This window comes from Nesoenas mayeri, assembly GCF_963082525.1.
Source record: "Nesoenas mayeri genome assembly, chromosome: 2".
Taxonomy (NCBI): domain Eukaryota; kingdom Metazoa; phylum Chordata; class Aves; order Columbiformes; family Columbidae; genus Nesoenas; species Nesoenas mayeri.
The window spans coordinates 131,633,827-131,778,005 of record NC_137543.1 but is presented as its reverse complement, the minus strand read 5'-3'; positions in this window follow the sequence as shown (position 1 = coordinate 131,778,005).

Here is a 144,179-nt window from a genome sequence, read left to right as displayed (position 1 = left end):
ATTAATCTGCAAACTGAATTTAAATATGAAGGGATTTTTTTTTTTTTTTTCATTTCTTTCAGGAATGTGTAGATGAATCTGACAAAAAATGTTTATAAGAAACCAAAAATTATTACATGTACATTAGCCATATCTGCTTTTATCCCACTGCTGAGGTTTGACCTAAAGAAAAAGAAGATTCATGTTACTTCATTTCATCCCTTAAGAAACTACAAAAGAATCTAAAAGCAAGTTTTGTAAATTTTTTAAGGTAAGAAATTGACTCCAAATACAGTACAAAGTTTTTACAAGAATAAACATACTGAAACATAGCTAATCAAAGCTAGAATTCGTATAGAAATGCAGGATTTTACAGTAGGAAATGAGGATTTTGAGCAAAGCACTATTCAGAATATATTTTTGAATGTTCTTGCTTGCCTCTTTAGGCAAATATATTGCTCTAGTCAAACATAGCTGAAGGGGCATTAGGTGGGTAATATAAATCACTTGAAAACAGGAAATGGGTAAATTTAACTCTGAATTATGTTGTCTCATATATACTAAGGTTTAGTTTCATGTCTTCTAATTTTAGCTGTCTAGAAGTTAACCATCTGGTTGAAGGTAGTCATCAAATCCTCCTCAGTCATTAGCAGAGAAAGACAGCTATTTCCAGAAGATGGTTTTCCTCTCTGATATTAAATACCTCTTTTATGCCCATGGATGTTCTTGTCTTCATTGACTGCTATGGGAGACGAGATAATTAATTTTGGTTTAGATTAAAAAAACCTCCTGATGCTTGATGAGATGAGACGGAGAGCAATTAAGAGAGTAGAAATTACAGAAATATACTCCAAGTCACTCAAATAGTGGAGGTATCTGTGAAGCGTGGAAATGACCTTACAACCCTTGAGAATGTAAAGAAGGTATGTATTTACAGTGTTGGACACACAGGGGATAGCTCCGTGCAAGTCGTGTGTGTGTGTTTACAGTATCTGTGAGCTTGGTTAAATGCAGTAAAGTGTTACATATTCATGAAAGTTTTAGGAACGCCTATACATATTCATAATCTGTCCCCAAGAAGGTGTTTCTTATGACAATGAGTTCCGGGAGACCATTTCCATAGTCTCAACCTCTGGCTCCTCCTGGTTGCAGCTGCACAGTGATCGTGAACCCGGGTCCTCTTCTCTGTACATGGTCATCTTTGGTCCAGTGTGATGGGTTGGTTGGGACTCAGACTGCTGAGTTGGTTAAAACTGACGTATCTCCTGTCCTGTGCTCAAGTTTCTGTTATCTAGTTTGCCCAAGGACACATCAAGGATTATTACCTTTGCAAGGCATCAGTGAACTCCTGTTTCTTATACAACAAGTTACACAAAGCTAAGCAAGGCTATGTGGGTTAAAGGGTTAGCTTTCTGTTGGCTCTTTAAGTCTAGTGATGTGGGGTAAGGATTAATTCTCTAAGTGTCAAGTGTTAGTTCTTTAAGTGTTAATTAGTTAATTGTCAATTCCCTGTATCATCTGGACTTAATTTTTCATAGTTGGGTTCTTAATCGTCTAAATATTGTTTTGAAGATGGGATATGGTCTCCTAAAACGTAACAGTATTTTAGAGAAAGTTCATGAAATGAGTCAAATGATGTGAATGAGATACCATCATATACACTTTCATTGTACTTCTGATGCAGAATTGTAGTAAAATCACAGCTAAATTAGTCTCGACATCCCTTATAGCATAAATTAATTAATTAGTTAGCAGGATAGAGGTTATCACTGAGGAACATATGAACCTATGCCCAGTAAAAGCAATGTCAAGATTCCTATGACTGATTTCAATGGAAGCTGTATCAGACTCCAAGTACCAGTATAAGTTGTGGAATGACCTATTAGAGAGCAGCATAGGGGAAAGGGACCTGGGGGTCCTGGTGGACAGCAGGATGACCATGAGCCAGCACTGTGCCCTTGTGGCCAAGAAGGCCAATGGCATCCTGGGGTGTAGTAGAAGGGGGGTGGTTAGTAGGTTGAGAGAGGTTCTCCTTCCCCTCTACTTTGCCCTGGTGAGACCACATCTGGAATATTGTGTCCAGTTCTGTGCCCCTCAGTTCAAGAAGAACAGGGAACTGCTGGAGAGAGTCCAGCACAAGGCAACGAAGATGATGAAGGGAATGGAGCATCTCCCTTATGAAGAAAGGCTGAGGGAGCTGGGTCTCTTTAGCTTGGAGGAGACTGAGGGGTGACCTTATTAATGTTTACAAATATATAAAGGGTGAGTGTCACGAAGATGGAGCCAGGCTCTTATCTGTGACAACCAATGATAGGACAAGGACTAATGGCTTCAAACTGGAGCACAAAAGGTTCCACTTAAATTTGGGAAGAAACTTCTTCTCAGTAAGGGTGACAGAACACTGGAACAGGCTGCCCAGGGAGGTTGTCGAGTATCCTACTCTGGAGACATTCAAAACCCACCTGGACACCTTCCTGTGTAACATCATCTAGGTGTTCCTGCTCCGGCAGGCGGATTGGACTAGATGATCTTTTGAGGTCCCTTCCAATCCCTGACATTCCATGATTCTGTGAGATGCATGGCTGTAATAGTTTGTACCTTGCAGTCTTATAGCAAACTTCAATTGTCCTGCTCTCCCCAACACATTCATAATAAAAAGCAAATTTTCATTTTAGGATGAATTCTTAGTTATCCTTTCTTGGTTCATCTGCTTGTCTAGGGCTTTCAGTTTTAGATATCATGGCATTTCTTCCTCCCCCAGTGTCATAGTGACATAGACGTCAAGTTGATAAAATGCACAGATCCCCCATTTCCTGTGCTCAGTTCTGAGAAAAAGATGATGAAAACTCTTCTACCCCTCTTTGAAGTTAGGAAAGTAAAGTGATGGCAAATAAGTATAGCAAAGAAATGCTACCACTGACTATATCAATAAAAGTTCCACTGGTAGGGCATGGGGATAGGGAATTATCATGCCCTTTGCTGATTAATTGTGGATTTAGATGTTTTATATGCCTCGTGCCTTGAAAACTGAATCCTGACAGAAAGTTAAAAATATCATAAATTCAGGAAGACTTTTAAGGATGGCAAAGCAGCTCTTTGGTATAAATTGCTTAAAATGTTCTTGACAAACAGCTCACCAACAGAAGGCTCAGTGCAGTACTTTTAGCATGAGACAATATTTTTATTAACTTCACTGGTATCCTTATTTCATCCATTGCCTTCAAATCAGTGAGACATTTCAAATTCATAAGCTCAAGTTGTTTGCTACTTTAGAGCCTTTAAAAAACAAAAGTGAAAATGACAGAGTCTGTGAAATAACAATCTCAGTGGCTGAAAAGTAATTACCTGTCTCCATAAGCCGGGTTACTAAGATCTCATCTTGAATAGAGACAAGTTTGAGAACTCTATCTAGAATTCATTCCACAATTTGAGATGGTCACAATATTATTTCTCTTAGTACAGAAGAATAGTTTGCTTTATTTGTAAAGGCAGCCAGCAGGTCTATTCATATTTCAAATATTCTTCTCTTGACAGAAGAGTACCTATTTCACTGTCTTAGGGTAAGCAGTCAGATGGGATGGAGTCCTTAAAACAGAGAGCTTTACAAGTAAGTAGTCTTTTGACTTTGATGGGAGAGAACACAAATTTTAGTTTTCTTCCGGTTACTAAAATGGACCCTGAAAGAAGAGCCTTCAGGCTTCCACATGCTGCTTATCCAAAACCACTAAGTCTCTCTGTTGGTGCAAGTTAACTATTGTATTTTGAATTCGCTCAGCCTCTTCACTGTCCTTGCCACCAACAAATATAAAAGACCTTTATGCTTTCCTCAGGAAGATAACAAAACAGCAACAGAACCATGAGGAGATAGGATCACTTTTACTAACAGAGCACTATAGATAAGGAACTTGAAATATGTCCCACCCCCAGGCAATATTTCTGCAGGGCTTTAACTAATGACTACCCTGGAACTCTCCCATGTAACAAAGATTTCAACACATAGATGTATCTCAATGAAACATTAAACATGGTTTTGGCTGAAAGTAGAGCATTATGGGGTACATGAGTGAATGAGAGATAAATCTAAAGAAAACCTATCTGCTGAAGTAGTACAGTCATTGGTATATAAAAATGTGCACACTGAATATGATATTTATGCTGAATGAAAAGCTTATCATAAATCTACCAACAAAAGCCAGACTGCAGATTTGCAAACATGAACTCAAAAGCAACCCTGAACCTACAGAAAACTGCACAACCATTCAAATCTGTCAAAGAAAAAGGCCTATGAATAATGAAGCACATATATACCTGGGAGTCTTCTGGGACTTTATGAAAAAGTAAATCAGTTTGCTGCCAAATTTGCTTTCCAGCAATGCCAGAGTTGCATTAAAACAACATGGTTTACTGTTGAGGGTAATTACTATATTTGCCTTTGAGGTTGTGGGTTATATTGGAAAGCAGATGAATTCCAAGCAATCTGACTATTCAGGATTTTTTATTGTTAGTATACTTACTACTCACTTGTAAAACAAAAAGATTAAAACTAAGCAAGCATGTACGGAAAAACATGATTAAAATATCTTTGACTTCCTCATAAGCATTGACTATCACAAATTCCATTGTCACTTTTCCATCCAAATGATTTGAACGCAATCAAATAACTATGAATTAAAAAAAAAATGAACAAGCTACTTCCAGGGCTCAGAGAACTGCTGATGAACTTAGGAAATTCATACAAAATGGTAAAAATGGATTTTGATGAGCAATCAGAAATCTATAGACATTTTAAATGATGCTGAAGGGAAACATTGTGGGGAATGGCTGGGAATGGTATGGAGCTTGCCATAAAAGTAGTTCCTTAATCTGACGCTCTTGAGCCAGTTTTGTCAACGTGGAAGTAAAATGAACTAGAGAGGATAAAGGACTTACTGATTCAGTGTGAGGACTGGACGTATGTGTAATCAAAACTGCTGTGGCTGAAGCCAGTAAGAATGTGCATATTAAAATGAGCGGCACCAGAATGTAACCTTTTATATCCTTTATCTTCTATTATAGCTCCTGCTTTGAAATATTTATACTTGCCAAGGCAATAGCTCTTTTATGCTGTTAAATAAGCCCAAGGAGTTGCTTGCAATTAAAAACAAAATTAAATCAATCAATCTTTTAATAAAATAGACCCATTAGTGCAGAATTTGTCAACTTTTCCACAGATGTTGAATAGGCCTTACTAAAAAGCTTTTTATATAGTATATTTCCCTTGTGTTAACCTATTTCCCTCATTTTCTCTGTGTGTAATGAGTGAATGTGTGTGCATGTGCACACAAATGTGTCACACTGAATGCAGTTATATTTTCCATTTAGATTCTTCTTGCCCTTTAGGTAGTGAGGCTGGGAAATATTATATTACATAGAAAATTTTACTCCTAATAAAAGTAACTGCTTCTGTGACTGCCTTCTGTGCACATTTTGGACCACCATGTGCTTTCATGAATTTTCACTCTTTCTTGTAATGGAACATTGTGAGGCAGTGTGTAATGGTACCAAAGCTGAGCAAGCCCCTGGTCCTCTCCAGGACTACACAGGACTGCATTATGTTATGTCATGCTGCTGATAATGTCCTAGTCAGAAGAATACCATGTTACAAAACACTTCAGAAATCTCTGCTCTGCCATTTGCTTTGGCCAGGCATGTTCACTGAAACTCAGCTATGTCACTTTACAACTGCCTCACCGTTTCCTTTCCTCATTTATATTTCTTCCCATTTGTCTCTTAAAATATCCACATACTTTCTCCTGATTAATAGGTGGCATTCATAGTACATATTTTCTCACTGTGTTCATTGTAACTTTCAATGGGATGTGTCTTATTCTGCATCTTTCCTTAAACAATCCAACAAACTAACAAACTTCCACATTCAATTCTTCTCACCTTGGGGGACCTTCAAGTGGTATAGTGCACTAAAAAATAATATGAATTAGAAGAGATAATGGGCAGAAACAGAGTAGCTGGGTGGGTTCCAGTTCTTAGGAGACTCTTATTTATGTGTCTTTGGATACAGGACCTGTCTTCATTTTTTCACTTCCCACCAGCCCGTCCCACACTAGTCCTGACAACTTAGCAAAGGAATGTTCAAAAAACTCTTCAGTAGCTTGATTGAGATTGAGGATTTTGGGTCCTACAAAAGAAAGATGACAGCCCTGAAGAGACGTGAGAAAGTTTGCTAGGTGTCTTCAAATGACAGTAGTTATGAGGAAATAAGAAGGAAAATAAAGAATATAATTTATAAGCTGCAAAGTGTAAACATTATTCTTATATTCTGAAACAAATACCTGAAAAGACAAACTTGAGCCACACCTGCTCATAAACTCCAAGGAAACATTTCGTTTCATTCACTTAAAAAGATGTTAGGCTGTCAGCCATAATCTGGGATCCAAATTCTGAGACTCCTGTGTTGATGTTTTCCCTTTTCTGTCATAGTACATCAGTCTGAGGGTGACCTCACCTTTTATTTATGTAGTCTTGCGAGGTTTCTTCCTGAATTTGATCTGAAGTCCTACCCTGCAAGTGAGATCTGCAAATTACTAATACAGTACCCCAGAAATCAGTCCTCAACAGATTTTGCCCTCCACTTAGAACTGTTACCTGAAGTTATCTAACATTATCTTGACTTTTAAAGATACTTCTGAAATGCTGATGCTCTGCAGATATTTTATGAAGGTTTATCTATAAAGCATGTATTTAAAGATCGGTACAAAGCATACCGTTATTACTTTCCAATCAAGCTAAGGACAAACATTTATCCTATGAAAATATTCCCCCTGTAGGTTGGCAAGGAAAGTTTTAAATCTTGTGATTCAGATCCCCTAGCATTTTGTCTTGCAGGTTTGCCAGTTTAAGAGGTTTTTCTCCCTGATCCTTTCTCATACCCTTCTCCTACCTCCTTGATTTACTGTCCGTTTCACTTTTTACTAATTCATTGGTGTGTGTGCCTGCACCTTGAAGTGCATCAGGGACGTTACAAGGATTTAAAAAAGCAGGAGTATAAACTGACTCATTTACCATGTATCTCTAAAACATTTGCATAGGTGTCCAGGAGTAGTTAACTGTCAGAAGGACATGGAGTAAATGGCCAAGAGAAGATGAAAAACTGAAAGTTTATATACAGTCTTGTCATAGAGAAGAGCTATGTCTGTATTTACTATATAACCCCAATAACGTTTTGATGAGCATGGAGAGCTGTGCTGAATCATTGAGAGCACACAGAAGCAGGAGCGTCATCAGAAAAGTGAATAAAGGGACAACTCTATAATAGCGACAGTGACAAAGAATTGGCCACTGAGGTGAAATGATAATGGTGCTGCGTGCTCTTAAAATTCAAAAGACAGTAGCTGAATCTTCACCAAGGTCTCCTGAGATAAGGATAAAGTAATAACTATATATCTGCCAGCTTTGGTAACTGAAGCAATAAGCTCAGGTGACATGACTGAAACGGTATAATAACTGAAACCTTTGTGTGACTCTTCTTGCATGTCAAACAATAAACTAACAAATGGCATTATCAAAGATATGGAAAGGATATGTCTAGCTCAGGACATGCTTCATTAAACAATATTCTGTTCTACTTTAAAAGTATTTGCAATGTCTTAAAAAGTCTTGAGTTTTAAATGAGATTATTTTAAAATTAAATGTCCTAAAAATACACTTTTTTCTTTTTCTATTAGAAAGGTCCATGTATTCTCAGATGGCATGATCTGAATGACACCTTTTAATGCACCAGTCATAGGCTTACTCATCAGTTCATGATAGGTGTATTTTATTGAGTTATTTTTTAAATAATGGATTTTTTTAAGGGAGTATAAAATAAGTTAACAAATAAATTTATACTTGTGTGGAGGTGAAGATCTATTTCAGGACCTCAGCATATCCCAGATCACTGCTTCTGACTGAATAACAGGTGAAAGACCTGGAGTAAAGATGCTCCTACTAACCAGTTTCAATTTTGCCTGATCCAAACAAAAGAATGTTCAAAACTATATGGTATTTTAAATTGTGGTGTTTCCTCAACAATAACATTCCTAACAGCACTGCTTCTATCACTTTAATAGTAGTGTGAGACTCCTCAGGAAAGAGGCCAAAAAGTAAGTATATTTTACTAGCAGGAACTTCAGCCAGTCAAATGGACAACACTCTCTTTTATAAAGGCTGCCTGCAAGGCCATCTTTAATTAGAGTAGCTTGTTAACAATAAAAGCTGGAATTTGCCTTGGAAAAGGACAGAAGGTCAAGTGATGGCTTGGCAAGTTGATTTGACCACATCACCAACTGTGAGCAACAATCAGATCTAAACAGAGCTGGCAGATTTAGTTCCTGCTGTAAAAAAAATGATCCCACATAATGAAAAATGCAATTTCAATTGGCAAATGGTTCCTGGTTCCACCAAGAAGGTGTTTAAATTCGGAATTTCACACTCCCTGGACTGTCGTCCAAAACTTTGATGTCTGCTAAGGCTACTTAATTAAAAATAATAAGAATACACCAAGAATTTTATGTCAGGAAATAAGTTTGGAGGCCCACTGTACGATAAGGAAATGACCTAAAGTGTTACAATCCAGAAGTTCATGAATGGAAGCTGTAAGATTACAACAGGAACAACTGAAAATAAAACAGATACATTTCTGATTACTATAAAAAAGCCAATACTTACTAATGGCTATCACACTGACTTCTAAATTACCTAGCCTGTATACATGTATATTACCTTCAAGCGAAGGTATTCGAGACTGTCTTAGATATTTTATGCCCTGACACTGTGGGTTTTGATATTGAAAGCTAACTTAAAAAAAAAAAAAGAAAAAGAAAAAAAAGTTGTTAAATACAAATATGTACAAATATAAGAAAGGGTGTATAGAGCTATGTACATATTTATATAAAGTATGCATCTCTACCAAGCACACCTTTCTTGTACATAGGTGTGCATCCATGTAATTAAAAGAGTAAGAGATTATTAATGAGAAAATAGTGTAACAAATACATGGAAGATAAATATTATTAATCTAAGGGATGGAGTCTGGAATGGCTTCATGGGTAATAAAATCAGGACTGACTCGCTCTTAGCAGGTACCAACAAGATCTTTAAACCATACCACATTGTCAAATGCTCTCTATTTGTCACTTGCACCATAGAAAAAAATACTATGAAAATATGTAAACACCTCTAAAAATGTACTTGGGGCTATTTTTCTACTGGAATGTGTCTTAATTATTCTAAGTCATTATAAAGAATCCATATGATGTCATACAAATTTATAAAGGTCTTAATACTATTTTAAAATGCATGTTTTCATTCCAGAACTGAGCTAAGTACTGTATTTTATTGGAAATAAGAATTTTCACCTCAAACCAATTTAAAGGTCTTATTTCTATACCTACAAGGCAACAAAACATTGCACTTCTGTTGTGGTTTAACCCCAGGTAGTAGAGTTTCTTTCTCTATAGATTGAACTTAATTATGCATGGTCTGTTTCTAGGGCAAGTAGTGAATTGAGTACTCTGAATATTCTGAGTTACAGAATTAGTATATTAATGTCTTTCATAGATTTCACTATATTCACAAAAAGACAGAGACTGGAAATCTTTTGTCCTCTAGAAGTCAACTGCTAACATTGCTGCTAGTGTACAACAAAAACAGTTTTAAATCAATTTCTATTAAATCTGGTAAATTAAACTGGACCACCCTTATTTCTAAGACAAGGAAGCTGCTGAATGTGTTTAGAAAACATGTCACTTGTGAAATGCCTGAAGTCAGCTGATATAAAGAAATTACGAAGCAGGTTGCAGTAATGTTGGAAATATTGTCAAAACAAGTCTGTAACCATAATTATGTGCTTTTTCTGTAATGATGGACTGCCCCTCTTAAGGAATGTCATTGCAAGTGGGAACATTATACAAATGGTCAGGTTCAACAGCCATGATCATGTAAGCATAGGCCTTTCTTGCTTTATTTATGAGCTGAAAATTCATCCTAATGTTTTCCATTGTCAAGTGGCTACCACAAATGTTATAACATGTTTGCCAACATGGTTTTGAAGATATACCTCTGATGCCCTATTGCTGCCAGAAGTACACCGCAAAATCTTTAGCTCTTCTTAAATAAGGATTCCAGTGCTTTTGGCTTACATTCATAAACAACGACTCAAGCTGAGCTCAGGCTCTGATTACAGCCTGCTATTACAAAACCTTGTGTTAGCAGTCGTATTCTTGGATATTCCCGCAATCACCTGTCAATCAAAAGCCTATTATGGAAGAAGTGATGATGCAAACACTTAGAAAAAGCCAACTTCTGGCTAGCCTAGGAAAGAAAGGCTACATTTGGTTTCCTTTGGTTTCTGAAGAGCTTCTGAGTTTGGGCTTCCTTTTCTTGCATTTATTTTAAATGAATGCTCCTATTGTTGCTTCCACTGCAGACAACTAGTATGTATTTGTCAGGAGGAGAAGTATGAGGTGTTCCAGTTTTATCTCTTCAGCTTTGGTGAATTAAAGTTGATATCACCCTAGCCTGGAGAGATAAGATTAAGAGTCTGTCTAGTGTTGGAAGAAGTTTTGAAAGGCTCAAAGAGAAGTGATGAACACAGTTCTCTCTGCAGCTGTTTCTCTGAGAAATCTGCTTGCCCTCGCTAAATATTTCCCCAGCATGCCAATCAGTATTCTTACAAAGTCAAATGCTGTGTCTCCTAATGTGGTCTGTAGCTTAATCCTTAACCTACCCTACCCCAAGACAATTCTGGACTTCTAAGCCCTGTACCTATGCAGATGAGTTATAAGTGCTAGTTCAGATGTTAACTGGACAGAAGTTTAGCTGATCAGACTTTCCAGCTAAGACCAGAAAATCAGCCCAAACTGCCAATTTTAGTCTTTCCTCCATGCTGGAAGATCAAAACCTAGTTCCTTGTTTCCTTCCAGTCTCAGTTTCAAAACTGATCTGGCAGGTCCTTATGAAGCAAGATGCCTCACTGGTCTATCTGTAAAACTAAACTGAACATTCACATCAGCTCAGCAGATTCCTGCCAACTTTAGCTGTGAACATAATATATTCGAGAGTATTCAGCACAACTATAATTTAATTCCAAACCTTAGTCCTAAATTACCCAGCACAATCTGAGTTTAGTGGCCATTCTGGCAGGCATTAGTCTGTTTGAGTTAGATTTGAAGCTGTCAGTATATGTTAGGTTAACACCAATGCTGGGACTGAGCAGGTGGGGTTAAGGACTCAGAGAGTTTGTGGAGGAGTCATACTGCCACGTTTAGCAACTGTTGGAAGATAAACAGATGTTAAGTTACCACTGGAGATAGCAGGAGAGATGGTGCTAGAGACAGAGATTACTAACTTTTGTTCTAGTCTTGTCAGAAGTCACTTGGTTAGACTTGCTTACAGCCCTTGAGCTAGGGGATGTGGCCACAGTCAAGACCAAGGTTAAAGTTCCAAGTCAAGTAAAGAGACCACCAGTGGCAAAGGGTTGATAATGGTGCTAGCAGGGAGGAGCTGCTTAAGTTTGGGTCTGGAGCTGGGAAGCAACTCTCTGCTGGACTAATTGGTTAGTTTTGAGTTTGGTTCAGATTTGGTTCTTCAGCCAGATTTGTGGGATCCACCTTTCCAGTTTAATGCACAGAGGTGTGCAAAACGTCAGGATTAAGTTTGGAGTAAGTATCATGTTTTTATTGACAATGTACAATGGCTACAGCTGGGTCTGGAACATGATGACAGATTGGATATCTACTTGATGACCTTAGCACCCCTATCTAGGTTTAGATCTGATACTGGCCAAGGCTACTTTGCTGAGAGTAAGGCTAAGTTTAATTTTCATGAAAATGGAAAGAGGTTGCAGAAATACAGTACGAGCACTAGATTTAGGATTTATCAAAGTATGAGCTTAACTCCATTCTTTTCAATAACAACCAAATTCATTACCAAGTGGTTTTGTAAATCCTGCCCTTAACATATTCTAACAAGACACTTCACATACAGTCAGCCATTTTACTGTATCATTATAGATACTGTCATTTCTTAGATCAGTTTATCAAGACTGAGTAGCATGATCATCACACCACAATTTTGAGATTTCAATAGGAAGACAGCTGTATGAGAACCTTGTATCTTTCTGTTCAATTTGATCTTTAACTTTCTACTTTGTCACTGAATCCTTCATTTTTATCTCTATATAAGAACATCTACCTGTCTTGAATTTATGTATGCCTTCTAACATATTCCATAAACTTACTGTTCTTTGAATAAAATATTTCTGCCCCAAGCCTTCCTTAACTCCAAACTTTTATTATGCTTCTGTCCCTAGTTTTTAAACTGTTCTTTAAAAATGGTAGTATCCTGCTTCCCCATGCCAGTTTCAGTCAATTATTCTCTGTGTGTATGCATGGTGACCTTATGATTCATATTAAAACATTTTTATTGTTTTTCCCATATGCACTGAAATAATAATTTTAACAGTTCTGGAATGTATCTGTATAATATGGTTGATCTTACATTAATCTTATACACACAAATCCCATTGAACTCTAAGTGAAAACCAAAGTTAACTCTTAAAGTTTCTTATAAATAATTTTTGAGATCTCTAAGCATATCTGGTATACTTTAGAGCAACAGAAGTAACAGTTTCTTGCACATGTTGTACACAGTGTTAAGCATATCTTATATGCTATGCTTAATGATGCAGCCTTCCAGAAAGAAAAAAACAATTAACGAGTGGAAAAAACACTTTAAAATTCCATGGACTAAAAGGTGCTGTAGAGGTAAGAGATACTAGCATGATTGTTTTTGTATTATAAACAGCAGGTATCTGTAAAGTTACATGAGGAATTCACTGTCTCTCCATTCTGGTCTGAATATGCAAGCTCATTCTTTGGCCCACAGTGTTTTTATCTGATGAAACAGTGCTGAGTTTCTCCTTTATCCAAAACTATTAATCAGCATATCAATAAACTATCTCAAGTTCTTGTGTACATTTGTCACCTTTGACTACATTATGTCCAAAACTTCGTGCGTATAACCATTAGTCTTATCAGCATTATAGAGTTCACTTCACCTGCTCTCTTACCCAAGTTTGCTGTAACTGAGCTTGCTAAAACGTGCACAATAGGGAGGAATTACATTAAGTAGAATGGAAGACAACAGGGTTGGTTCTAAAGTTAGAAGTACTTTGGGGAGAGGACTTTTATTAAATCATGTTGGTGCTTCTTATACATCACTATCATGTCTCACTGAAAATGTACACTGAAATTTCTTATGCCATATGGCATGTTGCCTTTTGATGCAATGTAAAACAAGTTTTAGAGAAATGAAGGTATGCATAAATCTTTACAGAAATGTCTAGTGTTGACCTCCTCTCCACTGAATTCAATGGGAGTTTTGTCTTTATGGATGGATCTGAGAGCTTTGGGGAAATACTTCACTCTTCAAACTCTAAGAATGATTTAACTCAGTTTTGACTAGAAAAATATTCAGAATTAATTTTCTCCATTGCATTTGTCAAACTTTAAGGTTTGTTGTTGTTGTTTTTGGTATACCAGGATGGATTCTGACAAATTATCATTTATTTTCTGGGAGCAAACAGTCAAACCACTGCAGACTTGAGCTGGGAACATGGAGTCTGGTACAAAAAAAATTGCTGTTTTTGTTGATGTTCACTTTGAAGTTTTTACTGCTAATATTAGCAGAAGTGTTTGTAGGTCTTTCATATCAGGAACTCTGAATCTAGAATGTAACAGCCTCATTAGAGAATCATAGAATGTGCTGGGTTAGAAGGCACTCACAAGGATCATCGAGTCCAACTCCTCTCCCTGCATAGGATAACCCAAAAATTCACACCATGTGTCTGGGGGCATTGTCCACTACTGCTTGAACACTGTCAGGCTTGGGGCTGTGACTCCCTCCCTGGGAAGGGAAGCCTGGGAAGCCTGTTCCAGTGCTTCACCACCCTCTGGAGGAAGAACCTTTTCCTAATGTCCAACCTAAACCTCCCCTGGCACATCTTCCTGCCATTCCCTTGGTTTCTGTCATTGGTCACTAAAGAGAAGAGATCAGCACCTGCCACTCCTTCTTCCCTTGTGAGGAAGCTGTAGCCACCATGTGACTAAAGCCACTCCTCATATGGCTTTCTGCATGAACTCACTTACTTAAAATAAAGGCAAATGTGAACTACCAGTGGACAATAAGGTGGCACTTTGAATCATGTAAAACTGACAGACAAATTCCATTTGTGAGGAGGATGCCTGTTTCTAAGAATGATTACTGGGATACCCAATTTCTTGTGTTTCCTCCTCCCCTACTCCAGAGCAATCTTTGCAAAGTGCTCTTTACTTGGTTCTCTGATTAAAAAATCCTTTGGGTATTGATACTATAAATAAACATGAGACAGAATTAATGCATCAAAATAGTTTGGTTTTAGGGAAAAAATGTTTGGGGAACTGGAATCACATAGGCAGCTGGCATTCCTTTTCACTTTATAAGACAATGTATTTTGTTTAAAGATGCTGCTTAGTTAGTTCCTCAAGAATCATGTGGTAGCACACAATGGTGACTTTTGTGAAATTTAGTGTGTGGTAGCACACAATGGTGACTTTTGTGAAATTTAGTGTTGTGGAATTTAACCAAAAATATTGCCAAATTTTAGTTAGATTCTGTCGGTAGTTGTCCCTAAACACCCTTTCCTGGGACTATAGCTGGATAACTGGCACCAAGTCAAGAGCACAGACTGTGAGATTGTACTATATAGCTAAAAATGACTCTCCAAATTGAGCATTGAAACTCTGGTTCTTGTGAATACTTCGCTCTCATAACATTTGGCCATAAAATCTTATTTTTCAGCATGAAAAAAACAAAACACCCTACAGTTTGGAACTTCCCTGGGTTTTTATGAAACTGCAATAGGCTTATTTGCTTCTCATTATATACCTGATATGTTTTTACTCATAACATGTATTTTGCACCAATAGTTAAGAAAAATAATTTAGTGGCTTATAGGGAATAAAATGGTAATAAAGGAAAAGAAAATGGAGAAACTGCTTGCTGGTGGAACACCCCACTATTATTAATTGTGAACCATGTGATCTGGCAACCTTTTGATTTACCAGCACCGTCCACTCCCTTGTAAATTCTAGCTGGCTTTCCCATACATTATTATGTGGATTCCTTGCAACCACTTCCCTTTTTGATTTTCCAGAGACAGAGTATAAAGTTTCCCCAAATGCTAATAAAATGTGAAATCTTATCCCACTCTTTAGGTTTGCTTTGTGTAGTCATCTTCTGAAATAAGAACCAGCAAAAGTTTGAAACATTGCTCTCTTCTATTTTTGCCTTCATTCAATAGTTACTATTCTTCATAAACATTACCGTTTTTGTTTCAACATCTGTATGTTCTGGGCTTTTTAAAAGGTTGGCTCTAATACTGACAAAAAAAAAAAAAAAAGTAAGTATTGCCTTGTTTCTTCTAAAAAAAAAAAGGACTTACAAGTATGAGTATGTTCCACTTCCTCATCTTGATTTTGCTTACAGTTATACTGTGCCATATAACACAGATGTCTATAGGTGAATGAAGTTTGAATAAAACACATTAGGTAAACCACATTTAGCATGTCATTTTATAGGTGAAAATAACCCTAAAGCAATGTACAAACATTTGGCCTTAGAAATTCCATGATTTTCTGCTTGCAATGTCCTCTACTTTTCAAATGCATAGTAATAATGCAGACACTGTTGTTGACTGAAGCAATGAAAACATGGGCTATTTTCTGATCCATTTTTTTGACAAGTAGGTGTGGGGGAGGAGAGAAAGGCTGAGTGTGGGTGGGTGGTTTGCAGCAGACTTCATCATCTATAATTTATATTTTGGGAGGAAAGGCTTTTGCAGGACACTGGCATGTAAGAGCCTGAACACACACAGCATTACATCATTCCTGTTAAATTATTTCATTTTCTTGGAAGGTTACTCAGGTTAGCACTCGGACTCATGGAGGTGGAAGAATAAAAACATTCATGAATCTCTAGAAGCTGCAGCGGCAGCAAAAGGTCATGTCTCATGAGGGCTGACAGAGGAAAATCAGTGAGACTGCAACAGAGATAAGTTTAGTTCTAATTAACAAGTGTTAAGGTAAGAAATGAAAAACACGTCATCATCCTTTATGGGCCAATGGTTCCATACCTGTCTAGACTGAGATTCCTTCTGCCTCCCTGGGAGGTGACTGGAACTGGTTACTTGAGCGTGGGATTGTGCTGAACCCTGCTCGATTCTAAAAGGATCATGCCTATGTCCTCAGAGGAGGTGCAACCAAGCTACCATAATCTCTTAGGAAAGGTAGGTAATCAGTAAACTAAATTTAAAAAGCGAGGGATATGCTTCAGATTTTTATGTGTCTTTATGCACTGAAATAGATTTATATATATATGTATTTTGCAAAACATGAAATTATTTCTTGAAGATATCTGAAAAAATGTCAGAGGCTACATTTCACCCATATTGGAATATTTACACAGCACAGAAGCAGTCTGCTGATGCTCCCAATACTTCCCAAACCTCTAAACTCAGTCAAGTAACAACTCATGCAATTGCTACCATCCTTGTGGTAAGCAATGTGAATTCCTGCTTCCTTCTATTACTCTTGCTGCCTGTTACTCTTCTCTCAGACACTTAGCCACTGTGCATTATTTATCTTTCTCTAAAGCTGTAACAACAACAATCTGGCAGCTTTTGGGGCCATAAGTTGTCAGCTGGTCAGCCTGTTTTTCTGGTTACATGACAGAGTACACAGTTTCAGCTGCTTTGCTGTTTGCTCCTCCACTATTAATCAGGGATGGGTTCTTATCTTCTAATGCTGTCCCTTAAAATTGTGGCAGCTAGTCTAGATTAGTTATCTAAGTTTCTCTCATAGGTAGTAGAGAGCAATAACCATCTCCTGGGAAAGGTCTGAAGACAGGTGGGATGAATCCCCATTCATACATGTCTATTTACTCTCATAGATTATAGGGGAGACCTGAGAGACCATCTGATTTGCCAGCTAACTTTTAAGTGGTTAAATTGAGGTGCAATCAGTTCCAAGCTGATCAAAAAATAGGGGCATGATGGGAGGTAAAAAATAAAACATTGGCATATGCCATGGGGGAAGGGTTTTTGGGAATGTGCCAGCAGAATGGAATTTAACATAACCCAGTATACAGGAAGCAACAGTCAAACTGAGGGGAGTTATCTGGTGTGCAGCCAGTTTTGCTCCTGCATTACACAGAGGAGATCATAAATACCTGTGATCATTCCCTGGGTCTCTGGAAACTCTAGAAAATTAGGATTAAGATAGGCAGAGAAGTTAGCCTAATGTTTTCAGAGGGGTTTGGATGGCTTGGAAAGCTACTTTTCAGATGGTGCAACCACTTAAATTTGGCTAGCCTGCAAAGCATCCATGCTCACTGCTTTCCAGATGGAAGAACCAGGAAAGGGGGACTTACTGCTGTCTGGGCTGGCATTTTCAGTGTGATCTGGGCATGGAGAAATCTGAAAGGCAGGCTTTCTGTGTTGGCTGGCTGGTAGCTTCACAACTTGTGACAGGGCTGAAAATAAAGAAGTCAGTGATGAGTTCAGTGTGGCCCTTGGGGATATTACAAAACCTCCGTTGATTGGGAGTTGCAGTTAAAAACTTCCCAGTGAGTCATGGCTGCACTCTGTTAATGGCCAGAACTCCAAACCAGCCAAGTACCTTCTGCTGTTTTATTCCTTTCAGTTTAGTTTAGTTTCTTCTTACCCTTCTCCATCACCATGTATGCAGAGCTGGATAAGTGCCTGTCCATCTGTGCAAAGATTTTATTTCATTCTACAGTACAGGTCTTGAAGTTTAAGTAGTCTTAGAGCAGGCTGTTTCATCACAGAAGATGTAACAAGCTGAGATCTTCACACTTCACCATATCTTGGCCCAGCTTCACACTAATTATGATCCTTTTTTGAACAGTGGTGCACAAAGTAACAGAATCAGAATTGAGCAATTTCTGACAGAAGTGATATTACATTTGCTGCACACATTTGCATAGAACTAAAATTTCAGTGTAGCTATTCTCAAATAGAGTTTTGGTTAAGGCTTGCTATGTTAAAAATTAACATCAATTAAATTGGATAAAAGTCCTTTCTTTTTATTATAGTCAAAGATGGCTTTATTTTAATATGGATCTTTAATTCCCTAGAAGAAAATTTGTATTTGGAAATGAGATAGACTTTAGTACAACTCTAAATACCAAATGAATATCAGAGGCTGAGCAATCTTCTGACACCAGGAAAGACCTTTACATGCATGCAAGAAGTTGTAGGACACTCAGCATGACAATCAAACCTACAGTAAGCCCTTTATTTGGCTTGGTCATAAGCAATTAATTCCTCTACAGACTGAACAACAACTTAGCTGGTTTAAGCCTAAAAAATGCCTCTCTTCCTATAAAAATTAGGAATGCTTGATGGTTGTGTTAACATTTCAGTCACGATTTCCTAAAGAAGTATCAATAAGAAGAAATCACAGTTAACTTCCTCACTTTTTATCTCATTTTGTTAACTCTTACTAAAATATTTGATCATGCCTTCTTTTTACATACTCTTCTAAGCATTCACAATGGGTTCCTCTCATAAATAGGGTACCAGGCTGGACGTATCTTAGGGATAAGCTAACACAGAAGTCCTATGCCATAACAGAATAAAATGCATCTGAGGTTTTCAGTCAATGTCACAATGCATCAGCCCATCTTATGCCAATGAAGAATTGTTCTGTGGAATTTATTTCCTATGTAGTTTCAAATTATGAAATATATTGCTCTTTGAGCTCATTATTTAAAAACATCTAATTGGCACAAATTCCATCCTGATACTTAACATAGTGTCATATCTTTGTCCTATCTAATCAGTGTTTATTGTGTCTATATGCATTGCAAATGGGATATTTTCCTTCACCATTCTTTTAATCTTCAGTTATTTTTAAGCTCTTCTTACAAGTGCAGTTCTGTTAAACTATGTGTATTTAGTTGTTAATATCTTCTTAGATGAAATCTTCCCATACTGAACATTAGTGATCATTCTCTGATCAGTTCAGTTTTTTCACTAAAACCTAGTGAAACTTGCAGAAATGATGTCAAAATTGTGTTGACTGAGCTTCTATTTATTTTATTTTACTAGCTCCAGAGAAATGCTGTAAAAAATGCAGACATTTTACTTTTGAATGCAGCGAATCAAACTTTCAGATAGAGAGGAGATGAAGGCAAACGAAGATAAACAAAGCAATACTCTGAATCCTGTTTTGTTCTCATCCTTTCATTGCTTCAGAACTGCAATTTAACCAGAGTTCCCATCTTTTCTCCCAATAAAGCATGACATATACAATGTACAATTTTCCCTAGACACAGGTAAATACTCAGAGGAACTTGGGCATTAAAGGAGCTTAATTTCATTTATTTGTTCTTAGTCATTTTCAGCACTGATTTAAATTAAGATCTTCCTGAGTAACTCTACCCAAAAGTCTTGCTGACACTGGATGGAGAATTAATGAATGTTTTTTGGAAAAAAACTCATGATGATCACTCATGACCACTCATGATTTCCCACCCACAGAAAGTTCATTTTAACAAAGCATCTACTACAAATAGAGGTTGCTTATCTAAATATTAGTAAACTGTTAAAAAAGAACAAAGAACCTGGTGAAGCAAGCTTTAAGTTAAGGCCACACAACTTTGTATAGCAAGCTCACTGCTAATTGAAAATTAGGCAGTGTTGTGGTTAGTTTAATGACAAGGCTAGGAACATTGGGCCTATAGCAAAGAAACCCAAATCCAAAGACAGACAAGCTTTGCTTGATTATAGTGATTACATCATGGTCATTAGAATTTAAACCAACTAACCCAAACACAGACATCATATCTTCATTTGATAGCTGCAGTCTAGTAAACAGTGGGAAATGATGTTATGTATGCATTAGCCCAGCTGAAATGAAAACAAGCATTCTTTTTGAACCTGTCTGGCATTGAAAACAAAAACTTCAAAATCAGGCTGTGAAGTGGACTTACAAAGCCAGCGGCCTTTGATTTTTAAGGATCTGCATAGTGTTTTAACCAGTCTTTGTTTTGCAGGAAAACCACCTCAGCACCCGGGTATGAGGCATCCTTGTATGCAGTCTATCACTGTGCAAGATGTTGAGTTTATCTCTGGGAACACATGAAGATTAGCAATGTCCTCCTTTGTGTTTCCCTGCTAGAATTCCTTACAAGTTCATGAGTCATTGTCAGCTGCTTGCTAAAAATAACCCCTTAACACTGCTTAGACTTGTAGTCATGATGGCGACATGATGAGATGACTAGAGACAACATAAGCACTGCATATTTAAAATGCATTTCATGCAAAATTATTTTTAGTGCTACAATTTCATTGTGTGTGTGTGTGTGAGCCATTTCACTGTTTAATATGAGACAACCCCGTCAGCCCCACAAATGAGTTCTGTTCTTGGTCTCCCCATATATATAAAAAAGAGGTAAAATGCTCTGAGCCATGCTTGGTCTTTGAAACAAAGAGGGAATCGTGACAGTGACAGCTCCCCTCCCCTTTTTATTTTTGAAGGTAAAAGTTATCATATTCATAGATATTAACATTTGAAATCCTTCTTTCATTTCTGTCTAATAAATCTGTGTATAATAAATTGCAAGGATCAAGATCATTCCCATCTACGCTTAACATATTTTGTGTCAGAGACAGTGCCTATAAATCAAAATAACTGCATTGATTTTCTGGACACTAGACAAAGAAGTACAAACTAAAGGGCAGGAAGGTCTTCAGATCATTGTCTTTGCCTGGTCTCAGAGTATTGCCATTAATACTTTAGAGATACTCACACTTGGAATGGCACACATCCAGGTTGTTACAAAATGGTTGTGTTGCAAGAAATTGTGTTATGAAATGATTCACACCAGAAATGAAGATGCTTCACAGACAAGCTCATCTCATAGTCCTAAACCAAAATCCCAATATCTGGTAGCATGGCCCTTACTCATTTTACCAGAGTATTATTTCAGCTTTGCTTGACTTTTGTCATCTAGCAACTGGAGGTGGTTGTTTGACATAGTAAAAAGATGGAAAAGAAATCAGTACAATGGACATCAGAACTAGAGACAAAATGTCCATTTCACTAGTAGCACTTATAATCTGACTCAGATCTAAAGAATTTGCTACTAGAGAAGCATTCAAAAAGCAGATTTTTTTCATGCTAAACATCAGAGTCTTTAGAGGCATTACACACTGAACTTATGTAAATATTAATGAATACTAAAGTAAATACTTAAAGTGCAGTTAATTTCTCCTTCCTTCCTTCCTTCCTTCCTTCCTTCCTTCCTTCCTTGTTAAAAATACATTGTACAATACCATTGTACCAGGGAACACCAGGAGGTGAGCCAGCAGCAGACATATAAAAAATATAAGCTAAGTCTGAAACCTAGCTATAACGTAAGACATCTATGTGAGATAGATCACCTCCTGAATATGACTGTCTCTCTCCACTGGTTATAGATGAAGCCTAGGTAACCTTAGAGAAGATATCTTGCTACTGGGGGACAAAATGACCTGAATCAGATCCAAAGTCCTTTATATGAATCTGAAGAGCTTTTGTATGTAACTGTAAAAAAAGTATGGCTAACATAATAATTTATTTAAGGCTATCACAAGCATATTTATAAATCTACATATTCAGCAAGTTCCATTCACGGAGGATGAGACACAATTAAGACAGAGACTGAAATATCTATTTATACAGTGAAAGCACCACATGCAGGTATGAGTCACAATACAGTGGCAAAATTGGTAATAGGAACAGTTCCATCCCTTCCCACAAATGTCAATCTTATGCTGTGATGTGAAAAGAAAAGGAAAGGAAAGGAAAGGAAAGGAAAGGGAAGAAAAGAAAAGAAAAGAAAAGAAAAGAAAAGAAAAGAAAAGAAAAGAAAAGAAAAGAAAAGAAAAGAAAAGAAAAGAAAAGAAAGAAAAAATAAAGAACCCCAGAATAAAATGTGCTGCTCTGACAGAAATGGCAAACCACTTTCATCTACAGAAAAAACCTATTTATGAAGCTTTCTATGTTACTTGTTATCTTGTTTTGTGTATGATATATCAGTTGTAAATCTATTGATTATTCAGTATTAGTTCATGTGCAATCAAAATTTCAAATCACAAACCAATTAGTTAGTATGGGGTCACTGGAATAAAAAATCCTCATAAGGCAACTATGGACAAGATTGTTTTGCATGCTTTTGCATAAGAATAAGGAAATGGAGTTTAGTACAAGTTATAAATTGTATAATACCTCTATCACCTATACCCAGTGCAGTATTGCCTAATATACTGCAGCAGAATGCGCAGAAATACTTAGCAGTACTGGCACTGTTTAGATTCAAGTTGTATTAATGCATCCAGCTAATACAGCATAAAAAATAGTTCAAACAAGTTCATTTACATATCACACCATTTTTTTTTGGTGGTCTTTTCAGTCTGCTTAATGAGTTATTCTTTGTTTTTGCTTGATGGTGCATTAAAAAGATTTCTCCAGTTTCTGGTATTTCAGATTTCTGTTCTGTCTTATAAAATCAACAAGTTATATTTCCTATTTCTAAGGCCTTATAATGACTTTGTAGCTAAAATAAATGCTTTTCAGAGCTAGCCGAACTCTTCTCCAGGGAATCCTAACTTACCAAGTTTTCAAGCCTGAGTATTTTAGAAGGTGTCAATGAAAGCTAATGACATTGAGAGGCAGTTTATATAGTAACGGCAGGTTAAAAAAATCACATACAGAATGCCCATTCTAGTTCATTAACTTAAATCTGCTTTGTTAAATGTGTAAATAGAAAAAAAAAAGCAATAATGTGAAAAAGTGTTAATTGCTTCACAATGCCATGCTGCAAAGAACAGTACAGTAAACATTTCAGCAGATTACTGCATACATTAAAAACACAACCCCCAAAATTGCTAGGTGTTTGAAAGCTTTATATCCAGATAGTGTTCATGTATATGCTTATTTACCCATGACACATTGCCTTTTATCTGCTGCTGTTATATACAACATCATTCCATTAATACGAAAAGCAGACAATGAGGATTATAGTCATCTTTGGGGCTACCAGTTCTGCCAGTTGTTTTTCTTCTGTGAAAACATTTTTCTGCACATTTCAGGCTACATGGCAGAACCTCCTGGCAACAGAAATGATATTTAGAAACATATTTTAATGCTTAAAAATAAGTTGAGATTTCTGAAGTACAATGGTAAAGAAAGCTCCAACACAGTAATTTTTTGGAATAAGAGTGACACTGAGACACTGATTAGAGCCAAGATGTAAGATGTAGATTTGCAGATCAAAATACCAACATTCTTGTGTCACATAGGGTTCATTTTCCTGTGTGCAGGTTTGCACCTTCTCACTTCCCCGTTCAGGTTTCAGACCTGAAAGGTCTCAAGCCCTTCAGTCGCAGCATGAAATGGGTCATGCTTCCTGCTCCCCCATCAGAATTGCTCTCTTTAACGAGAGAAAAAGAATAAAGAATGAATAACTACATTTCTGGCACAGACTCAGAAGTCTGGGGTGGTTGGTGGACATTTTCATGAATACCAGCATGAAATGGAGTATCTGGTGATAAGCAGGATCATGAATCCATGAATAATGTTAACCTGAATTTCAGTCATTTATTCGTTCATGTATTTGCATTTCTTTATTTGTTAATGGAAACACATTCTATAACATAATCTATTAATGAAACCCAGATGGCAATGAAACACTGCATTACTATTTTGCCATTTGCTTAAGAGGTTTACGATAAATGATATGTCCACCTTTGATCAAAAGTCTCATGGCTACATTTCTGCTTAACATGAGGACAGTGGATGGCTTTTCTGTAATATTGACTATAACTCCCGCAAAGGCAGACGTCCTGTTTTGGTGTATGGCTTCAGCCCAGAGACAGTGTGTTGAGGAATCAAAGGAAACAGAGAGATAGGAAAGAGAAGTGAGTATGCACAATCCCCAGAAGCAGCATCAAAGCAGTTCCCAATGATTATTCTAGCCTTAGGTTTTAATATTCACCATCACTGCTCCTATATATCCATGGCTGAAATGTGGGCCAGCCCTCTTCCAAGAGGACCTTTCCCCTTCCCATCAAATTCTCTGTATACAAGGCAAATGAAACATGCAGGGGCTAAGTACAGTGTAGCCATTCTCCCATAGAATATGAACATAGTAATCGTGTCCTTACAGTTATGTCTCTGGTTTTCTACATTGCTGATGAGAGGATTTGCTTTTCAATTTTGCAGAGAAGGGGTATTAGAGCAGTTGCCAATAATTGCATCAATGAAAGAACAGCTGAGATCATACCTTACTGTCTCTCTCATCTGATTCCAACTTCCATACATCCTTAAAATGATAAAAAATCTGACTAATACATTAAATGGATTCTGGTATGCACATCTTTGGTGATACCTGAATAGTAGTATATGCCCTTGCAAACCTGCTGGTCTAGGTGACCACCAGCTGACATAGCCCAATAAGAAGGCTTGGGAGAAGGCAATACTTAACAATCTTCCTTGTCTACGAAATTGCACTTTTTTTTGGCTGTTTTCAAGAGTATTTCTATTAAAACCTTGCTTTATCTTTTATCACTTAGATATCTGCTGGAATTATGATTAGACGGAAAACCAATTTTGCCTCTAGTATCCACACACTATTTCTATAGCTGCACTTTGCAAAAGCAGAGGGTTACAGCCAGAGTTGAAAGCTGACATTTTGCTTTTAAACTCAAACTATTAGATAGTCACAAAGACCACAGAAACTATTTTTTTTTTTGAGTAACATGGCTATACTCTGGCATGGATAACTCAAAGTAAATGACTTGAAGAAACCCTGCCAGGAAAAAAGGAAAATCATGTTGAAACCAACACGATAACTTAATTGTCAGTGTGTCTTAAAAGAGAAAGTTTGTGGCAATAACTTCTGAGAGTGACAGTTCAGGAAATTTGTACTGGTAAAGATTGAAGTCTTTAATTTTTGCAATCTTTAATGTGCCTGTGAGTATGGAAATAAGAAACATCATACAAGCAGAGGAAAATATTTCAAAGAAGATAACTTAGGGTGGAAATTTATTTTAAATTTAACTGTTATGTGGCTTATATATCTCCTACAGCTGAGAAAAAATGCTTTCAGCAAACCTATTTTTCATTGTGCCTATATCAGTTAATACATGACATATAAATTATAGAGGCTACTTTTAAAAAATCATAGTGTTTTATGAAAGGTGTTAAGTAAACATTCTTATGTTAAATTCTAACATTGTGCTTGAAGTCTCATTAGCTTTGGTTTGGTTTGGCTTTTTTTGCTTTGTTTTGTTTTGTTTTGAGACTCACTGTGTCATTTGGATATATGTTAAAAAAATCCATAGACCCTAGGCTTTTGAAAAGAGGACCTTTTCCACCTTTTGAAAAATATCTTATGGCTGTTTTGAGCAGTGGTGATCTGGAAAGAAAACAGATTAGAACGTTTGATAATAGAGGAAGGAAATATTATTATCACAGCTTGAAATCTGTTAACAGGGCCTTCCAAATAGGGCAAACATTAAAGTCAAATAGAAACTCAATTACAGGAAGATTTTCAACTTGTCAAAAATAATTGCATTAATGTCAGCAATGCTGAAGGTCTAAAACAAGGAAACTATTGTACAGTGTCTCTAGAAAGAAAGATTAAAGGAATGCATAGCGTAGTTTTAGCAAAAGGTCCAAAAATGCTCACATTTATTTTGGTTTTAGTTCTGAGGCCAAAGACTACAGTACTGCATAAAACTGAAACATCAATCTATAACTTTCTGGCAGATGTTACATCACACGAAGATCATGGAATACTCAATAAGAGGAACCATTTATCTGCTTTGCTCTGAACTAAAACTTGTAGTAAATACCTTATAGAGGGCAAAGATTCAAGCAGTTTGGAGGAGCTGGAGCTTTGAGATATGAACTGGTCTGTGCTTAAATGTTTGGCTCTTATTACAGGGTGGGTGTTCTGCATTTGCAACTAAAGCTCCAGCAGAATAAACTTTAAAGAAAATCTATTGAACTATTATAGAAAAAATATATTCCTTAGTGATTTAAATGGGAAATTTTGTCTACCTCCTACCACTTTTTTTTGGTTATGTTCAGTAGGAATTACAACTCACAAAGGCAAAAACTCTGCTTTTATTTAAGTCACAATTAACTGCTGCTGCCCATAGGAGAGGAACTTGCTTGGGTGGAATTGAGGAGGCTGTGTATCCCCCATCTTTCTTTTTTAAACAGAGTTTGTTGCTTAAAAGTGCATGCAACTTCTCCCTGGTATAAAACAAAGACTGTCTTCTTTCAGATCTTGGTGTAGAGGTATGGTACAAGGCCACATTTTGAAAGGTGTTTAGGTTCCTTCACATTTGTTGACTGCAATTCACCTCCCTTCCTGTTAGGCAGAAGTTGAAGCATTTAAGTCATTTTGACTTAGGCACCCCTAACACCCAAGGGTGAGAGAGACCTGTTCTGTGATCTAGTTGTAGGTGTCTGACTATGCTTGTTGGCTATGAAGAAAATATAAAGAGGCTAGGCACTGAAGTTAAGCATCTTAGGTAACAGCTTAAAGTCAGGTATGATTAATCCAGGGCTGAGCAGGACTTTATTTCGTGTGTGTGTGTGTGGTGATGAGAAAATGGAAAGAGAAAAATGGAGAAAAATGGAGAAGAGGAGCATTCTTCAATTTCAGCTGTGCACAATTTCATACTAGAGCAAAATCCCGCTTGCTTTTACTCCTCTACAAGCATCTAGAATAGCTTCAAGGATGTTTGGAGGTTATGGTAGTGTATAAAAGTCTTTAAAGACCTAATGCCTGATTTTATTATTTTAAAAGCCTAGGTATCACTAATATTATTGCTGTCTTCGGTATTCTTCTGGAGGACTAACCAAAAATGAATAGTTTCACAATACAATAAATTATTTTATTCCCTGTCCCTTGATTTCCCAGCCAAGTTTGAGATACTATTTATAGTACTGCTGTCTTCATAAGCAGTTCCTGTGTTCAATCTGAGCCACAAGGACACATCGAAGTAACCTAGAAAAACAAAGTATCAACATCAGAATTTTTATTTTATTTAGCTCTGTGTTGTATTGTAAAAAAAATCATACATAAATCTCTGCAATGCACAGAAGTATTTCTCTCCATTTTCTTTTTCTTTGTCTTGCTTCAGGTATAATTCCGATAACTTGTTGTGACTGGGACTCCTAACTGATCAGTGCCTAAATTCTGCTAAAACAAATGGGAATTAGATTTGTATGAACAAGCACTTAGTGAGATTTTCAGAAGTTCTTAGGCAGGTCAGACATTTTCAAAAATCTCACTACATATCTGTTTGCAACTTTAAGCCTCCTGAAAACTTTTACTAAATGTGTAAGTCATTTTCACAAGACATTAGATGTTCTGAAACTAATTGCTTTGAGAGACAGATATTTTCTTCACTTAATTAATCTATTGAAATTTCTTTCCTCCTTTTTTTTTGGATGTACAGAACCAGAAGCTGATTTATGCCATGTGACTAGAATGGCTTCTTATGAAAGCCTAGCTGATGGAAGTGACACAAATGTTAATTTTCCTTTAATCTTCACAAGCTATTGAAGTTGCACATCATTAACACTCAATAGCTCATACTAACATTTTAATAGCAAAAGTGACATCCACACTGTAAGAGCCAGTATTCTGCTAACAGCCAGGGTCAGTTGCACTTTTACAAGGCCAGACCAAATACTTTCTCATCCAGTACATTTCCTAAAACTATTTCATCAAACAGTGATGAGAAATGTTTGACCGCTGGTATTGTTTGCTTAAGAGTTATAATAGGTCCTCTCCTAGCATCCCTTCACCTTTGGAAATCTGTTCTCATTTTCTTACACCAGACCTGCTTCCAAAGTCTGTGCTTTGCTACAAGAGCACAGGATATTTAATAAAATAAATGTACACATCAGAAACACTCTGAGTTTGTGCTAGCTATTTATTTTATTCACATCACAAAGAGATTTGCAGATCACCTTTTCAAAGCTGCACACAGCTGGATTTCTACACCAGGGATGTAGAAATCAGGCTGAGTGACGGCTGAGCTACGATTCAAGAAAACATGGATTAGCTGGTACCATCATTCCCTTGGTTTCTCTCATTTCAAGACAGGGTGCTAAGGTAATTCTGCATAAGAAGCAACATGTGACCATGATAAGGCAATCAACTTTACATTGAAAGTGCATGGATTGTCTTTAAATGGCAGAGCTGGAGAGTACCATCCAGACACGAGAACAGGACAAAGCATGTCATAACTCCCTCCACCTCTTGTGCCTGGATTTTTTTTTTTTTCTTTAGAAACTAGAGCATGGCTGAAAGGGGAATGGATTGTGCCTCATTTTTCTCTGGCATGAAAACACAGTGCAGTGAGGACGTGCACCAAGATGCAGGTGGTAAATAGCAATCACAGCTCCAGGAACTCGGTGCCTCTGGGACAAATAAACTGGTTATTCCACCCACTTCCCACTCAAGCACTAGTTTAATGATGTGGATCCACTGAATATTGACCTCCACAGCCTTGGATACGATTTACTTGTAATTGTGCCTAGCCAGTAGGGATTAAGGTATATCCCTCAGGAGAGACTCATTCCACATCATCTGATGATAAGGTTAGGCGGATAAATCATATTCCCTCCTTCCCGTTCTGACTAGTTATGCTGTTTCTGATGCTTGCAGTTTAGGGTAACAATGTGGAGTTTTATTAGTACAGATTTATCCCACCCCATAGAAGGAAGTTACATGAGGCAGCTTCAGCAGGGAAACTCTTTGCTCTGAGAGATGCTGCCAGGTAGTAATTCAGCAAAATTAGAATCACTCTTGGAGTACTTGTTTCTTATCAATAACTACAGAGGCTGAGTAAAGCAACCCAGTGTCTAATATTAGAGTGAGAGTAACCCACTCCACATTGTCTCCTCCTGCTGGGAAGTCTCACAGAGCTTCCTCATGCTCTTGTCTTGGTCACTGAAAAACCTGACTTGCCTGTAATGTTTGCACATATCAGTTGAACACGTGCATGTGCGAATGTGTGTGGATTTTGCCTCTTGGTGGGTAATGATGTACTTGAAGATTAGACCTCACACACGTCAGATGTGACTGTTCTGGCTTAAAAAAGCCTTAGAGATGGGCATTATACATTTTAGTTATACAAATGTTTACTGTTTCATTCTATCTCATCAAACTGACAGAAATCTCAGACATGTAAGGGAAGCACAAACTAGCATGAAGTTCACAAAGAAGTTCAGACTGAATTTGAAACCTCAAACATATTTTAGGAAAGATTCTGGCCACTTAATTTCTGTTTCAGTCTGTTATAGCTACTTAACTCTTCTACTCACTGGGGTTTGCATTGCTGACTATCCATTATTATTATTTGGACGGGTCTTACGTAGTATAATCAGTGAGTATTTAATCTGTTATCAGCACATGACTGCAGCATATTAACAGGATTGTAAGATACAATATTGTCCCATTTTAAAACATTCAAGTGAGTGAGTTACATAGAAAACTGAGTGGAAGACAGCCTGTCTTCCCTTAGCATAAGAGAGACATTCCAGCACATTACCAGACTGCAATTTAGAGAGGACTCATTCAAAATGCTGATAATGGATTAAATAGTTTTGAGCAGAAAAGCATAAAGAATCTCCTCCTACTGACTAAAATTTATAGTTATGGCTTACATAGTAGCTTAGCAGTTCACATATGGCTTGTGTCAATGGCAGAAACCATGTTATTTTCTAAATCACATTGATTTGTTATGTGGTACTGAAAGATCTTAAACAGAATCATTGGCTATAAATTACAGAATCTAGTCTTCAACATTCTTATCTGTGTTTCAGATCCGTCAAAATGAGCCCAAGAGTCAAGTCTTCTATGTACACAATGCTACTAGTCAAAGAATAAGAACTAAGACCATTCAATTTCCTCCTTTTTTGGAGTCAAGCCAGGCTGACATTTTCCTTTCTGTTAGTTTTGGCAAAGAGGAAAGAGAGGGAAAACTTTACTGCTCTGTTACTGATGGTTTTTTTATTTTGTTTTTATTAAAAATGTTGAAACATGGGCCCTCTGTCAAAATTATTTTATTATTGAAAGCTGGGTGGGGTGAATGAACTGGCAACAGTTCAGAAAGCCATTAATGGTACTGATAACGGAGAATCCTATTCAGCCTCCACAGCACTGCAATACTTAATTGCAATAAATTTTACTGAAATCTGGTGACTGATGTGCACAGTTAATGAATCGGTAAAGATTCAAAGGTTGATCTGCTGGGAGGTAACAAGCTTTGCCCATCTGATATTGTAACCAAAATATGATATTTGCTAGTTACGTGATGATATTTTTTGGGCATACAACAGAAAAAATGAGTTTTTATTGGATGCAGATTTGTTAGGTCTCCAAGACCAAAACACAGAAAACCCAACAACTCTAATGGTGATTCTTGAACCACAGACAAAACTTAAATATATTAGAGGTGAAATGTGACTCCCTGAATAAAATATATTGTCAAACATCAAAGGAATTGCCAGAGAAGCGGAGTGTTCCCTGAAGCAGAGTTGCATGCAAGTCCAGGAGTACTCCCGCCTCAGCTCTCAGCATTTTCCAGCCAGTGCACCCTATCTCCAGAAAGACCTGAGAGAGAAAACAGCCGTGCAGAATTTGGGAGGGGTGTGGAAAAGTGTGCAGTGAAGCCTTGTAAGAACTTTGCTAACAATAAAGTAGCTTTCTAGAAACAGACAAGGCAGGCTCAAGCAGATGCAAAATTTAAGTGAAAACAGGAATGGAAGGGAAGTAAAAGATAATTTGACAAACAACAAGAAGGGTGGGTGAGGTTAGGAAAGCTGATGATTAATGCCCTTGCTTCACCCTCAGGAGACTGATATTCAGATTTGGTTCTGCCACACCTATTTTGTGGCTTTGGACATGTTGTTTATACTCTCTGGGCCTAGAGCCGCCCTCTGCTCCCCCACCCCTTTATATGAGGATAGCGGCAGCTACTGCACAGTGAGGATGAAAATGTCAAAGCCTGTGAAAGGTGTAGATCTTGCTTGTATTCATGATAGATAGAAACCATGCCATAAAAAAGCTCTCTCAGAGTCTTTGACAACCTATGGCTTGAAAAATAATGCTGCATACTAGATTCTGCATTTCCAGTTCACGGCAGAGGGTCATAGTCTAAGTAAGGCTGCCAGAGAGTGAAATATGATGATTTCTACAGCATATTTATTCCTCTCTGCAGTTGCCCACGGGCAACTGAAACAAGTCTGAAAACAAAACTGCTGCCAGGAACCTGTGGAGCCCAAGTCCTGCACTTGGTCCATTGTCTCTTCACAGCTCTTGATATAGGGTAACAGCCTGTGAAGTGAGATCTTGCTACATATTCACAACAACTCATTTTCAGGACTTCTGCCTTTTCCTCCTGTCTTTCTGTGCATGGACCAAAGGTTCATGTGTTATATTAAAAATACATTATTATTTTATTCCCTGCTTTGATAGACCCCTTTAGCACTGGGGACATAATAACATAACTATAAATTTAAGGTGGTCTCATTTATTTAACAATGAAACAAGACATTCCTTTTCTGTAGGACTTTTACAAATAAAGAACTTTCTAAGTGGGGTGCTGTAGACATCATTACAACACTTAGTTGAAAGACAAGAAACTGGTGCACATAAGCAGCAAAGTGACTTGCCCATGATCACTCAGCAGATAAGAGGCAAGGCTGGTCTGTTTCTCCAAGTTGTTCCCAAAGCCTGAAGACTTTCTCTTAAGACTTATTCTTTCCTGTTGATTTGTCAGCAGGTTACAATGGAACCAAGCTGTATGCATTCTGGCTGAGCCTAGTAAGACAAAACAGTAACTCTGCTTGCCAGGTTGGAGTCTTCCACTTTGGGACATATCAACACTTGCATTCTCTTGAAGGATTTTCCAGGAATAAAGAACTACCATTTCAATCCAGCTGAGATGCATGTTACCCGAGATCCAGCTTGAGCATATCTTAGGCTCCAGTCTGGAAGTTAATATGGACCAGGGACCATTCTCAATAGATAGTGTTAATGACATCCAGCCACTTTGTACTGGAGAGCAAGTAGTTATCAAAGGATGAATGAGGGGCAATTGATGCATTTGGAATTTGACTTCTGGATTTTCTGTCTCTGGAAATGTCCCTCCCTCTGTGACCATCTTCGTGACAAAGAGCTGGCAGCTACAGTGCTGAGGGAGGGTTGAAAGAGAAAGGAAGGAATCTACTGCTGTGTGAGAAACCTGACTGTGGGCTCCTCTGTGGGTTTTCTTTTCTTTTGTAGACTTCAAAGTGATTTGTTATAATGGAATTATTCTTTATAATGTGATACTATTTAGCAACACCACACCTACAGGTAAATCTGCAGCCAGAATGTACTGGTAGCAGGGAAATTCTGGTTCCATTAGAGCTTCACAATAATGCAATCAACTGCCTGTTTCATAGTCTATGGAAGTCAATGAAAGACCTCCAGAGCCTGGACCAGGATCTATCTGCAGATTTAGATTGTGGGTCACAGCAACAGTTTTGCTAAAGGGCATGGTGAAATATCATAGAAGCCAGTTGGTTTAGGACCAGATACCAACCTAAAAAATCAAATTTCCTTTAGAAAATGTATTAATAGTATTTATAGTAACTAAAATTTGTTTTTATTCCCAATGACATAGTGATTAAGGTGGCAGTCAGAGTCCACAAGACAAATGCCAATCAATAGATTAAGTAACTTAACTTCTTGCCTTTTTTTTTTTTTTTTTAACTTCCAACTAATAAAAATATCACTGCAGCACATTCATAGTACTCTGCAGCCAGTTTGTTCAATTCCACTTAGGATTACATTGCCCAGCTTGGCTGTTCAACACTGAACTAATGATTTTCAAATAAAAGTCTTAGAAGAATAAACCTGAGAGTAGGAAAACCAGTCATTGGCATAGGATGCTGTGAAGACTATGATAATCTCACATTAAAGCATTTTCCTTATTTGCAGATAGCTGCTTGCATTGATATTTCAGGACTGGCTTTTTAAACTAGTAGTGGTAAAGGTTTCATTACATACATTTTCAAATCTCTACAGGATGATATGAGAAGATGTTAATGGCATTAGTAGTATTAAAGATATCATATGATATCTTCTTAGTTCAAGACAATCACACAGAAAATGTTATAACAATACTAAGTGGTGGGCAGATACAGGACCATTAGCCAGGATATAAAGCTAGATGGAATAGAGATAAGACAGTGAAGTATGATTTTCACTGAAAGACAAGCTGGAAGGTGGGCAGCTGAATTTTGAAGGCACTTCGTTTCTTTTTCTCTTCTTCCTTAAAGTGCTATGAATACATAGGGCCAGGAGGTAGTCAGCAGGAGTTCAGCATAAGGACTTGAAATAGCAAAAACATGTATTTAAACTTAAGCTACTTTTTTAGTGCTGAAGGAGGATTTATAATCTGAGAAGGAGAATTTGAAACTTTAGCACAGTAACTCAGGACATTTGGGAAAACGTAGGGTAGTATTTGGTTTATATTTTATTACAGATTCTGTGTTTATATTGAGATTAAATTAGGATAAAATTAAGGAATACCAACAGAATAATGAAATGTCATTGCCATGACTGTATATTTTAGAAGAAAATATTAATTTATTTGAAATAAAATGTTTATGTATTTCTAGAAATACATTTGTATATCAAGCAAGTTAGTTATGAAAGGTAAGGAAGGGTCACTGCAGTAGGCTAGGTTGAGGGTTATAATAATACTGAAATTGTAAAATAGTAAGGGCCATGATGACCAAAGCAAGCTTCAAAGCATATTAGAATCACAGAATCATTCAGGTTGGAAGACACCCTGAAGAACATTGGGTCCAACCATAACCTAACTCTGGCACTAAACCACATCCCTAAGAACCTCATCTCTATAGCTTTTAAACACCTCCAGGGATGGTGACTCCACCACTTCTCTGGGCAGCCAGTTCCAGTGCTTCACAACCCTTTTCATGACAAAATTTTTCCTAATGTCCAACTTGAACCTTCCCTGGTGCAACTTGAACCTTCCCTGGTACAATTTATGATAGCACAAGAAGAACTTGGTGTACTGCATGGTAAGAGGTCAGAATCCAAAAGTAGAATTCTGCACAACAATCTTTGAATAAAAAGAAATATCCCTGAAATACCCTCTAAGCATATTTTTTCTATACCTACATAGTGATCAGGTTTAGGATGCTGTCATCTGTTGACTCACTCCACAAAATAACCTATTATGGACCATCCCTGAGCTATCTTTGAGTAATTTAATGGCTGTGGTCTAACCAGGAAATATCATGTTCAACAACAAGAATGCATGATGGATGATGCATGGTCAGACTCCGTATCCTGAACATGGTCACACATAGATCAGCTATGTTCATCTACAGCAACATGATTGAGAAATGTAATAAACTGATCCCAAACAGACTTTGGCTTGTGTGATCTTTGAGGGAGTGTGTGGAAAAATAAGTCACTGTATCTTGAAGGAAAACACAAAGTTATCAGGGTAATGACAGGGGCAAAGGTGCACTGTGGCTCAGGAACTGTCAAGTTGGTGATGGAATGATGAAAAGATGATCACGAGATATCCTTGTAAAGAAGAGAACATGAAGAGAAAAGTGTTCCATTAGATTTTTGATGTATTTCTTTTCTGCTCCATCCAAAAACTGCACACAAAATTAAAAAATAACCCATTCTAAAAATGCTAAAGCACAGAATTTTGAAGTCAGATGTTTTATATTGTGAATAATCTTGCCATGCTGATGCAGAAGTATTCATTTTACCACTAGTCAGATATTCTCTGAATGCCATTTTCCTAGTTCAATCCATTTGATTCTATCAGGAGTAACTGGTGCTTCTGGGTATCTAATACGAGGGGACAGATTTTCAGAAAGTCATCACTTTCTAATATGTCTCAAAATAAGATACCTTAAATTCAGTGCTTGCCTTTTAACAGCTTGACAGCTTTGTTTTTAAAACAAATTCTCCTGCACAGTTCTATGGTACCAATGACACAACTGTTTAGTGCAATCCTTCCCTGTGACACTTTCTGGTGCCGTATGCAGAAAATTCAAACACAGAAGCAGAATAAAGAGTGAAAACAAGATATCTTTTAAATAAAAAGTCTAGAAATTATTGTGTGATTTTAGATATTATTTGGAAAGCTGTTGCTGAGCTACCTTCTGCTAGAAGACTTCTGTTCTTCTAGATTTTTTCCAATTGGCAGGGATGTTTCCTGAAGAAAATATCATACTGCCTAGCTCCTTTAATTCTTATCTACAATCAAGATACAAAACAAAAACAAAATTGAGGCTGCTTCTTTGGCACATGAAACAGGTGGAACATTTCTTCTTTGTCCAACATGAAAGATTGTTGCATCTCTGAACTTTATGTGTCCTTTGGAGTAATGCCCCTTCCGCTCGTTCTCCTCAAATACTGGCAGCTAGTCAACTTCTTTCCTTGGGTTTGCCAATGACAATATTCTGTGCTTCAGCGTTTCCTTTGTGTATCTGTGTCTGACATGATTTTCCTTGCATACAGAGAGAAGTATACAGTATTTTGGTTTGAATAATGTAAGTAAAACAAGCTGATTGCAGATTTTACATAAATGGATTTTGCAATGTGTAATAGTGAGAAGTCCACAATTGAGTTTAAATATAAAATTTGCTCTTAAGCAGCTGATAAAAATATGGGCCTTTCCTTATGTCAGTAGCTGAACTTTTGGTTCTGCGAGGAATGGAGAAAGAAGGCTGAGATGTTCCCATTCTATTTAAACACTTAAGCCAAAAAACACATGTGCATCACTAACCACAATGCAAATCACTTCAAATGCTGATGCTGCCCTGTTTGTCCTACTTTATCTGTCCATGTGTCCCCTCCCCACCTAGTTACCAAGAATCGGTTTCTCCCCAAACAAGACAATGTATGTGCACATTGAAACTGGATGGACTTTATTCACTCTTACTGTTGTGTCTCATGAACAGGTTGTTAATGAGTAGTAGTACAATCTCTCCGGGAAGAAAAAACAAATGTATCCTTACAATTTTAAAAAGTGAATGTCTACAGTGGCATATTTTTAGCATGTGCAATCCACTGTTAACACAGCTAAGATTTGCAAAATGTTACATGTTTTTGAGTCCTCTGATTTTTTGTCACTCTGAAGCACTTCAGTTTTCACCCTGCATCGTGGTTGGATCACATATTAGATAATATTTAAAATAAGGGGTCCAACATAGTTTTAATATTTTGAAGGACTTTTTTTTTTTTCTTTTTTTTTTTTTAAATAAACCAGGTGTTAAAATATACTTCAGCCTTTAGTTTTCTTTGTTTTAATATGTAACAGTGATCTAAATTGGAACAGATTGAAAAATACAATGTTTCCAGTGCACCCAGGAATACCCTTACATTTTCACCTGCAGAAGGAACAGTGACAGTGAGTTGCTCTGTATATAATCATAGGCTTGTTTTTCATTACATTTAAAATGTTTATAATGTTGGCTTCAAGATTAGAGAAAGTCTGCACAGGAAATCAAAGTGTTAAATACACACATCTTGATTTGACATCAAATGTAGATTGAAAATGTTCTGAACTCAGTTTACCAGAAATTCAGATGATGATATCAAAACAGGACAAGAAAGGGGAAATAAAGAAAAAATATTAGTATTATCAAATTGCAGCTCTAGACCATGATTCGCCTGTCCAGCACAATAAAGTTCTTACTGTCTATGGGACTTTAGAGAAATCAGTCTTCTTACTTGGCCTTTGAAGTCACCAAGACACCATTGCCTGTGATAAAAGAGTTTATTTATAACTTGGTCAGCTTATGTCTTTTCCCACTGAACCAGCAGGCTTTCCAGGGCTAGGGGATATAATTTCAAGGGCTGTTAAACCTCTGTCAAAGTTTTTCTGGCCCCCTAAGGAGCCTGACTATCCAGCATTCTGTTTGCTATGACAGGGCTTCATGTTAAAGCATTCAGAAAACTGACAGCTTTAACTGCGGCAGTTTTTGTAACAGAAAATGGCATTTAATCTGAAGAAAAACATCAGCAAATCAGCATATAATTGAGTTTTTATTTCCTGTCTTTTTCCCCTTTTCTTTTTGCTATTTTAAGAGATAAGATGAAGCACAATGCTGTAAGTTCCTGATTTCTATGGGAAAAAGCTATTTATACATAACCCGGCAAACTGCAAAAGTCAGGGATCAGGGATTCTACTATAATGAAAGATGTTAGGACAAACACTTAAAAGAGATTATAGCATAGGATATAGGAATTTTTTTTTAGGGTAATATTGTAATCCTTCTGCCAGCTGTTGTCAATAATAAACATGAAGACTGGCTTAAATTATCTAAAATGCTAGTTCTCAAAGTGCCTGGTTTGTCATGTCATGCTGAGCACATCTACTGTCAAGAACTCCATTTAAAACTCTGCCTAAAGTGTTGCTGAGTGCTTATGCTGGATCACTTACTGTGGCCCAACAAGACTCTACAGTTTGCGAACCCTTGATCCACAGGTCCTCCCAAAATGAGCATATACCAACTGGTTCAATGAAAATCTGCCAACTGGATTTACAGACAGTGTTTTGGTCTTTCTGTATGTAAAATCGGTTCAATAAATGAGATTGACAAAATCACAAGACTCACTAAAAAAAAAAACACAGAAGAATTTGAAAAATTCTACGAAATGTGTGCTATTCTTGTGACTTGACTTCCCTTTTTGAACCCTGGGGATCCTTACTTTCAAACTTTCCTTCGTAGTCTTGTGACCAAGAAGTTTTCTTCTTCTTTTAAATATGAACCAAAACTCTCACATAGCCTGACTCAAGATACTGAGGTTAGTGTAAGCACCACATTTAGTGAGACTGAAGAAAAAATCATGGAAGTTGTCCACACTTTTCTGAAAATAATTGTACATATGTTTACCTTTAGATAGTAAACGGCACAGAGATAGGCACACTGAATTAAGAATACTGCCAGCTTAGTAGCAGAACAATTCTTAAAAATAGCTATTTGGAGGCAGAGCCAAGATCCATCCCAACCAATATCCTGCTTCTAACAGCTGCCAAGGGTGGAAACATAGGGAAGAATGTAACGGCAGGACAGATGTGTTGTGCTTCTTCACTGACATACTCATCCAGCCATCAGGTTTTGGGGACTTCCCAGGCCTGAGCTAGTACCTTCATAAGTTGATTCAATGGATATTTCAGAAAAATAAAAATAAATCAAGGGCAAGGAAAAGAAAAAAGGAAAGGCTGACAATAAGATAAAAGGGACTGTTGCATTTATTAGACTAAAGAATGTTGACGAAATAGGACAAGTGCTTGCTTTAACCAAAGCATCCTAAGCTTGGCAGAATTGGTGCACAGACTGTTATTGCAGCCGCAAAAGTATTTTATCAGTAAGTATTGTATTCAAGTAAATTTGCCCAGACAATGATGGACTTAACACATTCTTCCTAATGACTTCTGTTAACATTAAACAAGGTATTTGTGGATGTCATAGTGCAAGAAAGTTTTCATCTTTGTCTCCTGTTGATATTTTACACATATTCAGCAGGTAGCATCACATTTCTGCAGGAGAAGATAGTGTTGTAGACCTGCTTTTGTATGTCTGTTTTTTTGTCCTTCAATGTGTGTAAGACATTCTGGTTTTGTACATATTGTGTGTGTAAAGTGCCTTGTGTTCATTAAGGAAAAGATGTTATAAAATGGCAAAGTATTATTATTGAGTAAAAACTTCTACATGTTGCTCCAAATTATTAAGCTGCTCTAAAGAAATTTGCACTATGTCAAGGCAACTCAACCAAAAATGCATTAACACTTTCTTGCTTTGATGTCAAAGATCTTGAAAAATATTATGATGGAAAATAAATACTTTGTCCTATAGCCATATCTGTTTCCACTGTGAATCTAGTAAAATAAGGAGTTTCTTTTGGAGATTAGTGGCACCCAGACCTGATTTAGGCAATCACAACTTTGGAAGTCAATTTATATTTGAATCAGGAAATAACTCAGTATTTTCTGAAGTCTTACTTCAAAGCTCACTCTTTTACAGTTAGGTAAAAATGATATCACATATTCAGAATGTTAAATTAAACAATTGCACTGAGGCCAGGATTTATTTCTGATGGTGTTTTAAGTTGTTTTTTCATACTGTATATACATTTCCCAGGATGATTTTTGTCATATCTGGAAAATTAGTGAATAGTGTGGTATACATGTTCCCTGGTTCTATGACACGTTTTGTAATACTGCATGTCACTCTGTTTTTTGTTGCCATACATATAACTTGCCTGCAGTATGTTAGTATTCTTATGGTTTATGAATCTCTTGATGCTATATCTTATTATTATGCTAGCTGGAATGGGAACTTCAAGTGAAGGTGATAATAAAAAAAGATGTTAGCCACCTAGAAGCATTTCTACAAATGGTCAAATGACAGTAGAAAAGGAAATATTTTAGCACAGCAGTGTTAATAGAGCCCAGAACCAATGCAAATAAAATCCCTGAGGAAGAGTATCTGAAGAAACATACCATACTTCTGGCATAGCGTGCGTTATTGCATGCCTGACACATTTTCCACAAAGCTCTTGTATATTTTCTGTGTGAAAATCTAAAGCATAAAGTCTTACATTTAGCAGTTGAAAAAATATAGGAGATTTAAAACAGCAACAGTTCTGCTATATGCCTACAGATTTTTTTTGGCAATTGGATCTGAAGGAAATGATCTATCTCAAAAAAAAAGAGGAAAAAAAAAAGGCTGACGAATATGGTCATATAATACGGTTGAGGTCTTTCTTTCTTTAAGAAGTAGAAAGTTTGTGTGAACTATCAAAACGCACATAAATAACTATTATTGTTATGACTACTAAGCATATTTTCAATATGATCAGCTTCAGTCTTGGCGCTGATTGAATTAAGGAAGTGCTGGGCCCTTGTGACTGAGCTGTGCTTGCTCATGCCATGGTCCCCTCATGTGAGGGACACTAAGATGCTCTACAAGCTGGTGCTGCAGTTCACTCTGTCAGCAAGGCTGCTCTTCTTGGCAGCATAGCTATGCTGAGATGTTAAATACACTGTGCTGTTACCTCAGAATAAAAGTATTGTTTCTTTTCTCTGTGGTGGCAGATATTTTGCCACCTTATTTATCGACCTCAACTCTGTTTTATTGTGCTTTGCATTACCTTGTGAAGTGCCGTCGTGATTTTTACTTATGCACTGTTGACTATTTTTAAACTTTTGACAATGCAACCAACAAAACTTTGCAGGAATTCAGAGGTAGGCACCAGTCACCCACATTCATGAGCCTGTCATGCTGCAGATGGATGAATCCACAAGGACATAACAGAAGTCCATTCCACTAAATGGGAATTTCCCTCTTATTATTTCTTCCCTCCAGATGAACAGAGATAAAGAATCACAAATGTATCAGTTTCAAAGAGTTTAAGAGGTGTTTCAACAGCCTAAAGACAGTTTGTTACTACACTTGGCATATTTTGAAACCGTAATTATGGAAGACTTCCAGAAAATGTCAACATGACTGAGAGTCAGATGTGGTAGAAGCAGAGACCCCTTTGCTTAGTGTAAGCTTCAGGCAGAAGAGTAACAATGGCAAATGAACACAAAACAAATGAAGCTTCATTTGGAAATGTAAGTTCTACAAAAGCAATCAAATGAGATGGCCACAAGCTGGAAGAATGAAAGAGCTCAATATTTTAGGAAGGAAAACACTTTACAAAATGTTGTAAGATCTAAACAAGTGAAGTGTTTGTGTAACCAAAATCAATCTCTCAGTAATATTTGTCTTAACGTTTATCAGCACCATGATGAAGCATGGAAGTTGGGTTGGAAGCATGTCTGATTTAAAAACACACACTGAGCTGATTTTTGTTTTAACTAATATAAATGACTTTAAATTTAACATAATATTTAAAAGTTTGATAAAAGGACTTAGATGTAAGTACATTGTATGCAATAAAAGTGCGAGTCGTGGCAAGCAAAAATACACTGAGCCAAGGTTGATAAAAGTTAAACAGACATTTTTATAATGCTTTAATCTGTTCTGATCTTGTAGGACTGCATTCGTTAGTCTCCATAACTTCCCAGACTCTTTATTGCAGAGGGGATACTACTTTTTCTTGTTTTAATTGTCAGCAAAATGCTACAAAACTTCTCTCCATTACAATTTATGTTGTGCAAAACCAGTTATTAAAATAACCTATAAATGCTTAACTCCACTCATCCCAGTTAACTAACTGAAATAAATAGGTAGAGGATTACCAGGATTCAGGGAGACTGAGGGTGAAAGTTGACATCACAGTGCTCTTTATTTCTTGAAAGAAATAATAAAAGCTATGTGCCTTTTAATGTGTGGATCATCTAACACCAACATGAGAGATTCAGTTTTCCTACATGAAAACAACACTAAGTAATTGTAAATTGCAATTATTCTTGAAAAAATGAATCCATCACACTTTGTTACAACAGATGATGGGCAGATTACATCAGTCAAGAAGATGAGATACTTGCTTTCTCTTCACCCCATTTCAACCTATTAAAATAAATCCTGTTTTATTTTGGTCCACATACTGACCATTACAGGAAATAAGACAGGAGGTTGCTTTTCAAGGAGGCATTATGGTCTTGCCATACAAAACATAACAGTGCCTCAGAAACATTGCTGTAAGGGAGACAGGCTAGTAGGGCAAGGTTAAGTTGGAGCCTTCAGCATTGTGAGCAGCCCTGTGCAGGGGGTACAAAAGGTGGCTGTCAGGGCCACAATGCAGAGTGTCACCTCAAATATCTGTTTGATCAACTGCTGTTATTAAGGAGCCATATGTAGTTTATTCAGACAAATTTGATCCACTACCATTATAAAGAAAAACCAAACTGGACAAACTATAAAAGTCTGGAGGATTAATACCTAGAAATGTTGAAGACAAATATCCACACAGCTGACCAAAATGTGAGCCTAGAAAGACAAATGTCATAGGGGAATGCCAGCAGCCAGCTTAGTAATTCCTTCCAACAGTAAATCCCTGTTCAGGTACCACTGTCATGATTAGTTTTTATTTATGGTGTTATGGGATAAGATTCTTTCACAAGAATCCCAACAATGGCCCACATCCACAGGTGTCATATTTTAGATAACGTTCCAGTGTTACTGATCTCAGGAATGGAAAACTAAGAACTGGTTCCAGTTTTTCAAGCTTTTTTTTTTTTTTTTCCCACATCACAATTATTCCTGATTTTTGGTACAGGCTTAGATTTATTGTTTTACCCAATATGACTCAGAAACCATGCTCATCAGCTGTTTCAGTAGATCTATGGCTACAGACTTCTGTCATGATGAGCAGTGGATTCCAGACAGTTGATGTAAGATAGGAGAATGGAGTACATGACCTTCAAAGGTAACTTTAAGCTATGTTTTCTACAGTTGTCTTCACTTGATTTTACCCCAGCAGAATTTCTAAGGGAGATATTTTCTTAACAGTGACATTGGAATTTGCAGTGTGTTTTACTGCCACGAGCAGCAAGGAGTTCAGACATTTTAGTAAGGTTTAGGTCATTTGGATGCATGGGGAGATTCCAGAAAGACAAAAAGTGAATTGTCCTCAGAAAATCCCCTGGGCTGAAAACAGTTGTGGTCTGACAGAGTTTTTATCTTCCCTCTTCAAGTTCTTATGGTCACCAGTGGATACCCACTCCTGGGGTCAGCAGGTACTAGTTCTGCCATTCACACTCCAGTGGATCCAACAGGGCTCCAGGGCAACAGCAGAGCTCAGCACGTAGGCACAGTGTGGGTGAGTATCATCTCCAGGGGTGGGTATGTGGTATGACTAAACCCATCAAAGAAAATGTAATTAGTTAAAAGTCTCGTTCTTCCTCTTTAATATGGTATATGGCTATTTTATCCCATCATCTGAGAAATTTTGCCCTGTTATTTTACAAACCTGGTATAGTGATGATGACTTAAATTTCTCTTGCTGTCCAGTGGCACAGTGCAGATATTGAACCTTTTGATTTTTTGTAAAAAATTTCTTATATTTCTTAGAGAGTTCTAAGGATGCAAGGGGGATATTAAGCAGACAGAGGTGAAGAAATACACACAAGTAAAATCAAAGTTTGTCCTGGACTAAACATCTCCCACATGTTTTACTGAAAATGAAAGAACATGCAATTCTTCTCTTGTTCAAGAATGTGCACTTCGCAGGAGCAGAACACATGAAACCTTGTGCTTTCACTTGTAAAATCTTTGGGCTACATGTAAATAAATGTCAGTGAATGAAATTTCCCATAACATTTGTTTCCTATGGTCCTTGGGCCATAGATACAGTCCTGACTCTTTAAAAAAACTGCAGTGCATCTAATCTTATATCTTACCAGAGAGGATCTAGGAGGTGTTTAAACAAACATGTGAGAAGGAGCATGCGCAAAATGAGTGAGCCTCAAGTGACAGAGGTATATTGGCACTGCAGTAAGGGTGCCACAACTTAACCATTCTGAATATTGCTGAATAAATTAAAACATTCAATTTGAAAAAAAAACCTTGCTGCAATTTATAAAGAACGTACAATTGTCCCATCTTTTCTGGAATGAGTATTGGAAACAAAGACTTGCGCTGCTCCTTGTCTCTGCTCAGTGGTGGTTTGGCTCAAAGATACCTATGGTTACTTGGGCAAGATTGGCCAGATTTTTGGCTATGCTCAAACAGCTTTACCTAAACACCCTAAAATCCATCTCATTCCACCAAGAGGGACCCTCCCCCCTCAACTCTCCAAAAATCCCCATACCTCCAACCCGAAACCAGATGAGAATTTGGGCAAAGAAAGTTAAATCTAGGAACTCATGCAAATGCCTGCAGCAGCAGCCATCCTTACTCTCAAGTGGACTGTAGTGGAGAAAGCAAGCCACTCCAGCCAGAGCATCCCAGAGCAAGACTAGGACTGGCCCAGTCTGTGCTGCATAACTGCACTGATGCTGAGCTCCAGGAGGACCCCACTGTCGTAGCAGCTTCTTTTGCAAGTCTCCTATTTGATGTGAAATGAGTCCTTCTGCTTAGATGCTCTAGATTTGAGTCTTCACACTTAATTTCAGGCAATTGATCAATGTGTGGTTTTTTTTAAATGAATGACTAACTGTACTAAAAACTTAAACACAGAGGAAATGCTTCTTGGCACTGATGCTACCAGCAGTTCCAGGAAAGATTACTCTATCCACTGCTGCATCAGAAAGCATTATTCCAGATGAGGAGTCCAGATGTTATATTTATACATTATCTTCCCGATTTCTTCCTCTATGCTTAGTTCAGTTTTTCAAATATTTTATCTCTTATCCAGATATTCAAAACATTCTGCTTCATGAGGAAGATCATGAGATCACCATATCTGCAGTCTAAAGAACCGAAGGGTCTAGATGCTGTTTCAGTCAGTTTTTATGTCCTTAACTCATGACATAAGAATACAAGCTATTATCCCTGAATGATTTTGTGGAAAGTACTTCATGAATAGTCTGGCTGACAAAGATTGTACTATTTAAACGGTATAGTAAATGCATAAGAAATATCATCTTATGTTGTAACTTTGCCTGTGTACGTGGAGTACTTTTAAAAGCTGCCAGTAAGTTATATCAGATAGCTTAACACTTTGAAACACAGTGGAAAAGCCAATTAAAAATATCTTGGAGCAGCAATTGGAAATACTGTGAGCTTTCAGAAATAATTCTGTGTTTATTAATTTTACTGCTAACAGTCAATCGGAAACACAGTAACCAACTGGAGTATCCTTATTTTACTTTAGACTATCAATGGTGTCATAACCAAGGATACTCAAATTAATGCCACTCCTTTGGTACAAGTATCAGCTCAGAACTTCTGTCATCGGAAACAAAGTGGGAGTTAATCATGAAATGTTTTCATAAGTGTATTTCTATTCTTTTTCTTCCTAATATTTCTTTTAACCTATGATTAAAAGCTAGCTGGAGCCTGGGACAGGAGATCTCCCTTGTCAGTGCATGCATGTGGAGCAGTGAGGTCCCAGCTGATGACTGGAATTATTCAGTGCTAAAATGATATAACTGATAACATCTGTGTTGTCCTTCAGAAAGTATTTGTTATATTCCGAAATATAAACTTAGCATATTCAGTGTTCTCAAGTGAGATATTTTGGCCATCTTGTGCTGTTGGTGGATGAATGGTAGTTTTCACTGCGATTTTTGTATTCTGCTAAGTCAATATACCACCTTTTAACACATTTTAATTGTAAGTCAAACCTTTAGGAAGGACTCCATATTCTCTGTCATCATTTCTCACAGTCCAGAAAAACAGCTTTGTTGAAGGAGTTTTCTTCAGGGCTGCAGGTGGCAAAATGAGTAAGTATCAAGCAGGTAGCAGGATTGGTAATAAGGTTTCATGCTAAGCCTGCACAAATGCCATCTTTCCGATCAGTCACATCTATGGAAAGACAGTGTGTCACAGGGCCTTTCTATAAACCTGGGAGATCTCACCTCTCTCTCATCTGTTCACTTTATTAAATCAATGGATCTTATTTGACTTCTTTGTAATTTGCCTTCACATGCCTCACTGAGGGGGCATGAAGCCTCTCTGCTTTTTTCTCATAGAGGTATAGGTGTGCTAAATTGGTAAAGAGACATCTGTAATAGAGTTTTCTCTGTCATTTACCTCAGTAGACCGCACTGTATTCCCAAAACGGGTCCTGGTTAATCTCAGCAGAAGGCCTAAATGAGCATATTAACATCTCTTCCATTTCTCAGAGGCAGAATTTAACAGGCATTATGACATGCATTACCCAGTCTATAAGCTCGAATATTTAAACCAAAACATTCTAATTTATTTTTTAATGTCTTGGAAAAATATTTATAAAATAATATGGACAAACAACATGAGGACATACGTGAGAGTTACACAGGCTACTCATGCCTCTGACTCAGAAAAAGGCAGTTTGAGGTAAGACTTGTGTAAGTACAACAATACTGTATATTGTGTTCACTTACACTGTCAGCACATTTTCTGAGCAAGTTACCAGTTGAAAGCATCATTTTTCATTCTCATCTTTTATTAGCATTCAGACTCATCTAAAAAAATGCTTGGGGATCTCATCTAGCTTAGTCATGGTAAAACATCAAAGTAGACAGGAGATTAACAGTGTAGACAAGCACATGGATTTCAGGGAGAACTTCAAACAATTTGAGTGATTAGGTCCAGCTAAAGTTCCCCAAGGAAAACACAACTTCTTATATGAAACTTGACCCTTGAAAAATGTTAAAATATTTTAAACATGATCACCTCACTATCTGTTGTTTTATAGCACTTTTAGAGGTCTAACTTATCATTTCTATAAACAAAGTAACTTCCTGTCTTCACTCAATTGCTTGAGAAGAATTAAGCATACCAGCTGACAGATCTGATTGTAGCAGAGTAGCAAAGGAAGAGCATTAAGAAACAGGAGAAAATCCTCACTCAGGGACATGCTACGAAGCAGTGATGATTTTTTGTCATTAATTTCTAAGGAATACATTCAGGATTTAGAAAGAAAATTTTCTATTTTAAATTCCTTACCAGTAAGATTTGTTGTGCCACAGATTGCTTCAGGATGAAGAAAAAAAAGCTGGATTAATACTGCCAAAAAACCATATTTCCATGTTTTCATCTGAGATAAAACAGCAAACCTTTCCTTTGATAGCATCTACAAACTATTTCAGTTTGGTTTGCTATGAATATTCATATGGGTACTTTTTTCACCACAAGCAAGCTCCAAAATTACCAGAACTGATCAATGTACAAGGTAAAATGTACAATGTACATGTACAATGTACAACAGCTACACAACAAAAAATTTTCATGTAAGCTCTCAGACTCCATATTAGAAATGAACAAGTGTATTTTTTCTCAAAAAAGGCTTTGATTCTTCAACCTAGAACAGTTTCCACTAGGCATGAACTATGCACTGAAAATTGCAAGCTATGTATTCTATACCAAGGCTTAGAAATAGGTAACTAATGTACTTCCCATATTGTGAGAATATTCAGTGGCTACAAGTAAGACCATTGCATCTCTGTCGATCATATTCTAAAACAGAGCTACAGCTATATATTGGTTGAAATCCTAGCTACAGAGAAGTCAATATGATTTTACATTAGCTTTTGATGGATCAAAATTTCACTCCTTGTTTTCTCTGAAAAAAAAATTATGTTCTGGAAGCTCATTGGCCTGAGTAGGAAATGCAAGTTTATATCTACCAGCTGTAAATTATTTTGTTTTACAAATGGACTTTTTGAACCTCTAGTGAAACTGAGGAAGGTAAATGGGGAATGAATATAATCCACTTTCATTTGGCTTTTGTTTTTTCAGATTAGCAATAGGTACTGATTTCAATCAGCAAGTAACGTGTCTTTGTCAAGCACCATTTGGTAACAGTTTTCAGAGGTGAATGGAAGTCGTGGTAGTAGAAGCATCATTATAGGCCTGAAACTGAAATTTCAGCTGACGGTTTTCTATCAGCCCTATATTCTAACGTTATCATAAGGTTACACCACCTCATGCGTTTTCAGTTTGTTAATACAACAGAAAGTGAAACATCACATGTAGCATAAAAAAGATTATGCTGTGAATTTTCAATGCGTCATTATTTTTTGCCTTCTGTGCTTTGGCACATTTTGAAAGGAATTAGCAGTGCAATATTTACTAGTTCTTTTGTAGAGTTTCAGCTGTAATTGCTTGGATGCCATCTGCTGAAGTGCTCACAGATCAGAGCCCAGAGTCAGGAACGTATTTCAATTAAAAAAAATTCCTTGTATGATCAAGGTCTGAGGGTAGCTCGCACCTCATGATTTGTTCTCCATGCTACTGAAATTTCCATTGTTTGTTCTCTTGGAAAGGACACTTTCTGTAATAATAAAATAAAAAATTATTGAAAAAAACCTCTAAATATCTAAGTATTGCTGTCACTACATTTTGCTGCATTTTCTGACCATGTAATGACAATTTTACAGGAGAGCAAACAAAGAAGCAAAGAAAAGGTTGTGCCATAGCTGGTGGTGTCTCAGGCTTCCTCAGTCCTACCTGTTTAATGTGACCTCACAGTCCCCATGACCACCACACTGGGAGCTCCTGCTGGCCCCAGGCAAACAGCAGTGCTGGGCAAGGCCATCTGCATGACAGACAGCTGCTGGTAGTGTGGTAAAAAAAACCTTGCCATTTAATAAGAAAGAGGGGCCCTGTTTTTGTACTCTTTTTTTCCTTTTGAAGCTTGGTACTCATGCTCCAGCATGTCAAGCCCAAGCAAACATATTTTCCTCTTCACAGAGTGACAGGCACACAGCAGGACTGAGGCTGGCTGGCACCTCTGGAGATGGCCTCATCCACTCCCTTGCACAGAGCAAGGTCAGCTACAGCAGCTTGCTCAGGGCTGCATCCAGGTATGTTTGAAATATTTCCAAGCATGGAACTCTCCAGCCTCTCTGAGCAGCCTGTTGTTAATTTGTACATTGTACCTGCAAAACCCAAGAGTCCCTTTTCTTTGCAGAAACTCAAAAAGGCACCTTTCAGTAGTTCCTGCAGAGACAATGCTGCCTTTCACCTCATGTGTAACTGCAGGTGATTTTAGGGGACACCAGTCTCTGCAGGACTAACCCAAGGCATGGCCCCTAGCCTTTAGTCAGAAATAGGATGTGGTAAAAAAAAATAACCACAGCCTCACTGCCTAATTTACTTAATCAAGAGCTCAGGCAGCTGGCAGCCCTGGCAGGGTCAGTCTCCCTTTTCTCCTATGTCCCCTCTTGCCTTTGTCTTTTCTCAGTGCCATAGCAGAAAATGGTCTGCCTCAAGGGAATCAAACTGGCTTTTGAGAACCTTTATGCTTTGGGTCTGTTGCTTGAAAACCCAGAGAGAGAAAAACAATCTATGAATGACCAAAGTGCCCATTCAATGCATAAACTGTATTTATGAATCACTGCATTTATGAATCACTAGCTTAACTAGGTTCACCCCAAGGAGAAATACCACTTTAAGCCCAGTCATCTTGCCTGTATTTAACAGCACAATTTATATTTCTAGAGATAGAAAAGAGAAGGGGCAAAAGAAAACAACCCTCAAACACTTGTATTGTTGACTTGCTACTGATTTTTTGTCTTCTTCGACTTGATCTGCAAGCTTCCTGCACTTGCAATGCTTCCTGGCAACATCAGCTTAGAAGATGTGGACCTCTATTTATCTAGCAATGCACTTCAGTTACAAGCTAAAGCAAGTACAGATTCAACAATATTTTAACTCTGATTTCTTCTGACGTAAAGCATAAAAATATACAGCATAAAAGTCAGACAATGACAATTACTGAGTTATCAGAACACCGAGGAGGTCTAGAGATATTGAAAGTCATGGGAAGAAAGCTCTACCAGCAGAACTCATGCAGGCAATTTTAGGCCCATCACTAAACATTTGCTAGATTTTTTTATTGCGACCTAACCAATGAACCAATACATGATGCTTGAACCCCTCCCAGCTTGCAGCTTTTTCTTTCTTTCCTTCAAACTTCTTTTGGAAAAGGCTGGGTGGAAATACCTTCACCCCTCCAAACACTGTGAGAATAGCTGATCTCCAAACACTTCCAGAGCAGCTTTACTTCAAATGCTGCCACAGCAGCAAACGGGTCTGATGAGGATTAACACCTTCCTGCAACTGGTGGATTTTGATCATTTACAGGAGTGACATTACTCCCATTGCTCTCATTGATTTTGTTTCATAAATCCCAAGTGTGATATTATCCCCCTGTAGTTTAACTGCTTTTTAGGTGGTGGGAAGGATGGCAAAGGGGAAGAAAATGAGGGGCAGGCTGCACAGTTTGTACTACATTTAATGTTTCATATGATTTATTTCAACTTTCTCTGGTTTAGGCTACCTGATTTTCATCTTCAGTTTTGTTTGTCTCACTTCTCATTACTTCCTTTAGCTTCCTTCAGTTTGCAACGTGTTTACCCTGCTTTCTACTGTCTAAATTTGCCATGTCTTTAGAGGTGCTTAGATTCAGTCGTAAAGGAGGTCACACAGAGTTCAGAAATGTTTGGAAAGGGAAAAAAAGTCTGGGAAAGATCCTCTATTTTTCTTTTCTTCATGAAGGGTGCTGATGGTTTTGTGATTTGCATAGTAGGTGTTACTGGGGACTAGCTTTGGTACGGCTTGTCCACGTGCACTCAGGGCAGCGCAGGGTTGCAATGGTGTGTCCTTGCATGAGATCACATCTGCAAATGAGCAGAGGGAGACCTACTGAAGGGGGCTGAGGGGAGGAAGGGAAGACACAGACTGTATCAGTCCAATTTGAAATAATTAATCTAATCTCCTTGTTACTAATCTGACCAATTCATATCATCCTTCCCCTCAAAACAAGTTGCTGGATGTCATATTCTCTTTTTTATAGACTTCCTGGAGACACTAGCCCTACGCCAGCTTATGTGATATATCACATACCCTGTAAAACTCTGCATTCATTTGAATGAGTTCCTGAGTTATTAGTTCCTCCATCCACCCACTGCTCCCTCCCCTTCCCTCCCCCGCCCCAGGTAATCAGCAATTCAGCAGGACACTCAAAGCACCTACTTAAAAATTATCTAGTCAGGAGGATGTTAGAGGTTTTATGTATATACGGAAGAGGACCAAAAACAATTGGCTGGGTAAAACATTTACACATAACTTCTGGCTTTCTCTCAGGCAGAGCTTTTGCAAGGGATTTATAGGTCAGATCGGCTCAGCAGTTTCAGCCTATTGCCCACCCTACCTTAACAAAGCTTGTGTATGTTTGTACAGCTGTGCTTGTAGCTGTGGGAGTCCCAGGGATCCCACAAGCCTTCAGTTCCTCTACATCCCCTTCATCATTTACCAGCACACAAATGTGCACAGAATGAAACTGTAGAAAACTGTCTGACTAGCAGGTTAAAGGCCCAGGATTCAAACCCTGTTTATTTTCTTTGCTTGATTTCCTGCTGCTACAGTGAGTAAATGGTATTTTTCTCCTTGCTTTTTTACCTGTTTGTCTATCACTGTTTGGCCAGGAATGAAAGAAACCCTCCCTTTCAGGCTCCTTTAGAGGACTTCAAGGGACATACAGTGTTTATGTGCTGATCTGGGTCTTGAGCATTTTGTTCTGGTTTTGTGGGGGCTTGGTATAAAATGGAGGTGGGCACAGAGAACTGAAACCATCTGCATCTCCTGAAACTTCATGCAGAGGAAGGGACTTATTTTAATTAAGCCAATTCACGATTAGGTCCAATAAATGCTTGATGCTGAGCAGTTTAGAGGCAGTTAATATACCTTTTTGAACTGGTGCCATGAATTACAAAGTCTGCCATCTGGGGAGGTATTACATTTGAAATTAAATGAAAAAAAAGTCAAGATGTTTCTAAAAATTAGCTAGCAAATTCCAGCCAATCCTACACTCATTAGGATTTTTTTTAAAGAGCAAAAGAAAACAAGGAGGAAAAAAAAAAGCTTCTTAAATTATATCTATTAACCTAATAAAGGCCAGAAACTCAGAATTTAAATAAAATATTAGCTTAGCTAGTGATTTCAAAAGAAACTCTATTTGTATTTCAAGTATTATTGTCATTCCTAAAGTCTGATGCCAGTTTGATAAAAGCTCTAATTCAGAAAAGTATAAACTCTACTAACAAAAGAAATTAAAAACTGTCACATATTCAAAGGATCCTATTACTCAGTTCTTGCAGACATTTCTAATTAGAGAACTGTATTCATTAACACTTGATATGTTAGCAATCTGCCAAGATTTTTCCTTTTCTCTCTCAGGTATTTGGGCCTCCGTTCTGCAATTAGTTAAGTGAAGACTCACGTCCACATCCAAACTGACTCTGAGGGCAGAAATTCAAACAGGGGGAGCTGGGGCAGGAGGTGAAGAGGCTCCAGCACAGACAGCTTGCAGGGGCAGTGACATTTAAGTTTTTTAGTGTTCTGACTCCCACTCCTTTTTTTTTGCAATTACATAGACATAAAAAGGAAAAATTGAGAACCTCAGGTTTGTCTCACAGTGTCACAGTATCACAGTATGTTTGGGATTGGAAGGGACCTCAAAAGATTATCTACTCCAATCCCCCTGCTGGAGCAGGAACGCCTAGCTGAGGTTGCACAGGAACATGTCCAAGTGGGTCTTGAATGTCTCCAGAGAAGGAGACTCCACAACCCCCCTGGGCAGCCTGTTCCAGTGCTCTGTCACCCTTACTGAGAAGAAGTTTTTTCTCAAATTTAAGTGGAACCTCTTGTGTTCCAGCTTGATCCCATTACCCCTTGTCCTATCATTGTTTGCCACCGAGAAGAGCCTGGCTCCATCCTCGTGGCACTCACCCTTTATATATTTATAAACATTAATAAGGTCACCCCTCCATCTCCTCTTCTCCAAACTAAAGAGACCCAGCTCCCTCAGCCTTTCTTCATAAGGAAGATGCTCCACTCCCTTAATCATCTTTGTTGCGCTACGCTGGACCCTCTCCAGCAGTTCCTTGTCCTTCTTGAACTGAGGGTCCCAGAACTGGACACAATATTCCAGATGTGGTCTCACCAGGGCAGAGTAGAGGGGAAGGAGGACCTCTCTTGATCTACTAACCACCCCACTTCTAATACACCCCAGGATGCCATTGGCCTTCCTGGCCACAAGGGCACAGTGCTGGCTCATGGTTATCCTGTTGTCCACCAGGACCCCCAGGTTCCTTTCCCCTACACTGCTCTCTAATATGTAATTTCCCAACTTATACTGGAACCTGGGGTTGTTCCTACCCAGATGCAGGACTCTACACTTTTCCTTGTTAAATTTCATTAGGTTATTCCCCGCCCAACTCTCCAGCCTGTCCAGGTCTCGCTGGATGGCAGCACAGCCTTCTGGCGTGTCAGCCACTCCTCCCAGCTTAGTGTCATCAGTAAACTTGCTGATAGTACACTCTATTCCCTCGTCTAAATCGTTAATGAATATATTGAATAATACTGGCCCCAGTACTGACCCCTGAGGCACTCCACTAGATACTGGCCTCCAACTAGACTCCGCACCATTGTCTACCACTCTCTGGCTTCTCTCCTTAAGCCAGTTTGTAACCCACCTCACTACTCTATTGTTTAGACCACACCTCTGCAACTTAGCAACTAGGATGCTGTGGGAGACTGTGTCAAAGGCTTTACTGAAGTCAAGGTAGACCACATCCACGGCTCTGCCATCATCCATCTACCTTGTTACATTCTCATAAAAGGCTATGAGGTTGGTCAAGCATGACCTACCCTTGGTAAAGCCATGCTGACTGCCCCTAATAACCCTCTTATCCCTGATATGCCTTGAGATGGCACCAAGGATAAGCTGTTCCATTACTTTCCCAGGGACAGAAGTGAGGCTGACCGGTCTATAATTACCCGGGTCCTCCTTCTTGCCCTTTTTGAAGACTGGAGTGACATTGACACCTGTCTACGAAAGTGAGTTCACTGATCAGATTAAAGAGAATTCAGTCACTGAACATTAAAGATCATGTCCCTGTTTGAAAAATCACATTGAAGTTTCTGACTATGAGAAAAATAATGTCAGGCTACAGGTTCTTTTGCAGCACTTAGAATTGTATGGGGAAATCTGGCACATTTGAAAATGTGAAATAAAAGATCCCAGTAGCTGTATCTTTTCCGGGGTGCTCTAAACTCCTATTTTAGTTTGTTTTTCTCAGATTAACCAAAGCTTTACACATCAGGTAAGATGCTCACCAGTTGAAACGAAGTAAAATGAGAAAGAGGAAGCATATGGATATGCAAATAACAGTCACTTAAAATAGACCATGTTAAAGCTTTGCATGGCCATTCTCAGTGAGATGCCCCAGGGGAGTATTATGAAGAAACACTGCACTAGGAAATGTAATTAAGGGGAAGAGATCTCCAAATACAGTATTCTTCCAGACAGTTACTCATACTACTGCTATACCAAAGCTTTCAAAAATCTTTATATTTACTTAAAGGCTGAAGTTAGAAAAGGCACGTTGAATATTGGTTTTGGGGGAAGGAGAAAATTTGCCTTCTGGCTTTTGACACCTCTTCAGGTTCATATTTTAAGGATTTCTGTCTAATTTTGATGGTTGAATTTTTTTTTTTTTTAATTAAGAGCTGAAATGATTTTATTATCACACAATGTTCTTGCTTTAGACCATGGAGACACTGGAAGGAAAAGCTGAATCGTACCTCCTGCTTAGCAGGTGAATACGTGCTTTGTTTCTTTCCACTGATGTATGCACAGGAGACCTTCAAGAGATACTGTTTGTCACAGTCCTGTCTCATGACTCAGCAGAGACTAACTCTGTGTCCTGGAAATAACTGCAGAGGCATTGCAGAGATAAAACAACAGGACTTCCATTGTCCAAACTTAGGATAAAGCGAGACGGGAATAATATTCAAATAACAGTACAGATTGTAAAATTCTGTACATTTTCACTAAGGAAGTAAGATAACCTGTATTCACTGCTGAAAGGATGAAGAGCTGAAGAAGAAGAAGCTAATCTTATTTTCAGGTTAATGAAGAAAGTTAGATTATAAGCAGACAGTAGAGGAAGCGTGTGAGGGACTGGAAAAGTCAAGCCCTTCCCTTGAGATACATTTGGAAAAGGTCTGTGGGAGAACTGAAGGAGTTTTTGTTTGACTTTCCATTTGTTTGGTTTGTTATACTGCAAACCAGAAAAAAGATGTGGGTATAATACAAATCACTCCAGTGTTAGAGAAGATCCACCTCCCATATTAATCAAATCATGTGAAGATAGGCGTTTAACTGCAAGAATTTGTATGGTATGGCAAGAGGGAGAGATTACTGCAAAAATCTGGAATGGAGCTAGTCAGTGAACTAGGATAAAACACAAACTGTAGATTAACACATTTGAAGCCTCCTCTTGCAAGGCACACAAAATTCATGATGTGTTGTGCATCCAGGTAAGAGAAAGTATCCCCAAGACCATTAACCTAAAAGCTACATGTATATCCGAAGAACTTTAGGAGCTTAGCCCATAATTTACTCAGGGTAGGGGACTTTATTTTGCTTTTATTAATTTTCCAGGTACAAATTCATTTTAGACCTGCCTCAGAAATAAAACCGTTATAAACAAAGGAATTAGAACAAAGTAAATAAGCTGCCTGCCGCTTCCTTACCTCCTTTGTTCTCGCTGAGCCTAAAATTACAGGAAGATCCAAGTATGCAATATTTTTGTCACCGCTTGGTATGCCAAATGCATGTTTATACTGATTACGATAGGGATTTCATCTTGTCAAGAGTCTTCAGTCTGCTTGCAACACATAATAAATACACCTATGCACAATATGTTAATAGCTTTCATAGTACAAGGAAAAGCCTTAATTACAATCTACATCTTTCCCTCACACTTCCAAGGTTCTATAAATACTACCCAATTATAGGTTTGCAGTATGATTAGATATATACAACTTCCAAAGAGAAAATCTGATGTGACTGAATGATAATCCTTTTGTCATGCTGCTATCTTGGGGATAAAATTTCTGAAGAGTGGATGATACATTAAGGAAACTCTTGCCCTTAGGTGACCAAAGTATAGGAATTTAGTGTTTAGTAGATCTAAACAATGCAACCAGATTGTATCAGACCACTTTTTCTTAGGTAGAGGGACACACTGCAAAGAACAAAATGTGGTTGTTATCAAACCTAGCAGAGAAATCAAGGACCAACAATCTTTAAGGCCTATACCTGGCATCATGAGGTCTAGAGATTTGTAGAGCACTCGGGAGGAGTTCTATAATTAGTAAGTGAACCCATTCTCATGCTGGCAACATTTAGACAAAAATTTTGTTTAATCTTTCTCTTTTCAAGAAGGTTAATGCTTCACATAGGGCTCATTCACCCTGTGTCCTGTGGTTCTCACCGACATTGTGAAATTTAAACCTGCTAATCCATTGCCATTTAAACCTTAACCTGGAAATGCTGCAGAAAGTATAACATAGTAGGAAGTATGAGTAGGTGGTTGGCAGGAAGGATTTAGGAATATTGGAAAAGCTAATCAAGAAGAAGAAAGAGAAGCACAGAAAGAAGAAGCCAGTATTGAAAAACACAGGCAAATTCTTAGAGGAGACTGTGCAATGTAATAGAGATTCCTTCTGGGATACAGAGGTCTCTCCCTATAGGTATTGAAAACATATTTTCCAGAAACACTTATTGATGTTCAGAAGAATGGATGACAGAAGGAAAGAGGGAAGGAGGAGAAAAATTCAGCAGAAAACTGGAGAGAGGAAAAGGACAGTAAAGAAATTAAATGCACCACCAAGAGTTCTCACTGTGATTTTAATGGCTCAAGGGCTTGCCAAGTATTACTTTTGCTCTGCACAGCTACCACTGCTGTAGTGGGTAACTCCATAGCACCCATCAAGAAGGTCTGTTGAAGAGGAAGCATGTCTATTGCATGTGGGAGATAAACTGAATGTCATTCCCCATGTGTGGGCCTTATGAATGATAGTCTCTCATCTCTGTTCCATGCCTGTGAATATGCTTATAAAACCCTACAAACGTAAAAATAGCAAAAGTGAGTGTAAGTCTGGGTACAATAATAAAATTAAGTTGAAAATAAGGCATAGAAGCTTCTGCACAACAATGCAATGTTCAAAATCCCTTGATACAAGATTGGTTTGTGGGGTTTTTGGATCATTTTCTGTTGCATCTCACACTGGGCAATGTCATGCAGTAAATTGCAATTCTACTTCTGAAGAATTAGTCATAAGAGGCAATTTTTGTCCCTGCCAGACTCCTGTAAATTTCAGTCAGGTTTGTATTTCATTGTCAGCTTTTGTTTTAAAAACTGCAAATTTAGAATTTGTAAGTATATAATAAACAATTACATAAAACAATGAGGAAGTTCTATCGAATTGATCTGGTTAAAGCATAGCTATTTCTTATGACAGCTTATCTAAGCTATTTTCACTTGTGAACATGAAACAGTACAAGACACTAAATTATAATTGAACACTTGCTATTGTATATATATAGATATTTAAGCAATGTGTATATATGTATATGTATATGTATTTATATAAGGTGATGTAGAATAACACATTCAAATCTACTTGAAAAGCAGCATGAGTTAGCTTTCTTTTAATTTACTTCAGGATTGCAATGTATTAAGTGGTTCAAGGAGATTTTGTCATTCAGCTGTTTTTGTAGGTGCATAGTTGGCTCCCTTCCTCCTCATCCTCCTCATCCTTGAAAGCAGAACCACTGTTAGTTTAAGTAGTCTGTTTCCAGTCTAGCCTTCTTTAATCATGATGAAAAGCCTAAAAGCCAGTAGAAGGTCCAATGTAATGACATTTTTTAAACAGAGAAACACTCGATAAGTATTTATTGTGATTGGCCCAATTACAGCAGTAGCCGAGACGTGCCAGTATGCCCATTATGATTTTCTTACTGCAACATCTCATTGAAGAAATGGAACTTTCAGGTCTAATAATGGTGGCAAAACTGATGGCTTTTTACGACATATAGTAGATCTAGGGTCCCTGTTTTGTCATTTGGTTCTAGTCCAGGTTGGTTCTAAGGACTGAAATGACTGCTTGGTTGTTTTTTATTTTGGGAGTGGGGAAGAGCTTAAATAATTATGAACGATATGGTGCAATGAACCTCTTCCCATCAGACTCTACTATTACAATTCTGACCAAAAAGCATCAGATATTTTGCTTGGGACTCATGCAACAGGATGTCACAACTGATGATTTCTGTGTGTTTTTATATGGAGAGGTTAAATCCTGAAATAGTTGTTGAAAAATAGCTGTTCAGGTATTGTGAAAATTTGCTTGAGTCTCAGTTGTATCAAAAGTAAGAGCTGACCCAGTACATTCTCAGGCAAATTTCACAATGAGTAAGGGTGCAATGGAGGGGAAGAATGATGTAGCTTTGCTTACCAGAAGGAATTATGAGTAGCACAGCAATTAAAAACTTGAACTGAGGATTCATGGTCTTCTTCTCTCTCCACATCAAGATTCTTCCTTTCTACTACAAGATTGCTTTTTAAGGTAGTAACTCTGTTTATCTCATTGTATTTCATGCCAGCTAGTGCAGAAGAAAGAGCAGGGCTCACTGAAAGTGAGGAATTGTCTTGCATTCTCCAAGGGGGCTGAGAGGCCCAGTGTAATGAGAAAGTTTGCGTGATAAGCAGAATATGATGTCATTCTCCAGGTCCAGCAAGATAGCTGTCTTCCTGAAAGTTAATTAAGGCCAAGAATTTTTAAAATAGAAGCTCAAAGTTGAGACCAAGCATCTGGACAGACGATGTGAATGCCTATCAATCAACACCAGGCAGCACCTTTAAATTAGTGATGTAGTGGTCTTAGCTGTAGTTTCTTCTTTTGACATTTTCATACTAAGTAAATAAGCTTGCAATGATTAGGGTCAGAATGAACATTTTAAATTTCATTTTTTACAGAAGTTTGTAGAAAATTTCAGTTGCTCACCTGAATGTATTTATGTGCCACAGAGGTACAAATTCAGACTGGGTATTTACATGTCCACTCTAATTTTTAGATCCAAAAGTAAAATAATTCTTTTATCTACAGACAGCATGAAAAATGCAATGCTATGTGAGTCCTTTGTCTTTCAGAAGCAAGAATAAACAGCAAGACTGAATCTCTTTATGGCTTCAGACTAAGCTCCTTGCATTTTCTTGTATCTAATTCATATTCTATTATGTCTAGTCAATTTGTAACAAAAGTGTCTTTATTGTCCTAACTTTTTAGTACATTTAAGTAATGGAATACCAAATAGCAGATTAGCAGTGAGAGCCTACTCAACGTTTCCTGTTTTCCAGGAACAAATGGGAAATTTTGCATAAAATCAAACATTATATCCTTGATATGCTTTCTGGACATAGGATTCTTTTTCCTTCATCCCAGAAAAGCCTTTGCAAGTTTGTAAAAGGCAGGGCTGATATTTTGGGCACTGAAAACTTCTAGGGAACTCTCTTGTGCCTCTTAAGAAGGCACGGTTCTTTGCTGTTACCTTATATCTTAAATAACTTCTGTTATGACAGACATTTCTCTTCCATATAAACAACATTTTCTAACTAAGGTTCCCAAGATTTTAGTTGACTTTACTGTGTGATTTAAAACACAAGAAACCCATTTGTGTATTTTCTGTATTTTTCTTCACTTTTTATTCTTTTATTTTAGAAGTGCATATCTGAAGTTCAGGCAATTATTGTTTGAGTTTCTAAGTTACCACTAATTGGTTTTCACCTGAAATCACAGAACTTAATTGATGCAGGATATGATAAGTTTGGCCCGTATTATGTGATTTTCAACCACTTCATAATTTTTATAGGAAATAACTGTGAGGATATAAGCAGTCACCACATTCTTTTCTCACCAGGAATATACCTACATTAATTTATATGCACAATAAGCAGCAGGAAAAGATTAACTCCAACGGGAGAATCCTATATCGCTCAAGTACATAATTGCATATTCACTATATGGGAACAATTACATTCCCAGCTGAGCTGTATAATCACTGCGATTGTAGGTGCAAATTATGTAATTGTACATGCTGGTAATTGTCATAGCTATTTGCCTGTGAAGTCACCTCGTTCGCATGTGTGACAGTGGCCTCTGCATTTTCAAATTAGGGAACTCATTCTGGGACAAAATGTTTAAGAAAACAGAGCCCTAAAGAGTAAGTCCCATTTCCATACAAAGCCTCTAACTCTGAAACAAATTGGGAGAGGTATGTGGAAAAGAGACAAATATATGTCTCCGAATAATGTTATTGGAAGGTTTTCACACAGTGTCACAACATTTTTAAATGGCAATTGCCAAATGGCATTGCTACAGGAATCAGTATGAAAGAGCCCTTGCGGGAAAGTTAAAAAAAACATGGATATTAAAGAGAAGTCATGTGAATGTCAGCTCCATTTTGCAGCTATTAATCTAATGCTTCAATCTGACAAACATTTCCAGCCATTGTATTTCTTCACTTGCATCACCTGGTTTGGGCCTTCTCCAAGGGTAAGCCAACAGCCCCACAGAAAGAATTGAGAATGAGCCTATTTAGTTGACTGACGCCGTACTTTCGCCATCTGTGGCACAAGGTCTTTTTTTCCCCTCTTACTCTCTCATAAAGCAATCTTAAATTCTTACACTAAGAGAGAAGGTCACTTGCTTCCTTTATAATTAGCAACCTACTACTGACTGCAGGAATTTTAGAGAGAACAAATCCTCCATAAAACACCCAGTTTCATAGTCTGGATGGGCACATGTCCAAAACAATGATCTAATTCACAGCCTATTGCTTGAAAATTATATATGATGCTAAGCTAACCTTAGAAGAAGCTTATTAAGAGTATGTCTGCACCATCAAGTGCACCATGAGAGCGAGCTTCTCAAGGCAATGCCACACAAGTGGGTAAACCTATAGACCCACAGAAGTAAAACAGCACTACTGGTCCCAGGTTAATCAAGGGATTAATCCTTCTGAGATATTTTTCTAACACACGACTCCTCAGCATGGTAGATTTCGCAAGTCAGAGTACAGCAGTTGTGTTTTGGGGCTGTTTCTGCCTCCAAGGGCTTCAGAGGCTTCCTGACGCTCATTAGTAGACTTTAAGCAACCACACTGAATGAGGCTTACATTGATAGTTACTAGTTACTAGTTTCTAATGCATTCAATCTGAAGGCTCATTTTGCAAACACTAATGATAGATTACAGTATTTTACTATAATTAATATACAGCTAGGTTAATTGGGGGATTTGGTAGATGTCTTCATGATCCCAAGCTGAAGTGCCATGCTGCACATAAATGTAGTCATTTTACCTAATGCTCTTTCTTGGACTTACCAAGTGAGTTTTTGATCACTTGTACTTTGATCCTTAACTTCTGTAATCGTCTCTATTTAATTAGCAGTTTGATGATGAGCACTACTTTAATAGTTATGCGAATTAGTTATTTTTGTGGTGATGCAGCACTAATTTTGCACATTTCAATGTACATACTAAAACCACTGCCAGTCAGGTCTACTTGTCAGCTTGAGAGGTGGGTCTTCTCTGTTACATAAAACCTGGCCAGGAAGACACTACAATCCTATCAACATTTAGTTTTCTGTTTAAAGTTTGTGGTGGGAACGATGTCTGTTATGTCTGCATCCACCAGCTATGCAAATGGCTCTCGTTTGTTGATTGCTTTCCAAACCAAGCTATTTTCTGTCGTCAGGCTTACTTCATACATCTTTTTGGGAATCCAAAGGCTGCAGAAAATGATAAAGAGAATTTGGCACTTTTGTTCTCAAAGCACTTCCAACTCTGTCCATTTATCAGCTTCCAAGTCGATCTCATGTACAGAATTAGATCTATAGGTTGAGTCACCCACTCCAAGAAGTGAAACCAATAGGAAGGGCTTGGAGAAGGAAATGTATGGAAATTCTTTCATAAAAGAAAAATCCTGTCAGAGGCAGGCTACAAAAGCCCATCTGCTCTGTTGAGCAGATACGTGGGCATGATCCCCTCTTTGTTATTTATGCAGGGCTTAGCTTTGTAACCTGAAGTGAGAACAATACCCCCGTTCAACACCAGCTGTATGATTTTAGATAGCACTCAATAGCCAATTGAGCAAGACTGATTCCAATCTGTCAGCATAACGTGGTCTGCTCTGTCGCAGGAAGTGTTGTTTTTGGAAAAATGTTGAGCAGCCATTGCCATTTTACTGTCTACTGACAGAAATTAATAGTGAAGGCCTCATAGAGCAATTTATCAACAGCCGTTTGAATTCACACTTTTGTCAGCCCTCATATCTCCAGAATAGTGAAGGGCTGCCTGCCTATTTATGTCAAAATGTCAGTGGAAGGTAGAAATTGAGCAGGATCGACTCCTGGGAGTAACTGATCTCGATGACACAGAATTTGGTTAAATTTTGCCAGTACTGGTTTTGAAAGGGGCTGAAATGCCCCAGCTCAGGCCTCTGACTGATCACAGGAGAGTTGTAAACACAGAAGCAGCAAAGCCAGGGAGAGCCCAGCCCTGCAAACGTAGCGCTCCAGATATAGCACAGTTAGCATCATGCAAGACAAAGCACTGGGACAAAACCTCTGAAAGAAACAATCGTTTTTTCTTCAATTCAACCATCTAACATAAAGTAAAAAATACAGACATGTTAACTGACATGAGAAGGAAGTTTCTTTTCAGGCTTTTTGCCTTTTTTTTTTTTTTTTAAATTAAAAATAGTTCATGCTCACTCAAAGAAAAAATACAAACTGTGGCTGTTTGAAAATCTTTTATTAATTCAGTTTCTTCTGCTGAAAATACCAGGCTTAGTGTTCCTTCATATTCACAGACTGTGCTTGTGACACAAATTGTGTTACCATCCGCCTTAAATGACAGTGTAATTCTGCTAGAATACAACAGTACTCCCAGATGTACCTTATTAGCAGTGACAGGGTATATACAAAGAGTGCTAGGGTGGTGGTGCAATTTCAGTATTCAGAAAGAAATAAATTAACATCAGAATGAAATTCAAGGATACTGTACTATACAAAAGACAAAAAAAGAAAGAAGTACATGGGGTATTGGTATTGCTGTGAAACAAATATTATTTTTTCTTTTTTTTTAGTGGAATAAAAAAAATAGGATTATTTGCTATTGAGAAGATTATTTGAAGTAATATTTTTGTGTTTGTGTGTATAAACATAAATTGCAATTAAATCCTAATTAACTAAATACCACTCTCAGCTACCTAGTGATTCTAAAAGGATTACCTTTTTAAGCATGAATGACATTTATGTAATAATACCTTTGTATGCAATAGCTTTGAAAAAGGTTAATCTCTAGGTAGGTTTGTCCATACTGTTTTTCTCACAATCTAGCATCACTGGAGAAAAATAGACTTTACAGTCTTGCAGAGACTTTGAAAGCACATTTTCCAGTAGCAGGCTTTATTTTCAGCAATTTATCTTTTGCTGCTTCCTTTCTTTGAATGCTACTTTTGATGCTGTTTTGTGTGAAGGATAACAGCAAACTGGCTGGAAGAACCTCAAAGGGAATAGGGGGAGAACGAAAAATGAAAAAGGCTGCCCTGCTTGAAAAGAAAAATAGGCTTTCTCATTCCTTCATGCAAAAGCTGATTTTTCCAGGATTAAAAAAAAAAAAAAAAAGAGGGTTCTTAAATTTCTGGCAGCACCTAACATAACCTTCTTTATTTGGTATCCTAACCACAGTATCAAAACCCCAAAAATTGAATGAAGAATTTTTTTTTTTTCTTCAAAGGAATGCATTGTACACTCCACTGTCAATGCAGAGGGGAGGGTTTTTTTTTCCTCTAAAATGTGATTTTTATTGCCAATCAGAAAGACTGTGAAGACCGAGGCTATGATTCACACCAAAAGCCTGGCACACCAGGAGTCTTCATGACACACTGCAAGATCAGAGGCTGTAAAAATTAATGCAGAGAGTTCACCCTCAATAAACAGTTTTGCAGAATCTTATCAGCCCAGGAATGAGTTGAATATACTTTTTTTCTTAATATAGTATTATTTGTGTTTTATAACTCCTTGTAAATACTGGCTTGGTTAGGTACCTATTCTTTATTTAGACATGAGATAAAGAGAAAAGGTAGGCACATGAGAGAAAAGTGGATAGGAACCATCAAAGTGGGTGAAGATTGAAGAAACAATGTTCTCACTGAAGGACAATCAGGATTTTGAAATAGCTTTGTAGAACAACTCATCTTAGTAGAAATCAATTGGACTGTGAAGAGTAATCAGATCCTGCCTTCACTTCCCCAGTCCAAGTGGCTGTCTTGAACATTGTAGGAGGTGAATTTGAACCTTGGATCACTGTTTTGTGAGAGACTCAGGAGAATCCTCCTGCCAGGATTCCCTTAGCACAGCTACTGAGTTCCAGTTGTGGGTATGTCCAGCCACATAACCCGCTGGATATTTGAAGACAGTATGTCATCTATCTATGGTATTTATATAGTAGAGTCTGGGTCAACTGCACACATACAGGAAATTTTTTACTACTCTCAAGCTATAAGTACTTTTATAAAGTCTTCAGGTGGCACCTACTGCAGTGAAGAAACATCAATAAAACCTGAACATAAAGGCATGTATCTAGTTAGAAATGTGAAAGTGAAAATGCAACTGCAAACTGACTGTGGCTGTGCTGGCCATGTTACAGATCTGAAGATGGCCAGAATGTGATCAGCAGGTGCATTAGAAGAAACTACTTGGGATTTTCAGCAACACCACGAGATCTCAGTTAAATCTGGGTGCTCTGTCTACCCTGAAAACAGTCAGATTATCCCTGAGTACTTAGTAATGATATTTTTATTAACTTTGTTTTACCTCTGTATACTTTGTAGATGTGCTTTTCTTTAAGAGACCTTCTCTTTCAGTACTTCTTGGCTATTATTGTATAGAACTTTTTTCCATGTTACACTGAACACAAGACAGAACAATCACTTCTCCAAGGTTCACAAAATTTACCAGCCCCACCTGGTGAATTATGCCCTTCCTTTCAAGAACTTACCTCTCTCATCTATCTATCTACCTTGCCTTTCTACCAGAGGTCTCACCACTGTGATGCCACAGGGCAGTTCCTGGGTGGACACAGATGCATCTCTGTTGCTCCAGTTCAGTCTAGTGTCTTAGAATAATTCCACCTTCACTGACAGTTAAGATTAAAGAGCTAGAAGCAACTGAGGCACAGTTGTATGTGTGTGTTTTTAGATATGTTCATTGCTAATGGGTGGCACAGTGGGAAAAAGTGGTACCTTAAACTGGCATAATTAAACTAGAATTTGTTTAAACTGTCATAATTAAATAGATCCCTAAATCAGATAAGGCTCTAATATAATTCTCCTTTTACTAGGATTATTTTTTCCACTAAGCCAATATAGGCATACAGTTACTTCACATAAGAGAAAGAGTTCATGTAAGCATGAATGTGTTTATAGACATCATTAGAAAAAAAATGGAGCAAATAAGGGTACCAATATACTATTCATCCTCAGGGTAGCAACAAAATGAGATAGTGAAAGTAAATAATAAAAAATTCAGGCAAGCAAAATGTGTTTATGGGGAAAATTAGAGTTATCTTCCTGACCTGAGCATGCTAAGTCAGCATTTCTAGTAAAGGAAGGCCAGGTTGGAGATGATCATAAAATGAGCAAGGTTTCAGGCAAACAAGAAAACATATAAAAATATAGTTGTTTACATTTTGATTTTATTTCCAAATTTTTGTAATCCATGAAGAATCATTGTAATTTCACACAGAGTGTACTAATGGGTTTTGATTATTTAATTTTTTTTATCTAGCATTGAACAAGCCTTCTGTGATTGTGAGATCTGATGAGATAATTGTGAGAGAGCTTGTACTCACACCTGTTCTACTTTAAGAAAGTGCACTCAACAGACATAGAAATAAGAGGGTCAAATATATTTTGATCAAATCTTTGCTCACAACAGATCACTGCAGTTTAGCTATAAGGTGGTGAGAGATAATGTTTTAAAAGTAAGACTGTGTGCAAACTGCTTTTGTCTTGCTAATAGACTAATTTGAATAGCAGACGGTTATTTCATGTTTCAGGTGTAACATCTTAGAAATGAGACTTTTGGTCTTCCTTTCACTGATTTTCTACCGGTAGGGAGAGATGAACGGGTCGGTTTGTGTGCTTTCCACTGAGATATATAAGCACAAGCAGAGCTGGTTTGTAGGTTATTTCAGCTGGTATAGCCCCTCTATGCTTTCTGCATCAAAAATAGGTGTTTATTACTTGGAAACCCAGTAGAGAGCTGTCCTTTAATCATTTAACTGCGGGATCTGACATGTTATAGAATGCACCTGTTAGAGACTGTGCTGGAATTCAATTAGCTCTCATGTGACTTTTGCAGCTGAACTAATGGGCTGAAAGGTTATACTGGGTAAATACAAGATCCCAAATTGTTTCACAGAGAAGAAAGTCTGGAGAAATGTCGTGATTTCACTTTGTAAATTTTGGCCATACCACAATAATCACATTGTTATTTTCCTTTAAATAGACCATGACTAGAGTGATACTTCTTATGTTTTTGGAACTGTCAAAACAAAAGTCTTCTAGTTAATACATCTTGTGTTAAATGTTAGACACTTCTGAGTAAGAAACAAAAATTGCTGTACTACAATAGTTATAGTTTTATAAATGGTGACCATTTCTTTCCACTCATTGTTTATGTTATTTGTCATATTTGACTAATATAGCTAGACATAGAGGAAATTCATTAAGAATGTTACTATGGCTTGCAATATGAAAATAATGGTTTTATTTAACATGCTTAATATTATCTGTAATTGCATTGTAACAATTTAATAAGATACAGTTTTCTCTTATAGCATATCTACCATAGAAAAGTTTTTTTGGTGTATGTGTCCACCAAGGACTTTGCAGATTTCTTTCACTTTATGTTTCCATTTGACGTTCTATAGCATGGACTGGAATTGGCTGCATGATCCATTTCCTACTCTTACATCGAACAAAGAGACCTTGTACTAGTTTACTAAGCTGAATGATCAAACATCTGCATCTTGGACAAGTTTAATGTAATCTTTTAGAATCTTTTACATTCTGTAAAGTTTAGATTTTACATCTTTTAAATGCTAAATTAAAAATATTTGAGCCTGTAAAATGTGCTTACATAGATCAACACAGTAAAGGTATAAAACTGGAATGTGAACAAGATAATACAGAAAGTGTTGTAAATCTATGTTAATATCTACACAATTTAAATTATCTTGTCAGATTCTGTCTAATTCTCCATCTGGCAAGATCAAAGCTAACAAACTTTGGTCTCTTGCTCCAACCCTTCTCCTCCACAGCTCGTATAATTACACATTTTTCATGAGCTATTGCTTTTCTAATCCAGAAACCCTGTATACATGTTGCTTTTTATAAAGCCTATGAACAGACCTTGCTCTAGAATGACCATTAGAGTTGACCTTGTTTCCAGGTGGGATTTCAAGTGTATTTGTTACAAATAAATAAATCTACAGATGAATAATGTGTACTTTATGATGTATTAACCTAATGGTAACTTTGATTTTCTTCTCTTGGGAAGACCAGAGGAGCACTACATCATCCTGGGGAAGCTGGAGTACTATTGATCTGCGGTCAAAGCCCTTCCACTGGCTCCTGCTTACCATTCTTCAGCCTCTGCGTGTGGGTAGTGGAGAGAGTTTGATTATTACCCTGGCTCCTAACTAAGTTATTTATTCAATAAACTTGTTCAAACAAACCAGCAACCCACTTCAGCTGAAGCTTTCAAAATAAATTCAACCTGAGGCAGAGTCCTGGCACAGAGAATTTCAGCCTAATGGGCTGAAGTCTGGCAAACCTGTAAGTGACTTCTGAGAGAAACATTAGGTGTGCTTCTAAAAGGGACAGAAAGAGCCTTAAGTCTACAGGAATACAGGAAAGCATCAAGTAGGCTGTTTTATTACTGTGAATATCCAATACCAGCTGAGTTGATAGGTCTTCTTTTCCTCCCCATGCTCTCTTGTTTTTAGATTTGGATTTTGGAGTAACCTTAGTAATTCTCAGAATAGGTATTGTTCACCATTTTTTCTCCGATTTTTTGTGATGTTTTCTTCTTTAATTATTCAAGTGAAAGATGCAACAAATTTTGACAGGCAAATGACTGCAAACTGTGGTTTAGTAGAATGAATATATCCTTTATTAATTTTTTTAGTTCTTGAGCAAGAGAAACCTGACATTGCTGCTGTGTACTTAATCTGCCTCTAGTCACTGCTTGGAGAGCTGCCACTCCCTGCTGTCTGCTGCTGTGGTTGGGAGCCCAAGTGAGAGTAAAGTTATCAGGTGGCTGGGTATAACATTAATTAATATATCTTGAATATGTCCTAACCCACAGCTATGGAAGAAATGGGCCTGCTTTTCTATTTGCAGATTTCATAGAACAATGTGCATATATAAGTTTAAGAACTTGTTTTTTAATTAAATTAACTCACTTTTTAAATTAATCAACAATATTTTTCTAATAGGTTATTTATTTTATAATTTAATCCATGGTACACTCTGGGATTTTCTGTCTGGAGCACCATCTGTTTACAATACAGATGTCTTGTTTATCTCAGGGCTGATACCATACCAGCCCATGGAGTCCCCTTAAAGAATTCAGATTATGAACAGTAAGACAGTCTGACCTCATAATGACTAACCAGAGAGATTTTGCTGAACTTGAATTAAATGTCTTCATAGGCTCTACATTAATTCTTACTTAAATATAGAACTTGAAAAGGAAATATAGAATTTAAAAAAAGATGAGTGAAGTAGCCATGGAGTCACTTCAATAATTTTTACTACAATGGAAAAAATTGTAGCGCAAGATGTGATAACAGAAGGAAGTTCAGGATGTTCACATTCACAATAAAATGAACACTGTTTTGTCACTGTGAGCCAGACATGCCTCCTTGAAAATATAAAACATAATAAATCTTTTTTTATAACAGAAGTTATTGAAGAACGACTGACAGATTACAAAATTAAAATAGACATTTTTCAGTACCTAGGAAGTATATTGATTAAAATGGAAAAGTCTTGTATTTCTGTTGTGAAAATTCTGTTGAATCTATTTCAACATTCAAATTAATCTCCCCTCCGTGGTCAGTGAAGATCTGGGAGATTTCCTTCTCCTCACTTATTATTTTTCTTTCTTGAAGATTGTGTTTAATTTGCACTAAGCTACTATGAAGAGTAAGAAGCAATGGCAGCCTCCTCTAGCTTACTCCAGTTTTATCTAAGAGTGATGAGAAATTGCTACCCAGGGCACTGAACCCAAAGGTAAGGCAAATCAGAAGCTAAAGCACCCACTGCAAACTGTACGTGGGTAAGTGGTTATGTTCATGTCTGCAAGGTGCAGAAGGGCAGGCACAGGCAAGGGAAGCAGCAGTGAGCATTTCATTGGAACAAAATAAAGAGAAATAACATTTTGGGCATTGCGTTTGTTGTCAAGTCAGAGGTAGATTTCTGGGCAAGAAAGATGGTTGCTCCTATTAGTTTCTGTGGAGTGCAGAGAAATACAGCACCGCCCATTTTCAGTGGCAGAAGAGAAAGGCACCAAAAAACCACTTGGCTCACCTTGTCAGTTTGTTTTCTGGACAAACAGTCCAGCAAGGGCTTGAATAGTCTCTGGTCACATAAGCCAAAAAGGCAGCAGCTCCTTCCCAGCTTGCAGAAGGGATGGAAAACCAGGGTGATGGCATCGTGTCTTGTACCACACCCTTCAAGGCAGCATGTGCCCATTGTGGGCCAAACTCATGGGCAGCAGCAGGAGGGACCTCTGCATCTCTCATCCTTCCCGCTCATGCCCAAGCATGGAGTTCTCTTTCCCTCCAGCCCTCCCTGTATGCTCATGAGGCTTTACTGCCTTTGGGCTCACAGATTTACTAAGTTGCCTTTGGTCAGCATTATAGGATGGCAGTTACCTTCCCATCAGCAAAGAGAGAGCTCTCACAGCAGCCATGGTGTTTCAGGATATGCTCTTGGGCTGTGTCTTCAGCAGCTCTAGGGCAGGCCCTCATCTGGTGTAGATTGTCAGCCTTACCACAGTCCAGTCAGCAGAAATCTGTCAAATTTGCACCACCTGAAAAGCAGTTTCTCCAGTAACAACCCCATGCGATTGGCCCTGCTTTGTGTTAGGAGGTGACTGGCTTGACCTCTGGGGAGACCTCTGAGCACAGCTCTCATTTTAGTTTCGGGAAAGTTTCTTTGAGGCTCATATTAACATTGCCATCAGGAGAAACTATGCCTGACTTCAGGGTAGGCACACATGTTCACCTTTTAAGTCCTTGTCAGGGTTTCTAAGACAGCAGAAAAGTGGCAAGATCTTTGAATTTCCAGTGGAGAGGATGGCTTAGCAGCTGCCAAGTAGGAGCAGTTGACATTGCTTGGGAACAGGAGTGAGTGTTGCTTTTGCTCGCTCCTCCTATTTCCCTCAGCAGACTGAATATAATAAATATAGTAGTAAGAAACAAATGGTCTCCCCCGCTGCTTTACTAGAAACTGAAGTGTCAAGTCTTCCTCTGCTGGATAAAAAATAGAGTGGGCAGGATGTGACAGGATTTCTAAAATAAGCTTTGCAGAAGGTAGAGTGCTTCACAACCAGGATATGAGCAAGAGGGTGGATATGATCTGAGAGGGGCATGGCGGTGTGATGGAAAGCCCTGAGGGGGAGTGGGAAGAGAAAAACCATTAGTGCTTGGTATGGAGCAGAGCATTTAGAGTATCGCTTTGAGGAGCATTTGTGGTTTATGAGGTCTGCTAAGGCAGCTGCTGGATGTGTATTAGTATATTATCACAGCAATGGATTATGCTTTAATTCCCTGTAATGTGCCCAATCCCAAGTAGCACAAAGAAGCAAAGTTGGCTCCTGCACCAAATAGCAAGTTTTAAGACACGCTCAGAAGGGTGGCATGGCTGCTTACCACACGCTATGGGGGACACAAATTCTGCACTCAGCCCTGTGCCTCTCCTGTCCCAGGGTTTTCTGCAAGAGAAAGGACTCAGGATGTTCTAAGAAGAAGGATGTCTCCTGGGCAGGAGGAACACTCTCACTCCTGGCCCTAGTAAATCTCCTTATTGAGAAGAAAATTTGCTATCGTATCTTCATCTTTCAGTTTAGAACCAGACAGGAAAATGGGCTGGAGCATTCTCAAAACCTAAGGCAGATCATCAACTGGTGCAAGTACTCAAACTCCCACTGAATTCAGCTAAGCTGTAGTAATTTACCCAACAGGGGTAAAAATAGAGGGGTAACACCTGTTCCCGTTAGAAGAACCTCACTCTTTTCTTCCATATCTACACCTCAAAGATAGCCACTATTTTTGGCAGAGATTACTGTATGGGAGAACTATTCTGCCCTCAGTTTTGGCATGCAGCAACCAGAGGAGTGATGGCAGAGGTGATGCTGATCACCACAGAGCATGCTTGAAAAGAGCAGAGAAAGAGTGTATATGCTGTGATCAACAGCATTGTGTCAATGTTTATTTCTGTGATCAACGTTACTGTGTCAGTGTTTGGGATGAGACTGCTGATTGTGTTCAGGGTGCATAGCCTGTCCCTAACACCATAGTCCTGCTCAAAATATTATTAGCTATAAATGTATTAAAACCCAATCTCAGAGAAAAAAAAACAAAAACAAAGAAGAGAGCAACTGAGTAAGAATGCCTAATCAGTGATGTAGTATACACTCCTACCAGCTGTTTTCAGCAAACTTCAAGTTGCCAAACGATGGTACAGTTTTGACTGAGTAGCTGGATTTCATTGTGTTACCAATGGCACCAAAATCAATAGACAGAGTTCCTACTGTTAAAGTGTAGTTGCAATATCAGAGGGATTTCAGAAAATATTGTCGTACCTCATAGAGGAAACAGACAGTTGAGGACTGGATGCCAGCATTTGGATAATTAAAACCAGTTTAGAGAAGCAGCAACCTTAATTCAAGCAAGAAGCTGTCACAAAAAAAAAAAAAAAAGAAAGAAAAGAAAAAGGTTTTCCCTCTGGGTGTGGTCCTAGAAACTGCAGAGTGATCCCTCGAGTTGTCAGTCATACCCCACGCATGAGTCAGAAAACAGTTATACAAGCAGCTTCTGCACTCTGTATTATTCAGCCAAGGAGAGGAGATATTTAGGTCAGGTAGGAAAGGGCACCTGTCTAGCTGAGCGAAGAAGGTAGGTTCTCTTTTCAGCATAGTGAAGTACCTGAGTAGTATTCCCCCAAAATGCTGTATTGTTGTCCAACATGGATTTATAGTTATCAAAAAGAAACAGTCTCCACATGTATTTTCAAGGCTTTCTGTACAGCACCAGTTAAAAGGGAAGGTGTCAGACAATATGATATCATCCAGCTAAAATATTTTCTTTTAACAGCCTCATTGGTTGTAACTTGGGTGAGTGACTGGTAAAATGATCCTCTAAACATATTTTGGAAACTTTTGGTCAACTACCAAGCAGCCATCAGATTTAGGGCCAGTGATTAAATTACTAAGGGCTTTTGTTTTGAAGTAAGTGCTCCTCAATATATCTTTCAGGGCTAGCCATGTGCCAAGGGGTTTGTAACCAAACTGTGATTCTCTTTCTTGCTTTCAGAGGTCTCATTACAGGCTGCTGGCACTGGCAACGAGCTCCCTGCTTATTTCGGATGACCACATCACTCAGCAGAGGCTGAACAGAACAGACAAGTCAGTCAATGAGCAGGTCACAAGGAGTCAAAATGTACATTTCTTCCTCAAAAGCAGAGGGTCTTAGCTCTTACAAAATGGTGGTGTATGACTTTTATTTTGAGCCTGAAGAGTTATTTGAGCTGAAACAATTCTTTGCACAGATACTTTTTCACAGGAGCCAAAGTCAGGCTTTGGAAAACAGCAGGATGTAATGCAGACTTTTTGTAGTTTTTTCTGAGGTGCAGGCTGCAGGAAGAATATCTCTTTAGAGTCTCAGGGTAATTTGTTTAGCTCTCTTGGCTTCCTTGCTGTTTAGCCAGTACATTTTAGGGTGAGCGATTTGGTTGTGAAGGGCTTTTGTTTTGCATCCATATTGTGGTTTATTTCTATAATTTGGTTGCCATCCTGCTAGGACTATACTAAGAAACCTATTGTGGTGTTTTTCTGTTTGTGGTTGTTGTTGCTTTCCTAAGCTGCTTCACTAACTTTTCCTCCTGAAAACATTAATACATACTTAATAAATATGATGTTCAGCTCCTCAAGTCAAAGGACAAGATGAGGTCAATGTAGTTTACACCCGCTGAGGATCTGTACCCTGACTTAAAAACAGACAAAAGGAAATACCGTCCAAAGCTGACTTCTCTATTACAGGGCTTCAGTCTATGTGAAATGCTTTGAGGACATGATATTGGGACTTTTTTTTTTTTTTTTTTTTTTTTTTTTAGGAGGATCAAATGCAAGAAATGAATAGGCATGCAAAGTCTGCTTCCCAGGTTATTCGGGTTTCGGAGCTCTGTTGGGTCCTGCTGCAGAATCTTTCCTTTTGCTTTGGTAAAACATCAGAGTGTAGAGGGTGACCCTGTGCACTTGTTTCAGATGAGTGTAAACAGAAGATGGTATTACTTGTCTGAATTAAGTGGACTATCCCATGGAGGAGAATAATAGCTGTCTCCTAGAGCTGTTTTTCTCGAAAAGACTAGTGAGAACTTAAAAGTTGAAAGACCCAAGAAGAGGGTGAAAGTTGATTACTTTAAGGATTAAACTGTTACCCTGGTGAAGTCAGCAAATACTGTTTCTAAGCAATGATTTCAGTGTCTCTTGAGCACTGTGAATCTGAACCGTGCAATTGGGAATGTATTTCTTAAAGATATAAATATAATTTTATGAGTTTTCTAAAATGTTATTTGGTGTTTTGACTTCAATAAAATACATTCTGGAGTGGTGTATAAAAACCATGTTACACAGAGAATTTCATCTGCATGTATGTTTTTAAAATATGCGAAAAGCTAGAAGAATGTAATTAAAAAATTATACAACCCTTAAATTTGCATCAAATTGTAAAAAAATGTGTTCTGTTAAAAATGTACTTATACTTGGTGTGAATTTTTCCTCACCTATCCTTCCTTGGAATTCCTCAGGAGAGACAGAGGAAAGCACTGTTGCTCTGGTAGCATCTAGTTAGCTAAGAAGAGATTTTTCACAGTATCTTGATTATTATTTCATCAAGAAAGTAGGTAGATATTAAAGGTTACCCAGATGGTTTATATATTACTATAATAATCTTGTTCATAGAAACTCTCACAAAGAAAATAATTAATCATAAACATACAGTGATCCCCCTAAAGCAGTGACTGTTTTAAGTCGAAATCCCATAATGGCTATGACCCGTGACCCTGATGTAACTGTTTCTATCCTAGCTACTAAAGTGGCTGCTCATGAAAGGCCATCAAATGCAGAAGTAAATGCAAAGGTTAACAAAGTTAGTGGACCAAACAAACTTGATACTGAGAATGAACTTTCACATGTAGCAAGAAAATAAACACCATTCTCCCAGACTGATCTACACAGGAGGTTTGAAATGCCAAAATATTAAACGTTATTAAGCGCATAATCTCTATTTTACAGATAAGTGTTTACTCTGGGGGTTACCATCCTTTCATATTGATGAAAGTCTTCACTCAAATTAAAAAAGAAAAAAAAAGGTTTATGCACTGGTGTGTTTTCAATGAGATGGTTTTTGCTCGAGAGAGCATTGGTAACTGGTTTGGGGAAGAGAAGGAATTGCACTGAGATATGTAAATCTTAAGCAGTTTTTGTGCGTGGCCAAGCTATTAACATGTCATTTCATTTTTAAACACCTCTCCAAGGTGTAATCTTTGCCTGATATTGTGCTTTGTGAGTCTGAATTTTTAAGGGATGATTATTCTTTTCAAATTTTTAGTATTCCATTTCCGCTCCATAGATGGGGAAAATTTAATTTACCCCTCTAACGCATTGTCTATTGTGGTACTTTTTTTGCTTAAGAAATACAAATTACCATGTGATGCTCTGCTGATTGAATTCAGCAGGACATGACCCTGTAGTTCGTAAGCACCAAGCAAGCTTGATAAGGAATAGAGCACGGGAGGTTAGGATGTAGGCTGTACTGTGTGTGCACTGGTAGCTAGAAAAGGCATTCTTCATATATACAAATAGTGATTTCAGTGGTCTTCAAAGAACAGTGTGGGGTTCAGTAGACTGAAATTTATAGCCCTCCCTGATGCTGGTGGAGGAGACACCCACCAGCACCAGGGTGTCAGTGGCTGGTGCCCGACCTCCAGCTGCCACCATGTCCTCTGGTAGTGGGAGCCAGCTGTCTCTGCTGACCTCAGCACAGCTGCACTTCCTGCCCTGAAAAGCACAATTCTGCCTCCTTACTCAGAAGTGGTCCTTAGCATTAGGAGAAAAGTTTCCTTTTCACCATCATGATCCTGTGAACATGCATCAGACTGCCAGGAAGCTAGTCCCAAATGGGAGAATAAAAAAGGCAAGCTCTTTTTATGAGTTTTGAAAAGAGAAACAAAAGCCTTCCTATTAATTTAATCAACTTGCTATCCTAAGCCCCAGTCAGAAAGGACATTTTTGGGGCCATTGTGGAATAAATAATTCAACGATGAAAAGAGAAAGAAATGTTGATTGTATATAAAACTTGACAGTTGGGGAAACTATTTCCCTGGCCTACAAAGTTGTTTTTCAGGTAGATCAAAAAGAGTTATTTAGTTCTACACAATTTCCAGTTTTAACAACATTAAATACCTTTTCTCCAGTTAGATATCCGTCTTTGAAGACTTTGAAAATGTTATTCCTGTGGGGAGGAGGATATTGAATAATTCCTACCAGTTATGAAACTCAATATTCTCCAGATGGTTATTGAGACAAGCTTTTATACACCATTGTAAAACAGGTTTAGAATATCCTGTGCTGTGATTGACTAAACAAGTCACATGGCTACTGCATACAAGCTTGAACTTCTTTTCCAACTAAATGACCTTATTAAAACCATAAACAAAAATGGTACTTAAAGACTGGCTTTAAAGCAGCAGCTATAAATCCCAAATTTATTGGAGTACTGTTCTATTATTTGTGTTAAAAAAGACAAAAAACTAGAAAGGCTACCCTGGTATTAAATTATGCCTTTAGTAATTGGTTTAAAAATATGTAGTTCCATGTATTTTCACAGTCCTCTAACTTTTCCTTCAAATGACTTAACAAAATTATATATATTCACAACCTAAACAATGTCAGTTCATGTCAGAACTTGAACTTGCAAATGTAAAGTAGCAAAACCCTATGGTAGGGAGAATTATTTTTTGAGCAACACTCTGACTCCTTTTTCAGAAGAAAATTTGTGCATGAAGTCATCCTAAGCATTGCTTTCCGTAAAACTCTTGTGCCCACCTGTGGTCTAGTGTTCATTGGTGCTGCAGTGGTAAACAGCTCCAGCAAAGGCTCAGCAAACCATATAATTGGAACAAGTAGCCCCAGGAAGGGGTATCTTGCCATCTAGCTAGACAAGGGTGCAGGAATCTGGATGTTATGAGTGGCAGTGTTGTTTTGGCCAGTTTTCTCACCTGCTAATGCTCTTCCCCTGTTTCTGCTGCCCACCGAGGGGTGGTTGCACCTCACTGTGCCAGGTGCAGTCCCCTTGGGCTGTCACCACTTCTCCTCCCATTGCACAGAGAGAGACTGCAGCTCAAGCCAGAACAAACAGACCAGAAACAAGAGAATTCCATGAGAGAAGAAAAATTATACTTAAGGCCTCGGCTCCCTGACCAGTGCTTGCACTGCAACATTTGCTGCACCTCAGGGAAATAACAGCAGGCACCTTTCATGCTTTATCTCCTGTGCCATAAAAATGTGCTTACTAAAATGCATTTTCTTCTGTATTCATTAGTATGTTGCTCCTGTAAGTTTCCTACCAGAAATGGCTGCATTTCAAAACAACTAAACTAGCCCCTTAGGGTTTATTTGTTGTTTAGAGGTATCAGTTTACAAAATTAATTTTCTCTATTCAAATAAGCACATTATTCAGTTTAAGGACTCTTTGTTGCTGTTTATGGTTCTTGTTATATATATATATATATATATTTTACAATGAGAGGCTACAAAGGTAAATTTTAAGAGGAAAGGCTTTGTAAGTGCAGAGTGTTTTTAACATTGAGAATAACTCTGTGGCATACTCCTGAAATGAATGGAAACCCTGGTGTTTCCCTTGATGGGAACCAGTGCTTTTCCCTGTTACTTTTGTGTTGCAAATGGCTTATGACAATGAAAATATTAGAGATTAGCATTAGCAAAAAGAGCTTCAATAAATAACATAGCGATGAGAAACATATTCAAGGATTTGTATTTCTTTAGGAAATGTGTTTACATGAAAGGGAAACAGGAAAACCCATAAAGTGGTTGAATCTGGTACTACACTTGAAATCAGGCTGCTGAGATTTTTTAAAACTACCTTATTTTTCCCTCCTTAGCAAATATTCTGGTTGTAGCATAACTCAACTCACTTATCAACACTTATTTTTTTAGCTTATTTAGTATGCCTGGGTTTCAGAGTTTCAATTTAATATTGCTAACAGTCTTAGTAAAAACCCCAGGATTAGCAGTGTATTTGAACACCTGCAAAGTTCATTTAACGACTGGAATAGCAAATGTTGCAAAATTCAAAATATATTTAACATATTTGTAGTTTGAATGTTAACCACAGCTGCTTAATGCTGTTCAAGAGGCTTGGAATGTACATATTTTATACATCCCAAGGAATAGCTATGATTGATATGCTTTCATGTCAACTGTTTGATTTGCTGAAAGACGGAACCAAAAATACAGCAGAAGAGGACAAGTCTGGGAAGAGCTGCCAGGCCAGCAAACTTGTCTATTAAAATAATAATAATAAAAAAAATGATCCAAGTTTGGCACATTTCTATATCTTAATTGAATTCAAGAGTAAACAGGGGCTGAAGTGGTGGTGGAGAACACCCAGGAAAAAAAAAAAAAAAAAGAAAAAAGAAAAAAAGAAAAAAATAATAAAAGCAGACAAAAAAGAGAGATAATGGTTTATATTTTTATTGCTTATATTAATGCTGATGAGTTGTCCTATCATTCAGCCATATGGAAGTCTAACAGATGCCTTATACGTAGCTATCATTATTTGATGTACAGGTATTTTTCTGTCTTTCCACAGTCAGATTTTTCAATGGATCATTCACAGATGTTTCAGACAAGCACACTTTTCTACGATCATTGGCACTGACAATGTCATTTTCCATACCAGACTCAGGGATTAAGCCAGATACACTGCATTCACTTTTTCATTTTGAGGAACCGATTCTCCCCATATTTACACTAGCTTTGACCACTGCAGCTCAAAAGATTTTACTTGAGTTACTCTGGATTTATTTGAGGGGAAGAAGTAGAGCCTACTAAACATTTCTTTTCAATATTGATATATGTAAAGCATTTTTGTCTGGTTTTCAGCCAGTTCCAGTTTTAATCAAAACCACCATTATGTACAAATTCTTTAGCATTTAATTTTCTAGGAACTTTGGATCTGCATCTCTTAACAGAGACTGCAGTAACAGGCAGAGATGGAAAGCCTGCAAAGGAAACACACACTGTATCCTCTTTTATTTTACAGGAGCTACTTCCTGAATACTTTGTTAATTAACAAATGCCATAGACAGTCAGCTGAATTTGCTGGCAACTGGGCCATATATCTTACATTCCTAGAATTCGAACACCCATCTAGAGTAAAAAATATATTGTAGAGCTTTTTTTAAAAAAATCTACAATAGCTATTCACATACACCTTTTAAGGCATACATGTGTTGGGCAAACTGTTGAATAAGCCTAAGCTGAAGAGACAGTAGTGTTCGCATACCTTAGTCTAGACTTCCTTTGTGTCCAGTGTGAATCATCAACCCATCACTTAGAAGAGGCATGCATGAGCAACGAATGTGGACTTCATGATTTGATTTTCATCACCTAACATATCTCTACTGTGGGGGACATTTTAAGAGGAATTGTAACTTCTGTAACTTTGATGATTCTTCAGCCTAAAACTTGGGATAAAAAAACTTACCTATTTCTATGATGAATGAGAATACTGTGAACATGGTGAACATGGATTTGAACATGGGTTTGATCTGGGCATCTTCACTCATTCATAAGTACTTATTTTTTTAACTACATCTGCTCTATATATTGAGAAAATCAGTCACACTCAAAAAGCTCTAGACATTACAAAATTCAGCACTCCAAGAGCTTAGTAACACAGGTGGCTTCCCCTGCCCCGACTCCATTCATTGTTTCCCTGCAGAATACAATGTACAGATCAATATTACTGCTCTGATACTCAAAGCCCAGTATGAATTTGGCTACAGTTATATGACGAATCAACACTTCCCTTGAGAATAGGACTTCCCACCAACAGCTATATTTTTCTGGAAGAATTAAAGTGTGCACATTCCAGAGAGGTATATGAATGCAAATGCTAGGGGAAAAAAAAGCACAATTCAGAATAAAATCCAAAAAATATCTGTGTGATGTAGTTTTGCTCAGTAAAATCTGGATCTCATGAAATGTTGAATAATTTGGCTTGAAGTATTGAAAAATATAGCCAAAACTGTTTAAATATAAGTCTACGGCTTTACTTCAAACATGCCACTCAAGTATGTGTTTAATTACTTTTTCCAGGAACTTTTTTGCCAACATTTTGAAGAAGCAAGCTTTATATTCTTATTTTATATATCTAAATATACAGATGCCAAACACACTCATCTAACATATGTGCCTTTTCGAGAGGACAAAAAAGAAACATACATTATAGTGTTTAATATTTCTTGTTTTGATTTTAATGTAAAATGGATATGGTTAGCTAGTGATAGATATATTTTATTTACTTTTTTCTTTATGAACTTTATAGCAGTATTCTTCTATGTAATAAGGTAATTTAATAACATATTGTCAATAATTTTCTAATTTTTCACAACAGGAATATGTTGAAAATTTATACTTTCCATATGCTGATGTACATGTACAAGTGCGAGAATTTCAACTGTATTAATTACTAGTATATTTTTAATACAAATGTAATAATAAAGCATAAGTGGTGTATTAATAATTATTGATAAAAACCTGTTTAAATTCCTGTCTAAATTCACACCTTTTCACTATTTCTGCTTCCTCTGTCTGAGCTACAGCATGCTGCCTAAGCAGAGCTTTTCTTGCCTTTATTTATATCGATGACACTTAAAGAATCTGTCTTTCTTGACTCTAAATATGACACATGTGTCTAAAAGGCCAAGGGAATCAAATATAGCTGCAAGTTACTCTATACAATTTAGCTCAAAATCAGGTATATGATTATTAAATTTGTGTTAACCGTAATCAGGTTATTCCCCCACTTTTGAGGGCTTGAGTGCATTAGTGAACATATTTGCATGTAATTGTCATATTTTATTTTGAAGGTCTGTCTTTGAAGCTCTTTTGGACAAAAACATCCCACCGGCCCTTTTCCAGATACAAACATGCAAGTTCCACAATCTGGAACTAATTGTCCAAACACCATCTGGAGGTCCCGTTCCTTGTAGAAGCTGCTGTAATCCTGTGGCTTTCAGAGCAGAAGTGGCATTTTACAGTTTCCTTCAGCTCTCAAAATATTTCAAAAATGCTCCAAAATATTTCCAAATATATCTGCCAGCTAGGGGCATTGGGAAGTTCGCCATGCCTATAAACACACACTTGTAGCAACACAGAGTATTTCACGTAAATGCTGCATTAGATGGACATAATGAGATGGGAGCAGTGTAGGTGAAATCTCCTGAGTCCAGTTGCATAGTTGTTCCTGGGAGTTGCTTCTTTCAATCTATTTTTAGCAAAACTTTTCTCAGGCAAAATGCAGCGATTCTGTGGGTGGCTGATCCTTCTGCAAGACTGTAACCCTAATTACGTCCTGCCTTCTGGTATGTGAGGAACCCCCACAAAATGGTGCTCTTCTCTAAACCCTGGACTTCCCTTTCAGTCAACAGGCCATTAATTTTTCTGCAAGAAAACCCTTTAAGGGGATGGGTTTGGCCATTAAAATAATACCTCACATTATAGGTTTCCCACTTCAACTATTTCAGCTACTGTAGGATTATAGTGAGAAAGCAGCTAAGGACAGTCAGTGGAAAACTCATGTAGAAAAATGAGGACTTCAGGATTTCTTGCATTATGTTTTGGGTTCAGGAATTAATTGGGTTCAGAAAAGGATGGTCTTTTCTCCACAGCTCCTCAGTTGCTTATAATAATTTGGAGTTTTTCTAAGGATTGCCTTGCAACTTGTTAAACACACAGAGTGCTTATTATTTTTGAGTGGAATATTTAAATTTCAAGCCAGTGCCCATCAAAACCAGCTGAAGGCTTTCCGTTTTCTCTAATGGGTTTTTGACTAGCTGCTTAATGGTCAGAGGAAAAGTCTTTTCTTCTCTATCATCTACTCAAATTTCCGGTTTTGAATGTTTAAAACTTGCTCAATACAAAGTCTGTTTTATCCAGAACAAAGCTGCACGGTGCTTCTCAGTGAGAAGTAATTCCAATTCAAAATACAGTCTGCAGCCATTCAGTGTTTGGTCAGACTGAAGGGGAGAAATATTCCACAAATGCTTTTCTAATACAGATTTCTCATGTACAAAAATGTCCAAATCACGTTCATCCAGACTTTCAGAAAGTCAGAGTAGAAAAATGCAGTCCAAAGAAGTGAATTTCTAGCAAATTTTGTCCATGGGAAAATTAGGGTTTATAATAGAAATTATTTTTTAAGTAACAATAGCAGCAGCTGTTACTTATGTTACTCCCCCAATAATAAAATCCTTTAGGAGTAACTATGTTCAAACATGAAAATGTTTCAACCAAGAAAAAATAGCTAGTTTTACTCAGATTCCTTTTACCTCCAACTGGTTTTGTATAATTAAGTCTATCCACAAGGAAATGTCTTAGAAGTGTTTTTGGTTGTTTATTTAAACTTTTTTACATTTCCCGTTGTTCCCTCTACATGCTATTGGCCAAATGCTGCTCTCAATCACAAAGTTTTGAATCCAGAATTAATGTATTAATGTCAGCCATATGAAACCCAGCTCCAGAGACTAAAGAAGTCTCTCCAAGAGGGCTAGGTGAAGGGTGATTTGACATTTAACATTGATCATCAACAAGAATTGTATTTCTTGTTATTGCTTAGTCATTTATGAACATATTTACTATTGTTATCACATTGACAGTAGTCACTGTTCCTTGAAATATATTACAGCGTTTCCACACTGATAAAATTTCTCCTCTTTACCCAAAGTCCCCTTATGTTTTTGTGGCAGTTAATGTTCTTATCCTACTTTCTTGTAACAACTCATTCAACAGAAGCCACAACCCCACCTGTAGGTTCATTGGGGCTGAAGATGTATCTAAGAGTCTGCATAGAAAAAGCATTAATTTGAATTTTCCAAGGAATTTGAAACTATTCCTGAGACAAATGACATTCAAATGACACCCTGAAAGTCTAGCTAACTAACTAAGTTTTCCTAAAAATGCTCTGAAGAAGTCCATAACTTGAACCAGACTGGCATAGTTGAATCCATTTAAGTAGTGCCCAGTAGCTTTCTAACTCTTCTGCACTGTCAGTTTCTCTATCCAGTTAGTACTGTATTGCTACAATAATGAAGTGAATATTAATATTTTTATCAGCAATATGATTAACTACATTGGAAAATTCACTCTTTGTCCTGCGCATAAAATTATTAAGATTTATTCTTTTTTATGATCCTTCTAAGTGCAACACAAGAAAAAGAAAAGGTAGTCTGTCTTCCGTTAGAATTTCCAGATGTGAGAGTAGCCAACTTCCATTTGCAGCCTGTTAAAATATATAAAAAAATCTTAATTACATAGGACTAGCTGGAGCAATACACACTTGCTTTCCTTCCTTCCTTCCTTCCTTCCTTCCTTCCTTCCTTCCTTCCTTCCTTCCTCATATTGTCTCTCCTTATCTCTGTTTTTCTTTCTTTTCCTCTTTTCTACCCTTCCTACCTTTTTCCTTTTCTCTTCTTCCCCTTTCCCTTTCTCTTCCCTTTCTTCTTTTTTCTTTCCAAAGCAGAAAAATGACCAAGATTTTTTTGCAGTGATATATTCAAGGGGAAAGGCAGGTTAAGAGTTTACCACCTCTACTGTGAGCAATAAAAATTTTACTCACTTATATGGCCTGAAGGCCTGGAACAGTTGGTATTTACTCATTATATCATTTCCACCAGTACACCCACTTTTTCATTAAACATTTTCAGCTTGCTTTTTCATCTTTGTTGTCTCATGTCTCCTGTGTTCTCCTTTCCTTTGGAATGCTAACAGATTTGTCTAATGGCTAACAACTGTGAAATTTCCCATTTTTCTATTGTGGGCTTGAATATATTGAAACATTCAGAGATAAAGACTTTATTTCTGCTCATTTGGATTTAAATTAAGTATTTGATTATAAAAGAAACCCTTCTTTTCATCATGTTCTTGAGATGCACTAGTCCTACTGGTTCCCTGGTCCTACAGAGATAATAGCCAAAAAATGGCACTTCACACAGTCATAGAATGGCTGGGGTTGGAAGGGACCGCTGGAGATCATCTAGTCCAACCCACCTGCTGAAGCAGATTCACCTAAAGTAGATTGCACAGGAATGTTTCCAGGTGGGTTTTGAATGTCTCCAGGGAAGGAGCAGCTGGGCAGCCTGTTCCAGTGCTCTGTCACCTTCAAAGTAAAGAAGTTTCTCCTCATATTCAGACAGAACCTCCTATGCTTCAGACTGTCTCCATTGCCTCTCATCCTATCAAAACCAATTATTCCTGTATAAAAATCAGACAGGACTCTGAGTTCTTTAAGTTGATTGTTTTGTAGCAGGAGGAGCATTTTAGTGGGACCATGAATTTATCTGAATGGTGTTTTGCAAAGTGTAGACTGGTGCCTTTTACTCAAACTTTTTTCGAAGTGAGCTGGACTGTAAGACTAATAGAGCAAGGACTTACTCAAAATGCACATTCTGGTTTATGATTTTCACTGTAACTGCTCCTAACTGCACAATATGTTTTTTCACCTTACTGAGCATGGTACAATGCTGCATGAACCACAGAAACAATACTCTCCAGGCATTCACTGCTGTGTGCTTGGCTCCCATAGCTCAGCAATGTTGTGTGTGGGTACTCTGCAGCACAGGCAATAGTTCTATGAGCTTGTGTTCATGCTCTGTGCCCATTATTGAGACTCTGTATGCTAAGCTGAGGTGATGGACGGCAAGTTTGCTTTACCAGCGTATTATTTCAGAGACCAAACATGGTTCAGACCAAAGTACAGCAGAGGCTCAATAGCCTCTAGCAGGATTCATTTCTAAGAAGAGTTAGGCAAGCTAAGCCTGATAAACAAGACAACTTTAACACAGTTTCAAGTACAACTTCCAGAAGCATTCATCAAAAGTTGCTGAAATCCTGAGGAATCCAACCAAATTAAAAATTGCCTGTTCTGCTGTGCTTCATTACAGAAAAACCTTCAGTGTGCTTTGTTCATTATGCCACAAAGATTCATTATTTTTTCAGTGCAGTGGGCATGCATTTCCTTACCAAAGAACTTATTTTTTAGTCTCAGCATTTCCATTTTGACATTAGAAAAATATACAACCAAAATCTATAAGACTTTGATTAAATGTTGATACAGCTGATTCCAACACAGCCAAAGCCAGTGACCATACATGGAATCTAAACAACAGCTAGTAATTACAGTGTCAAAGGCATGTATACACTGTGTGTTATGTTTCATTGTCTGGCATGCAAATACAGACTTGGTTTCCTTTGCACTATTTCCAAAATATAAAGAAAGCTAACCAGAGAGTTCTGTTTCATTTACACAAAAGAATAAGGTTCAATCATGTTTGATAAGTTGCAAATTACTGGTAATACCACAAGTGTTGTTACAGCTGCTAAGAGTGGTCAGGAGGATGTACAAAATACAGCAACAGCATGAATCAAAAGAAAAAGTCTAAACAATTTTGAATGATAGTGTATAATACTTCTAACTTGTTGCGAGGGCTTGTCAGCAGCATCTATGGCAGTGATGAGATACAGGGAGTAAGTTGCCATGTATCTATTTAATACTGTGCACTTCAGCAGACTCCCCACTGACTTTGCTCCTAAGAGGATCAGTGGGTGCAAAAGGGAAAGAAAGAAGAAATAAAACTCCAGTGACAAAGGAGAACCTTGCACTTCTTCAAGAAATGCATTTTTAAAGTTTATGGTTCAGCAGTTTGCCTGTGGAGGTTTTCACTGCTTACTACACCCTTTTCATTGCATCTCTAAATATGGCTCAGTTGTTAAGTCCTTCAGGTAAAACCTGTTTTCTGCAGAAAGTGGATGTTGAAAGCCTCACCTGGGGTGGAACAGGTCTCAGAAAAGTGGCACAGTTTGGGAGCCTGCATAAAAAGTGCATGCAATATGGGTCAAGATTTGTCCTGTCTAAATCTTCAGACATTCTTGACACAGCAGATGGTATGCCCTCGCATAAGGAACTCTGAACTAGTATCTTTCTCTATTCTATTGCTAAATTTCCTGGAAAATTGCTTGGGGAATAAAGTCCCTGGAATCTGGAAGTCCCTCTGGGAATGCTTCTGACCATGAGACAGAAGAGCTGCTGCTCTGTGGGTCAGTGCTCATCTCTTTTCAGAGGGAATTACCTTGTCCATCTGTGATTACATGAGCAACTCTTTTGAAATATTGAAAGGCTATTGGAAGGAAGTATTCACCAGGGCCATACTGAACTATAAAATAGGAACCAGGATCCTACATATGGATCTCCCTAGATATGCCATACTTTAATGGTGATGTTTTAGTCTTTTCACTTTATATTTGCATAATTTCTTATTACGTTCAGGTGGTATTACATATTTTCTAAAGTTTAAAATAATGTTAAATTATCAACAAAGAAAAATACAGATCTATCTGGTTTCATCTGATATAACAGAAACAAGTATTCCAGAAACACTAAATATCAGTTAAAAAAAATGCAAATACTGTAATGTGCTTCAAGTACTATGAAAATATTCCAAAACTACTGCATAGTGTTCAGCTTTCAGCAATAACCAATAGGAACAGTACTAGACTTGTGTTCTGCTCATAGCTTGAAGCATATATGAGGAGGGAAGGAGGGAGGGAGGGAGGGAGGGAGGGAGGGAGGAAGGAAGGAAGGAAGGAAGGAAGGAAGGAAGGAAGGAAGGAAGGAAAATTAGCACTGAAAAAAGTCTCTGTTTGCACGAAAATAAGCATAGAGTTTCTTTGGACCCTGATAACTAGAAGCAGGAGAATACAAGGAAATCTTTGATCTTTGATCTTTGAGGAAGAAAGTGACAAACTTCCCTTGTTACAGAAATAAAATTAGGATACTGAAAAGTATATAAACTAGAGAATAAATAGCTAAAGAGAAAACTAACTCCACTTTTATCCTTAATATCACATGATTTTTAAAGCTATCTCAATATTGGAGAGCAATCGGAGGACAATGCTTTTTTCCAAATATGAGAGGCTGGCAAACCTGCAAATGCATCCCAGTGGTGCTGGGTATTAGTCATACATCAGATGAACGTGATAGTCCTAAACCCTTAAGTAATTACAATGCACAGGACTCCACATTTGTAAGCAAACCATTTCTTCTGTAGTTCTGCCTCTTTGGTCAGGGTGTGCACCACAACTGGAACAGCTTGCACTGGGTTAGTCCCCTGGGAAAGTTCTAATTTACAAAACCTTGTTTAGAAAAATCAATCTATTTGAAGGCATTACATTATAAACATAAACTCCTTAATGAGCTGTAGTGAAATGGCTCTAGGCTATAACTTGTGAAGTTCAAATGGTTTAGCTGTTTTCTGCCATGTATTATTTTCATTTAATCTGCATCAGAAGGACTGTAAAGAGTACAGCTGTTCAAAGTGAGTCTTAAAGGTTCCTGCCAAATGCAAAGGCTTGTCCAATTGTTTTCTTCTTTACTGTGTTTGGTTAAAGACTTATTAATTGATAGATCAAATATTTCCTAAGTTTGATCCCCCCAAAATAAAAAAAAAAATGGAACTCAACATTTCTAATAGAAATGCAGATGCTAAAAAAGATTGCACTTAAAAAAACCCGCAATTAGATGTTACAGAATCACTAAGAAAGAAGGAAGGAATTAAAGAAAGAGACAAGGAAGGAGAGAAGGAAAAAAATAAATCTACTGAAAATTTGTGCTCCTGTACTTTGGTGTAGTATAACAGTCTGTGCTTTGAGGTTCAGATCTTCACCCCTTTGGGAGCAAGGATGTAGCCTGAGGATGTGATTAGCCCTTCTCTTATCTACTCTACAATCTGATGGCTACACTGCAGTTTCTTCTCAGCTATACCTGCATGAGACATACTACAGTCTCTTTGGCCATTAAATTCTACTGTGTTGAGCTCTTTCTAGGAGTTGTTTGAGAAATCCTGCCTATCATCTTTGTCTAGAAGCAGGGCAAGAAGACACGATGGCAGACACACAGGTACTTCTAGAAGAAACACAGTGTTAGAGGGAGAATAGACTGGTGACTAAAATAGGTATTTCCTACGATTCTTTCAGAAACCATTCTCCCATTAAATGCAAGCCTTGGTTTCCCTCAGATTAGCTTCGAGTAGCGGAAATATCCACTTTTGAGAGATTTATTGCCTAATTCTGTAATACAAAGGTAGAATATAACATCAGTACTCTGTACCATGGATTACCTGCTCTTTTCAACACTTCCTTTCAGCATTCAGAAAATGCAAATCTGTACCTGTTACAGGATTCAGGATTTTCGTCTGTTCAAAATCACTTGACATGTTCAAACATTAAAAAGTAATATTCTGAAATGTGTTAATGTTAAAACCACAACTTCCACATAGTAATGGCAAATAAATATAACAAACTTGATCTGTTTAATAAACGGGATGGTAGAATGTTAACTGTAAGAAGTGGATTACATTCATTTAACTGTTTCCTATTTTAAATAATTATTACAAAATCATTGCAAACTGGTGAGTTTTAAAATAACCTTATCAAAAACAAGTATAAAGCCAAAATTTTGACTTTTTATTTTAACTCATTAAGATAAATATTCGGTTTGTGCAAATGTTCCCTCTGCTTACAATGGGGCATTGTACTGGAACTGATAATGTAGCTTCAGATGATAAACTTTGGGGGAAGATATGTCATTTAAAGAAGTGATTCGGTAAAAATTGTGGTTCTGTTTTTCAGCTCAGTTGAAAAACTTGTAATAGGGCCCTATGGTGAAGGCAAATATAACTGTACTGGCATTTTAATTATATAAGGATTGTTTTATATTGTGAGAGTGGTGTAAAAGGATGAGCCATGAATGAGGATCCAGTCCAAGATATACTGCAATATGTATTCTTTACAAAAGAAATTAACTCATTTTCCTGATCTTCATCTATTTTCTTTGGTTGTTTGCCTACAGTTTCCTCATGCAGCAAGCATATGTGAAAGCTATTGAGTTTCGGTGACACAGAACCCGGTACTGAATAGTCTGCAAATATAAATGAGTTTGGTGGCCTCATCATAATCCTGGAAGGTTAAAAAAAAAAAAAAAAAAAGGAAGGGATTCACCACAAAACCATGACAACTCAACAAAATGTGTGATTCTGCTTTTGAGACTGACAGGCATATTACATATCAGTACTGATGTGAGGGCTGGATCATTGGCTATAGCTCAGGAGCACTCAGTGCCATTCCAGCTGCAGGTCATAAAGGCAGCTTTAGAAGACCCCCTCCAAATTTCCCTCTTGGCATAATTTAAAATATCCTGAGGGGTCAACAGCTCTAGGAAGACAAACCAGAGCCCAAGCATGGATTGTGCATGAGAAAACCCAAGTCACACTGGGTTGCAACTTCAGTTGCAAGGTGTAGCTTTAAAACCACTTGATTACATCCTGGATACAGTAGTACTGTAGTATTTGTAATTATTTCTTCTATAATTATTTAAAAAGTTATAATTTCTCTACCCACTTCTCCAGAGACTTGCCAAGCAGGAATTAGCATAGCTCTGCAAGGATAGAGAAGCACAAAGTTATCTCTATGTACTTGAGATACAGACTGGAGGTCTATGCATTAGGAAGGTTGGGTATTGCATGGTTCTCCTGCCAGTGTGATTAACTTCTTGCTTTCAAGAGGACTATATTCGTACTTAACAAGGAGAAGTTGAACTATACTTCACTGCAATATTGCACCAAAATACAGAATCTCAATTTTAATGAGCTTGCTTGGGTACACAAACAGAATTTGGTGACCATTAGTTATCAGACCTGGCTTTTCCTGCACAAAATTAGCCTGTGAAGCGTTTCACCTCCATTAGTACTTGAGTCAGCTCTGGTATAATGTAATATAGACCTTAAATTATAAGAGTTTCTGTAACCTGCTTTCAGCTATGTAAATCAAAGTAGTTCCACTGAAGTAAATTAATAATTGAAACCCTTAGCTCATGAGCTGAGCTACAATGCTTTGACCAGGCAATCAGTCTTTTCTTCTATTTATTTGGTTAGAATCAGGCAGTGCTAATGAGATTATAGCCTGGGGATTAGGAAATGCCTTTTCAGAAAGGTATGCTGAATTGAAGAGAGACTACTGACATGCTAACCATACACAATGTCAGTGGAACATGCTAACTAATTTCATCAGATTAATGAACTGTGGACCACTCGACATGTGCTCAGGATAACATTGTACAAGAGCAGTGGCCATAGAGGAAACAGTACATCTAGAACAACAAAGCAAGGAGGTGGTCTCTAATCCGTTGTGCTGTGCAGTTATGGACATCTTCATACTTTACTCAAATGCAGGCACACAAACAAATGTTAATCATAGGTTTTTGTTATCTCTTCATGTAAATACACTGCCTGTTGTTTCTTTTTCCCCACAACTGCACAAATTTAACTTCATCCTCCTGGGAAAAATATGTCTACTACGCTGTTTTTTTGTGTCACATCTGGTCTATTTTTTTGAATACAAATGCCTGGGACTTTGGAAGAGCATTTCCTGTTCTACTGTCATCACTGGACACAAGATGAAGTTATAGAATCCATCCTTTGGATGTTTATCCAGTTACACAGATTAGAAGTGACTAAAAATTATGAGACAGGAAACGTCAGCATTTCATGTCTCTCTTCTCTGGCAGAAATGGTTTGTGAACTAATGAGAATGGAGATTTTTATATTGAATTCTGATAAAATCTGGAAATAGAAAATTAGGATCAAAGAGTCTATCAGTGAGCTATATCAGCTTATAGTAGTTGAGGAGTTTGCTTCTCAGTACCTGACATCTCCTAGTCTGAGTACATACTTCCAGTATTTCATGGAAAGGATAGCAACCTCAATAGGGCTTAGCATGACAAAAGTGTGAAAAGAACATATAAGCAGCAACATATCAGGATAATGAAGACCAATGCAATGTTTCCTGTGAGAAAAAGGTGCAGTTCAAACAAGATCACAGTATAGGATGTAAGCAAATGAAATTAAAGATAATGTAGTTTCTTCTTCCCCCTGACATTAGGTCTGACTGGAGTGTGTTTCAGTTGTTGCAATGGTTGTCATGGCTGTCACCTTCCAGAAGGCATAGTGAGAAAAACTGCACTACAGATCTGTTTTGCCATGAGTTCAGAAGTGACATGGTTTGTGGACTTATTAATCTAGTTACCCTTTAATTGCTGAAGCGAGTCGGTTAAGTAATCTATTGGCTCTGTTCTGCTGGCCCTCTCAGTTTAGTCTATCATCATTGCACTTCCAGCAGTTTTCACACAACATGTGCTTGCCCATCATCTACAGCAAATCACTCCCTGCTGTGAGGTGCTTCCTGCAGCTACTAATGCATCGTGAGCTGCCCTGGCACTTACCTCTGCCATGCAGTCACTCACTTATTATATTATAATTACCAGCACAGCCTGAGGCTTTGTGAAAGAGTTGATGAAATTGCCCTTAGCTACAAGCTAGCTGTAATTCACTCAGTAAACTCAGTAAGTGTGTGACAGTGTGTATGTTACTATTACAAGTTGTTTCAGTGGTTCTAGCACTTTTTAGGACTGATAAAACACTGCCATTTACCCTCTCAAAATACTCCTCATGTTTTGAGCTTCTTCAGTCTTGTGACCAGGGTTTCATAGTGATAGTGTTCCGTGAAATACAAATGCCAAACTAACTGCTGCTGAGTTAAGATGATTTGCTAATGAGACAGAGTAAGGACTGTAAGCTGTAGGAGGAAACACATTCATGGTTAAACTATTTATTTTGTATTTGCAGGGCTAAGTTTATGAAAGATTTCTGATACAGGATCACGAAGCTCCTTCATGTCTATTCAGTAGATGATGTACATCAGGTTTGTTTGGCAAGAAGGACTAAACAGAAATAATGTTAAAAGACACTATCCACCAGCTTTTCCAGTCATGTGTGGCAGGATGATCCTGAAGACTTGAAGCTAAACCAAAGGCTAAACCAAATTCTTGTTCTGTAAAAGTATTCTTGCTGCTGGCTCAGGGACCACCTTCAGATCACCTTTGAAGCAGCTCTGCAGATCATGCTCACTTTGCAGCATGGAGGGCTTCAAGCCTCCATCCATCCCAGCCCATTGGCACTCCTGAGGTACCAATACTGAGGCAAGTACAACTTCAAGCTTCTTCTTGCCTGGAGTCCCTCAGGACTGCAGTCTCTCTTTCCCTCCACATGCAAAGCAGAGGGAGACAGTTCTGTGTACCTGCCATGGTAGGAAGAAAAAGCTTCATGGCAAGGACTATCTGGTACAGGGGAGATACACCTTTCTCCATCCAGGCTCCTTCAGATTAACATTGCCAGGACAGGGCAACCTTCGAGACCTGGCACTGTATTTGCCCCAGTTCTGAGATGCTTTACATTCTACCTGGGCAATGTGAAGAGCCCATAGCTCAAATCCATGAGAAAGCACTTAGTTTTGCTTGTGTCCTGAAAGTCTTGTGTTCTCTGTCTTCATCTAAAGTTATCCAAAATACTGAAGTGAGTGATTTTATGTCCTGCCTAACTCATATAAGACACAGATACCCTTGCAGGCCTTGACCCTGGAAGGTACATGCTGCAGGAAAGGGATGGAAAGGAGGCAGCCAACAGACCAGATGGAGGCTGAAACAAGGTGCTGGGGTGGGCTTACTCTTGGGAAGGGAATTTTGTGCTGCCTGCCAAGATGCTTATAGCAGGGAACTGATTCCAAAGAAGACTGCCTCTATTCTTCAATAAGACGTACTCAAAGGAGTTTTGAAAATAAATTAGAAACACGATACTGCAGTATACAGAGCTGGTGTAAACCTTCACTGTCAGCTGATTTTGTTGAATGCATAGTGAAAGAAAAAAGAAAAAAGGACTTGATAGTTAACATCTACTGAAAAATAAATCTTTGACAAGTAATTTGAGCCAGTATAACTTTACTCAGCAGGAAAACAGGAAAAGTCATTATTTGCCAAAACAAATCTTTCAAAATCTGATAATGTTTAGGAAATAAACAGCTCAATCAACAGACCTGAAAAAGTTCAGGCAATTTCCTTTCCTGATATGATGTTGGGAAATGTCAAGTACCACACAAGGTGCTGTGGTTGTGAAAAGACATCCCCTAGGACATCCCCATGCTCTGATTACTCTTAGAGAAACATGTTTCATGGAGACCCTGAGTGGGCATGTGCAGTGCACGTCTCCTCCACATACAGTTAGCTATTTGGCATACGCATTGTTGAACCAAAGTCTTTGACTTCACCTCTGCATTTTTACATGAGATGAGATATTTATCCTGTTGTGAAGTTCATGCTGTAATCCATTACTTCTAATGAGTTAACTCAATTGTAAATGATATGATATAAATGATGATTGCAGTTAATTGAAGGCAGTATCCTTTACTACTGTATGAATCAGCAACAGAGGAGTCAGAAGAGATTCTGTTTCTGATTAAGTTCTGATTTTGGCCAAAGGCTTTCAGTAAATTTTCCCCTTTTTTTCTTTTTTTAATTTGAATTCTAGCCAACACCTGTTAGATAACAGAAAATACTAAAACCACATTCTAAAACTCTTTAATCAGCGAATAAACTAGCAAAAAGACATGAAGTCTTGAAATCACTCTCCAATCAGAATATCTGTTACTAGGAAAGTGGAACTATTTGCTCTTGCCTCAGGCTCAGGAGGAAGAGGAAACCTTCTAGTCTTGTCTCTTTCTTGGGCATGGATGTGATCAAAGAAATAAGATATTACCCAGTTTTCTCAAATCTTTTTGAAAGAATAAAGAAGTCCGGTTTTCAAAATATGGCATGAGATTCTTACCTTATGTATCAGCCAGGACAGATCAGAATTTAGGACTACAAATTTTCAGGGAAGGAAGTAAAGAGAGCAGGATAAAGGACCACTTTGTATTGTGTGCTATTTAACATTTTGATTTCTTTTTCACATCCTGATTTTGCCTGGAGTGTTTCTATAAAAGCATTCAAAATGCTGGATTTGATAATCTGTATGTTTCTAGATTTTACTGGGTGATCCCTGGCCCTGTGGCTATTGGAACCAAAAGATTAATGGAATTAGAAGTGAAAATTCCCAGTCCTCTTTGTTCTATTAATTAAAGGTGAATTGTTGGATAGCAGGAGAACAACCTTGCGATTATGTTGTAGCAAGTGATTTGTAAAACAAAATGTACCTTTTGTGTACAGAAAAAAATGAAAGATAGCTTTGAGGTTGCATTTCTCTAGAAATAATTATGTTTATGACCTAAAAAAACTTATACACAGATTCTGAGGCTTATCAGATGACAAAGAGTAGTACCATTACCCCAATGCTGCATATGTGAAGGAGAAATGTCAAAGCCAGAACAATATAAGATTATATACTGCAAGCTGTTAAATAGGGCCTTTTAGCATGCAATTTCAGATGAACTAATTGCATCCAACAGCCAGAGAGCAAGCAAAATAGATACCAAAGGATTCATGACAATGAAACAGGATGCAAAGATATTTGTTGCTCCACTGGGTCTAGTGAAAACTTGCAGTATATCTCTGCACAACTGTTCTCAGGACCTTTTGTTATTTTGTTTTATAAATCCTGGGTGCTGTTCAGATGCAGAGGCTTTGGACAGGGAAGTCTGCAAGCACATAGATAATCACATGACAAATTCAGCTTTAACTTCACGTATGTTGTGCTCCATGGTATTTACAATAGCAGCAGTCTGTTTTCATGACAGCATGTTTTTGTAAATCCAAAGAGATAAACTTTCTCAGCTATTTATAAATCAAATGCTTACAATATGATCTCCTGCCAGCAACTCTGGTAGCTGTTGAACTTTGCTGTGTTCAGTTTAACAAATCTGTTTGTTACTGTAGTGCCAAAGGTGAGAAAAATATACTGGAATCCTGTAGAGAAGATGCAATAGCTCCTTGTGGTTGGGACAATGATGTCGTGCCACTGTCAGGGCAAAGGGAAGTCAAACACTTCAGTCTGAACACAGCTAGGAGCCAACACTTACAGATTCTGTCTGAAATCTGCCAGTAACTTGCTGTGTGGTCTTAGAAGAGAGTATCACCTTGATAAAATGAAATTAATATTACCTCTCCCTTCTTCAAGTGTCTGGTGGTCCCCTATTGGACGGTATATGTACTTAAGAGAACTGTAACTAGTATTTTCCCTATATTCTTAATTTTTTTTTGTTGCTACTCATTGTATAGAGGAAGCAAGATGGGTTTAATAGCATTCAGGAAACGTATCACAACAAAGGAAGAAAATTCCTTTGCTCTTTAGGGTACCCTTGGTTTTGAAGGGGCTCAGTAATTTGCTGTACTCTTCTCAAGGTAGAAAAGTCATGTTTGCCATAAGTAAATAATTTACAATAAATCTTTTCTATGTTGAATAACACTTTATTTTAATTCCCATGATTTGTCTGTGTGAGCAGATCACAGATCTCCTAATGGGACTGTTGGGAGCCTTTTGCTGAGCAATTTACAAAATTCTTAGGCCATTTGTAATTTCTGAGTTGTACATTTCAAACCCTTTAAACATAAACTTTAAGATCTTTTGACAGGTGTTTGTAAGAATATAAGATCAACATATTTGATTAGGCTACAGGTCTATTTAATTCAGTGGCCAGTTTATCACAAAAGTGGATAATTAATGAAGTATGTAAGAGGAGAGAAAGAATATTTGCCAGGATCTGCTGAGAGCTCCCAAGAGTGGGTGGCTCAAGTACATAACTTTATGGATGACAGCAACTTTAGGAACCACACAAAAAATACTTGGCATTTTTATCCAGATCATCCAGCAGTTATCACATATAAAAGCGCATAGTAAAGTATGCAAAAGAGAAAGATATGTGTAGTGTTAAATTATAAGTACAGTGTATAGCCAGAAGCTAGTCAGTAGTGATTGTTACAATAACCCTTTTCCTTGTTAAGAACTGTAAACCTTAACTCATCTTCTCTCCCCTCCCCCCCAAAAAACCCCACAGATTCTAATCTTTTTAATCTCTCTTTCTTCTTTATAACAGAAAAAGATGTTGAAGTCTGAGAGCCTAAGAGAAGCAAATGTAGAAAACCCCTACAGATATATATTCTACTGCCATCACAATGGAAATATGGTAGCCACAACAAAGAAAGAAATTCTGTATCTTCAATAACATAAGCAGTGAGAGTGCAAACACATGAAGTAAATACCATTCATAAGTCAGTACCTCTAAGATTGCTTTAGAAGCAGGTTGTAGCCGGATCTGTACATGGACATAGGTAATAAGGGAGGATAAAGCAAATTTTTTAAGTATACCCATGTTCAGGAACTTGCAACTGATCTTTGAGGCTTGGCAGAGCTCAGTCTGGGGCTGGGGCCTGCCTTTTGCTAGTGCTCAAATTGTCATGAGATGTTAGACTGGCCTGAGTTCTGAGCACTGGAAATCTCCGGTGTTCTTTGTGCGATGCTCAGATTGCTCAACGTTCCCTGGGCATCCAGCAGTCTTTTCAAAATCTTCCATCAACAAGCCACACATATCATCACTTCAGATGCAGAGGAAGGGATCCTTCCTTCCCTCCAAAATACCCCTGCAGCTACTAAAAGGGTAACTGGATTTCTGAACATCATCTTCTGTAGCTCAAAAGGAATGTTTATAATTCAAAAGAACTGACTGTGCCTTAGAAGACCATTTCCTATCACATATCTAAAGGTGAGGAGAAAGAGGCAGTGAGTGCCAAGGATTAAGGCACTGATATTTCCCTTTCTGAGTGCCAATCTCATTGATACTGGTATTGACAGAGTAGCTTTAAGTGTAACCAGAGGACTGTGTGGGCAAACTCCCTCCCTTAACTATCGTGCATGACAGAGTATACACTCTGTCTTTGGGCATATATGGCCTGGCTCTTCACAGCCCAGTGCAAAAGCACGGACTAGACTTTATTTGACAAAAAACTCTGCTAAAACATGCAAGGACAGAGGAGTTTGCTAATGAGCTTTTTCAATATCTTTAGTGGTACAAGACTTATTTATGGGCCTCCCTTTTTTCTGTATGTTGCCCAGAAATGCTGGAATTACAGAGAGTTTTCTCTAGTGTTACAACTCTGATGCGATGAAATGCAGGAGGTCTGATGTTCAGTACTAGTTCTGCCCTCAGCCTGATGGGTGTCTCTGAACAAGCCATTTCATTTCATATTCCCTTAGCTTTCTCATTTCTAACATGAGGACAGTAATATAACACTTGCAAAGTTCCTTATGCATACTCATAACAGAAGAAGATACTCTGAGGGTCACAGGCTTATGTCTGGCTTTTATAAACTAAATATTGCAAGAAAGGCTGAAATGATATGATTTTAAGGAACAACAGAATTAAATGATAGACTGCTGAAATGCATGACAGATAGAAACAAAAAATGCATACCCAAGCAGAAAGTTCTGTGTAATTTAAATAATATTTTCTCTAAATGTCAGAGATTTCTGCTGTTGTTTTCCACTGGCATTGACATAATAAATGTTATCAAAATATTCTGATTGGCACACTTAATAACTATGAAGCATGAATCATATCTTGGGGACAATCCATCTGTTAGTATTTCAAATTGTGAGACCAGACCATGCCAGAAACAGATGGAAAATTATTATAATCAGATCCTTCAAAATTATGTTAGACTTTTTAATGAATATTTCAATGTGATATGAAATTACCTTAAGTCTGGAAAGTGTTGAGAGGCATTGCATTACTTTAGTTCAGTTAGACACTGGTGAAATACTTTGAAGACTTTTCCCCTGTACTGAAATACCATGATTATTAACATGTAATTATAAAATCTTAAAAAATTATTCTGAATTATAATACTGATATATTTATTGAAAATAGCATTTGATTGCTTATAAATACTTTGAAAGTCATAAGTGGTTAGTCAAAATGGACCTATGTGCAATATTATTTCTCTACAACTGGCAAACTCATGCTACAATTCTGTCTTAGACTTCTTCAAAATATTGTAAATGTTCTTCAGACCGCAAGCTTTAGCTGTATCCAGATTACCAAGGAAACCAGACCTTAGGACTGTGCTAGTGCCTTCTGTGGTGGCATGGGATGAGCATGGGATGCCCACCTGAGAGGGACACATGACAGACTCTTAGTTATTACATTCTCATCGAGGAACATACAGTGTTTCTCATTACCCAGGAGTTTGGGAGAACTTCTCTGTGAGGATACACATTCATACATGTAATCCTCTCCAAACATAAATGGATGCTGTATTTCTGAGAGTTCTGAATGCGGGCTCTCATTTGTCAAATCCGTATGCTTGTCTTCCTCTTTGAGTCTCATTTGATGATGCCTACAAACCCTGAACTTAATTTATCCTTCCACTATGAAATAGGTAGGCACATGTGTGTATTTTCATAAGACTGTCAAAGATTTAGTTTCATTTGACAATGTTTTATTTTCCAAAAGGGAAGAGAATGGGTTGCATATCATCGGCCAGTCTGGGTGCTGTTTAAGGAAAAATGAAATACTTTAAAACAGAAACATCAAAAGGCTTTGAAACAAAACCAGTTTCTCCTAATCTTGCATCCAGGGTATGTACTGACTTTGCAGAATCACTACAATTAATTCTAAATGATGTATGAAATGAATAATCCCTGCCTAGAGACTACAACTAGTGCATGCAATCACTGGCTGGCTGTGAAATGTGCTGTAATATTATTCTTAGACATGTCCAGAAAATACTCCAGACTATTCCCAGCATATCTAGCCATTTTTATTCTCTCTTTTTTCCATTTCTACTATTACTCCACCCTTGTGCTTTTGCCTGCACTGCAGGGCTAGTCAGTTCTCCTATTTTTCACTTTCTACAAAAAAGCAGCCATGATAGTCAACTACAACTCACAGGTGTTTCCAATGGGCTGGCTGTGCAAAGTTCTGTTATGAAAATATCCTGAAAATACAGGCAGGAATAATATTCTTTCATTCGAAGGCCCTAGAAGTGTTTTAATGTAAGTGTCTAGATTGCACTAGTTTTTGCTGCAGTCCCTAATACCTTAAGAATTATGTTCCTCATGCAACACCAACTAAAGCAATGAGTGTGCAAAGAATTCTGTGTACTTTACTAACAACATACAAATCAACTCCTATTAACCTCAGTGAGACTATTCGCACACATAAAATTTTGAAAAATTTAGATTTGCGGTGTGTACTTCAAGGAAGATGAAAGGAAATGGGGCCATGTGGCTGACTATGTAAAATTCTTCTCATATTAAAAATCTTAATAGTTGGCTGACTCAATAGGCATGGATAGCACAAAAGGCATTCTAGCCTACCCATCAATTTTGAGAAAAAAGATGGAGAAAATTTTCACCACTCAAGTAAGAAAATAGATATTACTACACCTGTTCTCTAAACATAGAATCAAAGATCAATATTCACTCACAAAAACTCTTTGCATTACTTATCCTGCTCAAAGCCAAGCTAATGTGAATGTTTTGTGCAGTAAAATATCAAACCATACTTTCTACTCACCAAATTAACAAAAATTAAACTCATTCACTTTATAGACTACATATGTTTGGACTCAGAGATTCCAAAGAAAAATTACCTCAGTTCTTCCAGGGACCCACTTCATTAGAATGCTAAATAAGATCAGTCAGACCAGCCTTGATGAGATCTAGCTTTGGCAAAATATATGTAGCAGAAATCAAAGTTTTTTACAAAAAAAAAATGTATTTGAAGAGAGACTGTCAGAAATGATGCTTGGTTGTCATCCAGGAGATATGGAAGCACACACAGCCACTGCACACATACAGTACTGTTCAAGAGCTATGCAGAGTTGCTGTGTGCAGTGTGCCCCACTGCCCCTGCCCCTCCTCCTCCCCCTCCCCCCCAAAAAAAAAGCCTTCCACTTCCAAAAAGCTGTGCCTTAAATGAGGTAGATACTTGCATCTCTGTGCCCCATGTTCTAAACTGGTGACCTACCCCCTTCAGTTACAGCATACCATTCACAAATTTGGTCTTGTAAAAATTTCAAAATAACTTATTTCTATCTCAACGGAATGACAAAAACAAATTAAATAAAACCAAACAAAATAAAACAAAACAGTTAAGGCACCATAATTGTTATAGAAATGTATTTTTCAACCATGCCACCCAAGTGTCCTCCTGTACCACCACCAATGTTTAACCAAGGACTGGTGGTGTGGTTTACACCTACATATAGTCATTACTTTTCAAGGTGCTTTGCTGGTAAAAACATATTTTGTGGAGGAGTGTAAAGGCGTGTGTCGATAGACCATATGGTTTTCTACTGGTGTTCAAGATCTCTGAATGGATTCTTAAAATAACAACTTGACAGTGTAATAACTGTTAACCAACAGCGCAGCAAGGGAGCATGCTTAATGAAAATGTGAATATATCCACAGAGATTTCTCCTTAATCCTGTCTTGAAAATGAATTTTTAAATGAGCTTCCAAGTCATTGATAATGTTCTTAAATTTCACTCCAGTGACTCTTTTGTTCCTAAAAAAAAACGGCTTCAGTTCTAGGCATGTGGAAAATACTTGCTCCTACTTGATGGTTTTAGAAAATATTGGCAATGGTTCTATACATAAAGTAATCCTTAAACAATTCTTGTTAAAAAAGAAGAAAAAAAGAAAAAGAATAACAGAAAAAAGCAGAAATCCCACAAAGTGCATAAAGAACTGCCAAGAACACTGGCTTTCCAAATAGCAGGGTTGCCTGTTTCATCAGTTGTAGTGAGGACACTGCTTAGAGATGGATGGAACTGGAAATGCAAAAGAGCTGCGTGTGTGTTAATGCATGGCATAGTGAATGATAAATTGTATAAGAGCTAGGGAACACAGTCAAGGCACAGCAATGCCATAGTGCAGGCAAGAGCTGCTTTTGTGGTTAAAGAAAGGCACTGTCTTTCTGCAAAGTACAGAAACCATCTCCAAGGTTGCACTTCCCCTTACTCAACTCAAAGGAGCTGAGAGCCTGCATCAGGGCTGTTCTGAGAGCACATGCTGGAGGTAACTGAGTCCCATCAGACACAGCGAAACACAAGCCAAGAAAAAATAAACAAAGCTAAAGTTTGCCAAAAACAAATCCACCTCAGTCCTAGCCAGCTCACGAACATTGTTTTGCTTCTTTTCATTCACACTTAATGAATGAAACAATCTCCCAGAAGGTGATGGTTAATTAGGAGGTCACAGAGAAAACATACCTGGATGGCAAAGGAAGCAGAGATTTTCCAAGGGCAGGGACAAGGTAGAAATTATGCTTTGTCTGTGACATGCCTGTGGCATGGGTGCTCCAATGACACTGTCAGAGATTCACATGTGAGGAGCAGGTGGCTGCAGTGCATTAAAAAACAACAGGAAAGTCTTTTTATGCCAAAATCAGGTGATGCACACAAACAAGGTGGTCCTGCTCAGGCCAAAAGCAAATGATTTATCTCAGGTCTTCAGTGCAACAACAGAATAAACAGTACAGACTGCCATGTTACTGGTGGCTTAGGAAGGAGAGTTTCTAAAAAAAAAGGGCAATACATTAATGCCAAGAGCAAAGATCAAATGTGTGTTGATGTGTCTGATCATAATTATCCATGCAAGAGTGAATAGGAGTGCTACAGGAAAAAAGTGCAACACAGAGAAAAAGGAACTATCAGTATTGTACTGAATTATGCATTACACACACACACACAGAAAAGAGGTAAAAATTTTGTAGTTTGTGGTGGTTGTTTTGGTTGTTTATTGGGTATGTTTTTGTTTGTGTGTTTGTTTGTTTTTGTTAGTTTGGTTGGGATTTCTTTGTTTGGTGGTGGTTTTTTTTTTAGTTGGGTTTTTGTTTGTTTTGGTTTGGGTTTTTTGTTTTGTTTGCTTTTCGTTTTGTTTTTTTTTTGGGGGAGGGATGGGGTGTTTAATAAATAATTAAAACCTGAACTATATTTGTGTTGATTTCTAACCAAATAGTGCCTCTCTGACACGTGCAGCAACAGTGTCTTATAGGTTTTAGGGCAAGGTTAATGTGATTCCTCTACCAGGTTTCACTGTTCTGCAGTGCTATAAAGCCACAAGAAACCAGTCAAAGCAGCTGCTGAGTGGAAGTAGACATACCATGTTTGCATTCAGTTAGGGGGATATTCATACTGCTTAATTTCACGAACGTGGTTGCCTACTTCGAAGGCCTGTCTCTGCTTCTGATGAGAAAGAGGTGCTCTTACAGAGGCCAAGTGTTTCAGAGAGATTAATCTAGGTAACCTTTGTCCCTTTCTGAAAGATCCCTTTTTCTTCATAGACTACCACGATTTTCTTAAGGACTACCAAGCCCTGTGAAGCATACCTGGGAACCTCTACGATGCTTGGACTATTTTATTTATTTTTCTATACAAAGATGAAGAAACTACACTCATTTGAGAAATAAAATTAAAAAAATGCTTAAACATTTCAAAGTAGAAATATTTTATTTTAAAAGAAGTCAGCTCATCAGCTATCTTTTGGTTTCTGTTCTATTTTCTGAGTCTTGTACCTGTTTCTGTCGTTGCTTTTCATTAACTTTCTCTTTACACCTTTGTTCTCTTCTTCTTTGGCAGCCATCCTGGTATAGGGCTGCTCCTGTGACACGTTGAGGTTGCTGTGAGTGTCCATTTGTGCTGGCACTGAGTTGCACAGCACCCCTGAGACTGCACTGTTTGCAGGACACCTGCAGTTTCATATCAGTAGACAGTCTCAGGGGTACTGATAAAGCACTCCACTTAAAAAAAAGCCATGGACAATTATTTCTCTTGTTACTTGGGAGGCTGACAAACCTGGATGAATTCTCTCAGGAGTATCTATGGAGACTGAAATGGAAACTGGGAGATGACATCTCAGCTTAGGCCATGGAAACATGCTGCAGCAGGTCAGAAGTGCTGCAAAAGCCCAACTCAGGCAGACATAGATCATGTCCCTCAAACCAGGAAGAAGTTCTCTGGCCTCTGGCTTGGCTTCGTTTGCTGTTCCCCCTCCTGAAAGTATGATTTTTCTCTTTTATTTCAGTGAAGGCTATGTATTTTAACAGCTTTTGATTCACCTAAATGTCTGCAGTGTTTTAATTAGAAATTTTTTATAAGTTGTTTTAGGAAGAGAGTACTCCATATGATTTAAAGGTGCCAAATAGTAATGGATTAACTTAGACAATGGTTTATAGTCTCACTATAGTCTCACTGAAAAATCTGCATCTGAGTCCACCTTCCTTTAGACCCCATTTCTCTACAATAAGGAAAAAAATTCCTGTTCTGGAAATAACACTGGTGCCAAGGTGTAAACATTACTTACCTTAGTCCTGTGCCTTTAGCCTTTGGTATGTTGACAGACAGTGATCACAGAGCTGTGTTTGAGGATGTGAAGGGAAGTAACTGGGAAAATAAAGACTTTTGTCAGTAGGCTGAAAGTTCCTATACTGGTATCTGCACCTTTACTGGAATACTGTCTAGTGGAGACATGTATCAAGAAAGTTTTGGAGCCACAGCCCTCTGTCTTTCTACTTTCGTAAGTATTTACCATATTGAATCCCTGAAATCTAAGTACTGTATTTTACAGTTGACATGCAGATAGTGGAAAGAGTTTAAACCAAATGTAAAGGGGCCACTGGATTCCAATAAAAACATAGCTCTCTTTGTCAAGAGTAGACAAGCAAAGGCTTCCCATATCTAGCCTTTCTGACTGGAAACAGGACCCAGCTTTCACATTTTTGTGATCCTATGTCTGGCACATACTTCCAAAAACTGTAACATTTTTATCCCTAGGGTTGAAATATATCAGTCCCCAGAGGTGATTCAAAACAGGGCTGCCTTGGTAAGGAACTACAGGTTATTCCAGAAATTGACAGAAAGAGCATCATACTTTAGCCACAATCTTCAAAACAATAATCAGTTTTACAAAACACAGTTTTCCCTTTTGAAGGCTGAATTGTCTTGGCCAGAGTTATACACCAAAATGAGAGTCTAAGTTGCCTTTCCTGGCTCTGCCATTGGCTCATTCTTTGTCAAGCCATTTAAATTTTCTTTGCTTTCATCTTCTTCATTTCTGAACTCCAAATAATAACTACTTAAGGTATTTACTTGGTAAGTCACAAACAAAACTGGACAGAAGATTGCGGACTAAACTTCTTTGTGTCAAAAAAACCTTGTTATTTAAACTAGTTAGAGCAGAGCTGCAGCAGCAAGGACAGTAGCAGCAGCAGCTTGGATGAGATGTTCACATCCCAAAAAAGATTTGAAGTCAAAGATTAAATTTCTCACATATAATAATGTGGCTCTTCTCTTCCTGTTGAAAAGAGCATCTGGATGAGGAAACACAGAGCTCAGGTGCCCGCTTTATTTGATTCAAACTTCACTGACTGGTATCTCAAACCATCATTATTGTGGAGTTATTTTCTCTACAGGAGTCAGCAAAAAAACAACAACAATTTTTTTCTCTGCAATATAGAATCAAATCCAATTATTTTCAGCTATTTTATATGCATGACTTTATCAAATCCTCTATGTTTTCTTTTTTTTTTTTTTTTAAGCACTGACTCGCATAACTCCTAACCACAGCTACAGAATGGTACATATACTTTACAAAGAGTTTCTATAATGCACCAGGTTTTCAGCTAGAGAATACAGAAAGTAAAAAACAAGGCAACTATTATAAAAGAAATCAGGAGTCAAATTCAAAAACATAGAAATCAAGCCATAAACAAAAACAGAGCCAGATACCATAAAGCCAAAAAGAATCCAAACAACATCCTTCAAAAAGTATGTGTGTTTATGAATTTGGAAGGTGTGAAATAGCCGAAACTGAAATCTGAACAACATTAAACAGAACTAACTTTAAAAGCAACATCTTAATTTACTTTTGAGAAGAAATATAAATGCTGAAAGATATGATAAGTGGCATTTCTTTTTGTACAGATGTTAGGAGAGCTGCCTTGGAGTGTACCGGGTGATGAACGGGTTGTTGCTGTATCACAAATCCAGCCATCGCCTGGCTCCTTAGAGCATTGCCCAGTTCAAACTGAAGCATTTCTGTGCTATCAACCACGACTAGGGAGAGTTTGTTTTAGCACTGTTATGAAAAGAGGAAAGGTGAATGGTGGTTTCTTGGCTCCCTTTTTCACAGAAAAGAAGTAGGTCATTTTATACCATTCAAAGCCTAGTTCGCCCCTTTATAGTCAGTGGAGGATGGTGGCCACCTCATCTAAAACCCTTTTGAAATTGGTCCCACCACTGACTTGGTAACGGAGCCTGTTTCTCTTCAGTGACATTGTGGAGAGCCTCAACTGGCAAGGCTGGACACCGAGGCCAAGGCTGGATGCTGAGGCCTGGCTGCCACAGCCGGGCAAGCTGTATCCCCTTGCACAGCCACATCCCCCTCACACAGCTGCGTCCCCCACTGTGCTCATGGCAAATGCAGGCAGCTGCTTGGGCCCAGAAAAAGCTGGAGACAGCAAAAATGCCCCGGCTGCCTACTTTGCTTAGGCTGTCAAAAGAGAGGCTGGCTTTTGCTGTCAGGAGAAGTACTGGAGAAGGAGAAAATTGCCCCACCATTGCCAGACACCCTGTGTCTTGCTTCCTATGGGGACAGGGAGGATCGAGCAAACACACGCACATGTTCAGTCCCACTTAGCCCACACTGCTCCTCGAGTTTTGTCTTCATTAAGCAGGGAAACAAGAGCATTTGTATCTTACATATGGCAGCTGGACTGGGATAATTGAATTGAAATGGAATTATGTTTCAGTAGGCTCACACCTATAGATGAACATTATCCATATGCAAATATTCCATACAGAAAGTAAAAAACAAGGCAACTATTATAAAAGAAATCAGGAGTCAAATTCAAAAACATAGAAATCAAGCCATAAACAAAAACAGAGCCAGATACCACAAAGCCAAAAAGAATCCAAACAACATCCTTCAAAAAGTATGTGTGTTTATGAATTTGGAAGGTGTGAAATAGCCGAAACTGAAATTTGAACAACATTAAACAGAACTAACTTTAAAAGCAACATCTTAATTTACTTTTGAGAAGAAATATAAATGCTGAAAGATATGATAATGCAAATATGATAATGCAAAAATATGATAATGCAAATATGATAATGTAAAAATATGATAATGCAAATATTCCATATTTGCATATTATATATGAAGTATATTATATTATATTAATTATATTTAAAGTATAAATACAGGTTTTTTCCCAAGCAAATTGTTTATTTGACAAAGGAAATTGGTTCTATGTTGATCAAAACTATCACAAATTTTTGTTGAGTGCAGTGAATAGTTTTGGCCAAAAAAGGTGGAGGTTTTTTCTTTTTATGTTACAATACTTCATTTCAGTTTATTTCAAAACAGAATGTTTTGTTTCAAAACAGTGATTTGAGATCAAAGATGCCTAAATTGAATACAAAAATACAATAAAAACAAAACAAAATTAACAGACTCTAAACTAAAGCATTTTTTGAGACTGAATGGAAAGGTTCATTTGACTTCAGATAAAATTCTGTGCGGGGGTAGTTGGTTTTTCAGATCAAAAAAGAAGAAACATCCATTAACTATTCACTCAGCCTTAATCTGGAGTTTTGGTTCATCTGGTTTCTGACAGAGTAGCCAGCTGCAGAGTTTAAATCCAAATTGGAAATTCTCCATGCTTTGGGGAGTAGGAGGAGAGAAGACAGGAGGAAGCAAGGGGGAGAGAAGGTGCTGGAAAAAGCTAAAAATGACAAATAGTAAAAGCCAAAAATAACCAGTCTGATTTAAAGGAGAATCATATCAGCACAGAATTTCCTTAACGTTACCTTATGTGGAGAGTAGAAATCACTTATAAAACTTACGTTGTCAAACACGGAATTTCAAACACAAAACCAAGATGCGGTGTCTAGAAAATTGAATATAAGGGAATGATTTTTAAATAAATACAAATTAAACTAATTGAGTATAGCTACAGTGTAATAACTATTTTGGAAAAATAATTTTCTAAAAGGTAGGGATAATTAATATAATAGTAATAAACACTTTCATGTTCTTACCTGTTGTAAACTAATACAGACATGAAAAACAAGTAGTTCATCTTAATTAGCACAATAATAATAATAATAAATGTTTTCCTTTTAAAGGCATTTCTCTGTTCTATCTCTGTTTTTTAGGAACTATTTTTTTCTTGTCCAGCAGCTGCATTGCCTATCACACTTTGTCACATCATCAGTCATACAGCTACTGAAGTCAACTCCCCCTCTGCAGAAAGGGACACTTGTGAGTTTATATTACTGCCATAAATTTTTTGGCAGTAAATTTCTTAACAAATAATCCCATATTCTCCTGTATATAGCGCACAAACTGGCTAATAAAATGATTTCTGCTTGGGGATTTGTGGAATGCCTCCATCTTCAGTCAAACATGTAGAAGAAAGTATCTTGTAAAATGTACTGGAAAGTTCATAAGTTTCAGAGTTTGCAGGGAACACTCCACCTGGTGAGAAAAGCAGATTTAAGGAAAAAAAAAAATGTTCTCCAAGTTCACCAGGATCATGAGCCAAGGAAAACCTTAATTAGAGTCAATGGAGAAAATCGAGCAGCTAAGAGCTGGCCTTTTGGGGCTAGCAGCACTTGAAGAAATCAAATAATGAAATAATAAGTTAGTTGTGGTTCTGAGGTTTGCATTGTGAATATTTTTGTCCATCATTTGTGGCTGGCCTCGTGTCTCTAAACATTTTACCTGGAGACGCTTGAGACAAAGTACAGCACAAAGCTGTAGAGCTCCTTTCTGATTTCTCTTGCCTTAATTTGGGGCTACTTCTCATCAGCACTTCAATGTCTTAATAATCCTTTGGGAATGCAAACAGACTTTGAGTGGGTATAATGAGCTTTCAAAGCATGAAATGAGAATCACGTCTTGCCCATGTGATAAATATCCCTTCTGTATTTTTTACCACCCTTCATACATAAATGCAGTAGCCTCTTAAGCAAGTGTTGAATTTGTCCCTCAGACTTTCTCACTGACATGGAGTCATCTTAACATTTTTTAGGACAGAATGAATAGTGAGGAAAAATATCTTTTTTTTTTTTTTTTTTTTTTTTTTTACTACTAAACATACTATGTGCATATGCTCCTCTTTCATCCAGTTTTCTCATATGTACATGCAACAGCAAACTCTGGATCTTACAGTGGAGAGCCATTTAAATGCTGAAAGAAATACAGTTTATAATTATATGAGCTACTTCACAGAGCACAAAAATCTTAGGTCAGCCAAAGGAGAAACAACAACAGTACATGGCTTAGGAAGAAGTCTCATCAAATTAGGTTAATGAAATTCCTAGAGAAGTAATGAGAGTAATTTTTCTGTTATTCCTAGAGAAATAATAACAGCAATCAAGGATGGAAGGACAAGAAGGGAGCAGATTCACCTCACCAAATCTCATAAGTCTAAAAGCTGCCCAGTTTGATACCTATACCACAGTACGTAAATCTGCTGCAAAAAACTGGTGGTTTTGCCCACAGATCATCAGCAGTAATGATGAAGAACTGAGAGAAAGGTGTTATCAGGAGCAGCAGGAAGTCTTGAAGCCAAGAAAAGCTTTGACTTGAGGCAGGGATGAGGAGGAACCAGTTAATGAGACTTCTAGAGAAAACGGGATTATACAAAAAGATAAGTTTTAATGAATATGGTAGGATTATTTTCAGGTCTATTGAAAGGGACGTTTATAGCATGTGGGAAATATAAGAGGTCCATACATTTAAAAATGGAGGGGGAAATGCTGCATTATTTTCCTTACAGTGCTTAAGTGAAATTAGTAGCTGCAGCTTTGGCTCAGCAGAGCAGATACCAAACTTCTGGTCAACGAGATTACTGATGATTTGAAATGAAAAATGTTCACAAGTATCTTGCAAAACCAGGGCCTTAATAAAAGCAAACACTTCTGCAGAAAGGTACAAGTTTCTTCAAATAGCTCAGCAGCATCAGAAATGGAAGGAAAAACCATGGAAGCACCTGCCTTCAGTGCAACCAAATTTATTGCAGAGGCCAAACAAAGGCTGAAGATTTAATGCTCTCCCTTGCTCAGCTCTTCCAAGGCTTCAAATTACAGTGTAATTTTTTTTTGTTCTATCAGCATCACGAAGACAAAAAAATAGCATCATGTCATGTAAATCCAGTGTCTGTTAGGAGTGACCTTCCTCAAGTATCAGTAAGCTGAGGAGAAGAGGGAGTTGTATTATCTCTCCAGAGAGTGGTTTGCTGCAGGTCTGAGCTCCAGTGCCTGCCCAGGTCGCAGACACTGCGAGCTTGTTGCTGTCTGGTGGTGGCGGGTTGCTGAGCATTCCTCGATGCAGCCAAAGAGTTTGTCTTGTTACCTTGGGGAATTCAGCTATGCCAGTAAATTACAGTTTAAGGATGCCTGGCATTTAATTTAAAAAGAAATCACTCATGCAATATAAATCTCTTTCTCCAATTAGGTATATTTTCTAAATATACATGTATATATATTTTTTTTTTTCACTCTTGGTCTTTAGGAATAGTGTATGGCTGTTTACTTATTGAGTCTTAATCTCTTTAGCTATTGGAACATGTGGTTTTTAGCTGTCCAGCTACATATAAGAACAGTTCATATATATATATATATTATCTTGGACACACATCATGTTAACACCACATAGAATACCCACCTGCCTGAATAAAAGAGGCTCACCAAGATGTAAGTTTTCATGTCTTCAATTGAAGCGGGACCTGAATTAAGTGATGTAATTTTAGAAATCCTATTTCAATGAAGTAGGGCTTTTTTCTTTTTCTATTTTTCTTTTTTTCCTGTGTGACAAAAAATGCTAATATAAATCAAAATAGAGGCTCTTTTATCTTTGATTTTTCTTCAGGATGTGCAGATGTCCAGTGTAACTCTTAAGCAAAATACAGAGAAAGTAAAAATCTACCAAAAGAGTATGAACATCAATGTTTGTTACTCAGACTGTGATCTGTGAGCCACTTGTAGTCCATGCTACATCAGATGTTTGCAAATGACTGCAAACAAAGTAGAACAGAATGAAAACAAAATTACATGCACAAAAGCAAACAAACAAAAAGTCGTGGAAAATGAAGGTAATAAATTAACTTGAAAAGCTTAGCATCATTTACATTTCATTGTAAATAAAAAAACATTCCAGCACAGCATGAGTAAATAGAATGGCCAGTTTATTGAAGAGGGAAAGGTGAAAGGCTTAGAAAAGTAAGAAAATGTCTGGAACTGAAGAAAAGAAATGTTAGAGCTGCCAATTTCTAGCAAAATCATATCACTCCTGCCTGGGAAAGTGAAGACCATCCATCCTTGAGGCAAGAGACTTCAAGAGGTCAACTCTGACTCCTTCCCTGGGTGCCTCCAAGCACATGAATGGGAGGCAGGATTCTGCTGGGAGCAGCGATCTTGTACCTTCCATCCCACGAAGCTGCCAGTGTATGGCTGTGGCTGCCCACTCTGGCGCTGCCTGGGATCAAGGTGTGTGGGGTGGTGATGATGCCCTGCGCCCTGCCCGGGACACGGCCTGGTGCTTCAGCCCCACATCAGCTCTGCTGCACGGTCCTTGGGAGTTTTCCTCTGCGTGCCTTCCTCGGCACTCTTCAGATGAACAGCATGTAAGGAAGAGAACTGCTGCTTGTTAATAATAGCTTAAATTGTCCTTGTGAGAGTGGAGCAGTCCCATTAACTCCAGTGTAATGGAATAAGGGAATGTAGGGTCACGCTCAAGAACAGAAAGATATTTTAATATCTCTTTTAATATTTCCTTTTGTGTTGTGCATGCACAACAGTTAAAAATGGGCTTACTTTGTGTTTCTAATCTGTTTCTACCCAGTTTCACCCAGCTCTCATGAGCGAATCCAGTGGTCAGAGAAGCAGAAAAGAAATACTTCAATCTCATGTCAGCAAGTGTAAGTAACTATAATCCATTTGTCTGTAAGACTTTTCCTTCAGAATAATCTTGTTCTTCTGTAGTCTGTAATCAATCACAGTCACCAATCTTCCAATCTTTTACTTAATGTACCTTTTTTTTTTTTTTTCTGAGAAAAAGAATTCAGTCTGTTATTGTTTTGAATAATTGCAGGTGATAAGATGGGTAAGAGGTGAGAGAGATTGGAAAATTCTTGTTTTCTGAGATACACTTCTATAAATGCTTGTCATAGTTTGGAACAAGAAGAAAGTGATTATAAAGGAAAAGTAAGTAGAGAAAAAGCAGATTCTGTAAGAGTTCTCTCTAAATTTTTACTGTCAACAGCCATATGTTTGGAAAAGCATCTGGATCAGGAAAATTACAAAGTGTGTGTGTGTTGGTGCATGGCATTTTGTTCTGTGAATGAAGGAGAGTATGCATGTAACAGTTGAAATTTAGGTTAAAAGAACTGAATATCTTTATTTTTAACGTACTTTCTCCTTTTCCTACACAGATGTTTTTGGCAATATACCTTCTGAAAAACTTGGCATGAAATATTTCAATCCCCTCCCACAATCCTGAGACTCAAAATATTTAAAAGAACTTTCTGGAGTATGAAAATACCCAAAGATCCCTCCTCAGAAGGCAAGAATTTGTAAATGTCACTTGATTCCTGGGGATAGAGACTGCTCCATGCACACAGCTACATTTGATTTCTTTCTTATTGTCTGAAAATGTATTCTGAGCAAATATCTAGGCATCTTTAAGGTAGCCAGAGTGAAGAATAAAAGAGAATGATGCACAGTGAATGAAAATGACGTATTTAATGTTAACAAAGAAAGATAGATTTTGTCATTTATCTGTTTCTCAAGAAGGGTTGTGTTGTATCAACCAACTGAGGAACAACCTAAGGTGATGGAGCTAAATGCTGGGAAGAAAAAAAAAAAAAAAGCAAGCTGATGGTAGAACTTGTCCCAGCAACTCTGCACTTCGATAAATCAGCTTTTGTAATCCATGAGCTTTAATAACAGCTACAGGACTTAGGGGCAGAGTATGCAAATACTGACATGTGCTTAACTTAAAGCTTTGTAAGCCAGAGGTCTCAAGTGTGCCAGATTTTACAGCCTCTGCCTCCGCTTCACGATGACCAGTTCTGTTCCATTGAATGCTCCAAATTAATGATTGCTCTAGTTATGAATGAAACAGAGAGTCCTGACTGTGCTCTAGGATTCATGTTATTATAAAATCTGTCTTCAACTCTGCTCTTTTTAAATCTAGGTACTTTAAAGCCCTCAATGAATATATACTCTTTGCTGAAGGCAAGAGGTACTTCTGCATCCCCACATTTTAAAAATCTCTTAACAAAGGGATTCTGCAACCTCAGAGATGAAGGTAAGATGCCTTAACTGGGCTGCCTCGCTCTTCAAAATATTTGTGCGAATATTTGGCACAAATCCTACCTTAGCCACAAGGGCTACTCCAACATTAATTTACCCTTTTCTCCAGTGTGCAGAGGGTAAAATTATTGCCATCTCCCAGGATTTTCCTTCTGTGAGATGTATCTAAGATATGAGCAGAAATGCATGTGTTACTTTTTTACATCTTGCAGCTATGGCACTATAAAACACTGCAGGAAGCATTAGATTTTCTTTTCACTCAGCACTGGGAATCAGCAGAGATCAAGTTCAAATCATGACAGAAAACAAAAACAAAGCAAAAAGCCTGCTTAGCTGAGTGATAACATATCCTCAAAATACATTTTGCAATCAAAAAGTCTAAATAATGTGTCCATTATGGCAAGAAGTCCCACAAAACAGTGAAGTTTAACATACTTAGCTCACATTTTGGTGAAAGATAACTTTAATTAGTAAACATTATTTTGGCCATACAAACAAAGAACAAAGGAAGAAGCAGGGCTGCAGTGAAAATAGGGCAATATTAAAAATACTCTAGGTGCTATCAAGTTAAATTAATTTTGTGGGACTGAGAATGTAAGGAAAAGGAGCTGAAAAAAATTGAGGGGATATAAATAGAAATTATCACATTCAAGCAAAGTTAAAATGTAGTGAGCATGAATCAACACTAACATCTGTCTCAGAATAGTGGAAGAACTCATACATGAAACTAAAAATCATGTGGCAAGAATTTTTAACAATATATGGCACTTAGCAGTGGCAATTAGCTGCTTGAATTCTCCTCTTTGACCAGGATTGAAGAAAGACGAAAACCTGGCTAGACCTGTCAGGTGAAGTTCAATGGGGACAGAGAACTGTAGAACAAAGTATAAAGGACAAAATAATTAAATTCATGGAGACACCCCAAAAGTGGTATAAAATGAAATATGGCTTTAGTTAGGGTGATCATATCAGTCTAATCTGATAACTTTATTTGGTAAAATTACCACATTTTGCAAACAGGAAGAATTCAACCTCAGTCAAGTACTTTCTACTATGCCACTGTAGTTATTAATTAATCTGGAGAAGGGATGTTTAATACTGAAGAAGTATGGTATGTATAAAGGACTGGGAGAAAGAGAAATGAGGTCAGATTGCTCTTGAAGAGGAGGTGTTGCGCTGGCGAGAGACTGCTAGTTGAATTCCTGAAGGACTTGCCTCGGCACCAGTCGTCAATATTTCCATCAGCACAGAGGAAGTTCAGAGCGTCATAGTGGCAGAAGAGAGAGCTGGAGCAATAGAATTGGGATCAGTTTCAACAGTGTAAATGAAAGGCTATATACATGGGAATTATCAGCAGAAATTTCTGCATAAACTGAAGTATACCTATGGACAAGGATATGTTTTTTGCTTCATTAACTGATCACATCAGGACCAAGGTAATTACCAATATGAAAAATGCAAATGTCATGTCAACCATTAAGATCCTGAGCATGTTTGTGGTCCATAAATGTATCAAGGAAATAAGCATTAATGAAAGAGATAAAAGGAAGAAAAATAAATGTGTTTAAAGTGACTACAGAGAAAAATAGAATGGAAAGGAGATAGCCTATGATCAAAACTGTGAGATTCTGAAGCGACCTTCTGGGAAGAGTAGTGGGGGCAAAACCAACCATAGTTTATTTTCAAACATGACATGATCAATTTGTGAGTGATTTATATGATAAGGATGCCTGAGACTGAAGAGGACCAAATGTAGTGACCCTTCCACCAGTGTGTTTCTAGCTGCACTCTCTCTTCCAGCTTTACACTGGCAAGCTGGGAGGTTGGGAGGTTTCCTTTAATCATAGGAGTAGCTCTACTGAAGGGAGAGAGGGGAAGAAAATGGAACAGTTCTGAACCTTTTCCAAGGCTTCGGAGACATTAAAATAGAAACCTAGGAATTCATCCAAGGTTTTATGTGACCTAGTTCAGCAGTTATGGTTCCCTCCTCCAGCACACACATCTTAAAAAATACATTGCAGAACTGAAAAAAAAGTAGGGAGGGGAGTGACAGCGCTGATCAAAGATATGGAACAACTTCCAGGTGAAGAACAATTTAAATGCACTAGGATTCTCTATCGTCTAGAGAGGTACCTGAGGATGGATACATTACAGAGGTCTACAAAATCAGGCACAAAGCAGAATGACTGCACAGGGAATGTCTGTTCGTGGTCTCCCTGAGTGGAACCAGAGGATGTCAAAAGGAACCATCCAGCAGAAGTTTTGAAAAGTACAAGATGGGTGTTTTGAAGCTCCCTGCTGCAGGGTGACCTGGATAAGACAGGAAAAAACTTTAACTGGAAAGGTATCACATCTGGCTAAGTTGCTGAAGCGTGATTTGCTGCAGGATGTGAAAGTATTTCTGGAAATCAGTATTACACTCTCCACTACCAACTCCTTCTTGCCTCTCCCAGAGGCAAGAAGCTGGGGGTAGATGGACTTTTGGTCTGATTTGGCACACCTGAACAGTTCTGGACCATTCAGTACTTACAAAGCATGCCATGGACAAAACAGAGATAATGTTCAGGATCAACCCTGCGTGCTGTGTAGTTGGCAAGCACAGTCCTTGCACAATTACACAGGATGGAGATCTTGGGCCACATCTGCCTCAATATACCTTGCACACTATCTTAGAGCCAAGCATGCCCAGGACAACTGGCTGTGTAGTAAGAGGGCAGGCAGGAGCTGTCAGATATGGTGTTTTTTGAGCAATATAGCCACAGCTGCCGAATGCAAGATACATTCAACAACTCTTGGCAAATTGTGCTGTTGGAGCACAGCTGAGAACATTTGGAGCGCATCTGCAAGAACATTTGCTGAAACACTTACACCTGGGTCCTACTGTGTTTGTAATGGTGACCCCATAAAAAGGCTATTGGCTTTGGCTTCTAGTAGCTAGTCCATATAAGCACAATTGAGGCTTTTGAGATATCCACTACTTCAGATTTACTCAATTAACAGAGAGGAGCATGTTAAGATTTATATTGCTTTCTTATCTCTTCATGGATCTTAGTGGAGTTAAACAGAACTGGAGTAAGGTAGCATTAAGCCAGACATTAAGGTTATGCTAATTGTCAGCATTAATGAATGTAATCTCCTCTCCAAATCTTCCATCCTTGCTTTGTTCCCAGTCACATGATTTGTTCTACTGCAGGAACTTTCAGCACATTGTGAATAACAGGCAGGAGAAAAGTATGTCTCTGAGACTAGGCTGCAGTGCCAGGAGCATTTCTAAATTCCTAGGTAAGGTACACAAGCTGGCCACAGCCCATTTTTATACGAGAGTGAGACTGTGCACATGTCAGACTTCCCCACACCTCAGCTTTTGCCAGGCAACACTGCAACGTGCAGTTCAAACATAAGCGTTCCCCAGCCACCCTGTGCCCCGCTCCCAGGCGGTGCCCAGGGATGCAGCTGGAGCCAGAACACCAAAACTTAAGCAACCTGATGCCTGTATGCCTTAAAGCTGCTTAACTTTAAATGTCCAAATAGCTCAGCTAAAGCTATGACTTACTTATGTGTTTAAAGTTAAGCATGTGCTTAATTAATTTGCTGGCTAGGGGCCTAAAAGTACAGTAGCTGTTACCTAAATGCTTTACCTACTGCTGCTCTGTGAACTCCCTGTTCTTTTTTGTGGTCTGGGTCTTCTCTTCCTCCATGCACAAAACCAAAACACCCACCTCTGGAGTCAAGGTAACCCAGGCTGTCATAACTAGTCTGACAGCTTCCAAGGAGCAGGCTACCAGGAGAACATTTAGCTGTGTATGATCTACCACTGTCCCTGGACTGAGACATCCAAAGGCTCTCTCTGTTGCTGTAGAAATTGTAATTTCATTGACACATCTTCTGATTCTGACCCTTGACTGTAAGCGCTTCTCAATTCATGCTAATGTTTTTGTTTCAAGGATTTTCCCCTCTTCTTTTTCTTTTAACGGACTGCTTTGCTGCAGAAAAATATTCATCACTTTGTTAGAGCCACTCTCTCCAACAAGGAAAAAGAGTTCCCTCTAGCCACCAGCTTTTGTAACAGCATTTACACTGCCTCCATGCAGCACTTTCCTTTAAATGTGGGTTTATGTTTATGTAGCAGTAAAACTGTAATCTGAACATCAGAGACAAGTCTACTGAATAGTTATTAAGCTTCTAAATTATTACATTGGTTTTTCAGTGGGAAGGAAAAACAAATGTATCTAGGGGCAGAGAGAATGTCAACCTGAGATAAAAATATTAGCCATGATAAGAGACTGAAAATTTTTGGAATAATTTAGGATAAAACGCTCATTGAAAAATATTTTCCAGTTTTTGGGGAAAAGCCAATATAGTCAAGTAGGTCTGGGAAAAAATATCCTGAGATCAGAACAAGAAATAATTAGCTTGTAACAGAATTCAAAGAATCCTCATTTGAGTTCCCCAAATAAACTCAGGAACTGAAAATATTTTTATTTCATTTCTATTTGTTTTATATGTATCCCAAGGTGCTAACTTTTGGTGTTAAGTCTTGTTTAAAATCACCCTTCTCAGGCTTATTTAGTGATCAATGCACTCTTTAGTCCACTTTGAGTGTGAGGACCAAGCTAGAAAAAGGAGGTCAACATTCCATATAAAAATGATGCTGAAATATGTATGGGTTCCGCCAAACCAATATGGCTATAAAAAAATCTCTATCAAGTGGTATAAGCAGACATGGTGTAGACACCTCACAAACAAACCAGTGACCATGTTCAAACACCACTCAGCTGAAGACTCTATCCATAAACCACTATCCAAGAATATTGAGGAAGTGAGGATGGAATAAGTGATATCAATATGGGAGTGTGGGAGGTAGAAGAGAGGAAAAAAAATCAATTTAATTTAATATTGAAACAATAATATCAAAGTGAAGTGAAAACTAGAATAATATACAAAAGTGAAGTAGCAATCATGAAAAATTTGCTGTGAGAGCTTGAGAAAAAGACTATAGGGAAGAAAAAACAGAAATGGTTGGTGTAATAAGGACAGAAGAGCACAAGGGAAATAAAATTTGACATGAATTGTAGGATTGAATACGACTTATTGTAACTATGGAAAGATATACTGCACTGTGGGTTGCAGACTGCTTTCAATATTTGCTTGATGTTTTTGAAAGTTAACTGTTATTTTATTATATCATATGGTTAAACCAAAGAAGTGAATATGAGAAAGGAGAATTAACTCTCGGGACAGTGGAAAACGTGAGTCAGTTTTTGTCATCATACTGATCTAATATTCATTTTCCATAGGAACTATATTGTCATTAAAGAATAACAAAAGTTCCACATCAGCTTTTAAGCTCTGCTAGAAACTCCATGCTGCTCAGACATGCAGGGAAGCTCTCCACCAGCCCTTCTATTCAGGTCCAATGCTCTCCCCAGTATCCAATGCTTAGCTTGTGGGGTCCTGTTGACTCTAACAGAGGCCATATAAAATTCATGGGTTTTCATTAACTTATTTTTTTTCAGAAGTTGGGGTTTTCTTTAGCAGTAATTTAGCTAGTGAAATGGAGAACTGACATAGAAAGTGCTGAGCCGTGGCACTCCATCCCCACCAGTTGTTCTACTACTCGGTCCCTCAGGGCAAATGGGGGAGAAATCCCTTCTCTTGCTGGTGAGATGCAGCCAGTTTTGGGGTGTTTCACAGTGCACAACAGGTCCACACAGCCACTATGCGTTACTGTATCACCTGGCAAAGAGATCAGGCGTGATAAGTGCAGCAGGTATTGCCTGAATTCTCTATAAAATTATCTTTTTCAGTGCTCAGAATATCTGTATCTTTGCTGAAGAAAACTAAACTGATAATTGCTGGATGCTAGGATGATATACCTGCTGCAGGATCATGTTTTATTTTTTCAACATGTGGGGCTATCTCAGTATTCAGTCTGGCCTAATAAGTCTGTTTTCATACTCTTAAGCTTTTTGACCATATTTGTTCAACTGGAACAAGTATTTTCCACTAAGTGTTAAACGACTTGCCTTAAAATGGATTTCCATGTATCAGTCATGTTAATACACGTGTGTCCTTCAAAAAGGACTAAATAACCAATTACAGGTAACTGACTTCACTTGAATATGTATTTCCTAGAAATGGCCTATGAGCAGATGATAAATTTTAAACTATTTATTAAATTCCAATTAAAATAAGCTGATAAACATGTGCAACTTGTGAAGAAGAAAAAAATTATAATGAAAATAAGCCATTTGTTTAATGTAAACTATTTATATATCATTGATTGTTACTAAAATGCGAATCACATCTGGCAGTGGAGTTAATACCTCTGTCTTTTTAAAAAAATGCTCGGTAGATGTAGACTAAATATTCCCTGAATCTTCTTGTGGCATAGGCTTGCTACTAAATGAAAGACCAGCTCTACTTCATCCATGGATGTGGATTTCTTTTTGGACAACTTTCTTTGTTTGAAATACATAACAGACCATTCATTTTGTGAGAGTTGGCATGACCAGGGCAGAGGCTGAAAGAATGACAGTAAAATTAAATGCAAGTAGTTAATGGGAGAAAACACCTGGCTTGCATGTTTAAACCAGCAACCAACCTACAAATTCTACTTGATTTGAGTCTAGACGTTTTCTGTGGCATTTATTTTAAACGTTTTCATAAAACATTTTTTAAACAGATTGTATAGGTTGCAAATGAAATCAAATTAATATTTCATTACAAGAAAGAAAACACACAAAATGAAAATGCAGGAAGTTAAATTGTTTAAAAAAAAAAAAAAAGTTGTCTAAATCTGTTTGACAAACTATTTTCATAGCTCTTATTCCCATCATAATAATATCCTTCAAGCCTCCTAAATATTGAATAAAGACTCAGTTGCCATCTATAACATGAAAATGCAGTTAGAATTAGGCCTTCTTAGATATTAGGTCTTTGATATACTTATACCCTATTTTCTGGACAGGACAGAAGCATGTCCTTTGAAGACTACCATAGAGCTGGTCTCACTGCTGGAACACTTAACTTTTATGACCTTTACCACTAAAATTGGACAAGACTGCTGGTCTAGTTCACAAGAGAGAGCTCCAGTGTTCATTATTTTATGAAGTGAAATACAAACGATACCTTCAGATGAGCAGCAAAGTTTCAGTCATAGCAGATTCCAATAAATACCTTCCTCTTTCATGTGTAAGGTTCAAAGCTTTGCAAGTCTGGAAAGCTCAATAGAAGATGAAGAGTTAGCCAGATTCAATTCATTAGGACACGTCTCAACTGGCAGCTTGTAAAAGAAACTTTCTCCCCCACTTCTTCCACCTCCTTCAAAAAACATGATGCAACTCCAATAGAAAGCTGATAACCATGCAAAGGAAAGCCTGAAATCTGCAGACAAGGATTTTACTATGTGCTAAGTCTGGAAAGTGGAAGGAAAATAATGTAGCATTGTCCCCTACACACAGAACTTCAGGGACAAATCATTCAACAGAGTAGGAAATGTATTCAAGACATCCAGATTCTCACAAAATCAGGGATAGACAGTGGCTTATCCATCATGGAATTACTTGTAGAGAGCTATACTGTATAAAAAGGAAGGTTCCTGATTATATATAGCTATCTGAACCTATCCCTCCCCAAACATGCACAAGAGTGCAAACATACAAAGTCCTGAGATATTTTTCTTTTTGCATTTCAGACTATTTAAAAGCAAACACCTAATTTTAACCTACAGACTTGCATCTGTTCTCTAAAGTTAGGTGCACTTTTCCAGAATGAGCCAAGTGACAGTTCAATGACATAAGTCATTGTGTCTTGTATAAATGTCGTTCTAAGCACACCCAGCCTCTTGACAGGCAACAGGGGAATTCACAGAAGAGGTATCCACAAAAGTTGGGTGTTCCTTCATTCATTTTCTCAATCAAAACCATCCCAAAATAAGATGTTCGGCACTACATCAGCAAAGTTATTAACGGACATATACACACATGCAAGCAGTACTTGGTGTTCAATATATATTTACAAATGTGTGTGAATAAATGTATATTAGAGACACAGACAAAATTATCTGTCAGTGAATATCCAGTTGCTAGTTTTAGCACAACATTTACAGTTGCAGATCTCCCAGTTTTTACCGTGATTAGAACAGTTTAGTCACTGTACAGTTTACTAGTAAATATTTCTACTGTTGATTAGTTCCCTTTGTCAGAGGTTTCCCCATAGTGTTTTTTACAGTCACGGGAATAAATCTTATGATTCTTTTCAGTGTTATGCTACAGGAAGAAAGGGAAGAAGACAGAAGTATTTTTACTGTTTCTGTAATTGTACAAATAGAGACTACTAGTCTCCTCAAAGAAACTTCTGTCTCTCTCCTGTCATTTTGTGGGGATTTTTATGTGCAAATTTCCTTTCATTTTATAAAACATTTCTGTTGTTTTCTTTTTTTCAATATTCTATTACAATTTGGAAACAGTCTCTCTAGAACTGATCTTCCTCTCTAGGAGCTGTATATTTCTTCAGAATAATGACTTATAGTAAACTTTAGGATTTGACCTGCCCTGACAAAACCATGCATAATGAAAGACGAGCACTTTGGTTCTTATTATCAAACCCACATTTAAATGCCATTCCCCTAATCCTGCAGAACTTGAAATAGAAGAGATTCAGCAGTGGCGAAGCGGAACAGTTCCTACTTCTCTGTGCAAAATTTATACAAACTTGTCCAGGGCAGGGCTGAAGATGTCTGAGACTCATGAAGTATGTAGCGTGTTCTAAACTCAACCCGAGGACTGAACACAGGGAGGGAAGAGTGACCTATTCCACCTCCCTGAAGCAGATCTTGTACATTTAAACACCAGTATCACCTGAAAAATATGTGCAGGGTAGCCCAAGGGGAAGGACAAGCGGAGGGAGGGAGAATTGGATCCTCTGGATTTCCCAGGTTGTGTTCACTTTGCATCTGAAATAGAACTGTTCCTTGCCCTAAACTGTGAGGAAAAGACTGGAGAAAAAAGTCCAGAAAATATCAGTTCTCATGAATGATATTGCTATCCTGATTCTAAAATCCTGACTCAGGTCAGAATCCTGCAAATAGGATCTGCACTTGAGAATGGAGTAACTCAGCTGCTCACAGGAGCTGGTTCTCTATGCTGGTATTCCCATTGCACCATTTTCCACATGTAACAGTTAGTCCTGTGTGCCTTTGTCAGAACCTGAAACTAAAGCTGCTAGAAACAAACAGAAAAGGGTGTTTTATTCTATGGAATGCCCCAGAATGACTCTCAAAAGACATGTTTTTTGGCTGTTAGATTGGCTGCCCATCTGGTTATACTTTTCAAGAAAAATGATGATTGAATATTCCTTCTTATGTGAAACAGAATTGCTAATTCAGAAATATCAAAGTGATCTGGTTTTTGTTCTGTCACAGCCTGGTGTTCAGGTTAGTCTATTAAACTACTTCAGCACTTTATTTCACCTACTCCAACTCTGCTATTTTTTAGCCAGGTTTTTGACACAGCAGTCCTGACTCGCACTCCTTGTAGTTCCCTCAGATGGCTGCAGTGCAACAATCCACTTAACTTTTAAACATTAAACTTCAGGAATAAGCTTTAACGATCTTGCCCAGCAGAAAGTGCACTTACTGAATTTGGACTCAGTCAGGACCAAAATTGGCCAAAGCCTCTCCTACCCATGGATCCAGGGATGACTTTTGCTCTGGCTGCTCTGTGGTTCTGGCAGAGCTTCACTTACAGTTTCATCTTTTCCTCTTCTCATCTCTCATGCTAGGCAATTGCCTGCAGTGACCCCTTTCCCTTTTAGTCCCACATGTTCAAATTCTCCCCATTTTCTAAGAGTTTTACTCCATCTCACTTTCTATAATGAAATTTTGGCCCTTGTTATCACTTATATACATATATATATATATATATGAGATCTTGTATACCATGTAACAAGAGTAAAGGGAGGAAACTGAGCTACGTTTACTAAGTAACACCTTGCTGTGTCAGTGATACTACTTTAAGAAAGATGCCTGGATAAAGGTGAATTCTGTAAGTGACTGGGGATCCAGACTTTGCCCATACATCCTGTAATAATGGCAGCCTTCTGTTTGCCACCCAGACGAAATCTGGGAAATACCTATTAACTCACCATTTAGCATTATCTATCAACTTTTGGCTGATCGCTGTTTTACCCTTGAGTTTTATAAGTAATCTTGCACTGAGTGCTGATTTTGAACAACGTGGTTTGGATTAAAGGTTCCTGTTCATCATCATTACAGCCTGTGAACCATGTACTCTGATAGGAGTGTTTTTGTGTATTCATTAATTCATGCTTGAGAAGCACTTTACAAATATAAAGCAGTACATAAATGCTGATTTATTGTTTTTCTGAGCTGTGCTGTTGTTGATCATCCTGCTCAGGTTTGTTTCAGAGCTTTCTGGAGACTGCACTGGCTGTACTATATTCTTGGCAAATCCACAGGCAGGGACTTCACAGCCCAAAGGAAGCAGAAGAGAGCTGAGTAATGATGGCACAAACCTTCTGGCACTTGGACAGAGATCTTGGCAGCCCTTGGGGCCCTTTTCATCCTGAGGATGCACAAAGTGGTGTGTTTCTGGAGTGGACAGGTTCTTCCTCCTCTCCACTCTACTTAAGGAGAGTCCTGGTGCACCTCCAGCCCACCCTCACTGCACTTAGCGATCTAGGATCTCAGCAAATGGTTTCCCATCACGTTTCCAATCCTCCTGAGTGCAACAGCAAAGCAAGTTTGGCATCTCCTCCTCACAAACCTCACTGCCCTCACACATACATCACACATAGACTCAGATCATAATGTAAGTAGGATTTATTGGCATCATGTACTGCATGACTCAATCTGGGTGGTCAACATCCATTTGCATCTTTAAAGGAAAAAATAAAAAAGGTATATTTTCAAACACAGCAGAGTTCACCAGATAAAGGAAAAGTCTCTTCCTTGTATAACATGTAGTTTTATCAGGCCATTAACTTGAGTTACCTAGCCAAACCCCAACATAGGTCCTGGACAGTGGCATCTCTGAGGAATGCCAATCTATGCCTGTGTGTAGCACCTTTCTGGCTAAGGGAACAGCCTATCCATAATCCAGAAAAACACCTTAAAACCAGCCTACAAACTTCACAGACATTGTCATCAAGTCAAAAGTAATTTATCACAATCCTAGGAACAAAAATAAAAGCAACATCAAACTCTGTCTGAAATTTTCATTTTATTACTAGCTGCTCACACTGATCTTTTCCCAGGGTGTACCTCTGTGTCAGGCTGAAGCCAAATTCACACTGTCAGTGTGCTGCTATGGAGAACTGCTGCGTGGGACATCTGAGCCAGCAAAGCTGAGGGAACAATATAAGAGGCAGTACCTGTAGTGCAGTGTGGAACAAACCTTTTGTTCTGATTTGGCTGTTGCTTATATGTTAGCTTGTTCATTGAAAGCAAACTTAGAGGGAGGCCATTTTCATTGTGTTCCTCTATACCTGTAATTATAGGTTTGTGTAAAACAACCATAATTTATTTATGCTTATGTCAAGACCTAAAAGAGACACTGCTCTCATCTACAGTAAGAAAAGCTGTATTCCACCTTAAAAAAGAGGATCTACCTGCGGCACAAATGGAGATCGGTGCCTGGAAAGGATTATAATAACTTCACAGAAGCTGTTGCTCTTCCTTTTGGAAAATCTAGTATCATTTTTGGTCTCTAATGACACATGACTGCCTCAGCCTAACTGTGGCATACAGAAAAGGAGTCCTGTTGCCATCCAGACTACTTCAAAATATCTAACCCAAAGATTTGTTGAGAAACGAATGAAGAGTTATTCATCAAAAAATTGTCCTACCTAACATAACCATGCTGAGAGCATTCAAACCTACCCCAGCCATGAATGAGGCTCATTCAGTTTAACAAAGGAAGGGTTTGCAGGATTCAGATTCCAAGTTTGACACAATTAATAGTGTTTATATGTTCAAGAATGTTGTTTTTAAGAAAGAGCATATTCAAGATGTGATCATATTTCATAGTACACTTAGAGGGTGAAGAGGCACTTGACATAAGACACTCTGGTTTTCATAATCCAAATCATTTGGTTGTTTAGGAAGATTTACATTTTCCACAGCTTCTTTCCCTCCATTCTTCTACCAGTGTCATATATAACATAATTTCTGTTTTCTTCCTATTCCAGTGCCTTGCTTTTGGGAGGATCTAAACAGATAGAAAAAGTTTGGTCTGAGTATCAGCAAAACTGAATAGCAGCAAAGCTAAAGCATGCTTTTGCATTTAGTGGGTCTGCAGTTGCTTGAAACAAGACTGTAGCATTGTCATGAAATTAATAACATGAAATGAATAGCAACAATTCTGTCTGTTGCAGACATAAAGAGGAAGAGACCAGACTGAGAAAGGTACACAAAACTAGTGTATCTTGAACTAAATCAAAGAAATTAAAGAGGCACTGGAAAAAAAATCTAAATTTAGGGAACACAAAATTTGTTAAATGTGAATTCTGCAGTCAGAGTAACTGTGGCAACTGTGGCATTACCTTTTTTTGTACACTCGCAACATTATTTTTTCCCCACATGGCTATGCAACTATACTAGGACCACTAATGAAATATAGCACTGACTTTTGTTCTCTTCAGAACCAGAAATCATTGACAAAAAACAGGCTCTGCTTCAGGAAAGCACATGTATTTAGATGTCCAAGTTCCACTGAAATCCACATGCTTTAACTCTAGGTCATATAGATGTTGCCTTAAGTTGGGGACAAAAAGAACAAAAAGTACAAACTATCTGAAGGAGATATCTTTCAATAAAACGTATCTATAAATCAGTGGACATGTAAATCATGAACTTTTCATTTAGGCTGTAAAAGAGACAGAAGAGTTACCTCAATTACTGAGAAGCATATAAATGTGATTGATGGACTGGTGTAAAGGCAAGAAAAAAGCAAGATCAGTATCGAGACAGCTTCAGAGTACAGGAAACAGCCTGTCCACTCTAGCTCTCATGCTATGTTTACATGCTGCCTGGTCGTGCTACAAAACATATAGAACACGAAAATACTGCATGAAAGAACAATTAGTTAGATATTTAAAATGTATACTAGAAGGGAAACCTGTCCTTAATCAATTAACCTGGAAGGGATGTTCACTCTGCAGCCTTTATGGTAATGTGATTCCTCTGCTTCTCAAGTGGCGTACCTTCTGCCCGAGGCCCTCAAGGAGAACAAGGCAGTATGTGGATCTTCTAGGGAAAAAGAGCTAGTCCCAAATTAACATGAATGAAACTTTTGAGATGCAAATAGTTCCTAGCAGATACAAAAATAACTGGAAGAAGCTGAGGCAGATGTAGAGCCCTAGACCTGGAGCAGAAAAGAATCAGCCTGCATTGGGCAACAAACACATACACAGCACATTAGCCTTCCAGGTGGTAGACCTGACTTGTGCTTTTGCTATTTCTCAACATTTAACACTGAACAACAACAACAACAAAAATCCAAGTCTTCCTTAACAAGGAGTTCCTTTCAGCTGGTTATTAATTAGAGATGCAACTGTTGGATCTCCTGGCCCTCTGCTGAGCTGCTTGCAGTGAAAAGTACAAAGTGAGAGCCTGCTGTGTGGGTAAACTGATGACTCACTTTTAATACCAGGTTGAGCCAGGACCTTGAAGGCTGCCAAGTTAACTCTACAGGGATCCCCACTTCAGCCCACTCACATTTCCTAATAACAGGGCTGCATTTCAGCAGGCTGTGCTTAAGCAAGGCACTTTGATTTGTAAACAGAGGCGGTCTAGGAAATAATGTACCAGTGTGGTTAGCTGTAAAATGCCGTAAGACAACAAGATATAATGGCAGTACTGCTATTAAATGGTCAGAGGGTATTGCTCAAATTTGAATGTGACAGCAATTAATAAGAGATAACTTTTAATGGTAATTTAAAATTCCACCCGTGCCCTCTGTAGTCCCTGGAGAGGTATTACTGCCCCTCTTTGCATCAGATAAAGAGGAAAAGACTGCTGGTAAATGTATGCCTACAGAAGCACACATTTTAACAAGTTTTAATTTATAGTTAGAAGGCCAAAAAATATTTTAGACAAAATAGACTACATGTTCCTGTGTTTTGACATAAGGGCTTAAAACATCATGCCTGCTGGAATACTTCTATGGGTTCTTTAGACATTTATTTGAAGTGCCCTAGTCTCAGCCTGGTGAAATTTAGGATGTGCAGAAACATGCCAGAGTACTGACTCACTCCTGGCAGATTTGCATCTCATTCTATCCTGGCATAAACTACAACTCATGTGCTGTTGCCACGCAGATCAAAAGATGCATGTTTATTGTCCTGGCCACATGACTGAAAATATATCGCTGTGTAAGCTCTCCGTTAGGCTTCCTGCTTGAGGACAAACATCTTTCTGTTCAGACATACAAAGGTTTTCTTAAAAGAGACGTCTGTTTGGTTATAAGACTCCACTGCCAAACTGATTGCAAATCCAGTAGTGTATTCTGAAATGTTAAACAACTCTGTGAAAGAGGTTTAGCTCCCTACCCACCCTTCTTACCCGCTTCATCCACTGGGGTAAGGCTTCAACTTTTTTTTTGTGGCAAGCAGCCTTCAACACGCTGTATACTTGGCACACTTTCAGGATTATGGTTTTGTGACTGCCCGGTATACACGGGATAATGTGCAGGAGGTATAACTCCTGTGGTAGGAAATGAGTGCTTTTTCCCTCTCACTAAATCACTTTTGCTTCTACTGGGCAGTCACAGAAAGCAAAGAGAAAAGCCTAGCCAAGGGATATTTAAAAATCTAAAACCAGGCAAATGAAAGGAAAAATCCCCAGCTAAATGATGCCATTGCACCCACCTAATCTCCTCCAGCTAAGGTTATGGGGAAGTAAGAATTCATCACAATCTTGGTCCATTTTTCCTTAGTCTGGGTGCAACAGGCTGTCAACCCTTAGGTCTTTGCTGGGGTTGCACACCAGAATATCCTGTGCTCCTTAGCTGACAGACAGATAACTTCTCTCTACATTAAGGAGCTGCTAGGTTCAGGATATGCCTTGGGTAATTATATAAACCATTATTTTTCTCCTTTTGTCTCTAGTGGTGCAATATTACGTAAGACTTTTTCAAACTTTATTCATAGTTCAAGCAGAGAACTGATTTTAAATCTCGTATACTTCCCTGTCCATGAGCTAGTTCTGAGGCTCAGGCTTCCCCAGGGGGGATGTTGTGGTGCTCCTGGATGCTCAGTTCCTGGCACTCACTCAGACTCTTGGCTTTTATGTACAGCCCATCAAACTGGTGTGGTTTCCTGATGACAAGAAATTCAATATTTGCAATTGAGAAAGAATTACATGTAGGAGTAGCTCGCTAAATCTTGCCATTGCTACCAAGTAAAACATTAATTAAGTAAAACCTCTGTTTAACACACCCTTGTACACAACATAAAAATTTGAAATAAAAACTATTTTTAGCTATTGGTAATTATTCTCGAGATTCTCTTTGCCTTCTGGGATCCACAGATCTCAGTAGGCAGTAACATAGACACAAAGCACTTCATATAGATGATCTATGATCACTTTTGACTAACATTTCAAGAATGGCTTTCCATTAATATGTATCAGTTTATAAATTTATAAAAATAAGAAATCTATTAATGGAGCTCTTTTTAATAGTGCACATAATGTCTTTATTTTCAAACCAGCTCTCTTTTTCGATCATTTGCAAATGCTGCCTAGATAGAAAAGATGCATTAAAATGTGAATGTTAGTCCAGCTGCTTTAACTGTCAAAATATTTAGTGCATAAAAGAGAGCTTTTTGACTGGTGTAAACTACAGTAATTATGCTGCAGTAAGAGAGATACCAGTGAGGATTTAGTGCTGTGATCAGTCATGAGCACAAACACACATGCACTCTCACACCTTTCAGTGGTTACATAGCAACGTTACCCATATATACGTGAAACACAGCTTTGTGAGATGTGAGGCTCTCAGGAAAAAAATGGTTTTCTTGGGATTTCACCAACTACTGTTTAATCAGTATTTATTATAGAAGGATGTGCATGTACAGGAGCAGAGGAGAAGGAGACAAAACTAGCAGAAGTACGAAAAAGGAAGATGGCAATAAAAGAATCCTAACGGTACCAGGTGTAGGAGCTCTTAGATGGATTGATGACATTATACATCTGTGCGCATGTAAGGCAGTTATTTTGGCATGTAATCCTCAGCTAGCAGCCTGTTTAGAAGGAGGAGAAACAGACATCCACTGTTTCAAAAGAAACAATATTAAACAATTATGTATGTCACTGTGGCATTCACAGTTCCTCAGTGCCTGGGTGGCTGATGATTCATCCTTCATGTCCTGAGTTATGTTTCAGATTGGAGGATCTTCTAAATTGCAATTTTTGTGTGAATAATCTCTAAAAATATATCTTTGCGTCTGATATAAGCCAAAACTCTGAGAACTTCATTACAATTATAGTGCAGGAAGTGCAGAATTCATCTCAAAGCTTATAAATGCAGTTACAAAAAATGCCACACTTTGCTTCCCTATATATGTATGTTTGGCATTATATCCACCATGCTGAAGGCTGTGCAGAAGTAGTTGTTTAATTATAATGGGCCATCACACTTTTTGGCAGTACTAACTGCAACTGACCTTTGTATTCTCAATGCATTAAAAACTGGTTCCCTGAAATGTGTTCATTTTTTGTTGCAGGAATATTTTTCTACTGCTACAGAGGCAGACTGAAAAGCCATGGATACAGCTTGTTCTTCTCCGGTTCGATGAGAAAATGCCAAAGCTAAGCCATCCACAGTCTTCATAGCAATTAAACCTGGCACAGGTGCAGTATCATTCTTTTCTTGCTATTGGGACTAATACTGTTGGTATTGCTGTGACTGTTTCTCATTTCAGTATTTTGCACTTGCTAATCTTCTCAGAAGACAGCCTAGGGCACTGATTTCTTTGTTTTGTTTTGTTTTTTCCAGCAGTTTCCTAAACCAGGCACATGTTAAAAAATGCCCATGAGCCTTCTGTGGTTTCAGATGGCTCAGGACATTCAGGACGGTAATTAGAGTCAGAGATGTACACAAAAGAGCCTGTGGATGAGAAGTGGGAATGAGATGTACTGTATCATTCTCATTTGTTTCATGGAAATCACAGGGATAAAGTTACCAACTTCTGTAACCCCCACGTGAACATGGAGGCTCCATTGTGCATTGTGAGCACATGAGACCACAAGAATGAGGAAAGAAGCTTTTCTATCCTACTCTGTTGGAAGACAGAAGCTTTTAACAGTTGTGGGGTTTTTCTGGTCCCCACCCCTGGTAAAAACCAAAACAAACCCCCTTTTCCCTCCAAATTAGCCAGGAGTCTCAGAGTCTGGGAACTCATCTGGGATGTGTAAGTAAGAAATGCAAGTTCCTAATAGCTTACTACCAAGACCTTTCTGCAATAGATGATTCTTTGGAACCAGAACTTCCCTACAGGAGCTGAGGGAATTTATCATATCTCTTCCTTTCTGCAAAAGTTGGGTGTTTTGATATCAGGGAATTTTCCACCAGCCACTTGGCCAGAGTGAAAGGACACTGGTGCACTGACATCAGGGGATTTACATTGCTTTTATCTGCTGTGAACTCAGGACTAGTTGGGAGGTTTCAGTAAGGTCCTCCATAATTTAGAATTCCATTTACTTTTTTTCCACAAAAAATTGCAAGTTTGAAGTTCCAGCTGCTGGACTGGTTTAAAGATTCAGCTTCATTTGACAGCCTGCTTTATAATTGCAATAGTAACATGTAGGAGACCTATTCTGGGCTCTGAAAGATTAAACAAGATGAGGCCTGCCAGACCTCTGCAGAAACCCATGTGGCAATAAGAAGAGCAGATTCAGCAGATCTCTCCCTCCTTTCTGTATCCCTAGTTCAGCAAAATAAGTGTATATATGAGCACTTCAAACAGTAATTTGTGGATACTGAATGGCAAAGATTATAGATTTGTTTGAAGATTTTAGAAGGAGTATAGTTGCTTTGAAATTAAAAAAATATATAAACTGTATAACAAGGAGAAAGCCTAATATCTTGTTATATCATTAAAGCAGTCATTTGTACTATTTGCCAAAAGTTCAAGAGAACTGTAGTCCCACAGGATTAAAAACAAAACTTCTTACAGGATTTTATGTACTAATTTTCTTGCTTTTCAGCCTAGACCATGGCAGAGCGGCAGGGACTCCCTGAAATCTTCGAAAGACTTTACTAATCATCTTAATTTATATATAAGATGCTCAAGTACTTTGGTAATGAGCAGTAGGTAGGTTAGGAGTGTAATAGCAACTCATTTTTTCTTACGAACATTTCTGATTTGACACCACTCCATTAATAAAAAAAAATGATTAGCAGCTGATAGCAGACCTGATACTGGAATATACCAGTGTGAATGACATTCATGTCCCAGTTGTTGTGCTTATAACAGAACAGTTGATGAATGCTGATGCCTGTTACCTCTAAAATCAGATAATTCCTTTGTTATTTCATAACTGCTGTGATAAGGATTTGGGGACTCAGTAGGACCTCACCGATTTCTCCAGTGTAGTGCTTCATCTTTCCTGAATTGTTAGGCCAGAAGAAAGAGTTTCAGAGAGCACACACACTTCTGTTTGCAGGTCTCAACATCAAATTGCTAATCTAATTAACATCCTTAACATTTTAAACAATACATTGACTCAGCTGTTCTTGGAGCCCCATGGCATCTGGTTAGGTTACTTTTCAACACTGCTGTAAATCAAAAGAGAAAGGCTAAGGTCACTGTGTTTGCTGTATCCTTCAGCTTGGGACTCTGATGGCTTTACCAACTGCACATTGATGTTGTTTTTACAACTTGCTGAAGAATACTTCATCTCTTGGTCCAAGATTTTCATTTATATCCTCACCTAACACACAAGGTAGCCTCTAACTCAAATACAATATGCACAAATTTAAAAACAAAAAAAATTCAGGAAAAGTAGTTGCAAAGGATGAAGTGCACAGCAAAGATTTAACATAATCATCAGGAAAAACAAAGAAACAAACAAACAAACAGAGCTTTTTGGTGTTTTGCTTTTAAGGTGTCTGTTCCAGCTGAGCATGATTCCTGTTCTTATAGGGAGAATTATGGACATATTCTCTGAGAGGAAAGTAAAAACTTGGACAAAATTTTCAAGAGTTCTGCTGAGAGAGTGGCCCAGCAAAACAAAACAATGGATAAACAGTGGATCAAAATGTTATTGGCTTGAACTGAGAGACGACAGTGGCAAAGTTGGAGGAGAGAGCATAGCTTTGTGTGCTGCCAGGTCCAGGGCAGGCTCAGCCATTGAGACAGATATCTGTGTTAGCATCACCCAACTGGATGGGACCATTTTTCTGCTCAGGACTGGGGTGCAGTGATTCCCTTGCAGGAACACAGATGTACCAATACATGAACCTCTCACATGGAGTTTTGGGCAGGTCTGGGTAATGATGCCTGCTGTATTTTAAATAACTTTTGTTGTACTGAGTAAGTGGATGGGAAGCATCAGCTCCCAATTGTGCAAATTATGTCGCAATGCAATTTCTAAACTAATAAAACAAATTACAGTGAAAAATGGTTAACATCTACAGTAGATACTGCAGATTCCCAAATAGTGGACCTTTAATATTTTATGCCACTACAAGTTATATTGATTTCACCTATCTTACTTTTGCTCTGCCTTTCATATGCTGTTAAAACCATTCTGCTGAATTTGAAGAAAAAACAATAATGTAGTCAGGAGTCAATGAAAGGCGAAAGTGTTGATAAAATTTACCCAAGTATCCTACTCAGGAAGTGAGATTTTTCCTAGAAAGTTTTCACTTAATTGTAAACAAGACTGTTACAGTTGGCAAAACCTAAGGAGATATGAAATCAAGGGAGTCTGATGTGTTCTGTGAGTTTGGACACACCGATGAGTTTTCTTCCACTGATACAATTCTGCATAAGAAGTAGTAAATCTGATAATGAAATGGAATATATTTGATCATCCCTATTTTTTTTTCCCCAAATGTATTGATCTATAAAATACAGCGTCTGTATCTGGTACCTGTTGTTCAAACTTTTTACTACCTCTGTTTTTAAGGTACATGTCTGGAAGTAATCCTTATATTTGGGCTTGTATGTTTGCTTATAATGTCCCATTGTCCCTACTTAAAGCTGCACACAGATTTTGCAGGATGAATACATTGTTTTATTTATTTCTAAATTAACTACTATTCCTCCCTTTCCTCCAATGAATCACTTACTACAGATATTATTTCTGAACTAAGGACCTAAATCCAGGCCTCATCCAATATTCTACATTTGGGCATTTCAGCCTTTTTCAAGACTCACAATGTATTCTTGAATTTTGAGTTGAGAGAGCAACATAGGACTCACAAATGTTGTGGATCTGGGTTGGAGATAACTCTATAAAGCTTCTGCAGCCATAATGTAAGCAGGGATCATTTTATCTTCTGAATTTGAAAAGCATCCAACACTGTGTGAGTGCAATTCTGATTTGGATGCAGGGATGTACTGTAACGCACTTTCCCGTTTCTGTGTTTGTTTGGTTTTGGGTTTTGTTTGTTTGTGGTGTTTGTTTGGTTTTTGTTTTGTTTTTCCCTTAGTATGTAAATGGATTTTCCTAAGTGTAAAATCTAGTTCAACATTTTTCAGTCAACTTGACTACTTTGAGGGTTTTTGTTACTTAAACTGACATATTTGATAATTCTCGGGCATCTGTTTTCTGTTAGCCTAGTTATTCCCTTCTAATTTTCATAGAGCCTATCAAACTGTAAAAAGACATCAGATATTATTTTTCTATTCCCCTGTGTCCAAACAAATTATAATTTAATGAATAACGTGCAGGTTTTAATCAGACTGGTTAAGAAGGAAGGATTGGCTTTTACAGCTGTGGTAAACACGGCCTAGCGCCACCCAGTGGGTTTGGTTAAAAAGATGTAATTTCAGCACATCTCACGTTTCCAAAAATCTCCATAAAACTTTCCATGGTCAGCTGTGACTCCAAGCCCAGCATAGATACAGCTGTGGAATGGCTGGGATTTACCGCAGCCTCCTTCTCTTAATCTCTGGAGGATTTCTACTTAACTGTCTAAACAGATCACCATGTTCAATTATGAAGCAGCTCTAAGGCTGCACACGGTACCATGAGATGACATGATGGCACTGGCTGCTCTTCCAGCAAAGCTCAAGGGACCCTTGGTGGCCACAGCTGAGCTCTGTCCCAGTGGCCAGCAGGCTGGGGTCTCCTCCAAAGGCTCTGATGGAAAACCACAGCTTAGCCCTTTGGAATTGTGACGGGTTACAATCAAACCTGGGAGAGTGAAAGACAGGGCAGAAAAAGTCAGCCGAGCTATCAGGATAAGCATGTCATACCTCTGTTGTGGCTGCTGGTTTCAGAAAAATGGCCTGCCTGAAATACGCACTCCTAAGTTTCTCCTCCAGTTTCTGGAAGTGATGATTATTTCAGAAGAAATCAATAAATGTCGGTGTGCATGAAATATGGGACAGATCAAATAAAGGTATTTCAGTATTAAAAGCTATTAATTTTGTGCAACATACATTAGAATTACAATATTATTAAATTCCATTAAGCTAAAATGATATATTTAACTCAGACTTCAGAGTGCTAATTTCATAGTCCCCTCCAAGCTGTTCCTGCAAAGGTGTTAGGGGTAATTAGCTGCCATTTTCTCAGTAATTCGGAATCTGCAATTAATCAAAATGCAGGGCCTGAGTGATTGTAGAAAACAGTAACACTTAGTTTATTATGTAGCACATTCTTATTCTGGTTGGTCTATGATGGGATCAGCTACACTTTTCCCCCAGAATTTATTATGCTTACCCTTCAGCCAATTAGTTTTTCTCTACTTTAACTTAAAACCTGGTGAGTTTGTTATATATATGCATAACGTTGCTTGTCAGTTATATTGGGCAGAGATCTGCAGGACTGCATGTGTTTAAGCAATTGTGAACATGGTATTGTCCAGAAAAAAAAGGGCAACTTTACTTTCTTAAAGCAAAATTTTTTCTTTAAAAAATGGGAATGAAAAAATGAGAGCAATGGTAAAACTCAGCTTGCCACAGCTACAAGCGCCTGGCATGGAGGAACACCCAGAAGTGGCTGATGTAACACTGCCCAGGATCAAGTTGTGGAGTCCAGGTCTACAGTTACTTGATCGTGGTACATGGATACAGCCACACTTCCAGGTCATGCAGGCTGTACAAAAGTAATAACTACCAAGGCATTATGACACTGATGAAGCAGAGACCTTTGATTTTCATATTCCAAAACAAGCTTAGAGGTAGCATTTTCACTGAGGTTCTCATGTACTTTTGGAAGTAAATCCTGGTGCTTTGTCACATGTTGATTTTACAGCTAGTCTCACAGGGAAGGAGATTTTAAAGTTATAGCCAGTTAAGTGGATAGTTTGCTGAATGCTACTGGTGTGGATAATAGTAGTAGGCCTCCAAGATGGCCTGACAGGATAGTTGTAACTTGCTTAGTACATGTTTGTTTCCTAGCCATTTAAACCTGCATCTGGAAACCCTTCTCTAATTTCACAGCTGCGGCGCACAAACACACATTGGGGTGCAGTGGAGTTTAATAGGTATTAAATAAATATTGAAACTGGAGCAAACCAAACTTTGATAAGATGACTACCAATGCAAAGCCATAAAAAGGACAATACTGAAAGACTCTGCTGTTCCTAAGTGTGTTGGTAGAAGTTAATGTCCCAGTTTGATAGGATTAATGCTGACTGAACAGCATGTTAAACACGCACAGCACTACAACTACTTTGACCAGGAAATTTATTTAACACAATTATAATTTAACAACTTCTGCTGCTGGAGTCTTCTTCCTAGCCTGTGTTACTAACCCCATCTCTCTGGGTACTCACAAAACCAAGCCTTTATACTTGAAAATAGCTCTTGGGTGGAGCCTGTGATCTTATTCTACCACTGTCAGAAGAGGTATCTTGTGCAAGTGTATTCAGAAGTCCTGCTCTAGGCTGTTTTTTTTCGACTATTTTTGATTTACAAGGTGCTGATTAACACATTGTGCAAGCATATAGAATAATCCTTTTTGGTTAATTTCTATGATATTGATGCTGGTGCTGCCCTCTACTGAGAGCAAAGCCCACTCTCAGCTAAAGAATGAGGTTTGTTTGGCTCCTACCAGTTCCTGCTTCCTCTTACCGATCTGTAGTGAACAAAAGACACTTTTTGATGCGGTCACGATCTAGGTCAAGAGTAGCCTGGGTCATAGTGGCACGACACAGTGTACTGATGGGTGGGAGAGCTGAATAGGTCTACAAAGTACAGGTTTTGGGCACAAAGCAGTCCTCCCAACAGCTAACGCCAAAGAACAGGGAGGCAGAGGATCTTCATTTTGTAGATGGCATCACTAAACAGCATGGGGATACAGAACAGAAAGTGAGAGGATCAAAACCAAAACCCTGACTTAAAATAAGTGTGGTTTTAAAGATACACTATATTCCTTTTTGACTCATATATCCTATTTGGATCGGGATAATCCTAATGACCTGTCAAAGTATTCGAGAGCACGGGATTTGGCACAAATTTGGCAAGATGATAAACTGCATGCTTATTTCCGAGGGAGCCTAAAGAGAGGTGATATTGAAAGAAGTGACATGAAATTGAGATTTTACAGCATTTTAGGTAGATGTTAGATATACACGAGAAGTGGCAGTATTACCCAAGTGATCATTGCAGTGATGTAGTCGAAAAATGCCAAGTGGTATTTCAGCCTATCTTGTGTGGCACCACACAGTCTTATTACTTTGTTTTCTTGAAAAAACAGTGCCAACATATATTTCTGTGTCTTGGTTGCAAAAATATAAAATCATATAGAAAGGGAAGCAAAAAGGGTCTTGTATTTCTTTTAGGCTGAAAGAGAAACACACAGGAAAGTGAAGTAATAGAGAAATTTTGAGAAAAGGAAAACTTAGGAACAGATGTCACTGTTTATTTTTATTTCTTTCCCCCCCTCCCTATGATTATAATAAATTCTCTCTTATTGCAATGATCAGGGAAGAAGGGGATTACAGCAAGGTTGGACAGAAGCATCAGATAAAACAGAATATAACCCCACTTAAATCCTCTTCAACATTACTCCAAGATGCAATTAAAGCTACTGTATGAATCTGGTGCTTTAAATGAGTGAGGCTGCCAGAGTAGTGAACTGTCTTCAGACACAATTTAGGAAAAAATCTGAGATGGTTTTCTACCTATTCCTTGAATTGATTTTTATATTCTGGTGTGGATGAACTAGATCATCCACATATTTGGCTATTTTATGTTGGTTAAAAAGTGAATAATAGGAAAGGCAAGCAAAGATTCAGCGATGTCAAAAGAGAAGTTCATGTCAAAAAAAACAGGGCCACTCCACATAGTTCTGTGCAACTGACCATGTAAAAGACATTTATATTGTTGAAGAGAAGGCTAGTTTGAACTGTTCATAACACTTTAAATTACTAATGCTGAATAAATAATTTAGTCAGCCACATTTTTCATTGTTCATCTTGTTTGCCTGCTTTCTTCATAAGTGAACTTGGAAAAATCAAACCAGACAATTTTACAGCAGATTTTTAGCTCTTTGTTCCAAGCGTGTTTGTCAAGTTCCAGAGTTTAGAATAAGATCCAAATCCACTGCTCATTGTAATGCACCCCTAAAGAATTCTAGGTTAAATAAAAGTATTGCCAGTCACCTTAATGTTATTTACTAATACAAGCATAGAGATCCAGTAGACAGCATAAAGTAAAAATCCTAGCAACAAACCTCTGTGTTTTCATGAACATGAATATAACAACTTGTTTTCAAACTTCCATAACACTGACTTCTGTGATAAATACATAGGCGTATTAGAAGTTTCCACTTTGGAAACCCTCCTGTGTCAGAACACAAATAAAATGTGGTTTGGTTTGAGAGGATTTTTTTTTGTTTTGTTTGGCATTTTTTGTTGGTGGTTTATTTATTATTTAGTATTATTATTATTTACAGTCAGGCAAGTCATGCTGTTTATCTGTCCCGTAGAGGAAAACCATAACGCAGTTTCAACAAGGTGTAACTGAGTAGAGACTCTCAGGTCATGGGAAGCCAACAAGGTCTCAATAAATTGATGTCGATGAACTAAAACCAAAATTATTGGAGAATTTCCACCTAGCCTGAGTCACTTGGAAAATCTTAAACAGGGCCAAAACGTGTGTGGATTGTCATAAGTCATGCAAATTCATCTTTTAAGAGGAATTGCGAAGTTTCCTTTTAATTTATGAATTATTACTTTTCACAAAAACATAAGACAAATGACATTTTATCTTCTCTTCCCATAAAACCCTACAAAGCTTTTTGCCAGACTAGTAAGCATTAGCAAAAATTTCAATATTATTTTTGTATTGTGGGAAACTATCTCTTGGGATATAGACACAGTAGCATGATTTAAAGCTTTACCATTTTAAGATTCTTTAAGATTCTGCACATATTGCAATTTTAATAGAATGTGTACATTTTTTCTGCACTCAAAAGTTTTTTGTATTACACTTTGTTCTCTTAAAAAAATGACACATGAAACTGCATTTAGGATTAAGATACAACTACTTCATTACATAATTCTCGTACTTTAGGGAATGATTTCCTTAAAAAAAATGGTTTGAGCTGAAACTTGGCATACAAAACTCTCGTTTGGGAAAGGCTGGGATGCAGAATGGTTTTCCAAAGTTTTATGTAAATCAGTCTTGTCATTTTAAAATTATTTTTACAGAAGAGCACAACACCCATTCTGGTACCATTTCTAGTTCTCTTAATATTTGCTGAGTCTTAAATAGAAATAAGTTATTTTTCTCAGTTGTTTTCACAGCCTTTCCTTGTCAGTTTAAATTATTGTTTTGTCTTAAATAGAAAGTTTACCAAGTCTCAAATCCTACTTAGTACTTGTTTTGCTTCTCTCAAAGCATGTGCCGTGATGAATGTTTTAAGTTAATTTAGTGCTGTGAAAGGTGCCAAACTGTCAGACATGGAAACTAAAATAGTCTATTTGTGCTGAGAATGTTTATTTTATGTTATTGTTAAAATTGCAGTTGGAGGCTTCTCCAGCTTTGTGCAGCCATGAAAACCTGTAACACTGGCGGACATGGGAGCTGGTGAAAGGGATGAGGCTGTAAATGGAAGCATGCTGGCTGACCTGTGCAATGGAAAAGATGACCTGGCAGAGAGCACTGTATTTTAAGTACTTATAGGACACTCATCTCCCCCTCGTCAGCCTATCCAAAATTTTTCTGAAGGCAAAGGAAATCACACTGGGATAAAGCAGTGTTTGATAGAGACTCAATGACAATATACAACAAAAAGATCATTAACGTAATTTCCCATGAGACTTCTTAGCTAGAAAGTGTATCCAGTTGCTCTTCTGCAAATCTAATTGTTCAGCTAATTTCCCATGGTCGCAAAGGCAAAATAGTAGGACATGCATTTTCTCTGTTTAGGAGTAACAACTTCAGTTCATTTCTTACCAGTACAGTAAAAAGTACATCCTTTCTTCTTCTGTCTCCTTATGATTTATTTTTTTTTTTAAGGTTGGTAAGGAATTCACCTATGTTTTCTAAAAAGTATACATCCAAAATGACTAGCAACTAACAGATTAGCATATATACACTTAAGACAAAGGATGGACATATTTCTTGGGCTGCGGAATTGGGCTGTTATTCCCTTTTTGACTGTATCTTGTTATTGTTTTGCATTACAAATAGTGCAGTACAGAAAGAGCAGACTCTTATTCCTAGGGCAAGTACCTACATTCTCAGGTATAACCACTATAATTATATGAGTTAGGGCTTATGTCCCAATGTACCTTAAGACCACTTTTTCTTATTTTTCATCAAATTTATATTGTCTCACCAGAAGCATTTTGCTAGTAACAAATCCATAAAAATGATTCAAACCCTTCTGGGTGTTTTTTGTTTGTTTGTTTTGTTTCGTTTTGTTTTCAGATTTTATATCTGCTACAGTCTGCTCAACATCACTGTGTTAGTACAGGAATATGGCTATAACAGTCTTGCATGTGAAACTGTACATCAGGCACATTTTAACAGATTTATGTCATCAACCCCCACACAGCATTAATCATTCTTGAAGGTCATTTTTAGCTATCAAAGTAAGTGCCTTAGCAAAATTGCCAAGGCATTTCAAGCCAGGCCAGTTGCAAGTTTTCAGGTGCTGGCAAAAAAAAAAAAAAAGCTGAGGAATTAACTAAACAAGTTTCTTGGCAAAGTGTCCATGAAGGTCTGTGATGGGAGAGGAGTAAGCATTCATCAGCATAGATGCAAGCTGTCTCTGTTATGGAAGCCAGGGCGCATTTAAAAGAAAAATAAACAGATTTATCAGTCTGGTTACAGTTTAATGAAGTACAAGGTTGAAAGGTTTCCCCTGTCTGATTCAGACCCTGACAAGATAAACTAGACATGGCAGAGGCTGAATGTGTCCCTTCTGTCAGGTGCCATAAGTACGAAAAGCCAGGTATGCTTCACACACAGTCTCCAAATAAATCTCAGACAAAGTTTATGTTCTTTCATTTTGTTTTCCATATTTCATCATCACTGAAGCCAAACAATCAATGATATAAGATTTGGGGATGTTTATTACCACATCAAATGGCTGAAGTCTGCAACTATGGAAAAACACATCAAATTGTTGGTTTTATGGGAGCTCATGCTGACATTTTGTAAAAAATATTTCAGTTATAATCATTTGGGAACTCCTATGTTTGCTTTACATTTTGGTGAACCCAGTGATAAGAAGATGCTGTTTTTCTGGGTCAAATTCAATTACAAAGGTTGTGCAGGCACAAGAGGCAGCCTGAAGGACAGTCAAAATACACTAGCATTTTAAAATACCAGCCTATGGGTACCAAATATCTGCTATGGAACAAATTCAACAGCTGATCAAAGCTCACAGTGTTTCTACATGAAGTTTAGGATTATTTTTCATGTAAATAAAGCTTTCGGGTATTATTATTTACATGTTCTTTAGGAACAAGTGAGGATGTCTGCAGTTAAATCCTTTATCTTCTACTTCCTTTCTACATTTTGCTCCCAGAAGTCCTTTTGTTTAAAAGAGACTCAAAATGTCACATTAAAAAGAACTTTTGAGATTGCAGTGGCCTCCTAAATGACATATATGGGCAAAGATAGAGACTGATATGAGAGAGGCCAGTACACCATATGATCCCCTGCCTTCCACAGCTTCTGGCATCCCACAAGTGTTGTTAAGCTTCTTCCTTAATTTAACTCAATAGTAATTTAAGTCACCACCATACCTAGAGCTTTGTGGGTATTCACAACTTTATTTCTCCAGATCCTAAGAAAGATAGAAAAAAAAAAGTGTCAGAAAATAAGGAACAAACCTCAAAGCACATATCAGGGAATGGAATTAAAAGACAAAGCTGATACAACAAAGATATAACAAATCAAGCTGTAAGGAAAAAATATTGAAGCTGAAAGTATTTATTGTCAGGTTTTTTTCCTAGGTTGAGTTCTTTGTATTAATCTGTTTTTCTTTTCTTACTCTGTGCTCCTCTGAGACAATATGTACAACTGAGCCCTTGAGTGTTTGCCTCACTTTTATAGAAAAAGTACTTGTATCTTCACTTTGATGTGCTATGGAATAATTACTGAGGGGAGAAATTATTTAAACTAATTATCAAGGATACACTTATTGAGAATAAAATTTTATCCACATCTTCAGCATATAAGGCAGCTGCATGACAGGGAAGGAATCTGCTCTATATGGTTTCACCCCCTCCACCTGGCCTGCATTCTTGTATGGTCATGCATGGGGGAGCCCAGTGTGCTGGCAGCTAAGAGGTACAGGGAAGCAGAGCAGTGTGAAGATATAAAAGGATAAATGTTCAGTTCCATCCAAAATGCTAGCTACTGAGCCAGAAATTTGTCCAGTAGATGAACTTTGCTCATTATAATATCATTATAATCTCATTATAATATCAAAACACACTGCCTCCTGCACACCCACTATTCACTTTCAAGCATGCTCAGTTAAGTTTTTACCTTAAAAGCTGAAGCAAGAGTTTTTACACCAATCAATAACAAAGGTATATATGACTAGAATCACTCAAATTCTGCCTAAATGTAAAAAATAGTATAAAATGCCCTAACAGCAGGGAAAAGTTAGGGAAGACACTACCACTGAGAAGTTAAGGGAGCAGCATAATAAGACTTCTGGGACCGGTCAGTGGGCTGTGCCTATCTTCTCCAGCCAAAGTGACACTTTTGGGTAAGATTTGTGTACTTGGTTATACCAGGACACTTAGACTTCAAGCTTGTATTTGTAATCACATTAGTAGTGCTATACGGTTATCTAACAATTTATATATATTTGGTCCCAATATTTATTTCTTGCAATTAATGTGTGTTTTTTACAACAAAAGTGTATTTTGCAACTAAAGAGTGCTTTTGCATTTTTTCAATGGCAGTCTAAAAGAGCTTGTACTTGTTGCTTTAATAAACATCATTATTTGTGGATCTAGTTGTGAGAATTTCTCATTGAATGCGCTCAGACTTATAGTATATATTATACTATTCATGAATCTGTGCAAGCGTGTAAATTCAATGGTCATGACTGCCCCTGAACTATCAGTGAATCCATAAATCATGTGAATTCAGCACAATGCTGGACCAGCTGTTGAGCACAGTCTGACTTACAGTGCTGATTTGAGGTCTTTTGATGTAATTGGGCATCACTCAGGAGTTAGACTCAGCTGTCCGTAGCCTCCAGTGAAATACTGAGGACAAGCTAGAATACAGGGGAAATTGACTTCTGCTAAATTAATCCTCTTAATACATGTGCTTCCTAACCTCACAGCAGGATGGGTGGGTTTCTCAGAAAGCTTGTCAAGATGCTCAAACTGCCTTAGAGACAAGGCCATGAGCTGCACAGGAGCCTGCTATGGGCTCCCAGGTTCACAGTCACCTTTGCTGGCACCTGCCCTATTGAAGAATGGTGATGTCAAATATTGGTTTTGACCTCAAAATTTGCTATTTACATTCTTGTGGTCTCAGACAGCATCACTGTTATTCACCATGACCAGTTACAAGGACTGGAAAATGTAAAATTTTCTTGTGTAAATACATTTGTTAATTACAAAATCACAGAATGGTTGGGGTTGGAAGGGACCTCTGGAGATCATCTAATCCAACCCACCTGCTAAAGCAGGTGGACAGGCTTCTCTTACCAAAAAAGCTGGTATTTATAAGTAGAGAAAAAAAATTAGAGGATTTAGAAGAGACATTGTCTCGATTATGCATAAAGACAAAAAATCTTTAAGCCTAAAAAAAGCCATTAAAATAACCTGGTTTCCATGAACTTTATTCAAATTCTGGTAACTGACTGAATACCTTAAGCCTATTTTCTAAGATTAAAATTCAGTACTGTGAAGAAGACAGTAATGAAGGAATCCAGGAGAAGAGGCAACCTGACGTTCACAGATAAAAATGAACAATAGAAATGTACCTGCTGAGATTCTGAGGTTGTATTCAGTGCCCCACTACTCTATGGTAAAAATCCTATTGACTTGATCGAGACTCGACTTTCAACCTTGGCTTTTAAAAGGGAGAAATAATTTTAAAGGAATAGCAGAGGCATCATGCCAAGTGCACATTAAATCCAGATGGGGATTCCCATTTAACTTCTGCTTCAGCTGCAGAAACCAGGCATTTGTGACTAGAAAAGTAAAGCAACACTGTGATTCTTTAAAGACTGCAAGGAATAGGATTAATTTGTTGGGGTTATGTTGAGAAAAATAGAGTGACAGAAAGAGCACCTAGTGAATGGGATAAAAAATGAGAGTTGGAAATGGTGCTAATTTCTGAAGCACAGACAAACCAACAAATAGAAAGCTGAGAAACAGTTCTAGAAGAAAGCCTCATAACATACTGTGCTCTGAACAGCAATTTTAAAACTGAATAAGAGGAGAAAACAAGTATAACAGGTGTCACTGTCAAATCCTCCTAAAGCTAACTTTCTCTGTCTCACAAAGGTGGGGCACAGTCCAAGCTGTGGTCTCCTTGCACCCAGGATGCTTGCATGTGTGCTACCCTCTGACTTACCCTGAAAGCCTGCCCTTGCCCTGGTCCAGGTAAGAACCTCCCCTAAAATATTCAAAATTTTCAAAAATTAGTTTTGCCTTATTCAAATCCTGTCTCAGGAGTAGCTGCTAATGACTGGAACATGATGAAATATCATTTCATATTACTGAGACATACATGTTTAGCATGATATGAAGAAGGACATCAAAGGGCCAGCTCCCCTCCCAATTCATGACAGTTTTTCTTTCTGTTTGTTTTTAATTATTCCAGAATTTTAATTAATCCAGAATATACTCAGGTCTTGGGTAGAGTACATTCCTTCAGCTACAATCGTGCTTTGAATTGAGATGGAGCTGACATGTATGCCCATGGAGAGGAAAGATGGGGTACCAGCTGGATGGGGCAGCAGCACACTCCCAACAGTCCCTTTATCCTCCACGGTGGGATCCAGCTGGTGGAGCATGTGGCAGAGCTGCTGGCATGGCCATAAATTACCTACAATGTGTGTGACTGTGATTAGCTGTTTGACTTCTCGTTAAGCAACACTTAAAATATCTGTAGGCACACAGTAAGCAGTTTGGAATTGCTGATTACACTCTGATTTACGAGGGGTGGTGAAGAGTGATGAAGAGAGACATGAGTTTCCTTACTCTCACTGCAGTTTGGAAATGGGTAGCAAAACTTACCTCACAAGGAAACTAGATAAGACTTTAGTTGTCACCCCACAATACATACATTTGGGTCTTGCATTTTATTTATTTATTTTTAAAAGTAACTAATGCACTATTTTGCTTACTAGTTTCAGCTTGAAATGAGAGTATCAATATAGGGGAAAAAGGCTCTTTAGACAGCTTTTATTTACTATCCAGCCTAAGCAAAACCAATACTGATAAGTGTAAAATCAAAATACAATTCAGATTCATGAGATTTCCAGACTAAACAAGGTTAAATGTGCTTGGAAGAAGTTCAGCTATAGATCTGCATTTTGGACATGTGCCCCTTGGTAAGTTCCAAACTGTCGGACACTTGCTCATCATTTCTTTCTCAAATGATGTTTCCAGATCAACAGACTTATCCTTCCCTGGGATCGGTCATTTCCTAAGTCTTGCCTTTTAGAATGCAACCCTTTTTCTGTCTGTTTTATGACAACGAGTAACACTCTGTGTTCCAGCTCCATATGAATCTTCTGAGAATGTTATTTATTTTACAGTATTGGCACAGCAAGACACTTTCCTTTCCTTTTGACGAGGGCCCCTGGAGACAGCTGACACACTACTAGCATCCTGCCAAAATAATACTGCAGGATGCTCAGTTTAAATCAGCATAAAATATTAAGATGACACCATTATTTTTTCTTCTGAAACTGATAAGATTTATTGTTATGTTACATTATGTTATGTTCTATATTATGTTATGCTATA